At 49.9% G+C, this 107,755-nt stretch overlaps 1 protein-coding gene across 1 annotated transcript; it reads left to right on the top strand.

Moving 5' to 3' along the window:
* Positions 1–6,017: 6,017 nt before the first annotated feature.
* LOC144488020 (uncharacterized) lies at positions 6,018–91,768 on the top strand (the record flags this gene model as incomplete). Its single annotated transcript, XM_078206035.1, has 9 exons — positions 6,018–6,126; positions 7,428–7,632; positions 21,212–21,289; positions 26,342–26,450; positions 46,595–46,742; positions 62,639–62,717; positions 70,463–70,642; positions 86,930–87,066; positions 91,585–91,768. Coding segments are annotated over 9 exons (1,229 nt in total), but the record flags the coding sequence as incomplete, so codon positions are not given.
* Between the last annotated feature and the right edge of the window lie 15,987 nt (positions 91,769–107,755).

The following is a 107,755-nucleotide window of genomic DNA, read 5'->3' as shown; positions in this document are numbered from 1 at the left end:
ACAGTGTGTGTATCTGTCCCGGTGTTTACAGTGTGTGTGTATCTGTCCCGGTGTTTACAGTGTGGTGTGTATCTGTCCCGGTGTTTACAGTGTGTGTGTATCTGTCCCGGTGTTTACAGTGTGTGTGTATCTGTCCCGGTGTTTACAGTTGTGTGTATCTGTCCCGGTGTTTACAGTGTGTGTATCTGTCCCGGTGTTTACAGTGTGTGTATCTGTCCCGGTGTTTACAGTGTGTGTGTATCTGTCCCGGTGTTTACAGTGTGTGTATCTGTCCCGGTGTTTACAGTGTGTGTATCTGTCCCGGTGTTTACAGTGTGTGTATCTGTCCGGTGTTTACAGTGTGTGTGTATCTGTCCCGGTGTTTACAGTGTGTGTGTATCTGTCCCGGTGTTTACAGTGTGTGTGTATCTGTCCCGGTGTTTACAGTGTGTGTATCTGTCCCGGTGTTTACAGTGTGTGTGTATCTGTCCCGGTGTTTACAGTGTGTGTGTATCTGTCCCGGTGTTTACAGTGTGTGTATCTGTCCCGGTGTTTACAGTGTGTGTGTATCTGTCCCGGTGTTTACAGTGTGTGTATCTGTCCCGGTGTTTACAGTGTGTGTGTATCTGTCCCGGTGTTTACAGTGTGTGTATCTGTCCCGGTGTTTACAGTGTGTGTATCTGTCCCGTGAAATGCGTGGTTTACAGTTGTGTGTGGTCCGGCATCTGTCCCGGTGTCATTTAGCCAGTGTGTTGTGTTATCTGTCCCGGTGTTTACAGTGTGTGTGTATCTGTCCCGGTGTTTACAGTGTGTGTGTATCTGTCCCGGTGTTTACAGTGTGTGTGTATCTGTCCCGGTGTTTACAGTGTGTGTGTATCTGTCCCGGTGTTTACAGTGTGTGTGTATCTGTCCCGGTGTTTACAGTGTGTGTATCTGTCCCGGTGTTTACAGTGTTGTGTATCTGTCCCGGTGTTTACAGTGTGTGTGTATCTGTCCCGGTGTTTACAGTGTGTGTGTATCTGTCCCGGTGTTTACAGTGTGTGTGTATCTGTCCCGGTGTTTACAGTGTGTGTGTATCTGTCCCGGTGTTTACAGTGTGTGTGTATCTGTCCCGGTGTTTACAGTGTGTGTGTATCTGTCCCGGTGTTTACAGTGTGTGTGTATCTGTCCCGGTGTTTACAGTGTGTGTGTATCTGTCCCGGTGTTTACAGTGTGTGTGTATCTGTCCCGGTGTTTACAGTGTGTGTGTATCTGTCCCGGTGTTTACAGTGTGTGTATCTGTCCCGGTGTTTACAGTGTGTGTGTATCTGTCCCGGTGTTTACAGTGTGTGTGTATCTGTCCCGGTGTTTACAGTGTGTGTATCTGTCCCGGTGTTTACAGTGTGTGTATCTGTCCCGGTGTTTACAGTGTGTGTATCTGTCCCGGTGTTTACAGTGTGTGTATCTGTCCCGGTGTTTACAGTGTGTGTATCTGTCCCGGTGTTTACAGTGTGTGTGTATCTGTCCCGGTGTTTACAGTGTGTGTGTATCTGTCCCGGTGTTTACAGTGTGTGTGTATCTGTCCCGGTGTTTACAGTGTGTGTGTATCTGTCCCGGTGTTTACAGTGTGTGTGTATCTGTCCCGGTGTTTACAGTGTGTGTGTATCTGTCCCGGTGTTTACAGTGTGTGTATCTGTCCCGGTGTTTACAGTGTGTGTATCTGTCCCGGTGTTTACAGTGTGTGTATCTGTCCCGGTGTTTACAGTGTGTGTATCTGTCCCGGTGTTTACAGTGTGTGTATCTGTCCCGGTGTTTACAGTGTGTGTGTATCTGTCCCGGTGTTTACAGTGTGTGTGTATCTGTCCCGGTGTTTACAGTGTGTGTGTATCTGTCCCGGTGTTTACAGTGTGTGTGTATCTGTCCCGGTGTTTACAGTGTGTGTGTATCTGTCCCGGTGTTTACAGTGTGTGTGTATCTGTCCCGGTGTTTACAGTGTGTGTATCTGTCCCGGTGTTTACAGTGTGTGTATCTGTCCCGGTGTTTACAGTGTGTGTATCTGTCCCGGTGTTTACAGTGTGTGTATCTGTCCCGGTGTTTACAGTGTGTGTGTATCTGTCCCGGTGTTTACAGTGTGTGTATCTGTCCCGGTGTTTACAGTGTGTGTGTATCTGTCCCGGTGTTTACAGTGTGTGTGTATCTGTCCCGGTGTTTACAGTGTGTGTGTATCTGTCCCGGTGTTTACAGTGTGTGTGTATCTGTCCCGGTGTTTACAGTGTGTGTATCTGTCCCGGTGTTTACAGTGTGTGTATCTGTCCCGGTGTTTACAGTGTGTGGTATCTGTCCCGGTGTTTACAGTGTGTGTATCTGTCCCGGTGTTTACAGTGTGTGTATCTGTCCCGGTGTTTACAGTGTGTGTGTATCTGTCCCGGTGTTTACAGTGTGTGTGTATCTGTCCCGGTGTTTACAGTGTGTGTATCTGTCCCGGTGTTTACAGTGTGTGTGTATCTGTCCCGGTGTTTACAGTGTGTGTATCTGTCCCGGTGTTTACAGTGTGTGTATCTGTCCCGGTGTTTACAGTGTGTGTATCTGTCCCGGTGTTTACAGTGTGTGTATCTGTCCCGGTGTTTACAGTGTGTGTGTATCTGTCCCGGTGTTTACAGTGTGTGTGTATCTGTCCCGGTGTTTACAGTGTGTGTATCTGTCCCGGTGTTTACAGTGTGTGTGTATCTGTCCCGGTGTTTACAGTGTGTGTGTATCTGTCCCGGTGTTTACAGTGTGTGTGTATCTGTCCCGGTGTTTACAGTGTGTGTGTATCTGTCCCGGTGTTTACAGTGTGTGTGTATCTGTCCCGGTGTTTACAGTGTGTGTGTATCTGTCCCGGTGTTTACAGTGTGTGTGTATCTGTCCCGGTGTTTACAGTGTGTGTATCTGTCCCGGTGTTTACAGTGTGTGTGTATCTGTCCCGGTGTTTACAGTGTGTGTGTATCTGTCCCGGTGTTTACAGTGTGTGTATCTGTCTCGGTGTGTACAGTGTGTGTATCTGTCCCGGTGTTTACAGTGTGTGTGTATCTGTCCCGGTGTTTACAGTGTGTGTGTATCTGTCCCGGTGTTTACAGTGTGTGTATCTGTCCCGGTGTTTACAGTGTGTGTATCTGTCCCGGTGTTTACAGTGTGTGTATCTGTCCCGGTGTTTACAGTGTGTGTATCTGTCCCGGTGTTTACAGTGTGTGTATCTGTCCCGGTGTTTACAGTGTGTGTGTATCTGTCCCGGTGTTTACAGTGTGTGTGTATCTGTCCCGGTGTTTACAGTGTGTGTGTATCTGTCCCGGTGTTTACAGTGTGTGTGTATCTGTCCCGGTGTTTACAGTGTGTGTGTATCTGTCCCGGTGTTTACAGTGTGTGTATCTGTCCCGGTGTTTACAGTGTGTGTATCTGTCCCGGTGTTTACAGTGTGTGTATCTGTCCCGGTGTTTACAGTGTGTGTATCTGTCCCGGTGTTTACAGTGTGTGTATCTGTCCCGGTGTTTACAGTGTGTGTATCTGTCCCGGTGTTTACAGTGTGTGTATCTGTCCCGGTGTTTACAGTGTGTGTATCTGTCCCGGTGTTTACAGTGTGTGTGTATCTGTCCCGGTGTTTACAGTGTGTGTATCTGTCCCGGTGTTTACAGTGTGTGTATCTGTCTCGGTGTTTACAGTGTGTGTGTATCTGTCCCGGTGTTTACAGTGTGTGTGTATCTGTCCCGGTGTTTACAGTGTGTGTGTATCTGTCCCGGTGTTTACAGTGTGTGTGTATCTGTCCCGGTGTTTACAGTGTGTGTGTATCTGTCCCGGTGTTTACAGTGTGTGTATCTGTCCCGGTGTTTACAGTGTGTGTATCTGTCCCGGTGTTTACAGTGTGTGTGTATCTGTCTCGGTGTTTACAGTGTGTGTGTATCTGTCCCGGTGTTTACAGTGTGTGTGTATCTGTCCCGGTGTTTACAGTGTGTGTGTATCTGTCCCGGTGTTTACAGTGTGTGTATCTGTCCCGGTGTTTACAGTGTGTGTGTATCTGTCCCGGTGTTTACAGTGTGTGTGTATCTGTCCCGGTGTTTACAGTGTGTGTGTATCTGTCCCGGTGTTTACAGTGTGTGTGTATCTGTCCTGGTGTTTACAGTGTGTGTATCTGTCCCGGTGTTTACAGTGTGTGTATCTGTCCCGGTGTTTACAGTGTGTGTATCTGTCCCGGTGTTTACAGTGTGTGTATCTGTCCCGGTGTTTACAGTGTGTGTATCTGTCCCGGTGTTTACAGTGTGTGTGTATCTGTCCCGGTGTTTACAGTGTGTGTGTATCTGTCCCGGTGTTTACAGTGTGTGTATCTGTCCCGGTGTTTACAGTGTGTGTGTATCTGTCCCGGTGTTTACAGTGTGTGTATCTGTCCCGGTGTTTACAGTGTGTGTATCTGTCCCGGTGTTTACAGTGTGTGTATCTGTCCCGGTGTTTACAGTGTGTGTATCTGTCCCGGTGTTTACAGTGTGTGTGTATCTGTCCCGGTGTTTACAGTGTGTGTATCTGTCCCGGTGTTTACAGTGTGTGTGTATCTGTCCCGGTGTTTACAGTGTGTGTATCTGTCCCGGTGTTTACAGTGTGTGTGTATCTGTCCCGGTGTTTACAGTGTGTGTATCTGTCCCGGTGTTTACAGTGTGTGTATCTGTCCCGGTGTTTACAGTGTGTGTATCTGTCCCGGTGTTTACAGTGTGTGTGTATCTGTCCCGGTGTTTACAGTGTGTGTATCTGTCCCGGTGTTTACAGTGTGTGTGTATCTGTCCCGGTGTTTACAGTGTGTGTATCTGTCCCGGTGTGTACAGTGTGTGTATCTGTCCCGGTGTTTACAGTGTGTGTGTATCTGTCCCGGTGTGTACAGTGTGTGTATCTGTCCCGGTGTTTACAGTGTGTGTGTATCTGTCCCGGTGTTTACAGTGTGTGTGTATCTGTCCCGGTGTTTACAGTGTGTGTGTATCTGTCCCGGTGTTTACAGTGTGTGTGTTTCTGTCCCGGTGTTTACAGTGTGTGTGTATCTGTCCCGGTGTTTACAGTGTGTGTATCTGTCCCGGTGTTTACAGTGTGTGTATCTGTCCCGGTGTTTACAGTGTGTGTGTATCTGTCCCGGTGTTTACAGTGTGTGTGTATCTGTCCCGGTGTTTACAGTGTGTGTGTATCTGTCCCGGTGTTTACACTGTGTGTATCTGTCCCGGTGTTTACAGTGTGTGTATCTGTCTCGGTGTTTACAGTGTGTGTATCTGTCCCGGTGTTTACAGTGTGTGTGTATCTGTCCCGGTGTTTACAGTGTGTGTATCTGTCCCGGTGTTTACAGTGTGTGTGTATCTGTCCCGGTGTGTACAGTGTGTGTATCTGTCCCGGTGTTTACAGTGTGTGTGTATCTGTCCCGGTGTTTACAGTGTGTGTGTATCTGTCTCGGTGTTTACAGTGTGTGTATCTGTCCCGGTGTTTACAGTGTGTGTGTATCTGTCTCGGTGTTTACAGTGTGTGTATCTGTCCCGGTGTTTACAGTGTGTGTGTATCTGTCCCGGTGTTTACAGTGTGTGTGTATCTGTCCCGGTGTTTACAGTGTGTGTATCTGTCCCGGTGTTTACAGTGTGTGTATCTGTCTCGGTGTTTACAGTGTGTGTATCTGTCCCGGTGTTTACAGTGTGTGTATCTGTCCCGGTGTTTACAGTGTGTGTGTATCTGTCCCGGTGTGTACAGTGTGTGTATCTGTCCCGGTGTTTACAGTGTGTGTGTATCTGTCCCGGTGTTTACAGTGTGTGTGTATCTGTCTCGGTGTTTACAGTGTGTGTATCTGTCCCGGTGTTTACAGTGTGTGTGTATCTGTCTCGGTGTTTACAGTGTGTGTGTATCTGTCCCGGTGTTTACAGTGTGTGTGTATCTGTCCCAGTGTTTACAGTGTGTGTATCTGTCCCGGTGTTTACAGTGTGTGTATCTGTCCCGGTGTTTACAGTGTGTATCTGTCCCGGTGTGTATGTTTGCGGAGGGATTCTGATGGTGTTTTGTGAATGTTACAGGCGCCTCTCCCGCACCCACGGCCTGTTTTGAAGATGTCAATGCCGCTGGAAATGACTATGGTAATTGTGGAAAGAACCGCGAGGGCAGCTTTGTCAAGTGTGGAAGGAGGTGAGTGTCAGCATTTGTCATCGAGGCCATTCAGCCCATGTGTCTGTGCTATATCTCTGCACGAGACATTGACGTTCTGCCAATCCTGCGGCTGATCCGTCTCTCCTGCACCGTCTGTACTCTCAGCTTGTTACAATGATCGAGTGTTTCTGCCCCGTCCTGTCTGCTGCATCCTTTAATTCAGCTCACACCCACAGCCCTCCCAACTCCTGCCCTGTTCCCCAGCCCCCTCCCTCCCTCTCCCCCCCTCCCCCCTCTCCCTCCCCCTCCCCCCTCTCCCTCCCCCTCCCCCCCTCCCTCCCTCTCTCTCCCCCCCTCCCCTCTCTCCCTCCCCCTCCCCCCCTCCCTCCCCCTCTCTCCCTCCTTCCCCCTCTCTCCCTCCCTCCCCCTCTCTCCCTCCTTCCCCCTCTCTCCCTCCCTCCCCCCTCTCCCTCCCCCTCCCCCCCTCCCTCCCCCTCTCTCCCCCCCTCCCCCCTCTCCCTTACCCTCCCCCCCCTCCCTCCCCCTCTCTCCCTCCCTCCCCCTCTCTCCCTCCCTCCCTCTCCCCCCTCCCTCCCCCTCTCTCCCCCCTCCCCCCTCTCCCTCCCCTCCCCCCTCTCCCTCCCCCTCCCCCCCTCCCCCTCTCTCCCTCCCTCCTCCTCTCTCCCTCCCTCCCCCTCCCCCCCTCCCTCCCCCTCTCTCCCTCCCTCCCCCTCTCTCCCTCCCTCCCCCTCTCTCCCTCCCTCCCCCTCTCTCTCTCTCTCTCACCCCCTCTCTCTCTCTCACCCCCTCTCTCTCTCACCCCCTCTCTCTCTCTCACGCCCTCTCTCCCTCCCTCCCCCTCTCTGCCCCACCCCTCCACCCTCTCTCCCAACTTCCCCCTCTCTCCCTCCCTCCCCCTCTCTCCCTCCCTCCCCCTCTCTCCCTCCCCCTCTCTCCCTCCCACCCCCTCTCTCCCTCCCTCCCCCTCTCCCTCCCCCTCTCTCTCTCACCCCCTCTCTCTCTCTCACACCCTCTCTCCCTCCCTCCCCCTCTCTCCCCCACCCCTCCCCCCTCTCTCCCAACTTCCCCCTCTCTCCCTCCCTCCCCCTCTCTCCCCCACCCCTCCCCCCTCTCTCCCAACTTCCCCCTCTCTCCCTCCCTCCCCCTCTCCCTCCCCCTCTCTCTCCCCTCCCTCCCCCTCCCCCTCTCTCTCCCCTCCCCCTTTCCCTCTCTCTCCCGCCGCTGCCGCCCCCCCCCCACCCCTCCGCCTCCTGGGTCGACGGGATTAGATGATTGCAGTGGATCCACTGGATCTAATGGAGGGTGTGTTATCTCTGCAGTGATGCGATGTGTGGGAAGATTCAGTGTCAGAGTCGAGCTGAGAGCCCCAGGGAGCGGAACACGGTGCCCATCGATACAACCGTCCGGGTGAATGGGAGGGATGTGAAGTGTCGTGGGACTTACCTTTACTCGGTGGAGAATGGGGTGCAGGACCTCCCTGACCCTGGCTTGGTCAAAACTGGCACCAAATGTGGTGATGGCACGGTGAGAATTCATCTGGGCAGCTGGTGAACTTGAAGATGTTTGCTTGTTTTAATGGTGCTGAGCAGTGCCTCATGGGAGCAGCAGAGTGCCTCATCCCCCGGGAATGGGAATACCAGAGTACCTCATCCCCCGGGAATGGGAATACCAGAGTACCTCATCCCCCGGGAATGGGAATACCAGAATGCCTCATCCCCCGGGAATGGGAATAACAGAGTTCCTCATGCCCCGGGAATGGGAATAACAGAGTTCCTCATCCCCCGGGAATGGGAATACCAGAGTGCCTCATCCCCCGGGAATGGGAACAACAGAGTTCCTCATCCCCCGGGAATGGGAATACCAGAGTTCCTCATCCCCCGGGAATGGGAATAACAGAGTTCCTCATCCCCAGGGAATGGGAATAACAGAGTTCCTCATCCCCCGGGAATGGGAATACCAGAGTTCCTCATCCCCCGGGAATGGGAATACCAGAGTTCGTCATCCCCAGGGAATTGGAATAACAGTGCCTCATCCCCAGGAAATGGGAATAACAGAGTATCGCATCCCCAGGGAATGGGAATAACAGAGAGCCTCATCCCCCGGGAATGGGAATAACAGAGTTCCTCATCCCCCGGGAATGGGAATAACAGAGTTCCTCATCCCCCGGGAATGGGAATACCAGAGTGCCTCATCCCCCGGGAATGGGAACAACAGAGAGCCTCATCCCCCGGGAATGGGAATACCAGAGTGCCTCATCCCCCGGGAATGGGAACAACAGAGAGCCTCATCACCCGGGAATGGGAACAACAGAGAGCCTCATCCCCCGGGAATGGGAATACCAGAGTGCCTCATCCCCCGGGAATGGGAACAACAGAGAGCCTCATCCCCCGGGAATGGGAATAACAGAGTTCCTCATCCCCAGGGAATTGGAATAACAGTGCCTCATCCCCAGGAAATGGGAATAACAGAGTATCGCATCCCCAGGGAATGGGAACAACAGTGCCACATCCCCCGGGAATGGGAATAACAGAGTATCTCATCCCCAGGGAATGGGAATAACAGGGTGCCTCATCCCCAGGGAATGGGAATAAGAGAGTGCCTCATCACCAGGAAATGGGAATAACAGAGTGCCACATCCCCCGGGAATGGGAATAACAGAGTTCCTCATCCCGAGCAAATGGGAATAAGGTGCCTCATTCCCAGGGAATAAGAATAACAAAGCCACATTCCCAGGGAATGGGAATAACAGTGCCTCATTCCCAGGGAATGTGAATGACAGTGCCTCATCCCCAGAGAATGGGAATGACAGAGTGCCACATCCCTTGGGAATGGGAATAACAGAGTGCCTCATTCCCAGAGAATGGGAATAACAGTGCCTCATCCCCAGGGAATGGGAATAACAGAGTTCCTCATCCCCAGGGAATGGGAATAACAGGGTGCCTCATCCCCTGAGAATGGGAATACCAGAGTGTCTCATCCCCAGGGAAAGGAAATATCAGAGTGCCTCATCCCCTGAGAATGGGAATGACAGAGTGTCTCATCCCCCGGGAATGGGAATAACAGAGTGGCTCATCCCCGGGAATGGGAATTCCCACCTGGGCAGGTGTCAGATCTCTCAGTGGGAGAGCATTTTGGAGATAGTGATCATAACTCTATCTCCTTTACAATAGCATTGGAGAGAGATAGGATCAGACAAGTTAGAAAAGTGTTTAATTGGAGTAAGGGGAATTATGAGGCTATTGTGCAGGAAATTGGAGGCTTAAATTGGAAGGAGGTTTTCTCAGGGAAATGTACAGAAGAAATGTGGCAAATGTTCAGGGAATATTTGTCTGGAGCTCTGCATAGCAACGTTCCAATGAGACAGGGAAGTTATGGTAGGTTACAGGAACCATGGTGCACAAAGGCTGTAATGAATCTAGTCAAGAAGAAAAGAAAAGCTTACAAAAGGTTCAGGGAGCTCGGTAATGTTAGAGATCTTGAAGAGCATACGGCTAATAGGAAGGATCTTAAGAAGGAAATTAGGAGAGTCAGAAGGGGTCATGAGAAGGCCTTGGCAGGCAGGATTGAGGAAAACCCCAAGGCATTCTACAAGTATGTGAAGAGCAAGAGGATAAGACGTGAAAGAATAGGACCTATCAAGTGTGACGGTGGGAAAGTTTGTATGGAACCGGAAGAAATAGCAGAGGTACTTAATGAATACTTTACTTCAGTATTCACTATGGAAAAGGATCTTGGTGGTTGTAGTGCAGACTTGCAGCGGACTGAAAAGCTTGAGCATGTCGATATTAAGAAAGAGGATGTGTTGGAGCTTTTGAAAAGCATCAAGTTAGATAAGTCGCCAGGTCCGGATGGGATGTACCCCAGACTACTGTGGGAGGCGAGGGAGGAGATTGCTGAGCCTCTGGCGATGATCTTTGCATCATCAATGGAGACGGGAGAGGTTAGAACCATAGAACCATAGAAAATTACAGCTCAGAAACAGGCCCTTTGGCCCTTCTTGTCTGTGCCGAACCATTTTATGCCGAGTCCCACTGACCTGCACTTGGACCATATCCCTCCACACCCCTCTCATCCATGAACCCGTCCAAGTTTTTCTTAAATGTTAAAAGTGACCCCACATTTACCACTTTATCCAGCAGCTCATTCCACACTCCCACCACTCTCTGCGTGAAGAAGCCCCCCCTAATATTCCCTTTAAACTTTTCTCCTTTCACCCTTAACCCTTGCCCTCTGGTTTTTTTCTCCCCTAGCCTCAGCGGAAAAAGCCTGCTTGCATTCACTCTATCTATACCCATCAAAATCTTATACACCTCTATCAAATCTCCCCTCAATCTTCTACACTCCAGGGAATAAAGTCCCAACCTATTCAATCTTCAAGGTTCCGGAGGATTGGAGGATTGCGGATGTGGTTCCTTTATTCAGGAATGGGAGTAGAGATAGCCCTGGAAATTATAGACCAGTGAGTCTAACCTCAGTGGTTGGTAAGTTGATGGAGAAGATCCTGAGAGGCAGGATTTATGAACATTTGGAGAGGTATAATATGATTAAGAATACTCAGCATGGCTTTGTCAAAGGCAGATCATGCCTTACGAGCCTGATTGAATTTTTTGAGGATGTGACTAAACACATTGATGAAGGAAGAGTGGTAGATGTAGTATATATGGACTTCAGCAAGGCATTTGATAAGGTGCCCCATGCAAGGCTTATTGAGAAAGTGAGGGGGCATGGGATCCGAGGGGACATTGCTTTGTGAATCCAGAACTGGCTTGCCCACAGAAGGCAAAGAGTGGTTGGAGATGGGTCATATTCTGCATGAGGTCGGTCACCAGTGGAGTGCCCCAGGGATCTGTTCTGGGACCCTTACTCTTTGTGATTTTTATAAATGACCTGGATGAGGAAATGGAGGGATGGGTTGGTAAGTTTGCTGATGACACAAAGGTTGGAGGTGTTGTGGATAGTGTGGAGGGATGTCAGAAGTTGCAACGAGACATAGATAAGATGCAAGACTGGGCGGAGAAGTGGCAGATGGACTTCAACCCAGATAAGTGAGCCTTACTTCTGTTGTAGGCAAAGTATTGGAAAGGATTTTAAGAGATAGGATTTATAATCATCTAGAAAGGAATAATTTGATTAGGGATAGTCAGCACGGTTTTGTGAAGGGTAGGTCGTGCCTCACAAACCTTATTGAGTTCTTTGAGAAGGTGACCAAAGAGGTGGATGAGGGTAAAGCGGTTGATGTGGTGTATATGGATTTCAGTAAAGCGTTTGATAAGGTTCCCCATGGTAAGCTTTTGCAGAAAATACGGACACATGCGATTGAGGGTGATTTAGTGGTTTGGATCAGGAATTGGCTAGCTGTAAGAACACAGAGGGTGGTGGTTGATGGGAAATGTTCATCCTGGAGTTCAGTTACTAGTGGTGTACCGCAAGGATCTGTTTTGGGGCCACTGCTGTTTGTCATTTTTATTAATGACCTGAATGAGGGCGTGGAAGGATGGATTAGTAAATTTGCGGATGACACTAAAGTCGGTGGAGTTGTAGACAGTGCGGAGGGAAGTGGCAGGTTACAGAGGGACATAGATAAGCTGCAGAGCTGGGCTGAGAGGTGGCAAATGGAGTTTAATGCGGAAAAGTGTGAGGTGATTCACTTTGGAAGGAGTAACAGGAATACAGAGTACTGGGCTAATGGTAAGATACTTGGCAGTGTGGATGAACAGAGGGATCTGGGTGTCCATGTGCATAGATCCCGGAAAGTTGGCACCCAGGTTGATAGGGTTGTTAAGAAGGCGTATGGTGTGTTAGCTTTTATTGGTAGAGGGATTGAGTTTCGGAGCCAGGAGGTCATGCTGCAACTGTACAAAACTCTGGTGCGTCCACATTTGGAGTATTGTGTACAGTTCTGGTCGCTGCATTATAGGAAAGATGTGGAAGTGTTGGAAAGGGTGCAGAGGAGATTTACCAGGATGTTGCCTGGTATGGTGGGAAAATCGTATGAGGAAAGGCTGAGGGACTTGAGGTTGTTTTCGTTAGAGAGAAGAAGGTTCAGAGGTGACTTAATAGAGGCATACAAGATGATCAGAGGATTAGATAGGGTGGATAGTGAGAGCCTTTTTCCTCGGATGGTGATGGCTAGCACGAGGGGACATAGCTTTAAATTGAGGGGTGAGAGATATAGGACAGATGTTAGAGGTAGGTTCTTTACTCAGAGAGTAGTAAGGGCGTGGAATGCCCTGTCTGCAGCAGTAGTGGACTCGTCAACATTAAGAGCATTCAAATGGTTATTGGATAAACATATGGATGATATTGGAATAGTGTAGATTAGAGGGGCTTTAGATTGGTTCCACTGGTCGGCGCAACATCAAGGGCCGAAGGGCCTGTACTGCGCTGTAATGTTCTATGTTCTAAGTGTGATGTGGTTCATTTTGGCAGGTCAAATAGGATGGCGGAATATAATATTAATGGTAGGACTCTTGGCAGAGTGGAAGATCAGAAGGATCTTGGGGTCCGAGTTCATAGGACGCTCAAAGCAGCTGTGCAGGTTGAGGCTGTGGTTAAGAAAGCGTATGGTGTACTGGCCTTCATCAATCGAGGAATTGAGTTTAGGAGTCGTGAGATAATGTTGCAGCTATATAAGACCCTGGTCAGACCACACTTGGAGTACTGTGCTCAGTTCTGGTCGCCTCATTACAGGAAGGATGTGGAAGCCATAGAAAGGGTGCAGAGGAGATTTACAAGGATGTTGCCTGGGTTGGGGAGCATGCCTTATGAGGATAGGCTGAGGGAGCTCGGCCTTTTCTCCTTGGAGAGACGAAGGATGAGGGGTGACCTGATAGAGGTCTATAAGATGTTGAGAGGTATTGATCGAGTGGACAGTCAGAGGCTTTTTCCTCGGGCTGAAATGGTTGCTACGAGAGGACACAGGTTTAAGGTGCTGGGGAGTAGGTACAGAGGAGATGTCAGGGGTAAGTTTTTCACTCAGAGGGTGGTGGGTGCGTGGAATGGGCTGCCAGCAACGGTGGTGGAGGCGGATTCGATAGGGTCTTTTAAGAGACTTTTAGATAAGTACATGGAACTTAGTAAGATAGAGTGTTATAGGTAAGCCTAGTAATCGCTAAGGTAGGGACATGTTCGGCACAACTTTGTGGGCTGAAGGGCCTGTATTGTGCTGTAGTTTTTCTATGTTTCTATGTTTCTACTTGGGCCAGTGGGCTGACCAATGGCAGATGGAGTTTAATTTAGAGAAATGCAAGGTGATGCATTTTGGTAGATTGAACCAGGGCAGGACTTACTCAGTTAATGGTAGGGCGTTGGGGAGAGTTACAGAACAAAGAGATCTCTGGGTACATGTTCATAGCTCCTTGAAAGTGGAGTCACAGTTGGACAGAGTGGTGAAGAAGGCATTCGGCATGCTTGGTTTCATTGGTCAGAACATTGAATACAGGAGTTGGGACGTCTTGTTGAAGTTGTACAAGACATTGGTAAGGCCACACTTGGAATACTGTGTACAATTCTGGTCACCCTATTAGAGAAAGGATATTATTAAACTAGAAAGAGTGCAGAAAGGATTTACTAGGATGCTACCGGGACTTGATGGATTGAGTTACAAGGAGAACATAGAACATTACAGCGTAGCCCTCGATGTTGCGCCGACCAGTGGAACCAATCTAAAGCCCCTCTCATCTACACTATTCCAATCTCATCCATATGTTTATCCAATAACCATTTGAATGCTCTTCGAGGCTGAATAGACTGGGATTTCTTTCTCTGGAGCGTAGGAAGCTGAGGGGTGACCTTATAGAGGTCAATAAAATAATAAGGGACATAGACAAGGTACATAGTCAATATCTTTTCCCAAAGGTAGGGGAGTCTAAAACTTGAGGGCATAGGTTTAAGGTGAGAGGGGAGAGATACAAAAGTGTCCAGAGAGGCACTTTTTTCACACAGAGGGTGGTGAGTGTCTGGAACAAGCTGCCAGAGGTAGTAGTAGAGGCGGGTACAATTTTATCTTTTAAAAAGCATTTAGATAGTTACATGGGTACGATGGGTATAGAGGGATATGGGCCAAATGCGGGCAATTGGGACTAGCTTGGGGGTTTTAAAAAAAAGGGCAGCATGGACAAGTTGGGCCGAAGGGCCTGTTTCCATGCTGTAAACCTCTCTGACTCTATGACTCCATGGTTCTCCTTTATCTAACTTCCTTGTTACCTCCTCAAAGAACTCTAACAGATTTGTCAGACCTGACCTCCCCTTGGTGAAGCTGTGCTGACTCAGTCCTACTTTATCATGCACTTCCAAGTACTCTGCGATCTCATCTTTAATAATGGACTCTAAAATCTTGCCAATGACCGAAGTCAGGCTAACCGGCCTCTAATTTCCCATCTGCTGCCTCCCTCCCTCCTTAAACAGCGGTGATACATTCGCTACTTTCCAGTCCTCTGGGACCCTCCCTGTCATCATGTGGAGTCACGGGCATTCAGCAGTCACGGGCATTCAGCAGTCACGGGCATTCAGCCTTGGATCTTCAGGTAAGCGTTCTCCAAGGCGGCCTTCACGACACACGACAGCGCAGAGTCACTGAGCAGAAACTGATAGCCAAGTTCCGCACACATGAGGACGGCCTAAACCGGGATGTTGGATTTATGTCACATTATCAGTAATCCCCACAGCTTGCTTCCTGGGCTTGTAGAATCTCACTAGCTGTTCTGTCTGGAGACAATACACATCTCTTTAACCTGTGTTTAATGCTCCCTCCACTCACATTGTCTGTACATTTAAGACCTGGCTGGCTGTAGAGATTCGCATTCTAATTAGTATTCTGTAACTTGATTTCTGTGTCTGTGCACTGTTTGAGAGCAGATATCCACTCCATCTGACGAAGGAGCAGTGCTCCGAAAGCTTATGGTATTTGCTACCAAATAAACCTGTTGGACTTTAACCTGGTGTTGTGAGACTTCTTACTGTACCCTCCCTGTCTCCAGTGATTCCTGAAAGATCACCACCAATGCCTCCACAATTTCCTCAGCTATCTCTTTTAGAACCCTGGGGTGAAGTCCATCCGGTCCAGGTGATTTATCCACCTTCAGAGCTTTCAGTTTCCCCAGAACCTTCTCCTTAGTGATGGCCACTACAATCACTGCCCGCTGACTCTCCTGGAGCTCTGGTGTGCAGGTGAAGTATTTCACGCAGAGAGCGGTGGGTGCCTGGAACGCGCTGCCAGAGGAGGTGGTGGAAGCAGGAACATTAACAACATTTAACAGGCATCTGGATGGTAGATGAATAGGGAGGGAATAGAGGGATACATAGAACATAGAACATAGAACATTACAGCGCAGAACAGGCCCTTCGGCCCACGATGTTGCACCGACCAGTTAAAAAAAAAAACTGTGACCCTCCAACCTAAACCAATTTCTTTTCGTCCATGAACCTATCTACGGATCTCTTAAACGCCCCCAAACTAGGCGCATTTACTACTGATGCTGGCAGGGCATTCCAATCCCTCACCACCCTCTGGGTAAAGAACCTACCCCTGACATCGGTTCTATAACTACCCCCCCTCAATTTAAAGCCATGCCCCCTCGTGCTGGATTTCTCCATCAGAGGAAAAAGGCTATCACTATCCACCCTATCTAAACCTCTAATCATCTTATATGTTTCAATAAGATCCCCTCTTAGCCGCCGCCTTTCCAGCGAAAACAATCCCAAATCCCTCAGCCTCTCCTCATAGGATCTCCCCTCCATACCAGGCAACATCCTGGTAAACCTCCTCTGCACCCTCTCCAAAGCCTCCACATCCTTCCTGTAATGTGGGGACCAGAACTGCACACAGTACTCCAAGTGCGGCCGCACCAGAGTTGTGTACAGTTGCAACATAACGCTACGACTCCTAAATTCAATCCCCCTACCAATAAACGCCAAGACACCATATGCCTTCTTAACAACCTTATCTACTTGATTCCCAACTTTCAGGGATCTATGCACACATACACCTAGATCCCTCTGCTCCTCCACACTATTCAAAGTCCTCCCGTTAGCCCTATACTCAACACATCTGTTATTCCTACCAAAGTGAATTACCTCACACTTCTCCGCATTAAACTCCATCCGCCACCTCTCGGCCCAACTTTGCAACCTGTCTAAGTCTTCCTGCAAACTACGACACCCTTCCTCACTGTCTACCACACCACCGACTTTGGTGTCATCAGCAAATTTGCTAATCCACCCAACTATACCCTCATCCAGATCATTAATAAATATTACAAACAGCAGTGGCCCCAAAACAGATCCCTGAGGTACACCACTTGTAACCGCACTCCATGATGAATATTTACTATCAACCACCACCCTCTGTTTCCTATCCGCTAGCCAATTCCTGATCCAATTTCCTAGATCACCCCCAATCCCATACATCTGCATTTTCTGCAGAAGCCTACCATGGTGAACCTTATCAAACGCCTTACTAAAATCCATATATACCACGTCCACTGCCTTGCCCCCATCCACCTCCTTGGTCACTTTCTCAAAAAACTCAATAAGGTTAGTAAGGCACTGATACGGACTGAGTAAGGGCAGGAGGTTTGAGGAGGAGTTCGTTAGGTGTGTTCAGGAAGGTTTCCTGACACAGCATGTGGACAAGCCTACAAGAGGAGAGGCTGTACTTGATCTGATACTGACCAATGAACCTGGACAGGTGTCAGATCTCTCAGTGGGAGAGTATCTTGGGGATAGCGATAACTCGATCTCCTTTATGCTTGCATTGGAAAAAGAGAGGATCAGGCAAGCAAGGAAAGCGTTTATATGGAGTAAGGGTAACTATGAAGACATAAGGCAGCAAATTAGAGGAGTAAATTGGAAGGAGGTATTCTCGGGGAAATCTACTGAAGAGAGGTGGCAGTTTTTCAAGGAATGTCTGTCTAGGGTTCTACAGGACAACGTTCCGAGCAGACAGGGAGGAGTTGGTAGGTTAAAGGAACCGTGGTGCACGAAAGCTGTGCGGGACCTAGTCGAGAAGAAAAGGAAAGCGTACAAATGGTTCAGAGAGCTTGGCGAAGATAGGGATCTAGATGAGTATACGGCTTGTAGGAAGGGACTAAAGAAGGAAATTAGGAGAGCCAGAAGGGGTCATGAGAAGACCTTGGCAAGTAGAATTAAGGAAAACCCTAAGGCGTTCTATAAATATGTGAAGAGTAAAAGGATGAGACGTGAAGGAAGAGGGCCTATAAAAGGTGAAGGTGGGAAAATCAGTACGGAACCAGTAGAAATGGCAGAGGTGCTGAATGAGTATTTTGCCTTGGTTTTCACAGAGGAGAAGGACCTGGGTGGATGTACTGCGTGCTTGCGGTGGACTGAAAAGATTGAGTATGTGGACTTTAACAAAGAGGTTGTGCTGGAATCTTTGAATGGCATCAAGATAGATAAGTCGCCGGGTCCGGATGGGATGTACCCCAGGTTACTGTGGGAGGCGAGGGAAGAGATTGCAGAGCCTCTGGCGATGATCTTTGCGTTGTCGATGGAGACGGGAGAGGTGCCGGAGGATTGGAGGATTGCGGATGTGGTTCCTATTTTCAAGAAGGGGAATAGGGATAGCCCAGGAAATTACCGACCGGTGAGTCTAACCTCAGTGGTTGGTAAGCTGATGGAGAAGATCCTGAGGGACAAGATTTATGAGCATTTAGAGAGGTTTAGTATGCTCAAGAATACTCAGCATGGCTTTGTCAAAGGCAGATCGTGCCTTACGAGCCTGGTGGAGTTCTTCGAAAATGTGACCAAACACATTGACGAAGGGAAAGCGATAGATGTGGTTTATATGGATTTTAGCAAGGCATTCGATAAGGTCCCCCATGCAAGGCTTCTAGAAAAAGTGAGAGGGCATGGGATCCAAGGGGCTGCTGCCCTGTGGATCCAGAACTGGCTTGCCCAAAGGAGGCAGAGAGTGGGTATAGATGGGTCTTTTTCTAAATGGAGGTCGGTCACCAGTGGTGTGCCCCAGGGATCTGTTCTGGGACCCTTGCTATTTGTCATTTTCATAAATGACCTGGATGAGGAAGTGGAGGGATGGGTTGGTAAGTTTGCCGACGACACGAATGTTGGCCATAGGAGACAGAGGGTAGTGGTCGAAGGGTCTTTTTCCGGCTGGAGGTCTGTGACCAGTGGTGTTCCGCAGGGCTCTGTACTGGGACCTCTGCTATTTGTGATATATATAAATGATTTGGAAGAAGGTGTAACTGGTGTAATCAGCAAGTTTGCGGATGACACGAAGATGGCTGGAATTGCGGATAGCGAAGAGCATTGTCGGGCAATACAGCAGGATATAAATAGGCTGGAAAATTGGGCGGAGAGGTGGCAGATGTAGTTTAATCCGGATAAATGCGAAGTGATGCATTTTGGAAGAAACAATGTAGGGAGGAGTTATACAATAAATGGCAGAGTCATCAGGAGTATAGAAACACAGAGGGACCTAGGTGTGCAAGTCCACAAATCCTTGAAGGTGGCGACACAGGTGGAGAAGGTGGTGAAGAAGGCATATGGTATGCTTGCCTTTATAGGACGGGGTATAGAGTATAAAAGCTGGAGTCTGATGATGCAGCTGTATAGAACGCTGGTTAGGCCACATTTGGAGTACTGCGTCCAGTTCTGGTCGCCGCACTACCAGAAGGACGTGGAGGCGTTAGAGAGAGTGCAGAGAAGGTTTACCAGGATGTTGCCTGGTATGGAGGGTCTTAGCTATGAGGAGAGATTGGGTAAACTGGGGTTGTTCTCCTTGGAAAGACGGAGAATGAGGGGAGATCTAATAGAGGTGTACAAGATTATGAAGGGTATAGATAGGGTGAACAGTGGGAAGCTTTTTCCCAGGTCGGAGGTGACGATCACGAGGGGTCACGGGCTCAAGCTGAGAGGGGCGAAGTATAACTCAGACATCAGAGGGACGTTTTTTACACAGAGGGTGGTGGGGGCCTGGAATGCGCTGCCAAGTAGGGTGGTGGAGGCAGGCACGCTGACATCGTTTAAGACTTACCTGGATAGTCACATGAGCAGCCTGGGAATGGAGGGATACAAACGATTTGTCTAGTTGGACCAAGGAGCGGCACAGGCTTGGAGGGCCGAAGGGCCTGTTTCCTGTGCTGTACTGTTCTTTGTTCTTTGTTCTTGTTCTTTGTTGGTGGGGTTGTGGATAGTCTGGAGGGATGTCAGAAGCTGCAGCGTGACATAGATAGGATGCAAGACTGGGCGGAGAAGTGGCAGATGGACTTCAACCCAGATAAATGTGTAGTGGTCCATTTTGGCAGGTCAAATGGGATAAAGGAGTACAATATTCAGGGAAAGACTCTTTGTACTGTAGAGGATCAGAAGGACCTTGGGGTCCGGATCCATAGGACTCTAAAATCGGCCCCGCAGGTGGAGGAGGTGGTTAAGAAGGCGTATGGTGTGCTGGCGTTTATCAATCGAGGGATTGAGTTTAGGAGTCCGGGGATAATGATGCAGCTATATAAGACCCTCGTCAGACCCCACTTGGAGTACTGTGCTCAGTTCTGGTCGCCTCATTACAGGAAGGATGTGGAAAAGATTGAAAGGGTGCAGAGAAGATTTTCAAGGATGTTGCCTGGATTGAGTGGCATGCCTTATGAGGATAGGCTGAGGGAGCTCGGTCTTTTCTCCTCGGAGTGACGTAGGATGAGAGGAGACCTAATAGAGGTATATAAGATGTTGAGAGGCATAGATCGGGTGGACTCTCAGAGGCTTTTTCCCAGGGTGGAAATGTCTGCTGCGAGAGGACACAGGTTTAAGGTGCTGGGGGGTAGGTCCAGGGGAAATGTTAGGCGGAAGTTTTTCACACAAAGGGTGGTGGGTGAGTGGAATCGGCTGCCGTCAGTGATGGTGGAGGCAAACTCAATAGGGTCTTTTAAGAGACTCCTGGATGAGTACATGGGACTTAAAAGGATGGAGGGTTATAGGTAGGTCTAGAAGGTAGGGTTATGCTCGGCACAACTTGTGGGGCCGAAGGGCCTGTTTTGTGCTGCAGTTTTTCTATGTTTCTTTGTTTCTATGTTTCTGTGTTTTATTTAAAGTTTAGTTGGGGCATCATGGTTAGCACGGCGTGGAGGACCGAAGGGCCTGTTCCTGTTCCGGACTGTTCTTGTTCCCTGTTCTATAAATTCTCCCCTTCCATACTCTGAGGGACCTACATTAGTCTTCACTGATATATTTTCTCATGTACTTTTATGTTACCTTCAAGTTTACTGTCTCACTCTGTTTTTCCTTCTTAATCAATCAATCCCTTGGTCCTCCTTTACTGAATTCTAAACGACTCCCCAATCCTCAGAGCTGTTTCATTTTTGTGCAACTTTATATCAGAGAATCCGTACCGAGCAGAAGGAGGTCATTCAGCCCATCAATCCTGCACCGACCACAATCCCACTCAGGCCCTATCCCTGTAACCCCCGTATTTATCCTAGCTAGTCCCCCGGATACTTGGGTCAATTTCCCATGACCAATCCACCTAACCCACACATCTTTGGAGTGTGGGAGGAAACCGGAGGAAACCCACGCAGACACGAGGAGAAGGTGCAAACTCCACACAGACAGTGACCCAAGCCGGGAATCGAACCCGGGTCCCTGGCGCTGTGAGGCAGCAGTGCTAACCACTGTGTCACCGTGCCGCCCACTCATGATTCCTGTTTAGATCTAATATGAAATAACCTTCATTTTAAGTATAATAAACTGCGAGTTTGTTTGAATTGCATTTCCTTCAGGCTTATTTCTCAGTTTCTCCACCAGATGGCCTTATTTACTCCAGTCAAAATTCCTAAAACTAAAAGGTGTATTGTGAAACCCGATATTTGAACCAATCCTCAGTGAGAGTCTGGCTGTACGGGCTCCATATATAAACCCTCCTTGAGACACTGGAGTGCCGACTGCATTGATAAACCCTCAGAATCATGCAGCACAGAAACAGGCCCTTTGGCCCACCACATCTCTGCTAACCATAATTACTAATCGATGCTTATCCTTGTTGAGACACTGCTGTCCTACCAGAGGCCTGATCTGTTTTTGGCAGTGTGAAGTGAACAATATGCTTTCTTTGTCTTGTTTGTGTGTGGGTGTTCAGGTCTGCAAGGACAGGCGATGCCAGAATGCCTCCTTCCTCGATGTGAGTGGATGTTTGGAGAAGTGTAACGGACATGGGGTAAGCATTCGATTCCTCTTCACTCACCCTCCAGCTGATTGCAACTTCTTCACAAACTAATACTCAACCCTGCATCATGCTGAAAAACCCGGGGCTTGTCTTCACAGTGAAAACTGGGCGGCATGGACACGGTTTCCACTCTGTGAACCTGAGTGTTTGTTGGTCTTTGACTCCATTGATGAGGCAGCTCTGAATGGGGGCCTGATCGAAGCCTAGCTAAACTCCATATAAACCACATCTACCGCCTTCCCTTCGTCAATGTGTTTAGTCACATTTTCGAAGAACTCCACCAGGCTCGTAAGGCACGATCTGCCTTTGACAAAGCCATGCTGAGAATTCTTGAGCATACTAAACCTCTCTAAATGCTCATAAATCTTGTCCCTCAGGATCTTCTCCATCAGTTTACCAACCACTGAGGTTAGACTCACCGGTCGGTAATTTCCTGGGCTATCCCTATTCCCCTTCTTGAAAATAGGAACCACATCCGCAATCCTCCAATCCTCCGGCACCTCTCCCGTCTCCATCGACGACGCAAAGATCATCGCCAGAGGCTCTGCAATCTCTTCCCTCGCCTCCCAATTCGAGTGGGAAAGCGAATTGCGTGGAGGACGCGGAAAGTCTGCAGAGAGATTTGGATAGGCTGAGCGAGTGGGCGAGGATCTGGCAGATGGAATATAACGTTAGCAAATGTGAGGTTATCCACTTTGGAAGAAATAATAGTAAATTGGAATATTATTTAAATGGAGAAAAATTACATAGTGCGACTGTGCAGAGGGACCTGGGGGTCCTTGTGCACGAATCGCAAAAACTCAGTCTGCAGGTGCAGCAGGTGATCAAGAAGGCGAATGGAATGTTGGCCTTTATCGCGAGGGGGATAGAATATAAAAGCAGGGAGGTCTTGCTGCATCTGTACAAGGCACTGGGCGGCACGGTAGCACAGTGGTTAGCACTGCTGCTTCACAGCTCCAGGGTCCCGGGTTCGATTCCCGGCTCGGGTCACTGTCTGTGTGGAGTTTGCACATTCTTCTCGTGTCTGTGTGGGTTTCCTCCGGGTGCTCCGGTTTCCTCCCACAGTCCAAAGATATGCGGGTTAGGTTGATTGGCCAGATTAAAAATTGCCCCTTAGAGTCCTGGGATGCGTAGGTTAGAGGGATTAGCGGGTAAATATGTGGGGTGGGATTGTGGTCGGTGCAGACTCGATGGGCCGAATGGCCTCCTTCTGCACTGTAGGGTTTCTATGATTCTATGATTCACTGGTGAGGCCGCAACTGGAGTACTGTGTGCAGTTTTGGTTCCCTTATTTGCGAAAGGATATATTGGCCTTGGAGGGAGTGCAGAGAAGGTTCACCAGGTTGATACCGGAGATGAGGGGTGTAGCTTATGAGGAGAGATTGAACAGATTGGGTCTGTACTCGTTGGAGTTTAGAAGGATGAGGGGTGATCTTATAGAGACATATAAGATAATGAAGGGGCTGGATAGGGTAGAGGTGGAGAGATTCTTTCCACTTAGAAGGGAAACCAGAACTAGACGGCACAGCCTCAAAATAAGGGGGGGCCGGTTCAGAACAGAGTTGAGGGGGAATTTCTTCTCTCAGAGGGTAGTAAATCTCTGGAATTCTCTGCCCATTGAAGTGGTGGAGGCTTCCTCGTTGAATATGTTTAAATCACGGGTAGATAGTTTTCTGATCGATAAGGGAATTAGGGGATATGGGGAGCAGGCGGGTAAGTGGAACTGATTCGCTTCAGATCAGCCATGATCTTGTTGAATGGCGGGGCAGGCTCGAAGGGCCAGATGGCCTACTCCTGCTCCTATTTCTTATGTTCTTATGTTCTCCCACAGTAACCTGGGGTACATCCCATCCGCACCCGGCGACTTATCTATCTTGATGCCATTCAAAGATTCCAGCACAACCTCTTTGTTAAAGTCCACATACTCAATCTTTTCAGTCCACCACAAGCCCACAGTACATCCACCCAGGTCCTTCTCCTCTGTGAAAACCGAGGCAAAATACTCAGTAAGCTCAAAATACTCATATTCGACCTATAAAGGTTCCAATCAATATTTGGAAAGTTAAAGTCACCCATGACAACTACCCAGTGACCTCCACACATATCCATAATCTGCTTAGCAATTTCTTCCTCCACATCTCTATTACTATTTGGGGGCCTATAGTAAACTCCTAACAATGTGACCGCTCCTTTCCTATTTCTAACCTCAGCCCATATTACCTCAGTGTGCAGATCCCCCTCGAAGTGCCTTTCTGCAGCCGTTAAACTATCCTTGATTAACAATGCTACTCCTCCACCTCTTTTACCAGCTTCCCTACACTTACTGAAACATCTATACCCCGGAACGTCCAACAACCATTCCTGTCACTGTTCTAATCATGTCTCCGTAATGGCCACAACATCGTAGTCCCAAGTACCAATCCACGCTCCAAGTTCATCTACCTTATTCTGGATGCTCCTTGCATTGAAGTAGACACACTTCAACACACCTTCCTATCTGCCGGTACACTCCTGCGACCCTGATACCCTCCTCAGTACCTCACTACACTTAGCACTGGCTTCCGGACTACAACTCCTTTTCCCACTCCCCTGAAAAATTAGTTTAAACCCCCCTGAAGAGCCGTATCAAATTTCCCTCCCAGGATATTGGTGCCCCTCTGGTTCAGGTGCAAACCGTCCTGTTTGTACAGGTCCCACCTTCCCCAGAATGTGTTCCAATTATCCACGTAGCTGAAACCCTCCCTCCTACACCATCCCAGCAACCACATGTTTAAGTGCACTCTCTCCCTGTTCCTCAACTCGCTATCACGTGGCACCGGCAACGTACCAGAGATGACCACATGTTTTGTCTTGGCTCTCAGCTTCCAGCCCAGCTCCAGAAATTCCTGCTTTAAATCCCCGTCCCTTCTCTTACCTATGGCATTGGTACCAATGTGTACCACGACTTGTGACTGTTTCCCCTCCCCCTTCAGAATCCGGAAAACACGGTCTGAGACGTCACGGACCCTGGCATCCGGTAGGCAATATACCATCCGTGAGTCTCTTTTGCTGCCACAGAACCTCCTATCTATCCCTCTAACTAACGAGTCCCCAATAACTATTGCTCTCCTGCTCTCCCCCTTTCCCTTCTGATGGACTCAGCGCTGGAGATCCTCTCACTGCGGCTCACCACTGGTATGTCATCCCCCTCAACCGTATCCAAAGCGGAATACTTGTTGCTAAGGGGAACGACCACAGGGGATCCCTGCACGGACTGCTTCCTCCCAGCCCCTCTCACCGTCACCCATCTGTTTCCATTCCTCGGAGTAACTGTATCCCTAAAGCTTCTGTCTATGGCCACCTCTGCGTCCCTAATGATCCTAAGTTCATCCAACTCCAGCTCCAGTTCCCTAACACGGTTTTGGAGGAGCTGCAGATGGGTGCACTTCCCACAGGTGTAATCAGCAGGGACACTGTCGTCGTCCCTCACCTCAAACATAGTGCAAGAGGAACATAGCACTGCCTGCACACCCATCCCCTCTAGATACCTTGCTGATGCAACAAGAAAGAAAGAAAGAGCTTACCTGATATTCACTCACGCCCGTTAGGTTAGAGGAGGTGGAAGGGTGGGGGACACTCAGTGTAGTGTCTCGGGTTTAGGAACCGCCCAACTTATATACAGGTAAAAATAAACCACTTAACCAGCAACCACCGCGACCCGCGCTATAAAAACAAACTACAAACCGTCCCAGAACTCCCCACGGCCGACTTCCGGTTTCCTGCTGCTCTGAAAAAAAAGTGTTAGTTTTATACTCACAGTAACGCTCAGCTCCGCCCTCCGCCCGCTCCCTGCACACTCGGCAGACTGGTTCAGGTGCATTGGCCGTGCTAAATACTCCCTCAGTGTATCCCGAACAGGAGTGTGGCGACTCGGGGATTTTCACAGTGACTTCATTGCAGTGTTAATGTAAGCCTACTCATGACACTAATAATAAATAAACTTTAAAAAAATACTTTAAAAAAATCTTCAAACAGCTTGTGGTGTCACTGTTTCATTCTCTCTTTAAAGTCACTGCAAACTCTGCGATAAAATCTTTGAGAAACCTTAAAACTAAAGAATGCAAGATTTAGAGAGAGGGCAGTACTGAGCACGATCAATGTTAGTGGAGAAATGGTGCTGGGAAAATTTCCCAATGGTTCCTGCATCCGGATTGTTTCTCTTCACCCTCTCTTTTCGGGGATTTGGGCCTTGGGGTTTTGGGGTTATGGTTTTCCAGGGTTTTTGGGGTTTGGACTCTCTGGGCTTTTGGTGTTTGAGTTTTGCAGGGTTTTGGGGTTTGAGTTTCCAGGGTTTTGGGATTTGGGTTTCTGGAGTTAAGAACAAAGAACAAAGAACAGTACAGCACAGGAAACAGGCCCTTCGGCCCTCCAAGCCTGTGCCGCTCCTTGGTCCAACGAGACAAGGAGTTTTGGAGTTCAGGTTTCCAGGGTTTTGAGGTTTGGTTTCCGCGAGATTTGGGGTTCAGGTTTTGCGGGGTTCGGGTTTCCGGGGTTTTGGTGTTCGGGTTTTGCAGGGTTTGGGGGTTCGGGTTTTGTGGGGTTCGGGTTTCCGGGGTTTTGGGGTTCGGCTTTTGCAGGGTTTGGGGGTTCGGGTTTTGCGGCGTTTTGGAGTTTGGGTTTTGCGGGGTTTGGGGGTTCGGGTTTTGCAGGGTTTGGGGGTTCGGGTTTTGTGGGGTTCGGGTTTCCGGGGTTTCGGGGTTCGGGTTTTGTAGGGTTTGGGGGTTCGGGTTTTGCGGCGTTTTGGGGTTTGGGTTTTGCGGGGTTTTGGGGTTTGGGTTTTGCGGGGTTTTGGGGGTTCGGGTTTTGCGGGGTTTTGGGGTTCGGGTTTTGCGGGGTTTTGGGGTTTGGGTTTTGCGGGGTTTTGGGGTTTGGGTTTTGCGGGGTTTGGGGGTTGGGTTTCCGGGGTTTGGGGGTTTGTGGGGTTGGGGTTTTGGGGTTTGGGTTAATGTTCTACGGGTATGGAGTTGAGAATCTAACTCAGTTTCACACTGGTTTCATTCCCAGGTCTGTAACAGTAACAGGAATTGTCATTGCAATAGCCACTGGGCACCACCTTACTGTGATAAAGCTGGACTCGGAGGCAGCATCGATAGTGGACCTGTACACAGAGACAGTAAGACTGCATTATACACAGTTAACAATTAACCTGGTCACTATCGTCGGGTGGGATTCTCCCAAAAAAATTCTACATGTCAAATTTGCGTAAAAACAGGAGACAGAGGAGCAGCTGTGTAGTCAGATACTGAAAAGGTGTGAAAAAAACAGGGTAGTTGTGGTGGGTGACTTTAACTTCCCCCATAGTGGCAGGGAATCCCTTACATAGAACATAGAACAGTACAGCACAGAACAGGCCCTTCGGCCCACGATGTTGTGCCGAGCTTTATCTGAAACCAAGATCAAGCTATCCCACTCCCTATCATCCTGGTGTGCTCCATGTGCCTATCCAATAACCGCTTAAATGTTCCTAAAGTGTCTGACTCCACTATCACTGCAGGCAGTCCATTCCACACCCCTACCACTCTCTGCGTAAAGAACCTACCTCTGATATCCTTCCTATATCTCCCACCACGAACCCTATAGTTATGCCCCCTTGTAATAGCTCCATCCACCCGAGGAAATAGTCTTTGAACGTTCACTCTATCTATCCCCTTCATCATTTTATAAACCTCTATTAAGTCTCCCCTCAGCCTCCTCCGCTCCAGAGAGAACAGCCCTAGCTCCCGCAACCTTTCCTCATAAGACCTACCCTCCAAACCAGGCAGCATCCTGGTAAATCTCCTCTGCACTCTTTCCAGCGCTTCCACATCCTTCCTATAGTGAGGTATTACAGGCAGGAGCTCGGATAGAGGGCAATTTGTTCGATGTGTCCAGGAGGGCTTTTTGATCCAGTGCGTGGACAATCCATCCAGGGAGGGGCCGTACTGGACTGGGTCTTGGGGAATGAGCCGGGCCAGGTGATCAATGTTTCAGTGGGGGAACATTTTGGGCTGAGCGACCATAATTCTATCATAACACGACAAGACTTGCAGGTTGAGTCCGTAATTAAGAAAGCAAATGTAATGTTGTCATTTATCTCAAGAGGCTTGGAATACAAAAGCAGGGATGTACTTCTGAGGCTTTATAAAGCACTGGTTAGGCCCCATTTGGAGTACTGTGAGCAATTTTGGGCCCCACACCTCAGGAAGGACATACTGGCACTGGAGCGGGTCCAGCGGAGATTCACACGGATGATCCCAGGAATGGTAGGCCTGACATACGATGAACGTCTGAGGATCGTGGGATTATATTCATTGGAGTTTAGGAGGTTGAGGGGAGATCTGATAGAAACTTACAAGATAATGAACGGCTTAGATAGGATGGACGTAGGGAAGTTGTTTCCATTAACAGGGGAGACTAGGACGCGGGGGCACAGCCTTAGAATAAAAGGGAGTCACTTTAGAACAGAGATGAGGAGAAATTTCTTCAGCCAGAGAGTGGTGGGTCTGTGGAATTCATTGCCACAGAGGGCTGTGGAGGCCGAGACGTTGAGCGTCTTCAAGACAGAAATTGATAAATTCTTGATTTCTCGAGGAATTAAGGGCTATGGGGAGAGAGCGGGTAAATGGAGTTGAAATCAACCATGATTGAATGGTGGAGTGGACTCGATGGGCCGAATGGCCTTACTTCCGCTCCTATGTCTTATGGTCTTAAGACATAGGAGCAGAATCAGGCCGCTTGGCCCATCGAGTCTGCTCCGCCATTCAATCATGGCTGATATTTTTCTCATCCCCATTCTCCTGCCTTTTCCCCATAACCCCTGATCCCCTTATCCATCAAGAACCTATCTATCTCTGTCTTAAAGACACTCAATGACCTGGCCCTCCACAGCCTTCTGCGGCAAAGAGTTCCACAGAGTCACTACTCTCTGAAGAAATTCCTCCTCATCTCTGTTTTAAAGGATCATCTCTTTAGCCTGAGGTTGTGCTCTCTGGTTCTCGTTTTTCCTACGAGTGGAAACATCCTCTCCACGTCCTCTCTATCCAGGCCTCACAGTAGCCTGTAAGTTTCAATAAGATCCCCCCTCATCCTTCTAAACTCCATCAAGTACAGACCCAGAGTCCTCAACCGTTCCTCAGACAACAAGCTCTTCATTCCAGGGATCATTCTTGTGAACCTCCTCTGGACCCTTTCCAAGGCCAGCACATCCTTCCTTAGATACGGGGCCCAAAACTGCTCACAATACTCCAAATGGGGTCTGACCAGAGCCTTATACAGCCTCGGAAGTACATCCCTGCTCTTGTATTCTAGCTCTCTCGACATGAATGCTAACATTGAACATAAGAACATAAGAAATAGGAGCAGGAGTAGGCCATCTAGCCCCTCGAGCCTGCCCCGCCATTCAATAAGATCATGGCTGATCTGACGTGGATCAGTACCACTTACCCGCCTGATCCCCATAACCCTTAATTCCCTTACCGATCAGGAATCCATCCATCCGCGCTTTAAACATATTCAGCGAGGTAGCCTCCACCACCTCAGTGGGCAGAGAATTCCAGAGATTCACCACCCTCTGGGAGAAGAAGTTCCTCCTCAACTCTGTCTTAAACCGACCCCCCTTTATTTTGAGGCTGTGTCCTCTAGTTTTAACTTCCTTACTAAGTGGAAAGAATCTCTCCGCCTCCACCCTATCCAGCCCCCGCATTATCTTATAAGTCTCCATAAGATCCCCCCTCATCCTTCTAAACTCCAACGAGTACAAACCCAATCTCCTCAGCCTCTCCTCATAATCCAAACCCCTCATCTCCGGTATCAACCTGGTGAACCTTCTCTGCACTCCCTCCAATGCCAATATATCCTTCCTCATATAAGGGGACCAATACTGCACACAGTATTCCAGCTGCGGCCTCACCAATGCCCTGTACAGGTGCATCAAGACATCCCTGCTTTTATATTCTATCCCCCTCGCGATATAGGCCAACATCCCATTTGCCTTCTTGATCACCTGTTGTACCTGCAGACTGGGCTTTTGCATCTCATGCACAAGGACCCCCAGGTCCCTTTGCACGGTAGCATGTTTTAATTTGTTTCCATTGAGATAGTAATCCCATTTGTTATTATTTCCTCCAATTGCATTTACCTTCCTAACTGCCGACTGAACCTGCACATTAACCTAAAGAGAATCTTGAACAAGGACTCCCAAGTCCCTTTGTGTTTCTGATTCTGAAGCATTTTCCCATTTAGAAAATAGTCTGTGCCTCCATTCCTCCTTCCAAAGTGCATAACCTCACACTTCCCCACATTGTATTCCATCCCACATGGCAGGTTGGTTAAGAAGGTTAAGGCTCATGGGATACAAGGAGAGGTGGCTAGATGGGTGGAGAACTGGTTTGGCCACAGGAGACAGAGGGTAACAGTCGAAGGGTCTTTTTCCGGCTGGAGGTCTGTGACCAGTGGTGTTCACAGTAAGAAGTCTCACAACACCAGGTTAAAGTCCAACAGGTTTATTTGGTAGCAAATACCATAAGCTTTCGGAGCTCCGAAAGCTTATGGTATTTGCTACCAAATAAACCTGTTGGACTTTAACCTGGTGTTGTGAGACTTCTTACTGTGCTTACCCCAGTCCAACGCCGGCATCTCCACATCATGACTACCAGTGGTGTTCCGCAGGGCTCTGTACTGGGGCCTCTGCTGTTTGTGATATATATAAATGATTTGGAAGAAGGTGTAACTGGTGTTATCAGCAAGTTTGCGGATGACACGAAGATGGCTGGACTTGCGGATAGCAATGAACATTGTCGGGCAATACAGCAGGATATAGATAGGCTGGAAAATTGGGCGGAGAGGTGGCAGATGGAATTTAATCCGGATAAATGCGAAGTGATGCATTTTGGAAGAACTAATGTAGGGAGGAGTTATACAATAAATGGCAGAGCCATCAAGAGTATAGAAACACAGAGGGACCTAGGTGTGCAAGTCCACAAATCCTTGAAGGTGGCAACACAGGTGGAGAAGGTGGTGAAGAAGGCATATGGTATGCTTGCCTTTATAGGACGGGGTATAGAGTATAAAAGCTGGAGTCTGATGATGCAGCTGTATAGAACGCTGGTTAGGCCACATTTGGAGTACTGCGTCCAGTTCTGGTCGCCACACTACCAGAAGGACGTGGAGGCGTTAGAGAGAGTGTAGAGAAGGTTTACCAGGATGTTGCCTGGTATGGAGGGTCTTAGCTATGAGGAGAGATTGGGTAAACTGGGGTTGTTCTCCTTGGAAAGACGGAGAATGAGGGGAGATCTAATAGAGGTGTACAAGATTATGAAAGGGATAGATAGGGTGAACGGTGGGAAGCTTTTTCCCAGATCAGAAGTGACGATCACGAGGGGTCACGGGCTCAAGGTGAGAGGGGCAAAGTATAACTCAGATGTTAGAGGGATGTTTTTTACACAGAGGGTGGTGGGGGCCTGGAATGCGCTGCCAAGTAGGGTGGTGGAGGCAGGCACGCTGACATCGTTTAAGACTTACCTGGATAGTCACATGAGCAGTCTGGGAATGGAGGGATACAAACGATTGGTCTAGTTGGACCAAGGAGTGGCACAGGCTTGGAGGGCCGAAGGGCCTGTTTCCTGTGCTGTACTGTTCTTTGTTCTTTGTCCTTTGATCTGCCACTTCTTTGCCCACTCTCCTAACCTGTCCAAGTCCTTCTGCAGCCCCCCTGCTTCCTCAATATTACCTGTCCCTCTACATATCTTTGTATCATCTGTAAACTTCGCAACAGTGCCTTCAGTTCCTTCCTCTACATAAGATTTCGGATCGCCATGGATAAGGACAAGAGTGGCCCTTGGGTGAGGGTGCCTAATTGGGAGAGGGCCAATCACATCCAAATTAGACAGGAACTGGGGAATGTGGATTGGGAGCGGCTGTTTTAGGGCAAATCCACATCTGGCATGAGAGATTTTTAAAGGCCAGTGGATTGAAGTGCAGGACAGACATGTTCCCGCAAAAATGAAGGATAGAAACGGCAGGATTCAGGAACCATGGGTGACCAGGGAAATTGTAAGCTCAGTCAAAAGGAAAAAGTAGACAAGCGATAAGTCTAGGCATCTAAAAACTGACAAAGCCCTGGAGGAGTACAGTGAAAGTGGGAAGGAACTGAAACAGGGCGGCACGGTGGCACAGTGGTTCGCACTGCTGCTTCACAGCACCAGGACCTGGGTTCGATTCCCGGCTTGGGTCACTGTCTGTGTGGAGTTTGCACATTCTCCTCGTGTCTCTGTGTGTTTCCTCCGGGTGCTCCCGTTTTCTCCCACAGTCCAAAGATGTGTGGGTTAGGTTGATTGGCCATGCTAAAAAATTGCTCTTAGTGTCCTGGGATGCGTAGGTTAGAGGGATTAGTGGGTAAATGTATAGGGATATGGGGGTAGGGCCTGGGTGGGATTGTGGTTGGTGCAGACTCGATGGGCCAAATGGCCTCTTTCTGTACTGTAGGGATTCTAAGATTCTAAGATGGAATTAGGAGGGCGAAAAGGGGCCATAAAATGTCCTTAGCAAACAGGGTCAAGGAGAATCCCAAGGCTTTGGAGGGAGTACAGAAAAGATCACCGGGATGTTGGCTGGTATGGAAGGTATTAGCTATGAGATGAAATTGAATAAATTGGGATTGTTCTCCCTGGAAAGACGGAGGCTGAGGGGCGTCCTGATACAGGTTGATAGAAGGGCATAGATAAGGTGAACATTTGGAAGCTTTTTCCCAGGGCGGAAATGACAATCACAAGGGGACACAAGTTCAAAGTAAGGGGAGAAAGGTTGAGTAGCGGTGTGCGGGGGAAGTATTTTACGCAGAGGGTGGTGGGGGGGGGGCTGGAATGCATTGCCAAGTGATGTGATTGAAGTAGATATGTTAGCGACTTATCTGGGTCGACACATGAACAGACAGGGAAGAGAGGGATATAAGCGGTTGGTCTCGATAGGACAGCATGATCGGTGCAGGCAAGGAGGGCCGAAGGGCCTGTTCCTGTGCTGGACTTGGTGTTTGCTCTTTTCTCCTTGTGATTTTCATGCAGGCTGTGCAGGGAAAAGCTGGAAGTTTCCACATTCTTCCCGTTGATGTAAACTCCACCCAGTCCTGTTTGGTAACGTTCGGTATTCACATTGTAAATGTGAGGTCATCCATTTTGGTAGGAATAACAGCAAAATGGACTATTATTTAAATGGTAAAAAATTGCAGCATGCTGCTGTGCAGAGGGACCTGGGTGTCCTTGTGCAGGAATCTCAAGGAGTTGGTTTGCAGGTGCAGCAGGTAATTAAGGCGGCAAATGGAATTTTGTCCTTCATTGCTAGAGGGATGGAGTTTAAAAACAGCGAGATTATGTTGCAGCTGTATAAGGTGCTGGTGAGGCCACACCTGGAGTACTGTGTACAGTTTTGGTCTCCTTACTTGAGAAAGGATCATAGAAACCCTACAGTACAGAAAGAGGCCATTCGGCCCATCGAGTCTGCACCGACCACAATCCCACCCAGGCCCTACCCCCATATCCCAACATATTTTACCCGCTAATCCATCTAACCTACGCATCTCAGGACACTAAGGGGCAATTTAGCATGGCCAATCAACCTAACCCGCACATCTTTGGACTGTGGGAGGAAACCGGAGCACCCGGAGGAAACCCACGCAGACACGAGGAGAATGTGCAAACTCCACACAGACAGTGACCCGAGCCGGGAATTGAACCCAGGTCCCTGGAGCTGTGAGGCAGCAGTGCTAACCACTGTGCTACCGTGCTGCCGTTATACTGGCACTGGAGAGGGTGCAGGCGAGATTCACTAGGTTGATTTCGGAGTTGAGAGGGTTGGCTTATGAGGAGAGACTGAGTAGACTGGGGCTATACCCATTGGAATTCAGAAGAATGAGGGGAGATCTTGCAGAAACTATAAGATTATGAAGGGAAAAAATAAAATAGAAGCAGAGAAGTTGTTTCCACTGGTGGGTGAAACTGGAACTAGGGGGCATGGCCTCAAAATAAGGGGAAGCAGATTTAGGACTGAGTTGAGGAGGAACTTCTTCACACAAAGGGTTGTGAATCTGTGGAATTCCCTGCCCAGTGAAGCAGTTGAAGCTACCTCATTGAATGTTTTTAAGGCAAGGATAGATACATTTTTGAACAGTAAAGGAATTAAGGGTTATGGTGAGCGGGCGGGTAAGTGGAGCTGAGTCCACAAAAAGATCAGCCATGATCTTATTGAATGGCGGAGCAGGCTCGAGGGGCCAGATGGCCTATTCCTGCTCCTAGTTCTTATGTTCTTATGTTCTTATTTGTCCGGATGAAACTTAATCTGCCATCTCTCTGCCGAAGTCTCCAATCGACCTACATCCTGCTGTATCCTCTGATGGTCCTCATCGCTATCCGCAATTCCACCAACCTTTGTGTCGTCCGCAAACTTACTAATCAAACCAGTTACATTTTCCTCCAAATCATTTATATATATTACAAACAGCAAAGGTCCCAGCACTGATCCCTGAGGAACACCACTTGTCTTCTTTGACTGAGCCAGTTTTGTATCCACCTTGCCAGCTCACCTCTGATCCCATGCGACTTCACCTTCTGCACCAGTCTGCCATGAGGGACCTTGTCAAAGGCCTTACTGAAGTCCATGTAGACAACATCCACTGCCCTACCCTCATCAATCATCTTCGTCACTTCCTCGAAAAACGCGATCAAGTTAGTGAGACACGACCTCCCCTTCACAAAACCATGTTGCCTCTCACTAATACGTCCACTTATTTCCAAGTGGGAATAAATCCTGTTTTGAAAAATCCTCTCCAATACTTTCCCTACCACTGACGTAAGGCTCACCGGCCTGTAACTATTTGGATTATTCTTGCTACCCTTCTTAAACAACGGAACAACATTGGCTATTCTCCAATCCTCTGGGACCTCCCCTGTAGTCATGATGTGGAGATGCCGGCGTTGGACTGGGGTAAACACAGTAAGAAGTCTCACAACACCAGGTTAAAGCCCAACAGGTTTATTTGGTAGCAAAAGCCACAAGCTTTCGGAGCCTTAAGCTCCTTCTTCAGGTGAGTGGGAATTCTGTTCACAAACAGGGCATATAAAGACACAAACTCAATTTACAGAATAATGGTTGGAATGCGAATACTTACAGCTAATCAAGTCTTAAAGGTACAAATAATGTGTGTGGAGAGAGCATAAAGACAGGTTAAAGAGATGTGTATTGTCTCCAGACAGGACAGCCAGTGAGACTCTGCAGGTTCAGGCTGGCTGTGGGGATTACAGATAGTGTGACATGAACCCTGAAGTTGGGGACCAAGATGACACTAAGATGGGTGGAAGAGCAAAGGGTGCAGAGGATGCTGAAAGTCTGCAAAGGGATATAGATAGTCTCAGTGAGTGGGTGAGGGTCTGGCAGATGGAGTACAATGTTGGTAAATGTGAGGTCATCCATTTTGGTCGGAATAACAGCAAAATGGACGATTATTTAAATGGTAAAAAATTGCAGCATGCTGCTGTGCAGAGGGACCTGGGTGTCCTTGTGCAGGAATCTCAAGGAGTTGGTTTGCAGGTGCAGCAGGTAATTAAGAAGGCAAATGGAATTTTAGAACAAAGAAGAAAGAACAGTACAGCACAGAACAGGCCCTTCTGCCCACGATGTTGTGCCGAGCTTTGTCTGAAACCCAGATCAAGCTATTTCCTCCCTATCATCCCGAAGTACTCCATGTGCCTATCCAATAGCTTCTTAAATGTTCCTAAAGTTTCTGACTCCACTATCACTGCAGGCAGTCCATTCCACACCCCAACCACTCTCTGAGTAAAATACCTACCTCGGACATCCTATATCTCCCACCATGAACCCTATAGTTATGCCCCCTAGTTACCGCTCCATTCACCCGAGGAAATAGTCTTTGAACGTTCACTTTATCTATCCCCCTCATCATCTTATAAACCTCTATCAAGCCTCTTCTCAACCTCCTCCGCTCCAAAGAGAAAAGCCCAAGTTCCCTCAACCTTTCCTCATAAGACCTACCCTCCAAACCAGGCAGCATCCTGGGTAAATCTCCTTTGCACTCTTTCCAGTGTCTCCACATCCTTCTTGTAGTGAGGTGACCAGAACTGCACACAATATTCCAAATGTGGTCTCACCAAGGTCCTGTGCAGTTGCAGCATAACCCCACGGCTCTTAAACTCAAACCCCCTGTTAATGAACGCTAACACAATATAGGCCTTCTTCACGGCTCTATCCACTTGAGTGGCAACCTTCAGAGATCTATGGATATGAACCCCAAGATCTCTCTGTTCCTCCACATTCTTCAGAACCCTACCTTTGACCCTGTAATCCACATTTAAATTTGTCCAACCAAAATGAATCACCTCGCATTTGTCAGGGTTAAACTCCATTTGCCATTTTTCAGCCCAGCTCTGCATCCTATCTATGTCTCTTTGCAGCCTACAACAGCCCTCCACCTCATCCACTACTCCACCAATCTTGGTGTCATCAGCAAATTTACTGCTCCACCCTTCAGCCCCCTCCTCCAAGTCATTTATAAAAATTACAAATAGCAGAGGACCAAGCACTGATCCCTGTGGCACTCCGCTGGTAACCGGTTTCCAGTCCGAAAATTTTCCATCCACCACCACCCTCTGTCTTCTGTTAGATAGCCAGTTACCTATCCAATCGGCCAAACTTCCCTCTATCCCACACATCCTTACTTTCTTCAAAAGCCGACCGTAGGGGACTTTATCAAACGCCTTACTAAAATCCATGTATATGACATCAACTGCACTACCTTCATCTACACACTTAGTTACCTCCTCAAAAAATTCTATCAAATTTGTGAGGCAAGACTTGCCCTTCACAAATCCTTTTGTCCTTCATTGCGAGAGGAATGGAATTTAAAAACAGTGAGATTATGTTGCAGCTGTATAAGGTGCTGGTGAGGCCACACCTGGAGTACTGTGTACAGTTTTGGTCTCCTTACTTGAGAAAGGATATACTGGCAGTGGAGGGGGTGCAGAGGAGATTCACTAGGCTGATTCCGGAGTTGAGAGAGTTGGCTTATGATGAGAGACTGAGTAGACTGGGGCTATACTCATTGGAATTCAGAAGAATGAGGGGAGAACTTGTAGAAACATATAAGATTATGAAGGGAATAGATAAGATAGAAGCAGTGAAGTTGTTTCGATTGGTGGGTGAAACTCGAACTAGGGGGTAGAACATAGAAAGCCACAGCACAAACAGGCCCTTCGGCCCACAGGTTGCGCCGATCACATCCCCACCTCTAGGCCTATCTATAGCCCTCAATCCCATTAAATCCCATGTACTCATCCAGAAGTCTCTTAAAAGACCCCAACGAGTTTGCCTCCACCACCACCGACGTCAGCCGATTCCACTCACCCACCACCCTCTGAGTGAAAAACTTACCCCTGACATCTCCTCTGTACCTACCCCCCAGCACCTTAAACCTGTGTCCTCTCGTAGCAACCATTTCAGCCCTTGGAAATAGCCTCTGAGAGTCTACCCTATCCAGACCTCTCAACATCTTGTAAACCTCTATCAGGTCACCTCTCATCCTTCGTCTCTCCAGGGAGAAGAGACCAAGCTCCCTCAACCTATCCTCATAAGGCATGCCCCCCAATCCAGGCAACATCCTTGTAAATCTCCTCTGCACCCTTTCAATGGCTTCAACATCTTTCCTGTAATGAGGTGACCAGAACTGCGCGCAGTACTCCAAGTGGGGTCTAACCAGGGTCCTATAAAGCTGCAGCATTATCTCCCGACTCCTAAACTCAGTCCCTCGATTAATGAAGGCCAGTACGCCGTACGCCTTCTTGACCGCATCCTCCACCTGCGAGGCCGATTTAAGAGTCCTATGGACCCGGACCCCAAGGTCCTTCTGATCCTCTACACTGCTAAGAATGGTACCCTTCATATTATATTGCTGCTTCATCCCATTGGATCTGCCAAAATGGATCACCACACACTTATCCGGGTTGAAGTCCATCTGCCACTTCTCCGCCCAGTCTTGCATTCTATCTATGTCTCGCTGCAACTTCTGACATCCCTCCAAACTATCCACAACACCACCTACCTTGGTGTCGTCAGCAAACTTACCAACCCATCCCTCCACTTCCTCATCCAGGTCATTTATGAAAATGACAAACAGCAAGGGTCCCAGAACAGATCCCTGGGGCACTCCACTGGTCACTGACCGCCATGCAGAGAAAGACCCCTCCACAGCCACTCTCTGCCTTCTGCAGGCAAGCCAGTTCTGGATCCACAAGGCAACAGCCCCTTGGATCCCATGCCCTCTCACTTTCTCAAGAAGTCTTGCATGGGGGACCTTATCGAACGCCTTGCTGAAGTCCATATAGACCACATCCACCGCTCGTCCTTCGTCAATGTGTTTGGTCACATTTTCAAAGAACTCAACCAGGCTCGTAAGGCACGACCTGCCCTTGACAAAGCCGTGCTGACTACTTTTGATCATACTAAACTTCTCTAGATGATCATAAATCCTGTCTCTCAGGATCCTCTCCATCAACTTACCAACCACTGAGGTTAGACTCACCGGTCGGTAATTTCCCGGGCTGTCCCTGTTCCCTTTCTTGAATATAGGGACCACATCTGCAATCCTCCAATCTTCCGGAACCTCTCCCGTCTCCATCGACGATGCAAAGATCATCGCCAAAGGCTCCGCAATCTCCTCCCTCGCCTCCCACAGTAACCTGGGGTACATCCCATCCGGTCCCGGCGACTTACCAACCTTGATGCCATTCAATAGTTCCAACACATCCTCTTTCTTTATGTCCACATGCTCGATCCTTTCTGTCCACCGCAAACCAGCAGTACAACCACCCAGATCCCTTTCCACCGTGAATACCGAGGTAAAGTATTCATTAAGCAGCTCCGCCATTTCTAACGGTTCCGCACAAACTTTTCCCCCTTCACCTTTTAAGGGTCCTATGCCTTCACATCTCATCCTTTTACTCTTGACATATTTGTAGAAAGCCTTGGGGTTCTCCTTAATCTTACCCGCCAAGGCCTTCTCATGACCCCTTCTCGCTCTCCTAATTTCCTTCTTAAGCTCCTTCCTACATCCCGTATACTCCTCTAAATCCTTAACACCTCCTAGCTCTCTGAACCTTCTGTACGCCTCTCTTTTCTTATTCACTAGCCCTATAGCCTCAAAATAAGGGGAAGCAGATTTAGGACGGAGTTGAGGAGGAACTTCTTCACACAAAGGGTTGTGAATCTGTGGAATTCCCTGCCCAGTGAAGCAGTTGAAGCTACCTCATTGAATGTTTTTAAGGCAAGGATAGATAAATTTTTGAACAGTAAAGGAATTAAGGGTTATGGTGAGCGGGCGGGTAAGTGGAGCTGAGTCCACAAAAAGATCAGCCATGATCTTATTGAATGGCGGGGCAGGCTCGAGGGGCCAGATGGCCGACTCCTGCTCCTAGTTCTTATGTTCTTATTAACAACCCTGTTACTTTTACACCTTGCAAAAATCTGCCTAAATATCTGTTCCTCTACTTCCTGCTGGCAGTTGGGCGGCCAATAGTAAACCCCCAACGTTGTGACTACACCCTTCCTATTCCTGAGCTGTACCCATGTTGCCTCGCTGTATGAGCCCTCCAAGGTGTTTTAGGCGAGACAGAGGAGGGGCTAGGAGGGGTGGGGGAGTAGCAATGCTGGTTAGGGAGCATATTACAGCGGTACAGAGGGTGGACAATATGGAAGGGTCAGGTAACGAGTCACTGTGGGTGGAGCTCAGAAACAGGAAGGGCGCAGTCACTATGCTGGGGGTATACTACAGGCCTCCCAACAGCCCACGGGAAGTTGAGGAACAGATATGTAAGGAGATTCTGGACAGGTGCAGAAAAAATAGGGTTGTTGTAGTGGGAGACTTTAATTTCCCTCACATAGACTGGAAATCGCTTAGGGCTGGGGGCCTGGACGGGGAAGAATTTATAAAATGTGTACAGGAAGGTTCTTTGGAACGATATGTTGACAGTCCAACTAGAGAGGGGGCTATACTGGACCTAGTACTGGGGAATGAGCCCGGTCAGGTCATCAAAGTTTCAGTAGGGGAACATGTGGCAAATAGTGACCACAATTCTGTAAACTTTAGGATAGTAATGGAAAAAGATGAGTGTTGTCCTATGGGTAAGGTGCTGAATTGTGGGAAGGCTAACTACAGCCGGATTAGGCAGGATTTGGTGGCTGTTGATTGGGAGAGGCTGTTCGATGGTAAATCCACATCTGGCATGTGGGAGTCTTTTAAGGAGCAGTTGATAGGACTGCAGGACAGGCATGTGCCTGTAAAGAGGAAGGATAGGAAAGGTAGGATTCGAGAGCCGTGGATAACCAGTGAAATTGTGGGTCTAATCAAAAAGAAAAAAGAGGCATACATGAGGTCCAGGCAGCTAAAAACAGATGGAGCACTGGAGGAACACAGAGAAAGTAGAAAAGAACTCAAGCAGGGAGTTAGTAGGGCAAAAAGGGGTCACGAAATGTCCTTGGCAGACAGGGTTAAGGAGAATCCTAAGGCATTTTATACATACTTTAGGAACAAGAGGGTTGTTAGGGAAAGAATCGGACCTCTCAGGGACAAAGGAGGGGAATTATGCTTAGAACCAAAGGAAGTAGGTGAGATCCTAAACGAATACTTTGCATCAGTATTCACAAAGGAGAGGGACATGTTGACTGGTATTGTCTCAGAGAGATGTGTTGACCCATTAGAAAAAATCTCAATTACAGGGGAGGAAGTGTTAGGTTTTTTAGGAAACATTAAGACAGACAAATCCCCAGGGCCGGATGGCATCTATCCGAGATTCCTCAGGGAGGCAAGAGATGAAATCGCTGGGCCTCCAACAGAAATCTTTGTCTCTTCACTGGACACAGGTGAGGTCCCAGAGGATTGGAGGATAGCAAATGTGGTCCCGTTATTTAAGAAGGGTAGCAAGGATAACCCGGGTAATTATAGGCCGGTGAGCTTGACGTCCGTGGTAGGGAAGTTGTTGGAGAAGATTCTTAGAGATAGGATATATGCGCATTTAGAACTGAATAATCTCATTAGCGATAGACAGCATGGTTTTGTACGAGGGAGGTCATGCCTCACAAATTTGGTTGAGTTTTTTGAGGAGGTGACAAAAACGATTGACGAGGGAAGGGCCGTGGATGTCGTTTATATGAATTTTAGTAAAACGTTTGACAAGGTCCCTCATGGCAGGCTGGTGCAAAAGGTTAAATCTCATGGGATAAAAGGTGAGCTAGCGAGATGGGTGGAGAACTGGCTTAGCCATAGAGGACAGAGGGTAACAGTGGAGGGGTCTTTTTCCGGTTGGAGGTCTGTGACTAGTGGTGTTCCGCAGGGCTCTGTACTGGGACCTCTGCTGTTTGTGATATATATAAATGATTTGGAGGAAGATGTAGCTGGTGTGATCAGTAAGCTCGCGGACGACACAAAGATTGCTGGAGTTGCGGATAGTGATGAACATTGTCAGAGAATACAGCAGGATATAGATAGGCTGGAAAATTGGACGGAGAAATGGCAGATAGAATTTAATCCAGATAAATGCAAAGTGATGCATTTTGGTAGATCTAATGTAAGGGGGAGCTGTGCAATAAACGGCAGAACCATCAGGAGTATAGACACACAGAGGGACCTGGGTGTACAAGTCCACAGATCCTTAAAGGTGACAGCACAGGTGGAGAGGGTGGTGAAGAAGGCATATGGCATGCTTGCCTTTATTGGACGGCGCATAGAATATAAAAGTTGGCATATGATGTTGCATCTGGGCGGCACGGTAGCACAGCGGTTAGCACTGCTGCTTCACAGCTCCAGGGACCTGTGTGGAGTTTGCACATTCTCCCCGTGTCTGCATGGGTTTCCTCCGGGTGCTCCGGTTTCCTCCCACAGTCCAAAGATGTGCGGGTTACGTTGATTGGCCATGCTAAAATTGCCCCTTAGTGTCCTGAGATGCGTAGCTTAGAGGGATTAGCGGGTAAATGTGTAGGGATATGGGGGTAGGGCCTGGGTGGGATTGTGGTCGGTGCAGACTCGATGGGCCAAATGGACTCTTTCTGCACTGTAGGGTTTCTATGATTCTATGAATCTGTATAGAACGTTGGTTAGGCCACATTTGGAATACTGCATCCAGTTCTGGTCGCCACACTACCAGAAGGACGTGGAGGCTTTGGAGAGAGTGCAGAGAAGGTTTACCAGGATGTTGCCTGGTATGGAGGGTCTTAGCTATGAGGAGAGATTGGGTAAACTGGGGTTGTTCTCCCTGGAAAGACGGAGGATGAGGGGCGGCCTAATAGAGGTGTATAAAATTATGAAGGGCATAGATAGGGTGAACAGTGGGAAGCTTTTTCCCAGGTCGGAGGTGACGAACACAAGGGGTCACGGGTTCAAGGTAAGGGGAGCAAGGTTCAACACAGATGTCAGGGGGACGTATTTTACACAGAGGGTGGTGGCGGCCTGGAATGCGCTGCCAGGCAAGGTGGTGGAGGCGGACACGCTGGGATCGTTTAAGACTTATCTCGATAACCACATGAACAGACTGGGAATCGAGGGATACAAAAGAATAGTCTAGTTGGGCACATGAGCGGCGCAGGCTTGGAGGGCCGAAGGGCCTGTTCTTGTGCAGTATTGTTCTTTGTTCTTTGCTTTGGGTCCCACCCCCCTGCCAGACTAGTTTAAATCCTCCCGTGTGACACGAGCAAATCTCCCGGCCAAAATATTTGTGCCACTCCAGTTTAGATGCAACCCGTCCTTCTTGTACAGGTCCCACCTGCCCTGGAAGAGACCCCAATGGTCCAGATATCTGAAACCCTCCCTCCTACACCAGCTGTTTAGAACATAGAACATAGAACATTACAGCGCAGAACAGGCCCTTCGGCCCACGATGTTGCACCGACCAGTTAAAAAAAAAAAAACTGTGACCCTCCAACCTAAACCAATTTCTTTTCGTCCATGAACCTATCTACGGATCTCTTAAACGCCCCCAAACTAGGCGCATTTACTACTGATGCTGGCAGGGCATTCCAATCCCTCACCACCCTCTGGGTAAAGAACCTACCCCTGACATCGGTTCTATAACTACCCCCCCTCAATTTAAAGCCATGCCCCCTCGTGCTGGATTTCTCCATCAGAGGAAAAAGGCTATCACTATCCACCCTATCTAAACCTCTAATCATCTTATATGTTTCAATAAGATCCCCTCTTAGCCGCCGCCTTTCCAGCGAAAACAATCCCAAATCCCTCAGCCTCTCCTCATAGGATCTCCCCTCCATACCAGGCAACATCCTGGTAAACCTCCTCTGCACCCTCTCCAAAGCCTCCACATCCTTCCTGTAATGTGGGGACCAGAACTGCACACAGTACTCCAAGTGCGGCCGCACCAGAGTTGTGTACAGTTGCAACATAACGCTACGACTCCTAAATTCAATCCCCCTACCAATAAACGCCAAGACACCATATGCCTTCTTAACAACCTTATCTACTTGATTCCCAACTTTCAGGGATCTATGCACACATACACCTAGATCCCTCTGCTCCTCCACACTATTCAAAGTCCTCCCGTTAGCCCTATACTCAACACATCTGTTATTCCTACCAAAGTGAATTACCTCACACTTCTCCGCATTAAACTCCATCCGCCACCTCTCGGCCCAACTTTGCAACCTGTCTAAGTCTTCCTGCAAACTACAACACCCTTCCTCACTGTCTACCACACCACCGACTTTGGTGTCATCAGCAAATTTGCTAATCCACCCAACTATACCCTCATCCAGATCATTAATAAATATTACAAACAGCAGTGGCCCCAAAACAGATCCCTGAGGTACACCACTTGTAACCGCACTCCATGATGAATATTTACTATCAACCACCACCCTCTGTTTCCTATCCGCTAGCCAATTCCTGATCCAATTTCCTAGATCACCCCCAATCCCATACATCTGCATTTTCTGCAGAAGCCTACCATGGTGAACCTTATCAAACGCCTTACTAAAATCCATATATACCACGTCCACTGCCTTGCCCCCATCCACCTCCTTGGTCACTTTCTCAAAAAACTCAATAAGGTTAGTAAGGCACGACCTACCTGCCACAAAACCATGCTGACTATCACCTATCAATTCATTACTCTCCAAATAACTATAAATCCTATCCCTTATAATTTTTTCCAACATCTTGCCGACATGTTTAGCCACATGTTGAGCTGCACTATCTTCCTATCCCTACCCTCACTAGCACGTGGCACAGGGAGTAATCCTGAGATTACAACCCCAGAGGTCCTGCTTTTTAACTTTCTCCCGAACTCCCTAACCTGCTGCTGCAGGACCTCATCACTCTTCCTGCCTATGTCATTGGTACCAATATGTACCACGACCTCTGGCTGTTCACCCTCTCCCTTCAGAATGCTTTCTGTCCGTTCAGAGACATCCCGGACCCTGGCACCAGGGAGGAAACATCCCATCCTGGAGTCTCTGTCACATCCACAGAAGCGCCTATCTGTACCCCTAACTATCGAGTCCCCTATAACTATTCCTCTGGTTCTCTTTGTCCCTCCCTGCTTAACAACAGAGCCAGCCGTGGTAACACTGCTTTGGCTGCTGCTGCTGGTATCCCCTGATTGGCCATCTCCCCCAACAGTGTCCAAAACGGTATACCTGTTAGAGAGGGGGATGACCACAGGGGATTCCTGCACTGACTGCCTGCCCCTTCTAGCGGTCACCCATCTATCTGCCTGCACCTTGGGTGTGACCACGTCTCTAAAGCTTCTATCTATGATGCTTTGCACCATCTTCATGCTCCTCAGCGCATCCAGCTGCTGCTCCAATCTATCCATGCGGTCTGTGAGGAGCTGCAATTGGGTGCACTTCCTGCAGACGTAGTCGTCCAAGACGCTGGAAGCGTCACGGATCTCCCACATCTCACACATGCAGCACTTAACCCCACTGACCGACATTTCTAGCACCAATTAGAGTATTTAAGAAAATTTATAAAACTCTTTATGAAGGGATGTCAGAAGTTACAGAGGGACATAGATAGGATGCAAGACTGGGCGGAGAAGTGGCAGATGGACTTCAACCCAGATAAATGCGTAGTGGTCCATTTTGGTAGGACAAATGGGATGAAGGAGTACAATATAAAGGGAAAGACTCTCAGTACGGTAGAGGATCAGAAGGACCTTGGGGTCCGGGCCCATAGGACTCTAAAATCGGCCCCGCAGGTGGAGGAGGTGGTTAAGAAGACGTATGGTGTGCTGGCCTTTATCAATCGAGGGATTGAGTTTAGGAGTCATTGATAGTCACGGGTGAGGTGCCTGAAGATTGGAGAGTGGCAAATGTTGTGCCTTTGTTTAAAAAGGGCTGCAGGGAAAAGCCTGGGAACTGCAGGCCAGTGAGCCTCACATCTGTGGTGGGTAAATTGTTGGAAGGTATTTTGAGAGACAGGATCTACAGGCATTTAGAGACGCAAGGACTGATTAGGGACAGTCAGCATGGCTTTGTGAGTGGAAAATCATGTCTCACAAATTTAATTGTGTCTTTTGAAGGGGTAACCAAGAAGGTAGATGAGGGCAGTGCAGTTGATGTTGTCTACATGGACTTTAGCAAGGCCTTTGACAAGGTACCGCATGGCAAGTTGTTGCATAAAGTTAAATCTCACGGGATCCAGGGTGAGGATCTAAATGGATACAAAATTGGCTTCTTGACAGAAGCCAGAGGGTGGTTGTAGAGAGTTGTTTTTCAAACTGGAGGCCTGTGACCAGCGGTGTGCCTCAGGGATCAATGCTGGGCCCACTGTTATTTGTCATTTATATTAATAATTTGGATGAGAATATAGGGGGCATGGTTAGTAAGTTTGCAGATGACACCAAGATTGGTGGCACAGTGGACAGTGAAGAAAGTTATCTCCAATTGCAACGGGATCTTGATCAATTGGGCCAGTGGGCTGACGAGTGGCAGATGGAGTTTAATTTAGATAAATGTGAGGTGATGCATTTTGGTAGATTGAACCAGGGCAGGACTTACTCAGTTAATGGTAGGACGTTGGGGAGAGTTACAGAACAAAGAGATCTCGGGATACATGTTCATAGCTCCTTGAAAGTGGAGTCACAGGTGGACAGAGTGGTGAAGAAGGCATTCGGCATGCTTGGTTTCATCGGTCAGAACATTGAATACAGGAGTTGGGACGTCTTGTTGAAGTTGTACAAGGCATTGGTAAGGCCACACTTGGAATACTGTGTGCAATTCTGGTCACCCTATGATAGAAAGGATATTATTAAACTAGAAAGAGTGCAGAAAAGATTTACTGGGATGCTGCCGGGACTTGGTCGTTTGAGTTGTAGGGAGAGGCTGGATAGACTGGGACTTTTTTCTCTGGAGCGTCGGAGGCTGAGGGGTGATCTTATAGAGATCTATAAAATAATGAGGGGCACAGACAAGGTAGATAGTCAATATTTTTTCCCAAAGGTAGGGGAGTCTAAAACTAGAGGGCATAGGTTTAAGGTGAGTGGGAGAGATACAAAAGTGTCCAGAGGGGCGATTCTTTCACACAGAGGGTGGTGAGTGTCTGGAACAAGCTGCCAGAGGTAGTAGTAGAGGCGGCTACAATTTTATCTTTTAAAAAGCATTTAGACAGTTACATGGGTACATAAAACATAGAACATAGAAAAGCTACAGCACAAACAGGCCCTTCGGCCCACAAGTTGCGCCGAACAATTTCCTTACCTTCTCGGCTCATCTATAACCCTCTATCTTACTAATCTCCATGAACCTATCCAAAAGTCTCTTAAAAGACTCAATCAAATCCGCTTCCACCACCACTACCGGCAGCCGATTCCACGCACCCACCACCCTCTGAGTGAAAAACAATGGTACGATGGGTATAGAGGGATATGGGCAATTGGGATTAGCTTTGGGGTTATAAAATGAGGCGGCATGGACAAGTTGGGCCGAAGGGCCTGTTTCCATGCTGTAAACCTCTATGTTCTATGAGTCTAATGCACCAGTGAAGTCCCTGAGCCAGGACAGAACTCAGACTCTCTCTGGAGCCGGGCTCCGAGGAAGTATTTCCACAGTGCAGACACCAATCATAATTTCAAACATTCCCCACAGCGCCGGAAGCCACCTCACTGTCGACAGTTCCACACTGGGGCCAGAGGAGACAAGCCAGTGAAATCCAGAGGTGACGGTGGAAATGTTGATGTGTGTTTGAGTACAATCTCTCGCTCTCTGCTCTCTCCACAGACCAGACTGCTCTGCTAGTCGGACTCCTGTTCAGTTTCCTGCTGCTTATCCCAGCCTTGCTGCTGGGTCTTTATGCCTGCTACACACACAGGGCAGCCTTACTCACAAAGTGGCACAATGTGCAGCAAGAATGGACCCAGCTAGACAGGTAATCAGGGAGAGACCGCACATCACACTGCATCACACTGGGTCACACTGGGTCACACTGTCACACTGCGTCACACTGTCACACTGCGTCACACTGCATCACACTGCGTCACACTGACACTGCGTCACACTGTCACACTGCGTCACACTGCATCACACTGCATCACACTGCATCACACTGCGTCACACTGTCACACTGCGTCACACTGTCACACTGCGTCACACTGTCACACTGCGTCACACTGCGCCACACTGTCACACTGCGTCTCACTGTCACACTGTCACACTGCATCACACTGCGTCACACTGCGTCACACTGTGTCTCACTGCGTCACACTGTCACACTGCGTCACACTGTCACACTGCGTCACACTGTCACACTGCGTCACACTGTCACACTGCGTCACACTGCATCACACTGCGTCACACTGTCACACTCGGTCATACTGTCACACTGGTTAACACTGGATCATACTGTCACACTGGATCACACGTGACACTCACATTGGATCATACTGTCACACTGGGTCACACTCGGTCATACTGTCACACTGAATCACACTGTCACACTGGTTAACACTGGATCATACTCTCACACTGGATCACACCGGATCATACTGGGTCACGCTCTCACTCTGGGTCATACTGTCACATGGGATCACACTGGGTGACACTCACATTGGATCATACTGTCACACTGGATCATATTGTCACATTCGGTCACACTGGGTCACACTGGATCATACTGTCACACTGGGTCACACTGTCACAATGGGTCACACTGGGTCACACTGGATCATTCTGTCACATTAGATCATACTGTCACACTGGATCATATTGTCACATTCGGTCACACTGGATCATATTGTCACATTCGGTCACACTGGGTCACACTGTCACACTAGGTCACGCTGTCACACTGGGTCACACTGGATCACACTCACAGTAGATCATACTGGATCACACTGTCTGGGTAACACTGGCTCACACTGGACCACTATCACACTGGGTCAAAGAAGACAGAGGGTAGCAGTGGAAGGGTGTGTTTCTGAATGGAGGGCTGTGACAAGTGGCATTCCTCAGGGATCAAAGAACAAAGAAAACAAAGAACAATACAGCACAGGAACAGGCCCTCCGGCCCTCCAAGCCTGCACCGATCATGTGTTCCTAACTAGACCATCCATTTGTATCTCTCTATTCCCAGTCTGTTCATGTGGCTATCTAGATAAGTCTTAAATGATTCCAGCGTGTCCGCCTCAACCACCTTGCTTGGGAGTGCATTCCAGGCCCCCACCACCCTCTGTGTAAAATACGTCCCCCGCATATCTGTATTGAACCTTGCCCCCCTTACCTTGAACTTGTGACCCCTTGTGTTTGTCATTTCAGACCTGGGAAAAAGCTTTCAACTGTTCACCCTATCAATGCCCTTCATAATTTACTCAATCTCACCTCATAGCTAATACCCTCCATACCAGGCAACATCCTGGTAAACCTCCTCTGTACTCTCTCCAAAGCCTCCATGTCCTTCTGGTAGTGTGGCGACCAGAACTGGACGCAGTATTCCAAATGTGGCGTAACCAACGTTCTATGTAACTGCAACATCAGACCCCAACTTTTATATTCTATGCCCCGTCCAATAAAGGCAAGCATGCCAGATGCCTTCTTCACCACCTTCTCCACCTGTGCTGCCACCTTTAAGGATCTGTGGACTTGTACACACAGGTCCCTCTGTGTATCTATACTCCTGATAGCTCTGCCATTTATTGTAAAGTTCCCCCCCTTACATTAGATCTACCGAAATGCATCACTTCGCATTTATCTGGATTAAATTCCATCTGCCATTTCTCCGCCCAATGTTCCAGCCTATCTATATCCTGCTGTATTCTCTGACAATGTTCAGCACTATCCGCAACTCCAGCAATGTCGCCTGCAAACTCACTGATCACACCAGTTACACCTTCCTCCAAATCATTTATATAAATCACAAACAGCAGAGGTCCCAGTACAGAGCCCTGCGGAACACCACTAGTCACAGACCTCCAATCAGAAAAAGACCCCTCCACTGCTACCCTCTGTCTTCTGTGGCCAAGCCAGTTCTGTACCCATCTAGCTAGTTCACCTTTGATCCCGTGAGATTTAACCTTTTGCACCAGCCTGCCATGAGGGACCTTGTCAAATGCTTTACCAAATCCATGCAGACGACATCCACGGCCCTTCCCTCGTCAATCAGTGCTGGGACCTTTGCTGTTTGTAATATATATAAATGATTTGGAGGAAAATGTAACTGGTTTGATTAGTAAGTTTGAGGACGACACAAAGGTTTGTGGATTTGCGGATAGCGATGAGGCCCATCAGAGGATACAGCAGGATGCAGCAGGATGCAGGATATAGACCGGTTGGAGACTTGCAAGGAGAGATGGCAGATGGAGTTTAATCCGGACAAATGTGAGGTAATGCATTTTGGAAGGTCTAATACAGATAGGAAATATACAGTAAATGGCAGAACCATGAAGAGTATTGATAAGCAGAGGGATCTGGGTGTACAGGTACACAGGTCACTGAAAGTGGCAATGCAGGTGGAGAAGGTAGTCAAGAAGGCATACGGCATGCTTGTCTTCATCGGCCGGGGTATTGAGTTTAAAAATTGGCAAGTCATGTTGCAGCTTTATAGAACCTTAGTTAGGCCGCACTTGGAATATAGTGTTCAATTCTGGTCGCCACACTACCAGAAGGATGTGGAGGCTTTGGAGAGGGTACAGAAAAGATTTACCAGGATGTTGCCTGGTATGGAGGGCATCAGCTATGAGGAGAGGTTGGAGAAACTTGGTTTGTTCTCACTGGAGTGAAAGAGATTGAGGGGAGACCTGATAGAAGTCTACAAGATTATGAGAGGCATGGACAGAGTGGATAGTCAGAAGCTTTTTCCCAAGGTGGAAGAGTCAATTACTAGGGGCTCAGGTTTAAGGTGCGAGGGGCAAGGTTTAAAGGAGATGTACGAGGCAGATTTTTTACACAGAGAGTAGTGGGTGCCTGGAACTGGTTGCCGGGGAGGTAGTGGAAGCGGATACGGTAGTGACTTTTAAGGGGCATCTTGACAAATACAATAATAGAACATAGAACATTACAGCGCAGTACAGGCCCTTCGGCCCTCGATGTTGCGCCGACCAGTGAAACCAATCTAAAGCCCATCTAACCTACACTATTCCAATATCATCCATATGTTTATCCAATAACCATTTAAATGCCCTTAATGTTGACGAGTCCACTACTGCTGCAGGCAGGGCATTCCACGCCCTTACTACTCTCTGAGTGAAGAACCTACCTCTGACATCTGTCCAATAACCTGTCCTATAACGATCGAGTGTTGGTAGGAGGAGAGGTACTCAATACAATCATTGTTACTACAGAGGCAGTGCTTGGTAGACTAACGGGACTGAAGGTAGACAAGTCCCCGGGTCCGGATGGAATGCATCCCAGGGTACTGAAAGAAATGTCAGAGGTAATAGCGGATGCGTTAGTGATTATTTATCAAAATTTACTGGATTCTGGGGTAGTGCCAGCTGATTGGAAAACGGCTAATATTACGCCGCTGTTTTTAAAAAAAAGGAAGTAGACAAAAGGCGGGTAACTACAGGCCGGGTAGCTTAACGTCTGTAGTTGGGAAAATGCTGGAATCCATCATTAAAGAAGAAATAGCAGGCCATCTGGATAAGAATGTTTCAATTAAGCAGACGCAGCATGGATTCATGAGGGGAAAGTCGTGCTTGACGAACTTAGTGATCTTTATGAAGATGTGACTCGTGCGGTTGACGGAGGGGAACCGGTAGATGCGGTGTATTTGGATTTCCAGAAGGCGTTCGATAAGGTGCCTCACAAAAGGTTGCTGAAGAGGATTGGGTCACACGGAGTTGGGGGTAGGGTGTTAGCGTGGATTGGGGATTGGCTATCCAACAGGAAGCAGAGAGTGGGAATAAATGGGTGCTTTTCTGGTTGGTAGATGGTAACTAGTGGCGTGCCGCAGGGATCGGTACTGGGGCCTCAACTGTTTACTATTTACATAGATGATCTGGAGGAGGGGACTGAGTGCAGGTAGTTTGCTGATGACACGAAGATAAGTGGGAAAGTGAATTGTGTGGAGGAAGCGGAAAGTCTGCAGAGAGATTTGGATAGGCTGAGTGAGTGGGCGAGGATCTGGCAGATGGAGTATAACGTTAGCAAATGCGAGGTTATTCACTTTGGAAGAAATAATAGCAAATTGGATTATTATTTAAATGGAAAAAAATTACAACATGCTGCTGTGCAGAGGGACCAGGGGGTCCTTGTGCATGAGACGCAAAAACCCAGTCTGCAGGTGCAGCAGGTGATCAAGAAGGTGAATGGAATGTTGGCATTTATCGCGAGGGGGATAGAATATAAAAGCAGGGATGTCTTGATGCACCTGTACAGGGCATTGGTGAGGCCGCAGCTGGAATACTGTGTGCAGTTTTGGTCCCCTTACTTGCGAAAGGATATATTGGCCTTGGAGGGAGTGCAGAGAAGGTTCACCAGGTTGATACCAGAGATGAGGGGTGTTGATTATGAGGAGAGACTGAGCAGATTGGGTTTGATTTCGTTGGAATTTAGAAGGCTGAGGGGGGATCTTATAGAGACCTATAAGATAATGAAGGGGCTGGATAGGGTAGAGGTGGAGAGATTCTTTCCACTTAGAAAGGAAACTAGAACTAGAGGGCACAGCCTCAAAATAAAGGGGAGTCAGTTTCGGACAGAGTTGAGGAGGAACTTCTTCTCTCAGAGGGTGGTGAATCTCTGGAATTCTCTGCCCACTGAAGTGGTGGAGGCTACCTCGTTGAATATGTTTAAATCACGGATAGCTGGATTCCTGATCGGTAAGGGAATTAGGGGTTATAGGGATCAGGCGGGTAAGTGGAACTGATCCACGTCAGATCAGCCATGATCTTATTGAATGGCGGGGCAGGCTCAAGGGGCTAGGTGGCCTACTCCTGCTCCTATTTCTTATGTTCTTATGCCGCCCATTTTTTTTTAAACTCCTAAGCAAATCCCAATTGCCCGCATTTGGTCCCTATCCCTCTATACCCATCGTACCCATGTAACTATCTAAATGCTTTTTAAAAGACAAAATTGTACCGCCTCTACTGCTACCTCTGGCAGCTTGTTCCAAACACTCACCACCCTCTGTGTGAAAAAAATTGCCCCTCTGAACACTTTTGTATCTCTCCCCTCTCACCTTAAACCTATGCCCTCTAGTTTTAGACTCCCCTACCTTTGGGAAAAGATATTGACTATCTAGCTGTTCTGTGCCCCTCATTATTTTATAGATCTCTATAAGATCACCCTTCAGCCTCCTACGCTCCAGAGAAAAAAGTCCCAGTCTATTCAGCCTCTCCTTATAACTCAATCCATCAAGTCCCGGCAGCATCCTAGTAAATCTTTTCTGCACTCTTTCTAGTTTAATAATATCCTTTCTATAATAGGGTGACCAGAATTGCACACAGTATTCCAAGTGTGGCCTTACCAATGTCTTGTACAATTTCAACAAGACGTCCCAACTCCTGTATTCAATGTTCTGACCTATGAAACCAAGCATGCCGAATGCCTTCTTCACCACTCTGTCCACCTGTGACTCCACTTTCAAGGAGCTATGAACATGTACCCCCAGATCTCTTTGTTCTGTAACTCTCCCCAACGCCCTACCATTAACTGAGTAAGTCCTGCCCTGGTTCAATCTACCACAATGCATCACCTCACATTTGTCTAAATTAAACTCCATCTGCCATTCGTCAGCCCACTGGCCCAATTGATCAAGATCCTGTTGCAATTGGAGATAACTTTCTTCACTATCCACTGCGCCACCAATCTCAGTGTCATCTGCAAACTTACTAACCATGCCCCCTATATTCTCATCCAAATCATTGATATAAATGACAAATAACAGTGGACCCCGCACTGATCCCTGAGGCACACCGCTGGTGACAGGCCTCCAGTTTGAAAAACAACCCTCGACAACCACCCTCTGGCGTCAGTCAAGAAGTGGAGATGCCGGCGTTGGACTGGGGTAAACACAGTAAGAAGTTTAACAACACCAGGTTAAAGTCCAACAGGTTTATTTGGTAGCAAAAGCCACACAAGCTTTCGGAGCCTTAAGCTCCTTCTTCAGGTGAGTCACTTAAAGAAGAAGCTTAAGGCTCCGAACGCTTGTGTGGCTTTTGCTACCAAATAAACATGTTAGACTTTAACCTGGTGTTGTTAAACTTCTTACTGTCAAGAAGCCAATTTTGTATCCATTTAGATAACACAACCTGGTTTGACGTCGGTGGTGGGCAAGTTATTGGAAGGTGTGATAAGGGATAGGATCTACAAATATTTGGAACGACAGGGACTTATTAGGGAGAGTCAACATGGCTTTGTGTGTGGTAGGTCATGTTTGACCAATCTATTAGAGTTTTTCGAGGAGGTTACCAGGAAAGTGGATGAAGGGAAGGCGGTGGATGTTGTCTACCTGGATTTCAGCAAGGCCTTTGACAAGGTCCCTCATGGGAGGTTAGTTAGGAAGGTTCAGTCACTAGGTATACATGGGGAGGTAGTAAATTGGATTAGACACTGGCTCAATGGATGAAGTCAGAGAGTGGTTGTGGAGGATTGCTTCTCTGAGTGGAGGCCTGTGACTAGTGGTGTGCCGCAGGGATTGGTGTTGGGTCCATTGTTGTTTGTCATCTATATCAATGATCTGGATGATAATGTGGTAAATTGGATCAGCAAGTTTTCTGATGATACAAAGATTGGAGGTGTAGTGGACAGTGAGGAAGGTTTTCAAAGCTTGCAGAGGGATTTGGACCAACTAGAAAAATGGGCTGAAAAATGGCAAATGGAATTTAACGCAGACAAGTGTGAGATATTGCACTTTGGAAGGACAAATCAAAGTAGAACGTACAGGGTAAATGGTAGGACTCTGAAGAGTGCAGTTGAACAGAGGGATCTGGGAATACAGGTACAGAATTCCCTAAAAGTGACGTCACAGGTGGATAGGGTCGTAAAGAGTGCCTTTGGTACATTGGCCTTTATAAATCGGAGTATCGAGCATAAAAGTTGGAGTGTTATGGTAAGGTTATATAAGGCATTGGTGAGGCCGAATTTGGAGTATTGTGTACAGTTTTGGTCACCTAGTTACAGGAAGGATGTAAATAAGGTTGAAAGAGTGCAGAGAAGGTTCACAAGGATGTTGCCGGGACTTGAGAAGCTGAGTTACAGAGAGAGATTGAATAGGTTGGGACTTTATTCCCTGGAGCGTAGAAGATTGAGGGGAGATTTGATAGAGGTGTATATGATTTTGATGGGTATAGATAGAGTGAATGCAAGCAGGCTTTTTCCGCTGTGGCTAGGGGAGAAAAAAACCAGAAGGCATGGGTTAAGGGTGAAAGGAGAAAAGTTTAAAGGGAATATTAGGGGAGGCTTCTTCACGCAGAGAGTGGTGGGAGTGTGGATTGAGCTGCCGGATAAAGTGGTAAATGCGGGGTCACTTTTAACATTTAAGAAAAACTTGGACGGGTTCATGGATGAGAGGGGTGTGGAGGGATATGGTCCAAGTGCAGGTCAGTGGGACTAGGCATAAAATGGTTCGGCACAGACAAGAAGGGCCAAAAGGCCTGTTTCTGAGCTGTAATTTTCTATGGTTCTATGGTTCTATGGGTAATTATAGGCCACTGAGCTTGACGTCCGTGGTAGGGAAGTTGTTGGAGAGGATTCTTAGAGACAGGATGTATGCGCATTTAGAACAGAACAATCTCATTAGTGACAGACAGCATGGTTTTGTAAGAGGGAGGTCGTGCCTTACAAATTTGATGGAGTTTTTTGAGGAAGTGACAAAAACGGTTGACGAAGGAAGGGCCGTGGATGTCGTCTATATGGATTTCAGTAAGGCATTTGACAAAGTCCCTCATGGTAGGTTGGTTAAGAAGGTTAAGGCTCATGGGATACAAGGAGAGGTGGCTAGATGGGTAGAAAACTGGCTTGGCCACAGGAGACAGAGGGTAGCAGTCGAAGGGTCTTTTTCTGGCTGGAGGTCTGTGACCAGTGGTGTTCCGCAGGGCTCTGTACTGGGACCTCTGCTATTTGTGATATATATAAATGATTTGGAAGAAGGTGTAACTGGCGTAATCAGCAAGTTTGCGGATGACACGAAGATGGCTGGACTTGCGGATAGCGATGAACATTGTCGGACAATACAGCAGGATATAGATAGGCTGGAAAATTGGGCGGAGAGGTGGCAGATGGAATTTAATCCAGATAAATGCGAAGTGATGCATTTTGGAAGAACTAATGTAGCGGGGAGTTATACAATAAATGGCAGAGCCATCAAGAGTATAGAAACACAGAGGGACCGAGGTGTGCAAGTCCACAAATCCTTGAAGGTGGCAACACAGGTGGAGAAGGTGGTGAAGAAGGCATATGGTATGCTTGCCTTTATAGGACGGGGTATAGAGTATAAAAGCTGGAGTCTGATGTTGCAGCTGTATAGAACGCTGGTTAGGCCACATTTGGAGTACTGCGTCCAGTTCTGGTCGCCGCACTACCAGAAGGACGTGGAGGCGTTAGAGAGAGTGCAGAGAAGGTTTACCAGGATGTTGCCTGGTATGGAGGGTCTTAGCTATGAGGAGAGATTGGGTAGACTGGGGTTGTTCTCCTTGGAAAGACGGAGAATGAGGGGAGATCTAATAGAGGTGTACAAAACTATGAAGGGTATAGATAGGGTGAACAGTGGGAAGCTTTTTCCCAGGTCGGAGGTGACGATCACGAGGGGTCACGGGCTCAAGCTGAGAGGGGCGAAGTATAACTCAGACATCAGAGGGACGTTTTTTACACAGAGGGTGGTGGGGGCCTGGAATGCGCTGCCAAGTAGGGTGGTGGAGGCAGACACGCTGGCATCGTTTAAGATTTACCTGGATAGTCACATGAGCTGTCACATGGGCGGCACGGTAGCACAGTGGTTAGCACTGCTGCTTCACAGCTCCAGGGTCCCGGGTTCGATTCCCGGCTCGGGTCACTGTCTGTGTGGAGTTTGCACATTCTCCTCGTGTCAGCGTGGGTTTCCTCCGGGTGCTCCGGTTTCCTCCCACAGTCCAAAGATGTGCGTGTTAGGTTGATTGGCCAGGTTAAAAATTGCCCCTTAGAGTCCTGGGATGTGTAGGTTAGAGGGATTAGTGGGTAAATATGTGGGGGTGGGGCCTGGGTGGGATTGTGGTCAGTGCAGACTCGATGGGCCGAATGGCCTCCTTCTACACTGTAGGGTTTCTATGATTTCTATGATTTCTAGCAGTCTGGGAATGGAAGGATACAATCGAATGGTCTTGTTGGACCAAGGAGCGGCACAGGCTTGGAGGGCCGAAGGGCCTGTTTCCCGTGCTGTACTGTTCTTTGTTCTTGGAGTCGCACTGTCACACTGGATCACATGGGTCACACTGTCTCTCTGGGTCACACTGAATCATACTGTCACACTGGGTCACACAGTATCATACTGTCACACTGGATAATACCACCACACTGGGTCACACTGTCACACTGGATCATGCTGTCACGCTGGGTCACATCGTCACACTGGGTCACACTGGGTTACACTGGATCATACTGTCAAACTGGACCATATTGTCACACTGGGTCACACTGTCACACTGGGTCAGGCTGTCACACTGGGTCACACTGTCACACTGGGTCACACTGTCACACTGGGTCAGGCTGTCACACTGGGTCACACTGTCACACTGGGTCACACTGTCACACTGGGTCAGGCTGTCACACTGGGTCACACTGTCACACTCGGGCATATTGTCACACTGGGTCACACTGTCACACTGGGTCACACTGTCACACTGGATCATCCTGTCACACTGGATCATCCTGTCACACTGGATCATCCTGTCACACTGGATCATACCGCCACACTGGGTCACACTGTCACATTGCGTCACTCAGGATCGTCCTGTCAAACTGGACGATATTGTCACACTGGGTCAGGCTGTCACACTGGGTCACACTGTCACACTGGATCATACTGTCACAGTGGGTCACACTGGATCATACTGTCACACTGGATCATACTGTAACACTGGGTCAGACTGTCACTCCGGATCACAATGGGTCACTCCGTCTCTCTGAATCACACTGGATCACACTGGGTCACACTGTCACACTGGGTCACACTGTGACACTGGGTCACATCGCGTCCCACTGTCACACTGGATTATAGTCTCACACTGGATCACGCTGTCATAATGGGTCACACTGGGTTCCACAGTCACTGGATCATGCACGGTCAGACTCGGGCTAGAATTTTCCATTCATACCGCGCCGCACCTGACAGCGAGAATTCCAGACCTCCAGCACAGTGTCTCACTGAGTTACAATAAGTCACGCTCCCCGCGTCACACTGCGCTCCCCGCGTCACACTGCGCTCCCCGCGTCACACTGCACTCCCCGCGTCACACTGCACTCCCCGCGTCACACTGCACTCCCCGCGTCACACTGCACTCCCCGCGTCACACTGCGCTCCCCGCGTCACACTGCACTCCCCGCGTCACACTGTGCCTCCCGCGTCACACTGCACTCCCCGCGTCACACTGCACTCCCCGCGTCACACTGTGCCTCCCGCGTCACACTGCACTCCCCGCGTCACACTGTGCCTCCCGCGTCACACTGCACTCCCCGCGCCACACTGCGCTCCCCGCGTCACACTGCACTCCCCGCGTCACACTGCGCTCCCCGCGTCACACTGCGCTCCCCGCGTCACACTGCACTCCCCGCGTCACACTGCACTCCCCGCGTCACACTGCACTCCCCGCGTCACACTGCACTCCCCGCGTCACACTGTGCCTCCCGCGTCACACTGCACTCCCCGCGCCACACTGCGCTCCCCGCGTCACACTGCGCTCCCCGCGTCACACTGCACTCCCCGCATCACACTGCCCTCCCCGCGTCACACTGCCCTCCCCGCGTCACACTGCGCTCCCCGCGTCACACTGCACTCCCCGCGTCACACTGCACTCCCCGCGTCACACTGCGCTCCCCGCGTCACACTGCACTCCCCGCGTCACACTGCACTCCCCGCGTCACACTGCGCTCCCCGCGTCACACTGCACTCCCCGCGTCACACTGTGCCTCCCGCGTCACACTGCGCTCCCCGCGTCACACTGCACTCCCCGCGTCACACTGCACTCCCCGCGTCACACTGCACTCCCCGCGTCACACTGCACTCCCCGCGTCACACTGCACTCCCCGCGTCACACTGCACTCCCCGCGTCACACTGCGCTCCCCGCGTCACACTGCGCTCCCCGCGTCACACTGTGCCTCCCGCGTCACACTGCGCTCCCCGCGTCACACTGCACTCCCCGCGTCACACTGCACTCCCCGCGTCACACTGCACTCCCCGCGTCACACTGCACTCCCCGCGTCACACTGCACTCCCCGCGTCACACTGCGCTCCCCGCGTCACACTGTGCCTCCCGCGTCACACTGCACTCCCCGCGTCACACTGCACTCCCCGCGTCACACTGCACTCCCCGCGTCACACTGCGCTCCCCGCGTCACACTGCGCTCCCCGCGTCACACTGCGCTCCCCGCGTCACACTGCGCTCCCCGCGTCACACTGCACTCCCCGCGTCACACTGCACCTCGCGCGTCACACTGCGCTCCCCACGTCACACTGCACCTCCCGCGTCACACTGCGCTCCCCGCGTCACACTGCGCTCCCCGCGTCACACTGCGCTCCCCGCGTCACACTGCGCTCCCCGCGTCACACTGCACTCCCCGCGTCACACTGCACTCCCCGCGTCACACTGCACTCCCCGCGTCACACTGCACCTCCCGCGTCACACTGCGCTCCCCACGTCACACTGCACCTCCCGCGTCACACTGCGCTCCCCGCGTCACACTGCGCTCCCCGCGTCACACTGCGCCTCCCGCGTCACACTGCACTCCCCGCGTCACACTGCGCTCCCCGCGTCACACTGTGCCTCCCGCGTCACACTGCGCTCCCCGCGTCACACTGCACTCCCCGCGTCACACTGCACTCCCCGCGTCACACTGCACTCCCCGCGTCACACTGCACTCCCCGCGTCACACTGCACTCCCCGCGTCACACTGCACCTCCCGCGTCACACTGCGCTCCCCACGTCACACTGCACCTCCCGCGTCACACTGCGCTCCCCGCGTCACACTGCGCTCCCCGCGTCACACTGCGCTCCCCGCGTCACACTGCACTCCCCGCGTCACACTGCGCTCCCCGCGTCACACTGCACTCCCCGCGTCACACTGCACTCCCCGCGTCACACTGCACTCCCCGCGTCACACTGCACTCCCCGCGTCACACTGCGCTCCCCGCGTCACACTGCCCTCCCCGCGTCACACTGCACTCCCCGCGTCACACTGCACTCCCCGCGTCACACTGCGCTCCCCGCGTCACACTGCACCTCCCGCGTCACACTGCGCTCCCCGCGTCACACTGCTCTCCCCGCGTCACACTGCGCTCCCCGCGTCACACTGCTCTCCCCGCGTCACACTGCACTCCCCGCGTCACACTGCCCTCCCCGCGTCACACTGCACTCCCCGCGTCACACTGCGCTCCCCGCGTCACACTGCGCTCCCCGCGTCACACTGCGCTCCCCGCGTCACACTGCGATCCCCGCGTCACACTGCACTCCCCGCGTCACACTGCGCTCCCCGCGTCACACTGCGCTCCCCGCGTCACACTGCGCTCCGCGCGTCACACTGCGCTCCCCGCGTCACACTGCGCTCCCCGCGTCACACTGCACTCCCCGCGTCACACTGCACCTCCCGCGTCACACTGCACTCCCCGTGTCACACTGCGCTCCCCGCGTCACACTGCGCTCCCCGCGTCACACTGCACTCCCCGCGTCACACTGCGCTCCCCGCGTCACACTGCACCTCCCGCGTCACACTGCGCTCCCCGCGTCACACTGCACTCCCCGCGTCACACTGCACCTCCCGCGTCACACTGCACCCCCCGCGTCACACTGCGCTCCCCGCGTCACACTGCGCTCCCCGCGTCACACTGCGCCTCCCGCGTCACACTGCACTCCCCGCGTCACACTGCACTCCCCGCGTCACACTGCACTCCCCGCGTCACACTGCGCTCCCCGCGTCACACTGCGCTCCCCGCGTCACACTGCGCTCCCCGCGTCACACTGCACTCCCCGCGTCACACTGCACTCCCCGCGTCACACTGCACTCCCCGCGTCACACTGCGCTCCCCGCGTCACACTGCACTCCCCGCGTCACACTGCACTCCCCGCGTCACACTGCGCTCCCCGCGTCACACTGTGCCTCCCGCGTCACACTGCGCTCCCCGCGTCACACTGCGCTCCCCGCGTCACACTGCGCTCCCCGCGTCACACTGCACTCCCCGCGTCACACTGCGCTCCCCGCGTCACACTGCGCTCCCCGCGTCACACTGCACTCCCCGCGTCACACTGCGCTCCCCGCGTCACACTGCGCTCCCCGCGTCACACTGCGCTCCCCGCGTCACACTGCACTCCCCGCGTCACACTGCACTCCCCGCGTCACACTGCGCTCCCCGCGTCACACTGCGCTCCCCGCGTCACACTGCACTCCCCGCGTCACACTGCACTCCCCGCGTCACACTGCACCTCCCGCGTCACACTGCACTCCCCGCGTCACACTGCGCTCCCCGCGTCACACTGCGCTCCCCGCGTCACACTGCACTCCCCGCGTCACACTGCACTCCCCGCGTCACACTGTGCCTCCCGCGTCACACTGCACTCCCCGCGTCACACTGCACTCCCCGCGTCACACTGTGCTCCCCGCGTCACACTGCACTCCCCGCGTCACACTGCACTCCCCGCGTCACACTGCACTCCCCGCGTCACACTGCGCTCCCCGCGTCACACTGCACTCCCCGCGTCACACTGCACTCCCCGCGTCACACTGCCCTCCCCGCATCACACTGCGCTCCCCGCGTCACACTGCGCTCCCCGCGTCACACTGCACTCCCCGCGTCACACTGCACTCCCCGCGTCACACTGCGCTCCCCGCGTCACACTGCGCTCCCCGCGTCACACTGCGCTCCCCGCGTCACACTGCACTCCCCGTGTCACACTGCACTCCCCGCGTCACACTGCACCTCCCGCGTCACACTGCACTCCCCGCGTCACACTGCGCTCCCCGCGTCACACTGCACTCCCCGCGTCACACTGCACTCCCCGCGTCACACTGCGCTCCCCGCGGCGATTATTTGTCCTGTGTAAGATTTCCTGGCAGTGCCAGTGACTAATTGGATCTCCCAGCCCCACAATTTTTTTAAAAATTGTTTTTTTTATTCATTTGTGGGACATGGGCGTCGCTGGCTGGGTCAGCGTTCATTGCCCATCCCCAGTTGCCCTTGAGAAGGTGGTGTTGAGCTGCCTCTTGATTCGCTGCAGTCCATGTTCTGTGGGTTTACCCACAATGCCGTTAGGGAGGGAATTCCAGGATTTTGACCCAGTGACAGTGAAGGAACGGCGATATATTTTCAAGTCAGGATGGTGAGTGGTTTGGAGGGGAACTTGCAGGTGGTGTTGTTCCCATGTATCTGCTGCACTTGTCATTCTCGATGGAAGTGGTCGTGGGTTTGGAAGGTGCTGTCTAAGGATCTTTGGTGAATTGCTGCAGTGCATCTTGTAGATAGTACACACTGCTGCTACTGAGCGTCGGTGGTGGAGGGAGTGGATTTTTGTAGATGTGGTGTCAATCAAGCGGGATGCTTTGTCCTGGATGGTGTCGAGCTTCTTGAGTGTTGTTGGAGCTGCACCCATCCAGGCAAGTGGGGAGTATTCCATCACACTCCTGACTTGTGCCTTGTCGATGGTGGGCAGGCTTTGGGGAGTCAGGAGGTGAGTTACTCGCCGCAGTATTCCCAGTCTCTGACCTGCTCTTGTAGCCACTGTGTTTATGAGGTGAGTCCAGTTGAGTTTCTGGTCAATGGGAACCCCAAGGATGTTGACAGTGGGGGATTCAGTGATGGTAACACCATTGAATGTCAAGGGGCGGTGGTTAGAGTTCTCTTATTGGTGATGGTCATTGCCTGGCATTTGTGTGGCACGAATGTTACTGCCACTTGTCAGCCCAAGCCTGGATATTGTCCAGATTTGATTTGATTTAATACTGTCACATGTATTAGCATAAAGTGAAAAGTATTGTTTCTTGAGCGCTATACAACCAAAGCATACCATTCATAGAGAAGGAAAGGAGAGAGTGTAGGATGTAGTGTTACAGTCATTGCTAGGGTGTAGAGAAAGATCAACTTAATGCAAGTAGGTTCATTCAAAAGTCTGACAGCAGCAGGGAAGAAGCTGTTCTTGAGTCGGTTGGTACGTGACCTCAGACTTTTGAATCATTTTCCCGACGGAAGAAGGTGGAAGAGAGAATGTACCCGGTGCATGGGGTCCTTACCAAGGCAGCAGGAAGTGTAGACAGAGTCAATGGATGGGAGGCTGGTTTGCGTGATGGATTGGGCTACATTCACGACCTTTTGTAGTTCCTTGCGGTCTTGGGCAGAGCAGGAGCCATACCAAGCTGTGATACAACCAGAAAGAATGCTTTCTGTGGTGCATCTGTAAAAGTTGGTGAGAGACGTAGCTGACATGCCTTGTCTTCTGAGAACGTAGAGGAGTTGGTGGGGCTTTCTTAACTATAGTGTCGGCATGGGGAGACCAGGACAGGTTGTTGGTGATCTGGAGACCTAAAAATTTGAAGATCTTGCTGCATTTGGACATGGACTGCTTCAGTATCTGAGGAGTCACGAATGGTGCTGAACATTGTGCAATCATCGGCAAACATCCCCACGTCTGACCTTATGACCGATCTTTTTACAGGACTGTTACGAGAACAAAAAATGGCCTTTCAGAAACCAGCTTCTACATGGCAAATGTGAGGCAACAACAAGCAAGTGAAGTGAGTATCTGCCCTGGGAGACAGTGGGGAAGTGTGTGTCAGAGTATCTGCAGGGAGAGAGTTGGTGTGAATGGCGAGAATATCTATGGGGAGGTAGTATCTGCGGGGGGAGAGTGAGTGAAAGTTGGGAGAATATCTGCGGGGCAGTATCTGCTGGGGAGATTATCTGTGGGGGAGTATCGGCGGGGGAGAGTATCTGCGGGGAAGAATATCTGCGGGGGAGAGTATCTGCGGGGGAGAGTATCTGCAGGGGGGAGTATCTGCGGGGGGAGTATCTGCGGGGGGGAGTATCTGCGGGGGGAGTATCTGCAGGAGTGAGTATCTGTGTGGGGGGTATCTGCGGGGGGAGAGTGAGTGAAAGTTGGGAGAGTATCTGCGGGGGATTTTAATCTGCATATCAATTGGTCAAATCAGGTCGGTCAAGGCAGCCTTGAGGAGGAGTTCATAGAATGTATCCGCGATAGCTTCCTTGAACCGTATGTAATGGAACCTACAAGGGAGCAAGCTACCCGAGACCTGGTCCTGTGTAATGAGACAGGGATAATTAATGACCTTGCAGTTAGGGATCCTCTTGGAAGAAGCGATCACAGTATTGTTGAATTAAAATACAGATGGAGCGTGAGAAGGTAAAATCCAATACCAGTGTCTTGTGCTTAAACAAAGGAGACGACAAAGGGATGAGGGAGGCGTTGGCTAAGGTAGACTGGGAGCAAACACTTTATGGTGGGACAATTGAGGAACAGTGGAGGACTTTCAAAGCGATCTTTCACAGTGCTCAGCAAAAGTATATACCAGAGATAAGGAAGGACTGTAGAAAAAGAGATAATCAGCCATGGATATCTAAGGAAATAAAGGAGGGATCAAATTGAAAGAAAATGCATAGAAAGTGGCAAAGATTAGTGGGAACCGAGAGGATTGGGAAATCTTTAAAGGTCGGCAGAAAGCCACGAGAAAAGCTATAAAGAAAAGTAAGATGGATTATGAGAGTAAAGAAGCTCAGAATATAAAAACAGATAGCCAAAGTTTCTACAAATATATAAAATGAAAAAGAGTGGCGAAAGTAAACATTGGTCCTTTAGAGGGTGAGAAGGGGGATGTAATAACTGGAAATGAGAAAATGGCTGAGGCATTGAACAGGTATTTTAGAACATAGAGCATCGAAAAAATACAGCACAAACAGGCCCTTCAGCCCACAAGTTGCGCCGGTCATGTCCCTACCTACCTAGGCTTATATATAGGCTTACCTATAACCCTCAATCCTATTAAGTCCCATGTACTCATTCAGAAGTCTCTTAAAAGACCCTATCGAGTTCGCCTCCACCACCACCGACGTCAGCCGATTCCACTCACCCACCACCCTCTGAGTGAAAAACTTACCCCTGACATCTCCTCTGTACCTACCCCCCAGCACCTTAAACCTGTGTCCTCTCGTAGCAACCATTTCAGCCCTGGGAAAAAGCCTCCGAGAATCCACCCGATCTATGCCTCTCAACATCTTGTACACCTCTATCAGGTCACCTCTCATCCTTCGTCTCTCCAAGGAGAAAAGACTGAGCTCCCTCAGCCTATCCTCATAAGGCATGCCACTCAATCCAGGCAACATCCTTGTAAATCTCCTCTGCACCCTTTCAATCATTTCCACATCCCTCCTGTAATGAGGCGACCAGAACTGAGCACAGGACTCCAAGTGGGGTCTGACGAGGGTCTTATAAAGCTACATCATTATCTCCCGACTCCTGAACTCAATCCCTCGATTGATGAAGGCCAGCACACCATACGCCTTCTTAACCACCTCCTCCACCTGCGGGGCCGATTTTAGAGTCCTATGGACCCGGACCCCAAGGTCCTTCTGATTCTCTACACTGCTAAGAGTCTTACCCTTGATATTATACTCCTTCATCCCATTTGACCTGCCAAAATGGACCACTACGCATTTATCTGGGTTGAAGTTCATCTGCCACTTCTCCGCCCAGTCTTGCATCCTATCTATGTCACGCTGCAGCTTCTGACATCCCTCCAGACTATCCACAACCCCACCAACCTTCGTGTCATCGGCAAACTTACCAACCCATCCCTCCACTTCCTCATCCAGGTCATTTATGAAAATGACAAACAGCGGGGGAGAGTATCTGCGGGGGAGAGTATCTGCAGGGGGGGAAATCTGCGGGGGGAGTATCTGCGGGGGGAGTATCTGCGGGGGGGAGTATCTGCGGGGGGAGTATCTGCAGGAGTGAGTATCTGTGTGGGGGGTATCTGCGGGGGGAGAGTGAGTGAAAGTTGGGAGAGTATCTGCGGGGGATTTTAATCTGCATATCAATTGGTCAAATCAGGTCGGTCAAGGCAGCCTTGAGGAGGAGTTCATAGAATGTATCCGCGATAGCTTCCTTGAACCGTATGTAATGGAACCTACAAGGGAGCAAGCTACCCGAGACCTGGTCCCGTGTAATGAGACAGGGATAATTAATGACCTTGCAGTTAGGGATCCTCTTGGAAGAAGCGATCACAGTATTGTTGAATTTAAAATACAGATGGAGTGTGAGAAGGTAAAATCCAATCCCAGTGTCTTGTGCTTAAACAAAGGAGACTATAAAGGGATGAGGGAGGCGTTGGCTAAGGCAGACTGGGAACAAAAACTTTATGGTGGGACAATTGAGGAACAGTGGAGGACTTTCAAAGCGATCTTTCACTGTGCTCAGCAGAAGTATATACCAGTGATAAGGAAGGACTGGAGAAAAAGAGATAATCAGCCATGGATATCTAAGGAAATAAAGGAGGGATCAAATTGAAAGAAAATGCATAGAAAGTGGCAAAGATTAGTGGGAACCTCCCACAGTAACCTGGGGTACATCCCATCCGGTCCCGGAGACTTATCTATCTTGATGCTATTCAAAATTTCCAACACATCCTCTTTCTTAATGTCTACATACTCAATCTTTTCAGTCCGCCGCAATCCTGCAGTACAACAACCAGGTCTTTTTCCACTGTGAATACCGAGGTAAAATATTCATTCAGCACCTCTGCTATTTCTTCCAGTTCTGTACAGACTTTCTCACCTTCACCTTTTATAGGTCCTATTCCTTCACATCTCATCCTTTTACTCTTCACATATTTATAGAACGCCTTAGGGTTCTCCTTAATCTTACCTGCTGCGGCCATCTCGTGACCCCTTCTGGCTCTCCTAATTTCTTTCTTAAGTCCCTTCCTACAAGCCGTATACTCATCTAGATCCCTATCTTCGCCAAGCTCTCTGAACCTTTTGTATGCTTTCCTTTTTTTCACTAGGTTCAGCACAGCTTTCGTGCACCACGGTTCCCGTAACCTACCAAAACCTCCCTGTCTGCTCGGAACGTTGTCATGCAGAACTCCAGACAAACATTCCTTGAAAATCTGCCACCTTACTTTAGTACTTTTCCTCGAGAATGCCTCCTTCCAATTTACGCCTCTAATCTCCTGCCTGATGGCTTCATATTTCCCCTTACTCCAGATAAACACTTTCCTAGCTTGCCTGATCCTATCTCTTTCCAATGCTAGCGTAAAGGAGATAGAGTTATGATCACTATCCCCAAGATGCTCCCCCACTGAGAGATCCGACACCTGTCCAGGCTCATTAGCCAGTACCAGATCGAGTACAGCCTCTCCTCTTGTTGGCTTATCCACATGCTGTGTCAGGAAACCCTCCTGAACACACCTAACAAACTCCTCCCCATCCAAACCCCTTACCCTCGGCATATTCCAATCGATGTTTGGGAAATTAAAGTCTCCCATCACGACAACTCTTATTATTACATCTCTCCAGGATCTGTTTCCCTATCTGGTCCTCAACATCCCTGTTACTATTGGGCAGCCTGTAGAAAACACCCAGCAAAGTTATCGACCCCTTCCCGCTCCGAACTTCCACCCACAGAGACTCTGTAGACAATCCCTCCACGGCTTCCACCTTCTCTACAGCTGTGACACTATCCCTGATCAGCAGTGCCACTACTCCCCCCCCCTCTTTTGCCTCCCTCTCTGTCCTTTCTGAAACATCTGAAACCCGGCACCTGAAGTACCCAGTCCTGTCCCTGTCCCCAAGTCTCCGTAATGGCCCCCACATCACACTTCCAAGCATTGATCCACACTCTAAGCTCATCCACTTTATTCACTACACTCCTGGTGTTAAAATAGACACATCTCCAACCTTTGGTCTGAGCTTTCCCCTTCTCTATCACCCGTCTATTCTCCCTCCTACACTGTGTACAATCCCTCTCTATTTGCGGGCTAACCTCCTCGCTCTCAGTCTCCTCGTCTCGATCCCCTCCCCCCAACCTATCTAGTTTAAACTTTCCCCAGGAGCCTTAGCCAACCTTCCTGCCAAGATATTGGTCCCCCTGGGATTCAAATGCCACCCGTCTTTTTTGTACAGGTCACACCTGCCCCTAAAGAGGTCCCAATGATCCAGGAACCTGAATCCCTGCCCCCTGCACCAGTCCCTCAGCCACACATTCATCCTCCACCTCACTCCATTCCTGTCCTCACCTTCCCGTGGCGCAGGCAGCAATCCGGAGATTAATACCTTTGCTTTCCTCCTTCTCAGCTGTCTCCCTAATTCCCTATACTCTCTTTTCATGACCCCTTCCCCCTTCCTCCCCACATCAGCGGTACCAATATGTACCGCTACCTCTGGCTCCTTTCCATAGAACCATAGAACCATAGAAAATTACAGCTCAGAAACAGGCCTTTTGGCCCTTCTTGTCTGTGCCGAACCATTTTATGCCTAGTCCCACTGACCTGCACTTGGACCATATCCCTCCACACCCCTCTCATCCATGAGCCCGTCCAAGTTTTTCTTAAATGTTAAAAGTGACCCCGCATTTACCACTTTATCCGGCAGCTCATTCCACACTCCCACCACTCTCTGCGTGAAGAAGCCCCCCTCTAATATTCCCTTTAAACTTTTCTCCTTTCACCCTTAACCCATGCCCTCTGGTTTTTTTCTCCCCTAGCCTCAGCGGAAAAAGCCTGCTTGCATTCACTCTATCTATACCCATCAAAATCTTATACACCTCTATCAAATCTCCCCTCAATCTTCTACGCTCCAGGGAATAAAGTCCCAACCTATTCAATCTCTCTCTGTAACTCAGCTTCTCAAGTCCCGGCAACATCCTTGTGAACCTTCTCTGCACTCTTTCAATCTTATTTACATCCTTCCTGTAACTAGGTGACCAAAACTGTACACAATACTCCAAATTCGGCCTCACCAATGCCTTATATAACCTTACCATAACACTCCGACTTTTATACTCGATACTCCGATTTATAAAGGCCAATGTACCAAAGGCACTCTTTACGACCCTATCCACCTGTGACGTCACTTTTAGGGAATTCTGTACCTGTATTCCCAGATCCCTCTGTTCAACTGCACTCTTCAGAGTCCTACCATTTACCCTGTACGTTCTACTTTGATTTGTCCTTCAGCTTAGATGGATTGGCCAGGGTAAATGTGCAGGGTTACGGGGTAGCAGATAGGGGCAGGGTCTGAAAGATGCTCTATCAGAGATTCGATGGGCTGAATGGCCTCATCCTGCATTGTAGGCATTCTGTGGACTCTAAGGCAGCTCACCACCAATTCGGGATGGGCATTAAATCCTGACATAGCCAGTGACGCCCATGTCCCAATTATCATTCCATTTCCTGTTGGACAGGATTGCTGAGTGAACTGAGGAAGGTGATTCCCTCATTCCAGGTTAATCTGATGAAGGAACAGTGAGGGGAGGCACAGTGAGGGGCGGGGGAGAGGGGGAGGCACAGTGAGGGGCGGGGGGAGAGGGGGAGGCACAGTGAGGGGCGGGGGGAGAGGGGCGTGGGGGCGGAGAAACAGTGAGGGGAGGGGTGTGTGGGGGGGGAGGAAGAGTGAGGGGGGGAGGCACAGTGAGGGGCGGGGGGAGAGGGGCGTGGGGGCGGAGAAACAGTGAGGGGAGGGGTGTGTGGGGGGGGAGGAAGAGTGAGGGGGGGAGGCACAGTGAGGGGTGGGGGGAGAGGGGCGTGGGGGTGGAGAAATAGTGGGGGAGGGGGGGCGGGGGGTGGAACAGTGAGGGACGGGGGAGGGGAGCAGTGAGGAGCAGGGGGGATGGGGGGGCGGGGGGATTGGGGGGATGGGGTGGGCGGGGGGAGCAGTGAGGAGCGGGGGTATTGGGGGGGGAGCAGTGAGGAGCGGGGGGATGGGGGGGCGGGGGGATTGGGGGGATGGGGTGGGCGGGGGGAGCAGTGAGGGGCGGGGGTATTGGGGGGGGAGCAGTGAGGGGCAGGGGGATGGGGGACGGGGGTACTTGGGGGGGGCGGGGGAGCAGTGAGGGGCGGGGGGATGGGGGGCGGGGGTATTTGGGGGGGAGGGGGGAGCAGTGAGGGGCGGGGGGATGGGGGGGCGGGGGTATTTAGGGGGCAGGGGGAGCAGTGAGGGGCGGGGGAGTGGTGAGGGGCGGGGGGAGCAGTGAGGGGCGGGGGAATGGGGGGCGGGGGGATGGGGGGGCGGGGGATGGGGGGGCGGGGGATGGGGGGGCGGGGGATGGGGGGGGCGGGGGGAGCAGTGAGGGGCGGGGGGATGGGGGGGCGGGGGGGATGGGAGGGGTCCAGGGGAGCAGTGAGGGGCAGGGGGGATGGGGGGGGGGGGCGGGGGGGATGGGAGGGGTCCAGGGGAGCAGTGAGGGGCGGGGGGATGGGAGGGGGCCGGGGGAGCAGTGAGGGGCAGGGGGGGCGGGGGGGATGGGGGAGCGGGGGGGGTGGGGGGGATGGAGGGGGCGGGGGGGTTGGAGGGGGCGGGTGGGGATGGGAGGGGTCCAGGGGAGCAGTGAGGGGCAGGGGGGATGGGGGGGCGGGGGGGATGGGGGGGCGGGGGGGATGGGGGGGCGGGGGGGTGGGGGGGATGGAGGGGGCGGGGGGGATGGAGGGGGCGGGTGGGGATGGGAGGGGTCCAGGGGAGCAGTGAGTGGCTGGGGGGGCGGGGGGGGATGGGGGGGCGGGGGGGGTGGGGGGGATGGAGGGGGCGGGGGGGATGGAGGGGGCGGGTGGGGATGGGAGGGGTCCAGGGGAGCAGTGAGGGGCGGGGGGATGGGGGGATGGGGGGATGGGAGGAGGCCAGGGGAGCAGTGAGGGGCTGGGGGGGCGGGGGGGATGGAGGGGGCGGGTGGGGTTGGGAGGGGTTCAGGGGAGCAGTGAGGGGCTGGGGGGGCAGGGGGATGGGAGGGGGCCAGCGGAGCAGTGAGGGGCGGGGGGATGGGGGGGCGGGGGGGATGGGGGGGTGGGGGGGATGGGAGGGGGTGGGGGGGATGGGAGGGGGCCAGGGGAGCAGTGAGGGGCGGGGGGATGGGGGGGGTGGGGGGAATGGGAGGGGGCCAGGGGAGCAGTGAGGGGCGGGGGGATGGGGGGGCGGGGGTATGGGGGGGGTGGGGGGGATGGGAGGGGGCCAGGGGAGCAGTGAGAGGCGGGGGGGATGGGGGGGCGGGGGGATGGGGGGATGGGAGGGGGCCAGGGGAGCAGTGAGGGGCGGGGGGATGGGGGGGGCGGGGGTTGGGGGGATGGGAGGGGGCCGGGGAGCAGTGAGGGGCGGGGGGGATGGGGGGGGCGGGGGGATGGGGGGGGCGGGGCGATGGGGGGGGCGGGGGGGATGGGGGGGCGGGGGGGATGGGGGGGGCGGGGGGATGGGGGGGGGCGGGTGGGGGGAGCAGTGCTTGTGCCTCTGGAGCTGTTCACTGTTTTATATCTTCCTCCAGCCAGCCCGACCAATGCAGCCGAACAAGACGCTGTCAGCATCCAGAGACAGTCACAAACCCCCGAGACCTGAACCGCCATCATCGCGGACAACTGTTACAATCATCCTTCCAAACCAGTCATCCAACCGAGGCCCTCCCAGGAAACCACCACCTTTTGGCCGACAGAATCACAAAGCCCAGGTGAGTTCAACAATGGTTTGACTCGGAGACCGGTGCTCATTCTACAATCCACATCGAGAGAAATTATCAGAGTGCAGCCTGTAACTACCCTGTACAGGACAGGAATATCACTGCCAGAGCGGGAATACCACTGCCAGAGCGGGAATATCACTGCCAGAGCGGGAATATCAGTGCCAGAGCGGGAATATCACTGCCAGAGCAGGAATATCACTGCCAGAGCGGGAATATCAGTGCCAGAGCAGGAATATCAGTGCCAGAGCGCGAATATCAGTGCCAGAGCGGGAATATCAGTGCCAGAGCAGGAATATCACTGCCAGAGCGGGAATATCACTGCCAGAGCGGGAATACCAGTGCCAGAGCAGGAATATCACTGCCAGAGCAGGAATATCACTGCCAGAGCAGGAATATCAGTGCCAGAGCGCGAATATCAGTGCCAGAGCGCGAATATTAGTGCCAGAGCGCGAATATCAGTGCCAGAGCGGGAATATCAGTGCCAGAGCGGGAATATCACTGCCAGAGTGGGAATATCAGTGCCAGAGCAGGAATATCACTGCCAGAGCGGGAATATCCCTCCCAGAATGGGAATATTGCTGCCAAACCGGGAATATCGCTCCCAGAGCAGGAACATCACTGCCAGAGCGGGAATAGCGCTCCCAGAATAGAAATATCCCTCCCAGAGTGGGAATATCACTGCCAGAGCAGGAATATCACTCCCAGAGTGGGAACATCGCTGCCAGAGCAGGAATATCACTGCCAGAGCGGGAATATCACTCCCAGAATGGGAATATCCCTCCCAGAACAGGAATATCACTTCCATAGCGGGAATATCCCTCCCAGAGTGGGAATATCATTGCCAGAGCAGGAATATCCCTCCCAGAGCGGGAATATCCCTCCCAGGGTGGGAATATCCGCCCCCCCCCAGGGTGGGAATATCCCTCCCAAGGTGGGAATATCCCCCCCAGAGTGGGAATATCCCCCCCCCCCCACCAGAGCAGGAACATCCCTCCCAAGCGGGAATATCACTGCCAGAGCGGGAATATCACTGCCAGAGTGGGAATATCGCTCACAGAGCAGGAATATCGCTCCCAGAGCGGGAATATCACTGCCAGAGTGGGAACGTTATGCCCAGAGCGGGAAAGTAAAGTAAAAGTACAGTTTATTTATTTGTCACAAGTAAGGCTTGCATTAACACTGCAATGAAGTTACTGTGAAATTCCCCCAGTCGCCACACTCCGGCGCCTGTTCGGGTAAATGCACCCTAACCAGCACGTCTCTCAGACTGTGGGAGGAAACCGGAGCACCCGGAGGAAACCCACGCATGACAACGTTCCGATGAGACAGGGGGGTGTTGGTAGGGTACGGGAACCGTGGTGCACGAAGGTTGTGATGAACCTGGTGAATAAGAAAAGAGAGGCGTACAGAAGGTTCAGAGAGCTAGGAGGTGTTAAGGATTTAGAGGAGTACACGGGATGTAGGAAGGAGCTTAAGAAGGAAATTAGGAGAGCGAGAAGGGGTCATGAGAAGACCTTGGCGGGTAAGATTAAGGAGAATCCCAAGGCTTTCTACAAATATGTCAAGAGTAAAAGGATGAGATGTGAAGGCATAGGACCCTTAAAAGGTGAAGGGGGAAAAGTTTGTGCGGAACCGTTAGAAATGGCGGAGGTGCTTAATGAATACTTTACCTCGGTATTCACGGTGGAAAGGGATCTGGGTGGTTGTACTGCTGGTTTGCGGTGGACAGAAAGGATCGAGCATGTGGACATAAAGAAAGAGGATGTGTTGGAACTATTGAATGGCATCAAGGTTGGTAAGTCGCCGGGACCGGATGGGATGTACCCCAGGTTACTGTGGGAGGCGAGGGAGGAGATTGCGGAGCCTTTGGCGATGATCTTTGCATCGTCGATGGAGACGGGAGAGGTTCCGGAGGATTGGAGGATTGCAGGTGTGGTCCCTATATTCAAGAAAGGGAACAGGGACAGCCCGGGAAATTACCGACCGGTGAGTCTAACCTCAGTGGTTGGTAAGTTGATGGAGAGGATCCTGAGAGACAGGATTTATGATCATCTAGAGAAGTTTAGTATGATCAAAAGTAGTCAGCACGGCTTTGTCAAGGGCAGGTCGTGCCTTACGAGCCTGGTTGAGTTCTTTGAAAATGTGACCAAACACATTGACGAAGGAAGAGCGGTGGATGTGGTCTATATGGACTTCAGCAAGGCGTTCGATAAGGTCCCCCATGCAAGACTTCTTGAGAAAGTGAGAGGGCATGGGATCCAAGGGGCTGTTGCCTTGTGGATCCAGAACTGGCTTGCCTGCAGAAGGCAGAGAGTGGCTGTGGAGGGGTCTTTCTCTGAATGGAGGTCAGTGACCAGTGGAGTGCCCCAGGGATCTGTTCTGGGACCCTTGCTGTTTGTCATTTTCATAAATGACCTGGATGAGGAAGTGGAGGGATGGGTTGGTAAGTTTGCTGACGACACCAAGGTAGGTGGTGTTGTGGATAGTTTGGAGGGATGTCAGAAGTTGCAGCGAGACATAGATAGAATGCAAGACTGGGCGGAGAAGTGGCAGATGGACTTCAACCCGGATAAGTGTGTAGTGATCCATTTTGGCAGATCCAATGGGATAAAGCAGCAGTATAACATGAAGCGTACCATTCTTAGCAGTGTAGAGGATCAGAAGGACCTTGGGGTCCGGGTCCATAGGACTCTTAAATCGGCCTCGCAGGTGGAGGATGCGGTCAAGAAGGCGTACGGCGTACTAGCCTTCATTAATCGAGGGATTGAGTTTAGGAGTCGGGAGATAATGCTGCAGCTTTATAGGACCCTGGTTAGACCCCACTTGGAGTACTGCGCGCAGTTCTGGTCACCTCATTACAGGAAAGATGTTGAAGCCATTGAAAGTGTGCAGAGGAGATTTACAAGGATGTTGCCTGGATTGGGGGGCATGCCTTATGAGGATAGGTTGAGGGAGCTTGGTCTCTTCTCCCTGGAGAGACGAAGGATGAGAGGTGACCTGATAGAGGTTTACAAGATGTTGAGAGGTCTGGATAGGGTAGACTCTCAGAGGCTATTTCCAAGGGCTGAAATGGTTGCTACGAGAGGACACAGGTTTAAGGTGCTGGGGGGTAGGTACAGAGGAGATGTCAGGGGTAAGTTTTTCACTCAGAGGGTGGTGGGTGAGTGGAATCGGCTGACGTCGGTGGTGGTGGAGGCAAACTCGTTGGGGTCTTTTAAGAGACTTCTGGATGAGTACATGGGATTTAATGGGATTGAGGGCTATAGATAGGCCTAGAGGTGGGGATGTGATCGGCGCAACTTGTGGGCCGAAGGGCCTGTTTGTGCTGTGGCTTTCTATGTTCTATGTTCTATGTTCAGACACAGGGGGAACATGCAGACTCCACACAGTGACCCAAGCCGGGAATCGAACCCAGGTCCCTGAAGCTGTGAGGGAGCAGTGCTAACCACTGTGCTACCGTGCGAATATCACTCCCAGGACTTCCAGGGTGGAGATATTCCTTGTAAAGAGAGGTTGAAGATGTCTGTGAATATCCCCGCCAGCTGATCCGCACAGGATCTGAGTGCTCGTCCGGGTACCCCATCCGGGCCAGTTGCTTTCCATGGGTTGACCTTTGAGAAAGCTGCTCTGACATCTACAATGATGACCTCAGATACAGGTTCATCCAGGCCTTCCAGGATGGAGGGCGTACCCTCACTGACCTCTTGCTCAAAACGGGCGGACAATGCATTGAGCTCATCAGGGAGGGGTGCGCTGGAGCCGGTGATTTGATATGACTTCATCTTGTAGCCTGTTATGTCTTGCAGACCTTGCCATAGTCAGCGGGGGTCAGTGTGGCTAGCCTGGGACTCCAGCTTGGTCCGGTACCGTCTTTTGGCATCTTTGATGGATCTCCTTAGATCGTATCTGTCTTTCTTGTGAAGGTCAGTGTCACCTGACTTGAACACCTCAGACCTGGACTTCAGCAAGCAGTGGATATCCCTGTCCATCCATGGTTCCCGGTTGGGAAACACACGGATTTTCACAGGGCCTGTTCCTATGCTGTACTTTTCTTGTTGTTTGATATCTCCCCCAGATCCTGCTCCAGTTCTGATAACCATTCCAGGTATTCTATTTATTCGATACTACTCTCATATATCCTCATCTCTTCCTAAATCTCCACTTTGCGCTGCCAGCTTTCCCCCTCTCTGAAATTCCCCTGACGTTCCCATCCACGTCCCAGTCCAGTCTTGTTTTATTCATTCATGGGACAAGGGGATCACTGTCTGGGCCACCATTTATTGCCCATCCTTAGTTGCCTTGAACTGAGTGGCTTGCTTGGCCATTTCAGAGGGCAGTTGAGAGTCAACCACATTGCTGTGGCTCTGGAATCATATGTAGGCCAGACCGGGTAAGGATGGCAAAGTTTAACAGCACTGGTAAACCTCCCCACGAGGACATCATAAGAACTAGGAGCAGGAGTGGGCCATCTGGCCCCTCGAGCCTGCTCCGCCATTCAATAAGATCATGGCTGGTCATTTTGTGGACTCAGCTCCACTTACCCGCCCGCTCACCATAACACTTAATTCCTTTACTGTTCAAAACTTTATCTATCCTTGCCTTAAAAACATTCTATGCTGGGATCAAGTGAATCCCTTGAAGAGTAGAGGGGGTGTAGGAGTAGAGTTAAGAGAGAAATCAGGAGGACAAAAAGGGACACGAGATTGTTTTGGCAGATAAGGCAAAGGAGAATCCAAAGAGCTTCTACAAATACTTAAAGGGCAAAAGAGTAACAAGGGAGAGAGTAGGGCCTCTTAAGGATCAACAAGGTCATCTATGTGCGGATCCACAAGAGATGGGTGAGATCCTAAATGAATATTTCTCATCAGTATTTACTGTTGAGAAAAACATGGATGTTAGGGAACTTGGGGAAATAAATAGTGATGTCTTGAGAAGGAGGTGCTGGAAGTCTTAAAGCGCATCAAGGTAGATAAATCCCCGGGACCTGGTGAGGTAAATCCCAGGACATTGTAGGAGGCTAGGGAGGAAATTGCGGGTCCCCTAGCCGAGATATTTGAATCATCGATAGTCACGGGTGAGGTGCCTGAAGATTGGAGAGTGGCAAATGTTGTGCCTTTGTTTAAAAAGGGCTGCAGGGAAAAGCCTGGGAACTACAGGCCAGTGAGCCTCACATCTGTGGTGGGTAAATTGTTGGAAGGTATTTTGAGAGACAGGATCTACAGGCATTTAGAGATGCAAGGACTGATTAGGGACAGTCAGCATGGCTTTGTGAGTGGAAAATCATGTCTCACAAATTTAATTGAGTTTTTTGAAGGGGTAACCAAGAAGGTAGATGAAGGCAGTGCAGTTGATGTTGTCTCCATGGACTTTAGCAAGGCCTTTGACAAGGTACCGCATGGTAGGTTGTTACATAAGGTTAAATCTCACGGGATCCAGGGTGAGGTATCTAAATGGATACAAAATTGGCTTCTTGACAGAAAGAAGTCGAACAACACCAGGTTAAAGTCCAACAGGTTTATTTGGTAGCAAAAGCCACACAAGCTTTCGGAGCTGCAAGCCCCTTCTTCAGGTGACTCACCTGACGAATGACAGATGGAGTTTAATTTAGACAAATGCGAGGTGATGCATTTTGGTAGATTGAACCAGGGCAGGACTTACTCAGTTAATGGTAGGGTGTTGGGGAGAGTTACAGAACAAAGAGATCTAGGAGTACATAAGAACATAAGAACATAAGAAATAGGAGCAGGAGTAGGCCATCTAGCCCCTCGAGCCTGCCCCGCCATTCAATAAGATCATGGCTGATCTGACGTGGATCAGTACCACTTACCCGCCTGATCCCCATAACCCTTAATTCCCTTACCGATCAGGAATCCATCCATCCGCGCTTTAAACATATTCAGCGAGGTAGCCTCCACCACCTCAGTGGGCAGAGAATTCCAGAGATTCACCACCCTCTGAGAGAAGTTCCTCCTCAACTCTGTCCTAAACTGACCCCCCTTTATTTTGAGGCTGTGCCCTCTAGTTCTAGTTTCCCTTCTAAGTGGAAAGAATCTCTCCATCTCTACCCTATCCAGCCCCTTCATTATCTTATAGGTCTCTATAAGATCCCCCCTGAGCCTTCTAAATTCCAACGAATACAAACCCAATCTGCTCAGTCTCTCCTCATAATCAACACCCCTCATCTCTGGTATCAACCTGGTGAACCTTCTCTGCACTCCCTCCAATGCCAATATATCCTTCAGCAAATAAGGGGACCAATACTGCACACAGTATTTCAGCTGCGGCCTCACCAATGCCCTGTACAGATGCAGCAAGACATCTCTGCTTTTATATTCTATCCCCCTTGCGATATAGGCCAACATCCCATTTGCCTTCTTGATCACCTGTTGCACCTGCAGACTGGGTTTTTGCGTCTCATGCACAAGGACCCCCAGGTCCCTCTGCACAGCAGCATGTTGTAATTTCTTTCCATTTAGATAATAATCCAATTTGCTATTATTTCTTCCAAAGTGAATAACCTCGCATTTGTTAACGTTATACTCCATCTGCCAGATCCTCGCCCACTCACTCAGCCTGTCCAAATCTCTCTGCAGACCTTCTACGCCCTCCACACGATTCACTTTTCCACTTATCTTTGTGTCGTCTGCAAACTTTGTTACCCTACACTCAGTCCCCTCCTCCAGATCGTCGATATAAATGGTAAATAGTTGAGGCCCCAGTACCGATCCTTGCGGCACGCCACTAGTTACCATCCGCCAACCAGAAAAGCACCCATTTATTCCGACTCTCTGCTTCCTGTCGGATAGCCAATCCCCAATCCACGCTAACACCCGACCCCCAACATGTTCATAGCTCCTTGAAAGTGGAGTCACAGGTGGACAGAGTGGTGAAGAAGGCATTCGGTATGCTTGGTTTCATCGGTCAGAACATTGAATACAGGAGTTGGGACGTCTTGTTGAAGTTGTACAAGACATTGGTAAGGCCACACTTGGAATACTGTGTGCAATTCTGGTCACCCTATTATAGAAAGGATATTATTAAAATAGAAAAAGATTTACCAGGATGCTACCGGGACTTGATAGATTGAGTTATAAGGAGAGGCTGAATAGACTGGGACTTTTTTCTCAGGAACGTAGGAGGCTGAGGGGTGACCTTAGAGAGGTCTATAAAATAATGAGGTGCATAGACAAGGTAGATCGTCATTATCTTTTCCCAAAGGTCGGGGAATCTAAAACTAGAGGGCATAGGTTTAAAGTGAGAGGGGAGAGATACAAAAGTGTTCAGAGGGGCAATTTTATTCACACAGAGGGTGGTGAGCGTCTGGAACAAGCTGCCAGAGGTAGTAGTAGAGGCGGGTACAATTTTGTCTTTTAAAAAGCATTTAGATAGTTACATGGGTACGATAGGTATAGAGGGATATGGGCCAAATGCGGGCAATTGGGATTAGCTTAGGGGTTTTTAAAAAAAAATGGGCGGCATGGATCAGTTGGGCCGAAGGGCCTGTTTCCATGCTGTAAACCTCTATGACTCTATGAGGGAGCCCCAACTGCTTCACTGGGCAGGGAATTCCACAGATTCACAACCCTTTGTGTGAAGAAGTTCCTCCTCAACTCAGTCCTAAATCTGCTTCCCCTTATTTTGAGGCCATGCCCCCTAGTTCTAGTTTCACCCGCCAGTGGAAACAACTTCCCTGCTTCTATCTTATCTATTCCCTTCATAATCTTATATGTTTCTATAAGATCTTCCCTCATTCTTCTGAATTGCAATGAGTATAGCCCCAGTCTACTCAGTCTCCTCATAAGCCAACCCTCTCAACTCCGGAATCAACCTAGTGAATCTCCTCTGCACCCCCTCCAGTGCCAGTATATCCTTTCTCAAGTAAGGAGACCAAAACTGTACACAGTACTCCAGCTGTGGCCTCACCAGCACCTTATACAGCTGCAACATAATCTCGCTGTTTTTAAACTCCATCCCTCTCGCAATGAAGGACAAAATTCCATTTGCCTTCTTAATTACCTGCTGCACCTGCAAAGCAACTCCTTGAGATTCCTGCACAAGGACACCCAGCTCCCTCTGCACAGCAGCATGCTGCAATTTTTTACCATTTAAATAATAGTCCATTTTGCTGTTATTCCTACCAAAATGGATGACCTCACATTTACCAACATTGTACTCCATCTGCCCGACCCTCGCCCACTCACTTAGACTATCTATATCCCTTTGCAGAGTTTCAGCATCCTCTGCACACTTTGCTCTGCCACTCATCTTAGTGTTATCTGCGAATTTTGACACATTACACTTGGTCCCCAACTCCTAATCATCCATGTAAATCGTAAACAATTGCGGTCCCAACACTGATCCCTGAGGCACACCACTAGTCACTGATCGCCAACCAGAAAAACACCCATTTACCCCCACTCTTTGCTTTCTGTCAGTTAACCAATCCTCTATCCATGCTAATACATTACCCGTAACACCGTGCACATTTATCTTATGTAGCAGTCTTTGGTGCAGCACCTTGTCAAATGCCTTCTGGAAATCCAGATACACCACATCCACAGGTTCCCCATTGTCCACTGCACATGTAATGTTCTCAAAGAATTCCACCAAATTAGTCAAACATGACCTGCCCTTCATCAACCCATGCTGCGTCTTACCAATGGGATAATTTATATCCAGATGTCTCGCTATTTCTTCCTTGATTATAGATTCAAGCATTTTCCCCACTACAGAAGTTAAGCTAACCGGCCTATAGTTACCCGCCTTTTGTCTACCTCCTTTTTTAAACAGTGGCGTCACATTTGCTGTTTTCCAATCTGCGGGAACCACCCCAGAGTCCAGCGAATTTTAGTAAATTACCACTAGTGCTTTTGCTATTTCTCCCGCCATCTCTTTTTTTCCGGCTGGAGGTCTGTGATCAGTGGTGTTCAGCAGGGCTCTGTACTGGGACCTCTGCTATTTGTGATATATATAAATGATTTGGAAGAAGGTGTAACTGGTGTAATCAGCAAGTTTGCGGATGACACAAAGATGGCTGGAATTGCGGATAGTGAAGAGCATTGTCGGGCAATACAGCAGGATATAGATAGGCTGGAAAATTGGGCGGAGAGGTGGCAGATGGAGTTTAATCCGGATAAATGCGAAGTGATGCATTTTGGAAGAAATAATGTAGGGAGGAGTTATACAATAAATGGCAGAGTCATCAGGAGTATAGAAACACAGAGGGACCTAGGTGTGCAAGTCCACAAATCCTTGAAGGTGGCAACACAGGTGGAGAAGGTGGTGAAGAAGGCATATGGTATGCTTGCCTTTATAGGACGGGGTATAGAGTATAAAAGCTGGAGTCTGATGATGCAGCTGTATAGAACGCTGGTTAGGCCACATTTGGAGTACTGCGTCCAGTTCTGGTCGCCGCACTACCAGAAGGACGTGGAGGCGTTAGAGAGAGTGCAGAGAAGGTTTACCAGGATGTTGCCTGGTATGGAGGGTCTTAGCTATGAGGAGAGATTGGGTAAACTGGGGTTGTTCTCCTTGGAAAGACGGAGAATGAGGGGAGATCTAATAGAGGTATACAAGATTATGAAGGGTATAGATAGGGTGAACAGTGGGAATCTTTTTCCCAGGTCGGAGGTGACGATCACGAGGGGTCACGGGCTCAAGGTGAGAGGGGCGAAGTATAACTCAGATATCAGAGGGACGTTTTTTACACAGAGGTTGGTGGGGGCCTGGAATGCGCTGCCAAGTAGGGTGGTGGAGGCAGGCACGCTGACATCGTTTAAGACTTACCTGGATAGTCACATGAGCAGCCTGGGAATGGAGGGATACAAACGATTGGTCTTGTTGGACCAAGGAGCGGCACAGGCTTGGAGGGCCGAAGGGCCTGTTTCCTGTGCTGTACTGTTCTTTGTTCTTTGTTCTTTCGTGCCCTGGGATGCATTCCATCAGGACCAGGAGACTTGTCTACCTTTAGCCCCATCATTCCCAGTGCAGTGAAAGTGCAACTTTGTACAGGTCCCACCTACCCCCAAACTGTTGCAATGTCTCAGAAATGTGAAGCCTCCCCCTGTGTTTGTCTGTGGAGTCTTCCTGCTCTCTTCCTCCAATAGCATGTGGAACTGGGAGTAATCTAGAGATTACCACTGATCATAAACAGCAGGAATGACTGTGACTGCACTGATTCTAGCTCCCACTTTCACATTGAGATCATTAGTGTACAGCAACCAAACAGCAAGGCACCCAGCACCAAACCCTGTGGAACACCACTGGACACAGGCTTCCAGATACAAAAACAACCTTTAACCATCTCCCTCTGCCTCCCTCCACCCAGTCACTGTTGGATCCAGTTTGGTCTGGGCTCGTCCCTTCTACAATCACCTGCTTTCTAACTCCTTTCCTCCCTCCCTGAAATCTGCCTTCAGGACCTCATCCCTTTTCCTCTCTATGTCATCGCTCTGGGAGCCTCTCCACCACCCCCCATCCCCACCCCACCATCAATAGAATGCCCTCCAGCAGCTCTGTGACATCCTTGACCCGGGCACCAGGGAGCCCCAGAATCGACTGTCCGCCCCCTCACCTCCACCCCGATCAAGCTGAAACTGAGTGTCTCCCTCAGTTAGAGTTACCCACGTTGCTGTGGCTCTGGAGTCACATGTAGACCAGACCGGGTAAGGATGGCAGATTTCCTTCCCTAAAGGACATTAGTGAAGCAGATAGAACATAGATCAGTACAGCACAGGAACAGGCTACGATGTTGTGCCGAACACGACACCAAATAAAACTAATCTCTTTTGCCTGCCCTTGGACCATATCCCTCTATTCCTTGGATATTCATGTGCTTATCTAAAAATGCCCCTATTGTATCTGCCTGCACCATCACCCCTGGTAGCGCATTCCAGATACCTACCGCTCTCTGTGTAAAAAAACTTGCCCCTCATCTCCTTTGAACTTTTCCACTCTCACCTTAAGTGTCCCCTTAGTGTTAGACATTTTAACTCTGGGAAAAGATTTTGACTGTCAACCCTATCTACACCCTCATAATTTTATAGACTTCTATCAGATCTTCCCTCAGCCTCCACCACTCGAGAGAAAACAGCCCTAGTTTGTTCAGCCTCTCCTTATAGCTCAGACCATCTAACCCAGGCAGCATCCTAGTAAATCTCTTCTGCACCCTCTCCAAAGCCTCCACATCCTTCCTGTAATGTGGCGACCAGAATTGAACTCAATACTCTCAGTGCAGCCTGACCAAAGTTTTATAAAGCTGCAACATGACATCCTGCTTGTCCTCAATGCCCCGACCAATAAAGGCAGGCATGCCATATGCCTTCTTTACCTCCCTATCTACTTGCGTGGCCATTTTCAGGGAACTATGGACCTGAACCCCAAGATCCCTCTGTACATCAATGCTGTTCAGGGTCCTGCCATTAACTGGATACTTACCCTTAACATTTGATCTCCCAAAGTGCAGCACCTCACACTTGCCCGGATTAAACTCCATCTGATATTTCTCCGCCCGTATCTGCAGCTGATCCATATCCTGCTGTGTCTGGTACAGATCCCTGTGGAACACCACTAGATAGGATGTTACAACAATTAGCAGCAGTTTAATTCCAGATATTTTATGAATTGAATTGAAATTCCAGCAGTGGATGGATTTGAACCCGCCTTCACCACGCTTCAGCTGAGGCACTGGATTATTGGCTGTGACATTGCCCCCTTTTGCTGCCTTGTTCAGGGCCGTCACCCAGCTGGAGTTCAGCCCCTCTCTCCATGCTGGCTTCAGGTGGGAAGGTTGTGCATTTCCCAGTCCTCACGCTGCATCTGTTCATTCGATTATTCACTGATTCTGAAGGAGTAAACTTAGCATTTAAATTAAACACTGCCAGGCAACTGACCAATCAAATCCTCCATGTCAAATGCCTCTTTCTATTTCTGTGTGGATTGTAGGGGGCAGGGTGGCGAGATACAGGCTGCTTACTCATAGAGTCATCGAGGTTTACAGCATGGAAACAGGCCCTTCGGCCCAACATGTCCATGCCGCCCTTATTTTTTTTAAACCCCTAAACTAATCCCAATTGCCCGCATTTGGCCCGTATCCCTCTATACCCATCTTACCCAAGTCACTGTCTAAATGCTTTTTAAAAGATAAAATTGTCCCCGCCTCTACTACTACCTCTGGCAGCTTGTTCCAGACACTCACCCCCCTCTGTGTGAAAAAATTGCCCCTCTGGACACTTGTATCTCTCCCCTCTCACCTTAAACCTATGCCCTCTAGTTTTAGACTCCCCTACCTTTGGGAAAAGATATTGACTATCTACCTTGTCTATGCCCCTCATTATTTTATAGACCTCTATAAGGTCACCCCTCAACGCTCCAGAGAAAAAAGTCCCAGTCTATTCAGCCTCTCATAGAAACATAGAAAACTGCAGCACAAAACAGGCCCTTCGGCCCCACAAGTTGTGCCGAACATATCCCTACCTTTTAGACCTACCTATAACTCTTCATCCTATTAAGTCCCATGTACTCATCCAGGAGTCTCTTAAAAGACCCTATTGAGTTTGCCTCCACCACCACTGACGGCAGCCGATTCCACTCGCCCACCACCCTCTGTGTGAAAAACCTCCCCCGAACATTTCCCCTGTACCTACCTCCCAGCGCCTTAAACCTGTGTCCTCTCGTGGCAGCCATTTCCACCCTGGGAAAAAGCCTCTGAGACTCCACCCGATCTATGCCTCTCAACATCTTATATACCTCTATTAGGTCTCCTCTCATCCTACGTCTCTCCAAGGAGAAAAGTCCAAGCTCCCTCAGCCTATCCTCATAAGGCATGCCACTCAATCCAGGCAACATCCTTGTAAATCTCCTCTGCACCCTTTCAATCTTTTCCACATCCTTCCTGTAATGAGGAGACCAGAACTGAGCACAGTACTCCAAGTGGGGTCTGACGAGGGTCTTATACAGCTGCATCATTATCCCCGGACTCCTAAACTCAATCCCTCGATTGATAAAGGCCAGCACACCATACGCCTTTTTAACCACCTCCTCCACAGGGCAGCAGCCCCTTGGATCCCATGCCCTATCACTTTTTCGAGAAGCCTTGCATTGGGGACCTTATCGAACGCCTTGCTAAAATCCATATAAACCACATCTACCGCTTTCCCTTCGTCAATGTGTTTAGTCACATTTTCGAAGAACTCCACCAGGCTCGTAAGGCACGATCTGCCCTTGACAAAGCCATGCTGAGTATTCTTGAGCATACTAAACCTCTCGAAATGCTCATAAATCTTGTCCCTCAGGATCTTCTCCATCAGCTTACCAACCACTTATAACTCAAACCATCAAGTCCCAGTAGCATCCTAGTAAATCTTTTCTGCACTCTTTCTAGTTTAATAATATCCTTTCTATAATAGGGTGACCAGAATTGCACACAGAATTTCAAGTTTGGCCTTACCAATGTCTTGTACAACTTCAACAAGACGTCCCAACTCCTGTATTCAATGTTCTGACCGATGAAACCAAGCATTCCGAAAGCCTTCTTCACCATCTGTCCACCTGTGACTCCACTTTCAAAGAGCTATGAACATGTACCCCGAGATCTCTTTGTTCTGTAACTCTCCCCAACGCCCAACCATTAACTGAGTAAGTCCTGCCCTGGTTCAATCTACCAAAATGCATTACCTTGCATTTGTCTAAATTAAACTCCATCTGCCATTCGTCAGCCCACTGGTCCAATTGATCAAGATCCCGCTGCAATTGGAGATAACCTTCCTCACTGTCCACCATGTTACCAATCTTAGTGTCATCTGCAAACTTACTAACCATGCCCCCTATATTCTCATCCAAATCATTAATATTGCCTTGTGGATCCAGAACTGGCTTGCCTGCAGAAGGCAGAGAGTGGCTGTGGAGGGGTCTTTCTCTGCATGGAGGTCAGTGACCAGTGGAGTGCCCCAGGGATCTGTTCTGGGACCCTTGCTGTTTGTCATTTTCATAAATGACCTGGATGAGGAAGTGGAGGGATGGGTTGGTAAGTTTGCTGACGACACCAAGGTAGGTGGTGTTGTGGATAGTTTGGAGGGATGTCAGAAGTTGCAGCGAGACATAGATAGAATGCAAGACTGGGCGGAGAAGTGGCAGATGGACTTCAACCCGGATAAGTGTGTGGTGATCCATTTTGGCAGATCCAATGGGATGGAGCAGCAGTATAAAATGAAGGGTACCATTCTTAGCAGTGTAGAGGATCAGAAGGACCTTGGGGTCCGGGTCCATAGGACTCTTAAATCGGCCTCGCAGGTGGAGGATGCGGTCAAGAAGGCGTATGGCGTACTAGCCTTCATTAATCGAGGGATTGAGTTTAGGAGTCGGGAGATAATGCTGCAGCTTTATAGGACCCTGGTTAGACCCCACTTGGAGTACTGCGCGCAGTTCTGGTCACCTCATTACAGGAAAGATGTTGAAGCCATTGAAAGGGTGCAGAGGAGATTTACAAGGATGTTGCCTGGATTGGGGGGCATGCCTTATGAGGATAGGTTGAGGGAGCTTGGTCTCTTCTCCCTGGAGAGACGAAGGATGAGAGGTGACCTGATAGAGGTTTACAAGATGTTGAGGGGTCTGGATAGGGTGGACTCTCAGAGGCTATTTCCAAGGGCTGAAATGGTTGCTACGAGAGGACACAGGTTTAAGGTGCTGGGGGGTAGGTACAGGGGGGATGTCAGGGGTAAGTTTTTCACTCAGAGGGTGGTGGGTGAGTGGAATCGGCTGACGTCGGTGGTGGTGGAGGCAAACTCGTTGGGGTCTTTTAAGAGACTTCTGGATGAGTACATGGGATTTAATGGGATTGAGGGCTATAGATAGGCCTAGAGGTGGGGATGTGATCGGCGCAACTTGTGGGCCGAAGGGCCTGTTTGTGCTGTGGCTTTCTATGTTCTATGTTCTATAAATGACAAATAACAGTGGGCCCAGCACTGATCCCTGAGGCACACCGCTGGTCACAGGCCTCCAGTTTGAAAAACAGCTCTCTAAAACCACTCTCTGGCTTCTGTCAAGAAGCCAATTTTGTATCCATTTCGATACCTCACCCTGGATCCCGTGAGATTTATCTTTATGCAACAACCTATCATGCGGTACCTTGTCAAAGGCCTTGCTAAAGTCCATGTTGACAACATCAACTGCACTGCCCTCATCTACCTTCTTGGTTACCCCTTCAAAAAACTCAATCAAATTTGTGAGACATGATTTTCCACTCACAAAGCCATGCTGACTGTCCCTGTCTTTTAAGAGACTTCTGGATGAGTACATGGGATTTAATGGGATTGAGGGCTATAGATAGGCCTAGAGGTGGGGATGTGATCGGCGCAACTTGTGGGCCGAAGGGCCTGTTTGTGCTGTGGCTTTCTATGTTCTATGTTCTAATCAGTCCTTGCGTCTCTAAATGCCTGTAGATCCTGTCTCTCAAAATACCTTCCAAAAATTTACCCACCACAGATGTGAGGCTCACTGGCCTGTAGTTCCCAGGCTTTTCCCTGCAGCCCTTTTTAAACAAAGGCACAACATTTGCCACCCTCCAATCTTCAGGCACCTCACCTGTGACTATCGATGATTCAAATATCTCTGCTAGGAGACCCGCAATTTCCTCCCTAGCCTCCCACAACATCCTGCGGTACACTTAGAACATAGAACAGTAGAGCACAGAACAGGCCCTTCGGCCCACGATATTGTGCCGAGCTTTGTCTGAAACCAAGATCAAGCTATTTCCTCCCTATCATCCCGAAGTACTCCATGTGCCCATCCAATAGCTTCTAAAATGTTCCTAAAGTTTCTGACTCCACTATCCCTGCAGGCAGTCCATTCCACACCCCAACCACTCTCTGAGTAAAAAACCTACCTCGGACATCCTTCCTATATCTCCCAACATGAACTTTATAGTTATGCCCCCTGACTTCATCAGGTCCTGGGGATTTATCTACCTTGATGCGCTTTAAGACTTCCAGCACCTCCTTCTCTGTAATATGTACACTCCTCAATATCACTATTTATTTCCCCAAGTTCCCTAACATCCATGCTTTTCTCAATGTAAATACTGATGAGAAATATTCATTTAGGATCTCACTCATCTCTTGTGGATCCGCACATAGATGACCGTGTTGATCCTTAAGAGGATCCTTGCTTCTCCCAGCCTCACTGCATAATAACCTGTGGATTGTGGGGGACAAGGCAGCGAGATACAGGCTGGACCTCCCAGCCTCACTGCATAATAACCTGTAGCAATCTCTCTTTCAGCACAGCGATGGCCAGCTCCTTGAGCAGGTGTCTGTACAGTGGCATCGTCCTCCCAATCCCGCTTCCTGTGTGAAGACACCACTCCGGACCCAGATTCCAGGAGGGAAGTCTGGAGTCAGCGTCTCCCCACCGCGCAGGTTAGTGCCAACACTCAACTCAAACAATTCTAAACCCTCACGGCACCTGTTCCCGCTGAGAGACCCCGCACCCTCTCCAGAGAGACTCCCCTTCCCCTCACCCAAGAGACCCCCACCCACCCTACCCCAGGGACCCGCCACCCCCCAGAGAGACCCCCCACCCATGCACCCACAGACTCTCCACCCACCCAGAGACTCCCCACCCACCCATGCAGAAACCCCCCCATCCCCCTAAGACCCCTCACCCACCCCCCCGAGACCCCCCACCCACCCCTCCGACACATCCCACCCAACCCCCGAGACCCCCCACCCACCCCCCTGTGACCCTTCACCCAACCCTCTGAGACCACCCAAACCAACAGCCCCCCCCCCCCCCCCCCCCCCGCCCCCCCGAGAGACCTCCCACAGACCGTGCTGCTCCGGGTCCCTGGCGCTGTGAGGGAGCAGTGCCAACCACTGTGTCACCGTGCTGCCCCGGGTCCCTGGCGCTGTGAGGGAGCAGTGCCAACCACTGTGCCACCGTGCTGCCCCGGGTCCCTGGCGCTGTGAGGGAGCAGTGCCAACCACTGTGTCACCGTGCTGCCCCGGGTCCCTGGCGCTGTGAGGGAGCAGTGCCAACCACTGTGCCACCGTGCTGCCCCGGGTCCCTGGCGCTGTGAGGGAGCAGTGCTAACCACTGTGTCACCGTGCTGCTCCGGGTCCCTGGCGCTGTGAGGGAGCAGTGCTAACCACTGTGTCACCGTGCTGCCCCGGGTCCCTGGCATTGTGAGGGAGCAGTGCTAACCACTGTGTCACCGTGCTGCTCCGGGTCCCTGGCGCTGTGAGGGAGCAGTGCCAATCACTGTGCCACCGTGCTGCCCCGGGTCCCTGGCACTGTGAGGGAGCAGTGTTAACCACTGTGTCACCGTGCCGCCCCGGGTCCCTGGCACTGTGAGGGAGCAGTGCTAACCACTGTGTCACCGTGCTGCCCCGGGTCCCTGGCACTGTGAGGGAGCAGTGCTAACCACTGTGTCACCGTGCTGCCCCGGGTCCCTGGCACTGTGAGGGAGCAGTGCTAACCACTGTGTCACCGTGCTGCCCCGGGTCCCTGGCGCTGTGAGGGAGCAGTGCTAACCACTGTGCCACCGTGCTGCCCCGGGTCCCTGGCACTGTGAGGGAGCAGTGCTAACCACTGTGTCACCGTGCTGCCCCGGGTCCCTGGCGCTGTGAGGGAGCAGTGCTAACCACTGTGTCACCGTGCTGCCCCGGGTCCCTGGCACTGTGAGGGAGCAGTGCTAACCACTGTGTCACCGTGCTGCCCCGGGTCCCTGGCGTTGTGAGGGAGCAGTGCTAACCACTGTGTCACCGTGCTGCCCCGGGTCCCTGGCACTGTGAGACAGCAGTGCTAACCACTGTGTCACCGTGCTGCCCCGGGTCCCTGGCACTGTGAGACAGCAGTGCTAACCACTGTGTCACCGTGCTGCCCCGGGTCCCTGGCACTGTGAGACAGCAGTGCTAACCACTGTGTCACCGTGCTGCCCCGGGTCCCTGGCACTGTGAGACAGCAGTGCTAACCACTGTGTCACCGTGCTGCCCCGGGTCCCTGGCGCTGTGAGACAGCAGTGCTCACCACTGTGCCACCGTGCTGCCCCGTCACAAACATATTGATGAGGATCATCTGCTGCCCATGTCACGCAGGTTGGGGTGAGGAGGGGAGGGGCGGGGGGGGGGGGGGGAGCACAGGTGGGAGGGGTGCGAGACTGGGCAGGTGGGCGCTGCGGGTGAGCGGAGGGGGCACAGGTGGTTAGGATGATAATAGGCGGGAAGTGGGCACGTTTGACCTTCCGACTCGAATCTATGTCCCTCCAGCTTGAGAATGTTGATTGAATATTGCCCCTCCTCTCCTGGGAAACACCTTCCAAACATTCTCAATCCACGGGGACTGGGGAAACGTGTCTTACTTTGAAACGGTGCCCCCTTGTTCTCCATTCTCCCGCAAGGGGACATTCGCCATCCTTCCAACTCCCCTCAAGCTTTCACATCTTTCAATTAGATTCTCATTCCTCTCAATCTGAGTGGATTTTGACCCAAACCGTGCAGACTCTCCCCATTAGACAGAGGGTAGCAGTGGACGGGTGCGTTTCTGAATGGAGGGCTGTGACAAGTGGTCTTCCTCAGGGATCATAGAACAGTACAACACAGGAACAGGCCCTTCGGCCCTCCAAGCCTGCACCGATCATGTGTTCCTAACTAGACCATCCGTTTGTATCCCTCTATTCCCAGTCTGTTCATGTGGCTATCTAGATAAGTCTTAAATGATCCCAGCGTGTCCGCCTCAACCACCTTGCTTGGTCGTGCATTCCAGGCCCCCACCACCCTCTGTGTAAAATACGTCCCCCGCATATCTGTATTGAACCTTGCTCCCCTTACCTTGAACTTGTGACCCCTTGTGTTTGTCATTTCCGACCTGGGAAAAAGCTTCCAACTGTTCACCCTATCTATGCCCTTCATAATTTTATAAACTTCTATTAGGTCGCCCCTCAACCTCCGTCTTTCCAGGGAGAACAACCTTAGTTTACTCAATCTCTCCTCATAGCTAATACCCTCCACACCAGGCAACATCCTGGTAAACCTTCTCTGCACTCTCTCCAAAGCCTCCACGTCTTTCTGGGAGTGCGGCGACCAGAACTGGACGCAGTACTCCAAATGTGGCCTAACCAACGTTCTATATAACTGCAACATCATATGCCAACTTTTATACTCTATGCCCTGTCCAATGAAGGCAAGCATGCCATATGCCTTCTTCACCACCTTTTCCACCTGTGCTGCCACCTTTAAGGATCTGTGGACTTGCACACCCAGATCCCTCTGTGTGTCTATACTCCTGACGGTTCTGCCATTTATTGTATAGCTCCCCCCTGCATTAGATCTACCAAAATAATTTTGTACACCTCTATTAGATCTCCCCTCATTCTCCGTCTTTCCAGGGAGAACAATTCCAGTTTACCCAATCTCTCCTCATAGCTAAGACCCTCCATACCAGGCAACATCCTGGTAAACCTTCTCTGCACTCTCTCTAAAGCCTCCACGTCCTTCTGGTAGTGCGGCGACCAGAACTGGATGCAGTACTCCAAATGTGGCCTAACCAGCGTTCTATACAGCTGCATCATCAGACTCCAGCTTTTATACTCTATACCCCGTTCTATAAAGGCAAGCATACCATATGCCTTCTTCACCACCTTCTCCACCTGTGTTGCCACCTTCAAGGATTTGTGGACTTGCACACCTAGGTCCCTCTGTGTTTCTATACTCCTGATGACTCTTGATTTCTCGAGGAATTAAGGGCTATGGGGAGAGAGCGGGTAAATGGAGTTGAAATCAACCATGATTGAATGGTGGAGTGGACTCGATGGGCCGAATGGCCTTACTTCCGCTCCTATGTCTTATGGTCTTATGGACTCTGCCATTTATTGTATAACTCCCCCCGACATTAGTTCTTCCAAAATGCATCACTTCACATTTATCCGGATTAAATTCCATCTGCCACCTCTCTGCCCAATTTACCAGCCTATCTATATCCTACTTGTGATTAATAAATAAACTTTACTTTATGCTAGTGCATATTAGTTAGGCTAGTGCACACTAATTATACTAATATATACTAGTTATGCTAGTGCATACCAGTTAGACTAGTATATACTAGATATGCTAGTTAATTCTAGCTATGCTGGTGCATACGAGTGTATATTAGTTATGCTATTGTGTATTATGTTAGTGCATACTAGTTAGGCTAGTGTATACTATCATAGAATCCTACAGTGCAGAAGAAGGCCATTCGGCCCATTGAGTCTGCACTGGCCACAATCCCAACTCGCTCCTATCCCCATAACCCCATGTATTTACCTTGCTAATCCCCCGACACTAGGGTCAATTTAGCATGGCCAATCCACCTAACCCGCACATCTTTGGACTGTGGGAGGAAACCGGAGCACCCGGAGGAAACCCACGCAGACACGAGGAGAATGTGCAAACTCCACACAGACAGTGACCCAAGCCGGGAATCGAACCCAGGTCCCTGGAGCTGTGAGGCAGCAGTGCTAACCACCATTACTAGTTGGGCCAGTGTATACTAATTATGCTAGTGCACACTAGTTATGCTAGTGCATACTAGTTAGACTAGTGTATAGTAGTTATGCTAGCGCATGCTAGTTAGACTAGTGCATACTAGTTAGGCTAGTGTATATTAGTTATGTTAGTGCACACTGGTTAGGCTAGAGTATGCTAGTGCATACTAGTTATCCTAGTGTATGCTAGTTATGCTTGTTTATACTAGTTATGCTAGTGTATACCAGTTAGACTAATGTATACTGGTTATACTAGTGTATGCTAGTGCGCCCATCATTGCCCATACACCCCCTCCTCCGCTGGTGATCCCTATTAGTTTTTGATTGGTCAGAGTGCTCCCATTGCTGATAATGTGATTGGTCCGTGAATCACCCTCGGCAAGTTGTCCTGAGAAAGATTCTCTCTCTTTTCCAGACCCCGCTTCCAGCCACCAAACAACAGCCACTGGGAACAGACACAGAGCAGACTGGGATCATCCAGCATCGCGGAATGTCTCCCAAATAGGAGACTGTGTTTGGAGAATCCAGGATCGGGGACTGTGTCTGGAATAGGGGAATGTGTCCGGGATAGAGAATATGTTCGGAATATCCGGGATTAGGGAATATGTGCATGAATATCTGGGATATAGGAATGTGTCTGTGAATATCCGTGATTAGGGAGTGTGTCTGGAATATCCGGGATTAGGGAATATGTCCGGAATATCCGTGATTAGGGAATATGTCCGGAATATCCGTGATTAGGGAATGTGGCCGGAATATCAAGGATAGGAGAATGTGTCCGTGAATATACAGGGTTGCGGAATGTGTCCGGAATACCTGGGATTAGGGAATGTGTCCGGAATATCCGGGATAGGGGAATGTGTCCGGAATATCTGGGATTAGGGAATGTGTCCGTGAATATCCCAAATAGGGGAATGTGTCTGTGAATATCCGAGATTAGGGAATGTGCCTGTGAATATCAGAGATTCACAGAATTGTTACTGCACAGAAGGAGGCCATTCGGCCCATTGTGTCTGCCCCAGCTCCCCGGCCCAAGCCAGCATTCTGACTTGCTGCTATCTCCTGCCTTTTCCCCGTACCCTGCACTTGGCTTCTATTCAATTAACCATCTAATTTCCTTTCAAATGCCTCGAATGAAGCTGCCTCCACCACACCCCCAGGCAGAACATTCCAGGCTCCAAACCACTCGCTGGGTGAAAGGGTTTCTCATAATCACAATTGCTTCTTTTGTAAATCTCTTCAAATCTGTGCCTCTCGTTCTCGATCCTTTTCCGAGCAGGAACAGACTCTATCTACTCTGTCCAGCACTCACCCCGCCATGATTTTCAACATCGCGATCAAGTCTTGTTCTGATGTTGTGGCCATTACAGAGACTTGGTTGAGAGAAGGACAGGATTGGCTGCTCATCGGTCCAGGGTTTCAATGTTTTAGACGAGATAGATAGGGAGATAAAAGAGGTGGTGGAATTGCATTACTCGTCAGGGAAAAAAGAAGCATATGTAAGTTTTAGGAAGCTAAAATCGGACAGGGCCCATGAGGAATATAAAGAAAGCAGGAAATTTGGAGAGCAAGGAGGGGCCATGAAATGACCTTGGCAAGTCGGGTTAAAGAGAATCCCAAATACATAAATTAAAAACAAGAGGGTAACCAGGGAGAGGGTAGGACCACTTAAGGATAAGGGAGGGAACTTGTGCTTGGAGGCAGAGGATGTAGGTGAGATCCTAAATGAGTACTTTGCGTCTGTATTCACCAAGGAGAAGGACATGGAGGATAGTGAGATTAGTGTAGAGCAAATGCTGGGGAATTTTGAGATCATCTCCCCAACCCACCGCCAACATCTGCCCAACCCACCGCCAACATCTGCCCAACCCACCGCCAACATCTGCCCAACCCACCGCCAACATCTGCCCAACCCACCGTCAACATCTGCCCAACTCACCACCAACATCTGCCCAACCCACCAGCAACATCTGCTCAACCCACCGCCAACATCTCCTCAACCCACCGCCAACATCTGCCCAACATGCGGCCAGTTCTGGTCGCCACACTACCAGAAGGACGTGGAGGCTTTAGAGAGAGTGCAGAGGAGGTTTACCAGGATGTTGCCTGGTATGATGAAAGTGAGGAGGTGTGGGATAGAGGGAAAGTTGGCCGATTGGATAGGTAACTGGCTGTCTGACCAAAGACAGAGGATGGTGGTCGATGGAAAATTTTCGGATTGGAGGCAGGTTGCTAGCGGTGTGCCGCAGGGATCAGTGCTTGGTCCTCTGCTCTTTGTGATTTTTATTAATGACTTAGAGGAGGGGGCTGAAGGGTGGATCAGTAAATTTGCTGATGACACCAAGATTGGTGGAGTAGTGGATGAGGTGGAGGGCTGTTGTAGGCTGCAAAGAGACATAGATAGGATGCAAAGCTGGGCTGAAAAATGGCAAATGGAGTTTAACCCTGATAAATGTGAGGTGATTCATTTTGGTAGGACAAATTTAAATGTGGATTACAGGGTCAAAGGTAGGGTTCTGAAGACTGTGGAGGAACAGAGAGATCTTGGGGTCCATATCCACAGATCTCTAAAGGTTGCCAGTCAAGTGGATAGAGCTGTGAAGAAGGCCTATAGTGTGTTAGCTTTTATTAACAGGGGGTTGGAGTTTAAGAGCCGTGGGGTTATGCTGCAACTGTACAGGACCTTGGTGAGACCACATTTGGAATATTGTGTGCAGTTCTGGTCACCTCACTATAAGAAGGATGTGGAAGCGCTGGAAAGAGTGCAGAGGAGATTTACCAGGATGCTGCCTGGTTTGGAGGGTAGGTCATATGAAGAAACGTTGAGGGAGCTAGGGCTGTTCTCTCTGGAGCGGAGGAGGCTGAGGGGAGACTTAATAGAGGTGTATAAAATGATGAAGGGGATAGATAGAGTGAACGTTCAAAGACTATTTCCTCGGGTGGATGGAGCTATTACAAGGGGGCATAACTATAGGGTTCGTGGTGGGAGATACAGGACGGATATCAGAGGTAGGTTCTTTACGCAGAGAGTGGTTGGGGTGTGGAATGGACTGCCTGCAGTGATAGTGGAGTCAGACACTTTAGAAACATTTAAGCGGTTATTGGATAGGCACATGGAGCACACCAGGATGATAGGGAGTGGGATAGCTTGATTTTGGTTTCAGATAAAGCTCGGCACAACATCGTGGGCCGAAGGGCCTGTTCTGTGCTGTACTGTTCTATGTTCTATGTTCTATGGAGGGGCTTAGTTATGAGGAGAGATTGGGGAAACTGGGGTTGTTCTCACTGGAAAGATGGAGGATGAGGGGTGACCTAATAGAGGTGTATAAAATTATGAAAGGCATAGATAGGGTGAACGGTGGGAAGCTTTTCCCCAGGTCGGTGGTGACGTTCACGAGGGGTCATAGGTTCAAGGTGAAGGGGGGGAGGTTTAACACGGATATCAGAAGGACATATTTTACACAGAGGGTGGTGGGGGCCTGGAATGCGCTGCCAGGCAAGGTGGTGGAGGCAGGCACACTGGGAACGTTTAAGACTTATCTAGACAGCCACATGAACGGAGTGGGAATGGAGGGATACAAAAGAATGGTCTAGTTTGGACCAGGGAGCGGCGCGGGCTTGGAGGGACATCAAAGAGGGAGTGGGACTGGGGTGGGGATTGAGGAGATGGAGGCGGGAGATGAAGCCACTCGCGCAATTGATGCCGGTTTTTGTAAGCGCTGCGATCTTACCACACCTGAAATTGGGGCACGCTCAGCCTTCCACCGGCAACGGGCCAGAAGCTGATTAATTTATTGAAGTTTATTAAAATTATGTTTTGAATGTATTTAGCAAGGCCGTGCTCAGTTGTCCGGCCTCACCGGGATAGGTTCTCTCCGGCGAGGAAAACACCTGCTGCTCATGAACGAGGAACAGTCGTGTTGACCTCGCCGGTGGAACCGGAGACCGTTGAGGCCCCTGGGGGAAGCTGAGGGCAAGGTAGGGTGCCCCTTGGGCAGTTCCACCCTGGCACGTGGGCAATGCCCACTGGACAGTGCATGTGAGGGGCAGTGCCAGGGGGCGGGGTCAATGGGGTAAGGCGAGGTAATGAAGGGAAGTTATGCATGGAGCACAGGAAGTGGGTGATATCCTTAATGAGTACTTTGTATCGGTACTCAGCAAGGAGAAGGACATGACAGATGTTGAGGTCAGGGATATGTGTGTGAATGCTCTGGAGAATATCAATGTATCATAGAAGAAGATAGGAGCAGGAGGAGACCATTCGGCCCTTTGAACCTGCTCCCCCCTTCATAGAATCATAGAAACCCGACAGTACAGAAAGAGGCCATTCGGCCCATCGAGTCTGCACCGACCACAAACCCACCCAGGCCCTACCCCGATATCCCTACATATTTACACACTAATCCTTCTAACCTACACATCTCAGGACACTAAGGGCAATTTTTAGCATGGCCAATCAACCTAACCCGCACATCTTTGGACATTCATTACGATCATGCCTGATCATTCAACTCAATATCCTAATCCTGCTTTTTCCCCATAACCTTTGACCCCATTCGCCCCAAGTGCTATATCTAGCCGCCTCTTGAATACATTCAATGTTTTGGTATCAACTACTTCCTGTGGTAATGAATTCCACAGGCTCACCACTCTTTGGGTGAAGAAATGTCTCCTCACCTCCGTCCTAAATGGTCTACCCCGAATCCTCAGAAAGAAGTAGTGTTGGGTATCCTAAATTGCATTAAGGTAGACAAGTCCCCAGAGCCAGATGGGATCTATCCCAGGTTTCTGCGGGAGGCGAGGGATGAAATAGCTGGGGCCTTAACAGATATCTTCACATGGTCTTTGACCACAGGAGAGGTTCCAGAGGATTGGAAAATAGCCAATGTTGTTCCCTTGTTTAAGAGGAAGCAGGGATAATCCAGCAATCGGCCGGTGAGCCTGACATCAGCGGTGGGGAAGCTTTTGGAGAAGATACTGAGGGACAGGATATGTGTACATTTGGAGGAAAATGGACTAGTTGTGACAGGCAGCATGGTTTTGTACGGGGAAATGTCATGTCACATGAACTTGATTGAACTTCTTGAAGAGATGACAAAGACAATTGATGAGGGAAGGGCTGTGGGTGTAGTTTATATGGATTTTAGTTTATATGGATTTTAGTTTATATGGATTTTAGTTTATATGGATTTTAGTTTATATGGATTTTAATAAGGTGTTTGACAAGGTCCCAGATAGCAGACTGGTACAAAAACTAAAATCACACGGGATTCGGGGTGGGCTGGCGATGGATACAGAACTGGCTTGGTTTTATAGAAATCAGAGTAGCGGTGAAGGGTGTTTTTCAGAATGGAGATCTGTAGCTAGTGTTCCTCAGGGATCAGTGCTGGAACCTCGGTTGTTTGTAATATATATAAATGATCTGGAGGAAAATATGGGGGGTCTGATGAGAAAATTACAGATTACACAGAGATTGGTGGAGTTGCTGATAGTGCCGGGGATTGTCAGAGGATACTACAGGATATTGATAGATTGGAAACTTGGGCACAGAAATGGCAGATGGAGTTTAATCCGGACAAATGTGACATGATGCATTTTGGAGGATCAAATGTAGGTGTGAATTATACTGTAAATGGCAGAACCCTGAGGAATATTAACATACAGAGGGATCCGGGCGTGCAGATCCACAGTTTCCTAAAAGTGGCAACACAGGTGGATAAGATTGTGAAGAAAGCACGCGGCACGCTTGCTTTCATTGGCCAGGGCATACGGCATAAAAGCCTGGCAAGTTATGCTGCACCTATATAAAACTTTAGTTGGGCTGCATTTGGAGGATTCGATGCAGTTCTGGTTGCCACACTACCAGAAATCATAGAAATCATAGAAACCCTACAGTGCAGAAGGAGGCCATTCGGCCCATCGAGTCTGCACTGACCACAATCCCACCCAGGCCCTATCCCCACATATTTACCCGCTAATCCCTCTAACCTACGCGTCCCAGGACTCTAAGGGGCAATTTTTAACCTGGCCAATCAACCCAACCCGCACATCTTTGGACTGTGGGAGGAAACCGGAGCACCCGGAGGAAACCCACGCAGACACGAGGAGAATGTGCAGACTCCACACAGACAGTGACCCGAGCCGGGAATCGAACCTGGGACCCTGGAGCTGTGAAGCAGCAGTGCTAACCACTGTGCTACCGTGCCGCCGTACCAAAGGATGTGGAAGCTTTGGAGAGAGCGTAAAGAAGGTTCACCAGGATGTTGCCGGGACTCGAGGGTGTTGGTTATGAGGAGAGGTTGAATAAAGAACAAAAAGAACAAAGAAAATTACAGCACAGGAACAGGCCCTTCAGCCCCTCCAAGCCTGCACCGACCATGCTGCCCGACTGAACTAAAACCCCCTACCCTTCCGGGGACCATATCCCTCTATTCCCATCCTATTCATGGAGTTGTCAAGATACCCCTTAAAAGTCACTACCGTATCCGCTTCCACTCCCTCCCCCGGCAACGAGTTCCAGGCACCCACCACCCTCTGTGTAAAAAATCTGCCTCGTGCATCTCCTTTAAACCTTGCCCCTCGCACCTTAAACCTGTGCCCCCTAAAAAGCTTCTGACTATCCACTCTGTCCATGCCTCTCATAATCTTGTAGACTTCTATCAGGTCGCCCCTCAAGCTCTGTCGCTCCAGTGAGAACAAACCAAGTTTCTCCAACCTCTCCTCATAGCTAATGCCCTCCATACCAGGCAACATCCTGGTAAATCTTTTCTGTACCCTCTCCAAAGCCTCCACATCCTTCTGGTAATGTGGCGACCAGAATTGAACACTATATTCCAAGTCCGGCCTAACTAAGGTTCTATAAAGCTGCAACATGAGTTGCCAATTTTTAAACTCAATGCCCCGGCTGATGAAGGCAAGCATGCTGTATGCCTTCTTGACTACCTTCTCCACCTGCATTGCCACTTTCAGTGACCTGTGTACCTGTACACCCAGATCCCTCTGCCTATCAATACTCTGAAGGGTTCTGCCATTTACTGTATATTTCCTATCTGTATTAGACCTTCCAAAATGCATTACCTCACATTTGTCCAGATTAAACTCCATCTGCCATCTCTCTGCCCAAGTCTCCAACTGATCTATATCCTGCTGTATCCTCTGATGGTCCTCATCACTATCCACAAATCCACCAACCTTTGTGTCGTCCGCAAACTTACTCATCAAACCAGTTACATTTTCCTCCAAATCATTTATATATATTACAAACAGCAAAGGCCCCAGCACTGATCCCTGAGGAACGCCACTTGTCACAGCCCTCCATTCAGAAACGCACCCTTCCACTGCTACCCTCTGTCTTCTTTGACCGAGAACACCATCCACCAGGTACACGGTACCTACTCTTGCAACTCGGCCAACGTTGTCTACCTGATACGCTGCAGGAAAGGATGTCCCGAGGCATGGTACATTGGGGAGACCATACAGACGCTACGACAACGGATGAATGAACACCGCTCGACAATCACCAGGCAAGACTGTTCTCTTCCTGTTGGGGAGCACTTCAGCGGTCATGGGCATTCGGCCGCTGATCTTCGGGTAAGCGTTCTCCAAGGCAGCCTTCACGACACACGACAGCGCAGAGTCGCTGAGCAGAAACTGATAGCCAAGTTCCGCACACATGAGGACGGCCTCAACCGGGATCTTGGGTTCATGTCACACTATCTGTAACCCCCACAACTTGCCTGGGCTTGCAAAATCTCACTAACTGTCCTGTCTGGAGACAATACACATCTCTTTAACCTGTGCTTAACCCTCTCTCCACTCACATTGTCTGTACCTTTAAGACTTGATTACCTGTAAAGACTCGCATTCCAACCATTATTTTGTAAATTGAGTTTGTGTCTTTATCTGCCCTGTTTGTGAACAGAACTCCCACTCACCTGATGAAGGAGCAGCGCTCCGAAACCTAGTGGCTTTTGCTGCCAAATAAACCTGTTGCACTTGAACCTGGTGTTGTGAGTCTTCTTTCTTTGACCGAGCCAGTTTTGTATCCACCATGTCAGCTCACCTCTGATCCCATGCAACTTCACCTGCACCAGTCTGCCATGAGGGACCTTGTCAAAGGCCTGACTGAAGTCCATGTAGACAACAACCACTGCCCGACCCTCATCAATCACCTTCGTCACTTCTGCAAAAAAGATTCACAACCCTTGGTGTGAAGAAGTTCCTCCTCAACTCAGTCCTAAATCTGCTTCCCCTTATTTTGAGGCTATGCCCCCTAGTTCTAGTTTCACCCGCCAGTGGAAACAACTTCCCTGCTTCTATCTTATCTATTCCCTTCATAATCTTATATGTTTCGAGAAGATCTCCCCTCATTCTTCTGAATTCCAATGAGTATAGCCCCAGTCTACTCAGTCTCTCCTCATAAGCCAACCCTCTCAACTCCGGAATCAACCTAGTGAATCTCCTCTGCACCCCCTCCAGTGCCAGTATATCCTTTCTCAAGTAAGGAGACCAAAGCTGTACACAGTACTCCAGGTGTGGCCTCACCAGCACCTTATACAGCTGCAACATAATCTCGCTGTTTTTAAACTCCATCCCTCCAGCAATGAAGGACAAAATTCCATTTGCCGCCTTAATTACCTGCTGCACCTGCAAACCAACTCCTTGTGATTCTTGAACAAGGGCACCCAGGTCCCTCTGCACAGCAGCATGCTGCAATTTTTTACCATTTAAATAATAGTCCATTTTGCTGTTATTCCGACCAAAATGGATGACCTCACATTTACCAACATTGTACTCCATCTGCCCGACCCTCGCCCACTCACTTAGACTATCTATATCCCTTTGCAGACTTTCAGCATCCTCTGCACACTTTGCTCTTCCACCCATCTTAGTGTCATCTGCGAATTTTGACACACTACACTTGGTCCCCAACTTCAAATCATCCCAACACTGATCCCTGAGGCACACCACTAGTCACTGATCGCCAACCAGAAAAACACCCATTTACCCCCACTCTTGGCTTTCTGTCAGTTAACCAATCCTCTATCCATGCTAATACATTACCCGTAACACCGTGCACCTTTATCTTATGTAGCAGTCTTTGGTGCGGCACCTTGTCAAATGCCTTCTGGAAATTCAGACACACCAGTGTCATAAAATGGTACAGGGTAAATGGTAGGACTCTGAAGAGTGCAGTTGAACAGAGGGATCTGGGAATACAGGTACAGAATTCCCTAAAAGTGACGTCACAGGTGGATAGGGTCGTAAAGAGTGCCTTTTGGTACATTGGCCTTTATAAATCGGAGTATCGAGTATAAAAGTTGGAGTGTTATGGTAAGGTTATATAAGGCATTGGTGAGGCCGAATTTGGAGTATTGTGTACAGTTTTGGTCACCGAGTTACAGGAAGGATGTAAATAAGATTGAAAGAGTGCAGAGAAGGTTCCCAAGGATGTTGCCGGGACTTGAGAAGCTGAGTTACAGAGAGAGATTGAATAGGTTGGGACTTTATTCCCTGGAGCGTAGAAGATTGAGGGGAGATTTGATGGAGGTGTATAAGATTTTGATGGGTATAGATAGAGTGAATGCAAGCAGGCTTTTTCCGCTGAGGCTAAGGGAGAAAAAAACCAGAGGGCATGGGTTAAGGGTGAAAGGAGAAAAGTTTAAAGGGAATATTAGGGGGGACTTCTTCACGCAGAGAGTGGTGGGAGTGTGGAATGTGCTGCCGGATAAAGTGGTAAATGCGGGGTCACTTTTAACATTTAAGAAAAACTTGGACGGGTTCATGGATGAGAGGGGTGTGGAGGGATATGGTCCAAGTGCAGGTCAGTGGGACTAGGCAAAAAATGGTTCGGCACAGACAAGAAGGGCCAAAAGGCCTGTTTCTGAGCTGTAATTTTCTATGGTTCTAAAAAGACCACATCCACAGGGTCCCCATTGTCCACTGCACATGTAATGTTCTCAAAGAATTCCACCAAATTAGTCAAACATGACCTTCCCTTCATGAACCCATGCTGTGTCTTACCGATGGGACAATTTATATCCAGATGTCTCGCTATTTCTTCCTTGATGATAGATTCAAGCATTTTCCCTATTACAGAAGTTAAGCTAACCGGCCTATAGTTACCCGCCTTTTGTCTACCTCCTTTTTTAAACAGTGGCGTCACATTTGCTGTTTTCCAATCTGCGGGAACCACCCCAGAGTCCAGCGAATTTTGAGAAATTACCACCAGTGCATTTGCTATTTCCCCCGCCATCTCTTTTAGTCCCTGGGATGCATTCCATCAGGACCAGGAGACTTGTCTACCTTTAGCCCCATTAGCTTGCCCAACACGACCTCTTTCGTGATAATGATAGTTTCGAGGTCCTCACCTGCCATAGCCTTCCTGTCATCAATTTTTGGCATGTTATTTGTGTCTTCCACTGTGAAGACCGACACAAAATACCTGTTCAATGAACGTAGAACATAGAAAAACGACAGCACAAACAGGCCCTTCGGCCCACAAGTTGCGCCGGTCATGGCCTACCTATAACCCTCAATCCTATTCAGTCCCATGTACTCATCCAGAAGTCTCTCGAAAGACCCTATCGAGTTTGCCTCCACCACCACTGACGGCAGCCGATTCCACTCACCCACCACCCTCTGAGTGAAAAACCTACCCCTGACATCTCTTTGTTCGACTGGAGCGGACTGAGGGAGAGATTCTTAGCAGGAGTGCTGAGGGTAAGCAAAGTACTGATTTATTTATTTATTTAATTGTATTCCTTGTTTGTTTCACGGGCTTTTTTCAAGGTTTTAAATTAAAGGAAGTGAGGTCAGCTGAAGGGGATTCTGGGAGGTTGAGTTCTTAGTATAAAAGTCAGTTACCTGGGGGGTTCGACCTCTTTGTTCGACTGGAGCATAAAAAGCCGGCCGCACTATACAGCGGGCAGCGTCGGGAGCGGGCAGTGTAGTGTGTGGGAAGCAGAGTGTGAGCTATAAGGGCTTTGGCTCACAGGGCTTAGGCTGAAAGGGCGAGGCAAGGAAAGTTATTTTTATCCAAACCTATATAGGATAAGGGTAACTATGAGTGATCGGCCAGTTCGGTGCTTCCGGTGTGGGATGTGGGAGTTCCTGGAAACACCTAGCCTCCCAGAGGTTCACATTTGCGCCAGGTGCGTGGAACTGCAGCTCCTGAGGGACCGCGTCACGGAACTGGAGTTGCAGATTGCTGACCTTGGTCTAGTCAGGGAGAATGAGAGAATAATTGACATGAGTTATAGGGAACTAGTTACACCGGGGCATCGGGAGGAAGACACGTGGGTCACAGTTAGGAGGAGTAAAGGTCAGAAGGGTAACGTACCAGAGAGTACTCCAATGGCTGTCTCTCATAATAAGAAGGGCTCGGCGACAGGTGAGAGAGGGGAGGGGAGTGAGCAATTAGTGGTGGGGTCACCTGTGGTTGTCCTACTCCAAAACAAGTATATTGTTTTGGATAGTGTGGAGGAGGATGACTCTCCAGGGGTAAGCCACAGTGACCAGGTCACTGGCACAGAGTCAGGCTCTGTGGCCCGGAAAGGAAAGAGAGGAATTAGGAGAGCAATAGTGGTGGGGGATGCGTCGGTTAGAGGCACGGACAGGCGATTCTGTGGGTGCGAACGGGACTCCAGGATGGTAGTCTGCCTACCTGGTGCTGGGGTCATGGATGTCTCCGAGCGGATAGGAGGCATCTTAAAAGGGGAAGATAAAGAAACAGATGTCATTGTACACATTGGTGCAAATGACGTAGATAGGAAGAGCAGGGGGATCCTACGAGAGCAATTCAGGAGTTGGGAAATAGGCTAAAAAGTAGGGCCTCCAGGGTGGCCATCTCTGGGCTGCTCCCAATGCCTCGTGCCAGTGAGGCTAAGAATAGGGAGTTAGTACAATTGAATGCTTGGCTAAAGGACTGGTCCAGGAGGGAGGGCTTCATTTTCCTAGATCAATGGGAAGTTTTCAGGAGAGGATGGCACCTGTACAAGAAGGACGGGTCACAACTAAGTTGGAAGGGCACGAATATCCTGGCTGGGAGTTTTGCTAGTGCAGTTCGGGGGGGTTTAAGCTAGTATGGCAGGGGGGTGGGGATCAAAATATTAGGTCGACAAGTGTAGAGGCTGGGGACGAGCTTGGGGCTGGGACAAGGCTGGCAAAGAAGAAGAGCACTCTGGGGGAGGATGACCTCACTGGGCCTGGAGGTCTGGAGTGCATCTACTTCAATGCAAGGAGCGTAGCAGGTAAGACAGATGAACTTAGGGCCTTAATGCTCACGAGGAATTTGGATGTGGTTGCGGTGACAGAGACTTGGTTGAAAGAGGGACAGGACTGGCAGCTGAATATTCCGGGGTACAAGTGTTTTAGGCAAGACAGAGGAGGGGCCAAAAGAGGTGGGGGAGTAGCGGTATTAGTTGGAGAGCACATTACAGCGGTGCAGAGGGAGGACAATTCAGAGGGGTCGTGTAACGAGTCATTCTGGGTGGAGCTTAGAAACAGGAAGGGCGCAGTCACTATGTTGGGGGTATACTACAGGCCCCCCAACAGCCCAAGGGAAGTGGAAGAACGGATATGTCAGGAGATACTGGAGAGGTGCAGGAAAAATAGGGTTGTTGTAGTGGGAGACTTCAATTTCCCTGGTATAGACTGGAAATCGCTGAGAGCAGGGACTCTGAATGGGGAGGAATTTGTAAAATGCGTACAGGAGGGTTCTTTGGAACAATATGTAGATAGCCCGACTAGAGAGGGGGCTATACTGGACAGTACTGGGGAATGAGCCCGGTCAGGTCTTCAAAGTTTTGGTTGGGGAACATGTGGCAAATAGTGACCACAATTCTGTTAACTTTAGGATAGTGATGGAAAAGGATGAGTGGTGTCCCAAGGGTAAGGTGTTGGATTGGGGGAAGGCTAACTTTAGTGGGATTAGGCAGAAATTGGCAGCTGTTGATTGGGAGAGGCTGTTTGAGGGTAAATCCACATCTGGCATGTGGGAGTCTTTTAAGGAACAGTTGTTAGGGCTACAGGACAGGCATGTGCCTGTAAAAAAGAAGGATAGGAAGGGTAGGATTCGAGAACCGTGGATAACCAGGGAAATTGAGGGACTGGTCAAAAAGAAAAGAGAGGCGTATGTTAGGTCCAGGCAGCTAAAAACGGAGGGAGCTCTGGAGGAGTACAAAGAAAGTAGGAAAGAACTCAAACGGGGAATTAGAAGAGCAAAAAGGGGTCACGAAATGTTCTTGGCAGGCAGGATTAAGGAGAATCCCAAGGCATTTTATTCATACGTTAGGAACAAAAGGGTTGTCAGGGAAAAAATCGGACCTCTCAGGGACAAAAGTGGGGAATTATGCTTGGAGCCCAAAGACGTAGGGGAGATCCTAAATGAATACTTTGCGTCGGTATTCACAAAGGAGAGGGATGTGTTGACTGGGAGTGTCTCAGAGGGGAGTGTTGAACCGTTGGAGAAAATCTCCATTACAAGGGAGGAAGTATTAGGTTTGTTAGAGAATATAAAGACTGACAAATCCCCAGGGCCTGATGGAATCTATCCAAGGCTGCTCAGGGAGACGAGAGATGAAATCGCTGGGCCTCTGACGCAAATCTTTGTCTCGTCACTGGACACAGGTGAGGTCGCAGAGGATTGGAGGAGAGCTAATGTGGTCCCGTTATTTAAGAAGGGTAGGAAGGATAACCCGGCTAATTATAGGCCGGTGAGCTTGACGTCCGTGGTGGGGAAGTTGTTGGAGAAGATTCTTAGAGATAGGATGGGTGCGCATTTAGAAAGGAATAAACTCATTAACGATAGTCAGCATGGTTTTGTGAGAGGGAGGTCATGCCTCACTAACCTGGTGGAGTTTTTTGAAGAAGTGACGAGAATGGTTGACGAGGGAAGGGCCGTGGATGTCGTCTATATGGACTTTAGTAAAGCGTTTGACAACGTCCCTCATGGTAGGCTGGTGAAAAAGGTTGGATCTCATGGGATAAAGGGGGAGGTGGCTAGACGGGTGGAGAACTGGCTTGGTCACAGAAGACAGAGGGTGGTAGTGGAAGGGTCTTTTTCCGGCTGGAGGCCTGTGACTAGTGGTGTTTCGCAGGGCTCTGTATTGGGACCTCTGCTGTTTGTGATTTATATAAAGGATCTGGAAGAAGGTGTAACTGGGGTGATCAGTAAGTTTGCGGACGACACAAAATTGGCAGGACCTGCAGATAGTGAGGAGCATTGTCAGAAGCTACAGAAGGATATAGATAGGCTGGAAATTTGGGCATAGAAATGGCAGATGGAGTTCAATCCTGATAAATGCGAAGCGATGCATTTTGGTAGAAATAATGTAGGGAGGAGCTATACGATAAATGGCAGAACCATAAAGGGTGTAGATACGCAGAGGGACCTGGGTGTGCAAGTCCACAGATCCTTGAAGGTGACGTCACAGGTGGAGAAGGTGGTGAAGAAGGCATATGGCATGCTTGCCTTTATAGGACGGGGCATAGAGTATAAAAGTTGGGGTCTGATGTTGCAGATGTATAGAACGTTGGTTCGTCCACATTTGGAATACTGCGTCCAGTTCTGGTCGCCACACTACCAGAAGGACGTGGAGGCTTTGGAGAGAGTACAGAGGAGGTTTACCAGGATGTTGCCTGGTATGGAGGGGCTTAGTTATGAGGAGAGATTGGGTAAACTGGGGTTGTTCTCCCTGGAAAGACGGAGGATGAGGGGAGACTTAATAGAGGTGTATAAAATTATGAAAGGCATAGATAGGGCGAACGGTGGGAAGCTTTTCCCCAGGTTGGTGGTGACGTTCATGAGGGGTCATAGGTTCAAGGTGAAGGGGGGGAGGTTTAACACAGATATCAGAAGGACATATTTTACACAGAGGGTGGTGGGGGCCTGGAATGCGCTGTCGGGCAAGGTGGTGGAGGCGGACACACTGGGAACGTTTAAGACTTATCTCGATAGCCATATGAACAGAGTGGGAATGGAGGGATACAAAAGAATTGTCTAGTTTGGACCAGGGAGCGGCGCGGGCTTGGAGGGCCGAAGGGCGTGTTCCTGTGCTGTATTGTTGTTTGTTCTTTGTTATCTCCTCTGTACCTACTCCCCAGCACCTTAAATCTGTGTGCTCTCGTAGCAGCCATTTCAGCCCTGGGAAAAAGCCTCCGACAATCCACCCGATCTATACCTCTCAACATCTTGTACACCTCTATCAGGTCACCTCTCATCCTTCGTCTCTCCAAGGAGAAAAGACCGAGCTCCCTCAACCTATCCTCATAAGGCATGCCACCCAATCCAGGCAATATCCTTGTAAATCATCTCTGCACCTTTTCAATAATTTCTACATCCTTCCTGTAATGAGGCGACCAGAACTGAGCACAGTACTCCAAGTGGGGTCTGACGAGGGTCTTATATAGCTGCATCATTATCCCCGGACTCCGAAACGCAACCCCTCGATTGATGAAGGCCCGCACACCATACGCCTTCTTAACCACCTCCTCCACCTGCGAGGCCGATTTAAGAGTCCTATGGACCAGGACCCCAAGGTACTGATCCTCTACACTGCGAAGAGTCTTACCCATGATATTGTACTCCTTCATCCCATTTGACCTGTGAAAATGGACCACTACACATTTATCCGTGTTGAAGTCCATCTGCCACTTCTCCGCCCAGTCTTGCATCCTATCTATGTCACGCTGCAGCTTCTGACATCCCTCCAGACTGTCCACAATCCCAGCAACCTTCGTGTCGTCAGCAAACTTACCAACCCATCCCTCCACTTCCTCATCCAGATCATTTATGAAAATGACAAACAGCAAGGGTCCCAGAACAGATCCCTGGGGCACTCCACTGGTGACCGACCTCCATTCAGAAAAAGACCCATCTATACCCACTCTCTGCCTTCTGCAGGCAAGCCAGTTCTGGATCCACAAGGTAACAGCCCCTTGGATCCCATGCCCTCACACTTTCTCGAGAAGTCTTGCATGGGGGACCTTATCGAACGCCTTGCTAAAGTCCATGTAAACCACATCTACCGCTTTTCCTTCTGATCAGAACTCCCACCCACCTGACGAAGGAACAGCATGCTCCGAAAGCTAGTGGCTTTTGCTATCAAATAAACCTGTTGGACTTTAACCTGGTGTTGTTAAACTTCTTACTGTCATTACACAGGACCAGATCTAGGGTAGCTTGCTCCCTCGTAGGTTCCATTACATACTGTTCAAGGAAGCTATCGCGGATACATTCTATGAACTCCTCCTCAAGGCTGCCTTGACCGACCTGGTTTGACCAATTGAAATGCAGATTAAAATCCCCCATGATAATTGCTGTACCATTTTTACATGCATCAGTTATTTCTGTTTATTTCTCGCCCCACCATGATGTCGTTATTTGGTGGCCTATAGACTACGCCTATCAGTGACTTTTTCTCCTTACTATTTCTAATTTCCCATTTTTTAAAGTTAAACTCCAGTTTCCTTCACAGTGCAGAAATAGAAATCAAACTTATTCCTTACACCCACAGATAAAAATATCATGTTGGTGACTGCAGCCTCCGCACCCCCCCGCACCGGGACCCTATACCGCACCCCCC

This window comes from Mustelus asterias, unplaced genomic scaffold, assembly GCF_964213995.1.
Source record: "Mustelus asterias unplaced genomic scaffold, sMusAst1.hap1.1 HAP1_SCAFFOLD_1218, whole genome shotgun sequence".
In the NCBI taxonomy this organism is placed as follows: domain Eukaryota; kingdom Metazoa; phylum Chordata; class Chondrichthyes; order Carcharhiniformes; family Triakidae; genus Mustelus; species Mustelus asterias.
The sequence above is the reverse complement of the archived record's forward strand: the minus strand, read 5'-3'. Positions and strand labels throughout refer to the sequence as shown.